The sequence below is a fragment of the Barbatula barbatula genome (assembly GCF_947034865.1).
Source record: "Barbatula barbatula genome assembly, chromosome: 5".
NCBI classification, from domain to species: Eukaryota; Metazoa; Chordata; class Actinopteri; order Cypriniformes; family Nemacheilidae; genus Barbatula; species Barbatula barbatula.
In genome coordinates this window covers 14,635,371-14,754,926 of record NC_136769.1, presented here as the reverse complement: position 1 = coordinate 14,754,926, position 119,556 = coordinate 14,635,371, and the positions used below count along the sequence as shown (strand labels likewise).

General features: G+C 38.2%; 10 protein-coding genes across 15 annotated transcripts; 5 read left to right on the top strand and 5 right to left on the bottom strand.

Moving 5' to 3' along the window:
- Positions 1-3,247: 3,247 nt before the first annotated feature.
- LOC306893980 (multidrug resistance-associated protein 1-like) lies at positions 3,248-19,713 on the top strand. The gene is made up of 31 exons (XM_079456189.1): positions 3,248-3,377; positions 5,977-6,153; positions 6,403-6,528; positions 6,946-7,083; positions 10,105-10,230; positions 10,408-10,469; positions 10,561-10,692; positions 10,824-11,030; positions 11,892-12,069; positions 12,163-12,324; positions 12,424-12,516; positions 12,872-13,075; positions 13,150-13,296; positions 13,393-13,480; positions 14,456-14,525; positions 14,601-14,727; positions 14,802-14,978; positions 15,128-15,295; positions 15,382-15,565; positions 15,643-15,715; positions 15,828-15,945; positions 16,241-16,448; positions 16,538-16,848; positions 16,942-17,141; positions 17,447-17,573; positions 17,655-17,756; positions 17,833-17,979; positions 18,062-18,220; positions 18,316-18,482; positions 18,580-18,774; positions 18,967-19,713. Exons 1-31 carry the CDS (start codon positions 3,336-3,338, stop codon positions 19,073-19,075), a joined length of 4,524 nt encoding a protein of 1,507 aa, XP_079312315.1. The 5' UTR covers positions 3,248-3,335; the 3' UTR covers positions 19,076-19,713.
- A 44-nt stretch (positions 19,714-19,757) lies between these two features.
- Positions 19,758-34,251, bottom strand: abcc1 (ATP binding cassette subfamily C member 1 (ABCC1 blood group)). Its single transcript, XM_079455961.1, has 31 exons — positions 34,123-34,251; positions 32,494-32,670; positions 32,263-32,388; positions 31,977-32,114; positions 31,744-31,869; positions 31,602-31,663; positions 31,274-31,405; positions 30,954-31,178; positions 30,018-30,195; positions 29,766-29,927; positions 29,582-29,674; positions 28,847-29,050; positions 28,622-28,768; positions 28,455-28,542; positions 28,230-28,299; positions 27,548-27,674; positions 27,197-27,373; positions 26,529-26,696; positions 26,260-26,446; positions 25,139-25,190; positions 24,915-25,047; positions 24,215-24,422; positions 23,788-24,098; positions 23,324-23,523; positions 23,088-23,214; positions 22,899-23,000; positions 22,659-22,805; positions 22,397-22,555; positions 22,127-22,293; positions 21,835-22,029; positions 19,758-21,476 (listed from the first exon to the last, which is right to left on the bottom strand). The coding sequence occupies exons 1-31, from the start codon at positions 34,168-34,170 to the stop codon at positions 21,368-21,370; spliced, it is 4,545 nt and encodes a 1,514-aa protein (XP_079312087.1). The 5' UTR covers positions 34,171-34,251; the 3' UTR covers positions 19,758-21,367.
- A 1,830-nt stretch (positions 34,252-36,081) lies between these two features.
- On the top strand, positions 36,082-49,607 carry myh11b (myosin, heavy chain 11b, smooth muscle). Its single transcript, XM_079456022.1, has 41 exons — positions 36,082-36,336; positions 36,603-36,759; positions 37,184-37,211; positions 37,548-37,647; positions 37,972-37,998; positions 38,352-38,444; positions 38,526-38,589; positions 38,739-38,837; positions 38,953-39,096; positions 39,174-39,269; positions 39,376-39,494; positions 39,718-39,870; positions 39,958-40,131; positions 40,495-40,668; positions 40,813-40,927; positions 41,029-41,222; positions 41,474-41,595; positions 41,706-41,775; positions 41,885-42,045; positions 42,544-42,652; positions 42,730-42,861; positions 42,942-43,148; positions 43,289-43,426; positions 43,542-43,665; positions 43,979-44,150; positions 44,240-44,452; positions 44,529-44,673; positions 44,819-45,025; positions 45,119-45,223; positions 45,306-45,458; positions 45,543-45,791; positions 45,879-46,091; positions 46,188-46,400; positions 46,491-46,652; positions 46,999-47,127; positions 47,207-47,295; positions 47,461-47,584; positions 47,671-47,879; positions 47,955-48,063; positions 48,140-48,312; positions 48,641-49,607. The coding sequence occupies exons 1-41, from the start codon at positions 36,097-36,099 to the stop codon at positions 48,816-48,818; spliced, it is 5,883 nt and encodes a 1,960-aa protein (XP_079312148.1). The 5' UTR covers positions 36,082-36,096; the 3' UTR covers positions 48,819-49,607.
- Positions 48,874-55,423, bottom strand: nde1 (nudE neurodevelopment protein 1). Of its 2 annotated transcripts, XR_013786641.1 has the most exons (10): positions 55,187-55,423; positions 54,209-54,313; positions 53,842-53,995; positions 53,192-53,340; positions 52,959-53,095; positions 52,594-52,797; positions 52,341-52,426; positions 52,007-52,152; positions 50,251-51,759; positions 48,874-49,078 (listed from the first exon to the last, which is right to left on the bottom strand). XR_013786641.1 is itself a non-coding variant. In XM_079456023.1 (9 exons), the coding sequence occupies exons 2-9, from the start codon at positions 54,292-54,294 to the stop codon at positions 51,711-51,713; spliced, it is 1,011 nt and encodes a 336-aa protein (XP_079312149.1). In that variant the 5' UTR covers positions 54,295-54,313; positions 55,187-55,385; the 3' UTR covers positions 50,073-51,710. The 2 variants fall into 2 exon arrangements, 1 of the variants encoding a protein (XP_079312149.1); XM_079456023.1 differs by lacking the exon at positions 48,874-49,078 and having other exon boundaries at positions 50,073-51,759; positions 55,187-55,385.
- Positions 55,424-57,086: 1,663 nt separating this feature from the next.
- On the bottom strand, positions 57,087-62,932 carry gspt1l (G1 to S phase transition 1, like). The gene is made up of 14 exons (XM_079457162.1): positions 62,348-62,932; positions 61,053-61,094; positions 60,434-60,688; positions 60,188-60,221; positions 60,017-60,094; positions 59,715-59,895; positions 59,304-59,458; positions 59,031-59,171; positions 58,825-58,918; positions 58,630-58,710; positions 58,369-58,542; positions 58,179-58,268; positions 57,927-58,095; positions 57,087-57,803 (listed from the first exon to the last, which is right to left on the bottom strand). Exons 1-14 carry the CDS (start codon positions 62,547-62,549, stop codon positions 57,751-57,753), a joined length of 1,749 nt encoding a protein of 582 aa, XP_079313288.1. The 5' UTR covers positions 62,550-62,932; the 3' UTR covers positions 57,087-57,750.
- A 159-nt stretch (positions 62,933-63,091) lies between these two features.
- pdxdc1 (pyridoxal-dependent decarboxylase domain containing 1) lies at positions 63,092-75,559 on the bottom strand. Of its 4 annotated transcripts, none has more exons than XM_079456893.1 (24): positions 75,009-75,559; positions 74,173-74,246; positions 73,964-74,032; positions 73,690-73,764; positions 73,457-73,603; positions 72,917-73,106; positions 72,704-72,772; positions 72,300-72,378; positions 72,105-72,189; positions 71,908-71,956; positions 71,724-71,825; positions 71,460-71,585; positions 71,292-71,342; positions 70,466-70,510; positions 67,817-67,877; positions 67,652-67,722; positions 67,153-67,258; positions 66,676-66,847; positions 66,367-66,485; positions 66,160-66,281; positions 65,966-66,058; positions 64,841-64,937; positions 64,630-64,722; positions 63,092-64,483 (listed from the first exon to the last, which is right to left on the bottom strand). In XM_079456893.1, exons 2-24 carry the CDS (start codon positions 74,244-74,246, stop codon positions 64,254-64,256), a joined length of 2,325 nt encoding a protein of 774 aa, XP_079313019.1. In that variant the 5' UTR covers positions 75,009-75,559; the 3' UTR covers positions 63,092-64,253. The 4 variants fall into 4 exon arrangements, with proteins under 4 accessions (XP_079313019.1, XP_079313020.1, XP_079313021.1 ...); XM_079456894.1 differs by having other exon boundaries at positions 75,015-75,193; XM_079456895.1 differs by lacking the exon at positions 70,466-70,510 and having other exon boundaries at positions 75,009-75,529.
- mpv17l (MPV17 mitochondrial membrane protein like) lies at positions 75,528-78,921 on the top strand. Its single transcript, XM_079456897.1, has 4 exons — positions 75,528-76,295; positions 76,583-76,653; positions 76,804-76,833; positions 76,985-78,921. Exons 1-4 carry the CDS (start codon positions 75,992-75,994, stop codon positions 77,168-77,170), a joined length of 591 nt encoding a protein of 196 aa, XP_079313023.1. The 5' UTR covers positions 75,528-75,991; the 3' UTR covers positions 77,171-78,921.
- Positions 78,922-79,609: 688 nt separating this feature from the next.
- Positions 79,610-81,044, top strand: LOC306893753 (transmembrane protein 238). The gene is made up of 2 exons (XM_079455777.1): positions 79,610-80,258; positions 80,823-81,044. The coding sequence occupies exon 1, from the start codon at positions 79,759-79,761 to the stop codon at positions 80,245-80,247; it is 489 nt and encodes a 162-aa protein (XP_079311903.1). The 5' UTR covers positions 79,610-79,758; the 3' UTR covers positions 80,248-80,258; positions 80,823-81,044.
- Positions 81,045-81,734: 690 nt separating this feature from the next.
- rrn3 (RRN3 homolog, RNA polymerase I transcription factor) lies at positions 81,735-88,237 on the top strand. Its single transcript, XM_079456570.1, has 18 exons — positions 81,735-81,875; positions 82,096-82,214; positions 82,314-82,370; positions 82,453-82,542; positions 82,625-82,754; positions 82,840-82,899; positions 83,568-83,631; positions 83,713-83,782; positions 83,868-83,966; positions 84,077-84,169; positions 84,540-84,675; positions 85,443-85,573; positions 85,932-86,062; positions 86,397-86,581; positions 86,689-86,797; positions 86,893-87,045; positions 87,130-87,217; positions 87,364-88,237. The coding sequence occupies exons 2-18, from the start codon at positions 82,119-82,121 to the stop codon at positions 87,514-87,516; spliced, it is 1,845 nt and encodes a 614-aa protein (XP_079312696.1). The 5' UTR covers positions 81,735-81,875; positions 82,096-82,118; the 3' UTR covers positions 87,517-88,237.
- Positions 88,238-88,502: 265 nt separating this feature from the next.
- On the bottom strand, positions 88,503-115,494 carry LOC306894557 (syntaxin-binding protein 4). Of its 2 annotated transcripts, none has more exons than XM_079457212.1 (22): positions 115,325-115,494; positions 113,981-114,054; positions 111,707-111,802; positions 109,854-109,923; positions 109,571-109,645; positions 106,390-106,469; positions 104,478-104,598; positions 104,242-104,383; positions 102,819-102,925; positions 102,586-102,727; positions 101,064-101,136; positions 99,286-99,371; positions 95,902-95,998; positions 94,830-94,957; positions 94,401-94,493; positions 94,192-94,257; positions 93,555-93,743; positions 93,333-93,449; positions 92,419-92,468; positions 92,202-92,332; positions 91,935-91,992; positions 88,503-91,239 (listed from the first exon to the last, which is right to left on the bottom strand). In XM_079457212.1, the coding sequence occupies exons 1-22, from the start codon at positions 115,390-115,392 to the stop codon at positions 91,206-91,208; spliced, it is 2,097 nt and encodes a 698-aa protein (XP_079313338.1). In that variant the 5' UTR covers positions 115,393-115,494; the 3' UTR covers positions 88,503-91,205. The 2 variants fall into 2 exon arrangements, with proteins under 2 accessions (XP_079313338.1, XP_079313337.1); XM_079457211.1 differs by having other exon boundaries at positions 104,478-104,601; positions 115,325-115,478.
- Positions 115,495-119,556: the final 4,062 nt, after the last annotated feature.

Sequence of the window (119,556 nt, the reverse complement as noted above, 5' to 3'; positions counted from 1 at the left end):
AGGAAACAGTCCATCTCCACACTGCATCCCTGCTGCTGGTGAGTCACCTCCCACAACATGTTACGCAAACACACACTGCTTATGTTTTTCCTTAGCACAACTTGAAGAAGCTGTCTATATGTTTCCAGCACTCAGGCGGGCCTTAACATTGGGCCCTAAAATTGTCGACTTCTTCCCTCGGTTTGTTTTGAGAGGTGCTTATGCGTTAACAAGTGTACAGAAAGACCACGAGGCCAGTGGAGCACAATATGGGTTGTATGTACTGTTCATAAAGACACCATAAGACAAGTGTTATACAAGTTCTCCATACAAACTTTGCTGTATATTATAAGTCAAACGATAGCTTTGTATGTGCACATTGCTACTCACAAATAATTCACTTGGCTGCATATTCACACTCGGCATGTGAGGGTGGGTATACTTGTTATCTGTTAAGATGTGCTGTCTACTAATACGGTTGGCTTTTACTGTAAATGCCAGAAATGATATGTATCCACCAAGCATAGTGTTGTTTCCATGCAGAAAACCAATTTAGTCTGGTTAAAATTTTATGAACAAGAGTACTCTGAGCAAACACAAAAAAATCGAATCAAAAGTTGACATTGTTGGTTATTTGCGCACACGAAAGTCTTTTTTAGTTCAGTGGGCGGTCATTGTTTTGATTTTGATTTATGCTTGACAATGCCAGAAACCTGGGCCAAAACTCATAAACTGAATGCAATATTGTTATCCTGCCATAAAATTATGTATTTAGCACACACTCACAAATTTTGTTCACTTTTACCTGTGATGATCTGTATAACATTCTAAAAAATAATGGGTTCAACCTAGCACTGTCAAACAGGGAAAATCCCAACCCATTGGATTTTAAGCTAGGTTGTTTTAACCCATTGTTGGGTCAAATTTAAATATTTTTCTGGAATTATCTGGATCAAGATTTGACCCAACACTGTTGAGTAGGCATTCTGGAAAAATGTTGTTCAGTTGTCTGTGTTTCAGTTCACTTCCCTTTTTAAAGACATCAGCATATAAATCAATAGCCTTCTGAATATTATTAAATCTCTTTAAAATTAAAAAGCAACATTCCATGGTCAGCTGCAATGAGGAGACGAGGGAGAATTGTGGTTAAAACTGTTCCTAAAGACAGAAACAGGGCAATGTGAAACACTGTTAAACACTTATGAGCACTGACATCAATTTCCATTTCAAATGAAACATTTTTGTGGTTGTTTGCTCCAAATGGCCATGTTTAGATTCATGTTAAATGAATGAACCAAAAGCCCCCATTTTGAATGTCATTTTCCAACGTAGATCACTGTTTGTTTTCATGACTGTCTAAGGTCTAACCACCAAACAGCAAGAGAGTACGTCACAATTCCAGTGGAAATGGAAGTGGGAATGATGGGCTTATAAGAGCATAACTGTATATGAAATGTCACAAGGATTTAGAACTTGAATGACACATGTGACAAATGATTAACCACTTATACTTATGAAGAGTATAGTTTCATGTGTGCTTAGAATAATAAATAAATAAATAAAATTGAAGCAGGGAGCTTTGCAATATTATTAATTACTCAAATTACAATGCACAATGAAAGCTATGGGTTAGGGCAAGAATTTATTTTATTTTACTTGAAGTCAAATTCAATATAGACCCAAATATTATTATATATATATTAATATTAGGGATGCTCCGATACCACTTTTTAAGCCTTTTTTCAGCTTTATACAAACCTAATAAAAATAGAATAGCTTCTTTATACAAACAACTCTGCCTCAAACACATTAGGAAAAAATAATTTTTCATATGCTTGTCACAACACAAATTTCAGTCAGTTCTGTCAGGTATGTCACGTGAGGTATCCGTCTTTGTTATAGAGCTTGTTAATCGACATCACACCGCGTTGAATGTTGCGCCGTCTTGGGACGATTGCTACCAGTGCGTTTAATGCAGTGTTATGTTTTTCTTGTCTGATTAGGAAATATAACTATGGTAGGTCGATCTTGTTGTGTTAAAACTGCAATAGCATTACGCAGAGTAATAAAAGAAAGCCCATGGTTCTTTCAAGTTCGATTTCTCTATATATCAAACAAAACGATCCTCCCTAGATGGCGGCACCACTGGAACATGCAACATAGGTGCATCTTTACGAGAACAAGTATGAGTACATGAGCTTGGTATCGGGCCAGATACAGACACTAGTATCGGTATCTGTGCATCGCTAATTAATATGATTTAAAATATTATATAAAAAAACTAAGTGCAAAATTCAAATTATTTGAGTAATCTCAACAATTAAGTTGAAGCACTAAATTTATTAACTGAAAATAAAAACTAAGTCTAAAGTAAACTTAGAGTATAGCAATATAAAAATAAACCGAAAAATGACAAAAGCACTTAACCAAATTGCTAAAAAAGCATGAAATAAAAAATAAGCTAATTCAAACTATTAACAGTTTCAATAGAATTGAAAACAAACCTATAACTCTGTTTTAACCCACAAAAATGCATTACATAAAAAGGACATCTTTAGAGCATGCGGGTGAAATTCTTCTAAAGCTCGAAATACATAAATTCTACACATCCACTTACATTCACACTTGTTTTTAAATACAGGACACCGAGATGCTGCATTCCTCACATGGCTGTCAGATGCTCTTATACCTGCTGAGTATCTAACATAGCTGCATTTGTACAAGAGTCTCTGTGTTGGCCTCACCCTAATTCACATCATCTGAGTCTCTCTCACGCTCAGATAGGAATGGAGGAGACATGATAAGACACAAAACAACAATATACAGTAAGTCTGAGCATCAAATGAGTTTTCAGTAACATCACCTCCATAGAGAAGCGTATGCCTTTGAAGTATACAAATAAGATTTGCCATAATAGAGCTTCTCAGGGTTAGAGGGTGGAGCTTGACAAGTGCAAGACATGAAGGAGAATCGAAGTGTGGCCATGACTGCGGGTCTCTCATCTTTTCTAGGGGAGTGTCTGTGGTACCTCGTGCAACAGAGCGAGAAAGGAAGCAGGGTAAAGAGTTAACTACTTGTAAGTCGCTTTGAATGAAAAAAAGCGTCAGCCAAAAATGAATAAATGTTAAACACAGCCCAAAACGTCCAACCACCTGGCTCATAAACAGGACAGTTACACAAACCTGCTCTCAGACTTTAGCTTTGACGAAACACGAGGCAGGAGGTTGGATCACTAAAAGGGGCTGAAACGCACACATAGCTACTGTCAGATTCACAGAGACCAGTGAGTATTACACTGCAGGGACTGAGGAGCAGGGTTTTAAAACAGGACATCTCCAGGAACAGAAGGAGCCTGGATGGACACCCTTTGCAGTCTCAGTGGCTTGGATCCTCTCTGGGTGAGTCTGAAGTGAATGATAGAGGATGAGATTCAGTAAAGGACTGCAATGACAGATTACGAATCATGAGTGCTGTTTTAAAACAGTGCATGTTTGCAACATAAATGAAAGGCAATATTATAGGGCATTTATTCTTGGAAATTAACATTGTTTTTGCCAGTAACAGCCATTTGGTGTGAGTCACAGCCATCTCACTTAATGATTCATTCAATGTATGACAGAGGAAACCCCATAAAACGTGTTGTTTTATTTTTTACCCTCACATAACCTGTGGTAAATGTAGTTGAGGTACCTGCTGCATAGAAACATGTTTTGCTGAGGTTTATTTGCATGCATTGGACTATCGGGTGGGTTTACCGTCCAGCAGCTGATCTGTGGCACTACCATTTACACATTTCTTTACTCAACGTGATTCTAAGCGCAAGTGCTGTAAACACGTACTGTAACTGTACTTTAGCCCATATCTGAATCAATGATTACAGGATGCAGATCTCCAGTATTGAAATACAGGTTAATAAATGAGAGATTAGTGGTGGCTTGAACTTTTTTGCGTTGTAAGAGGTTACTTTAAAATCAGGTTTGCATGCTGTTATGAGTGTGACAGTCATTCTGAGGAACATTGTACCAAGTTATCTAATGAGTGTAAACTCATATAGGGTCTTTAATGTTGTTTGTACTAAAATATGAAGTAATCATGACAAAAAAAGGATGGTTATATGAATTATGGATTTAATAAAAAAAATTAAATAAAAATTTATAAAAAAAAAAATTCTATGAAATCTATGCACTTTAAAATTAAAGTGCAGAGAAGAACAAGACAATTCTTTTCTGACCACATCTCTGTTTGTTTACCACAAAGTCAACACAATATGACTCATAATGTGATATTTCATTTTTTCTTTTTTAATATATCTGTAAAAATGTCAACAATTCTGTGTTTTTCTGTCAATATGGGGTGCTGTGTGTACATTACTCAAAAAATTGCCATTTATGTGTCACTTTGTGTGACCTGATTTACATGTCTCAAACTGCTGGTGCATAATCTGAACATTTTATGAAGACTTGCATTACAAGTCTCCTGTTCGGATGTTACATTCTCCATCATCCTTTCTTAAAATAAACCCAAACATCACCCAAAACGAAATATAATTTGTGCTGACCGGCAGTCTGAACTCCCACACCTTCAGGAAAGAGTACACACAACCCTGAATCACTTCCTGAGACTGTGGTTGCCATTGGGTTTAGACCAGTGCAAACACAGTCACAGATGCAGCGTGGGTCCATTAAACTCCATGTGGAAAGGTTTAACAGTGCTTTCTCTTTCATAACCAAGCTCAACATGGCATCCTTTCGAACACACAATATATTACCATTCCTGTCCTTAAGTTTGTGACTGGATTGCTGGGTGTTGCTTATTGTTTTAAATGGAAGCCAAGTGTATGGTGACAAATAGGATCTTTAAAAGAAATCTGTCAAGCAGGTAATAACTGTATTCTGTACGTGAGCAGACAAGCCTTCACAGATCTGTGGCTTTAACCAACACCGCTCTTCTCACAGTGTATGGTTTCCACACTCTACAGAACCACTGTAATGCTTGCCAAAGGTGCACATCTTATATAGTGCCATACCACAAGACTCATTCCAACCAGCATGCAGTATTTATCGGAGCTGCGCTATCGCTGAAATAACCATGCCATTAAATACATCCCAAAAAGTTCACATCACCAAAGCGAAAGCTTAGAAGGAAAGATGACAACTCTACACCAGTGTTTGGAGATGAAATCTTAGAGATCAAAGAAAGGCCAAAAGTAACAGAAGGGATGCAGAGTGAATTGTGGATACAAGGAATGTAGCGAGACTGTGAAATGTAACTTGAAAGCTGTATTTTTGTCAGATTGTATACTGGGTTTATTCTGCGTTGTTGTAATAAAATTCACAGAACCGCATGTTTGCTTACAGACTTTGCATTGTGACATGCTGTACAAGCCTTCTTGTATACACAAAAATACATAAACTCAGACACTCACCCTGTTATTTACTGCCTATTTACTGTAAATATTTCAAAACAATTTTTGCTTTAGAAATCAGTCTGTTACTAGCAATCATTCTGGAAAATACAGAAAACAGAATTGGTAACCAGGTTTTGATGTAGTGAACATAACAGATTGTTGTAATTTAAGTTTAAAAGTTAAAGCTTAAAAAAGGGTCAAATGTTTTATGGGTTCAAATGAATGGTTCTTAAAAATCCTGTTAATTGTAATGACACATCATGTCACTGCCTCCAGGTATTATGAGGCTGAATGTACTTGTGTAGGTCTTTACTGTCATGAATTAATAACTACAGTAAGAAAAAAACACACATGGCTATGAAAGTAGAGAATGTATTTAAAAGTGCAGAAGAGTAACATAAATGTGTTAGCTATGAAGCAATCTGAAGAATGAGCTTTTCCCCTCATGTAAACCTCTTAAAGTGCAGGGAGTGAATACAGCCCAAAATGTTGTTAATAATTAGGGTTGCTCTGGTTTTAAAAGTGTTAGCTTTAGTCGGATTGGTTGAGCCTGATGTTAGAGGAGTGATGGTTTCACACTGTCTTTGCAGGACTGGAATCTCACATGGAATACACCACACCCAGACCTCACCCAATGCTTTCAGCACACGGTACTGGTGTGGTTCCCCTGTTTCTATCTGTGGATTTGTGCTCCTTTCTACTGCGTGTACCTCAGATTCTACGACCATGGACGTATATCCATATCAAGTCTTTACTGTGCCAAGATGGTGAGTTATACTTAGTTGTTACATTTTGTAACATAATCATTGTTACCAAACCTGTAGTAGTGCATCAATCCGCTGAGGGACTCTTGGTTCAATGTAACATGTTAGGAAATTATACTGTCTTTATAAAAATTTCAACACTTTGAACCCAGTAAAATGAAACTCTGTTTGTAGTGGACTATATACTTTGAGCGCTTTGAGGCAAATTAACACAAATTTAGCAGAGAATGACTGTGTGTTTGTGTCTTATAGGGTTTGGGACTTTGTCTGGCTTCTTTTGGTTTCTTGGAGTTGGTCTATCTGTTGGTGGAAAGGAACAAAGAGATTGAACATCATATGGTCTTTCTCCTGAGCCCGATCATTCGCAGTTTTACAATGGTAAAGTTTTAAACCTCCCCAAAAAAAGTTATTGCATAGAAAACTCTATTAAAATACATAATTATAAGGTGTAACAAATTGTATCATCACATGTTTTCATTAGATCAGATTTATGACCTGTTATATTTAAGGTTGAATGTAAAAATCTCGTTGCGGTCAGAGCCCGTCTGGCAGACGTTTCCTTAAGGAATCAGAGTAAATAAGCCACTTTTACCTCTGGTCACAGCAGACACAGTGTCAACAGTAGTAAATTACATTTCACTGCCAGATCGTACCAACAAAATAACGATAACAATAAATTGACATCTATGACACAGACTAAACATTCTCCAAACATCTCTCAATCAAAACCTATCTGCAGAGAAGAAAAGTGAGGTGGATTTTTCTGTATTGCTGACTGATGATCTGTGTGCTCAGATACTGGCAATGTTTGTGATGCACCTGGAGAGGGTGTGGGGATGTCGTTCCTCTGTTTTCCTCTTCTTGTTCTGGACACTGACAGTGGTGTGTTCACTGGTGCCTCTCAGAGCCAATATACAAGCCATCATAGACCAGGTTGGTATATTCTCAGACAATCCAAAGGTTGGAAAAAAATGATTATTATTCACACTTACTTTCACATTTTCATGTTTTCGTGACTTCATATCATTTAAACATTCATGTCAAACGCGTCACAATTAACCTAACCTTATTAAAATGTTCATGTTTTCTAATTGCACTTATTATACATGATTATATGCTCTTTTTAAAATGAGAAATTAAAAAATCACAAGTAATCTAGACTAGTAATCTAAAAATGCATCCATGATCTATTTTGTTCATCTCACATCATAAACATTGGATTTTGAGGATTACTGAAAGTATAAAAACTTCCTGAAAACTTCCTGGCCCTATAAAAGTTTATTCTCCTTTCAGGCTAGTGTAACATGGACCTCTTATGGTTTTTGTAATGAATGCTGCCCGGCCTAACTCCCAGCTAAATTTATCTGTGTTGTGTCTGGGAGTCTGAATAAACAGAGTGCTTACAGATGGTGCTCCTCACAGTGTTAATGCAGCCATATAACCTGATGTCTGGATGGCCTGACGCTTTCCCCTCCCATTTCCCTCAATACCCCCTTTGTCTGGAGCTGCTGGGTACTGTCACAGTCACCACTGGTGCTTTTTCAGACAGATAGGAGAAGCCACACACATCTGCGGACGCCGTTGATTCGGCAGTCTGCCCGTCTCTCGCCTGCTGGGCTGTTTTACGTTATAATTAGTTGACTGTGTCCTGTCGCAGACACAACAATCAACTTCTTGACATTTTAAAGGGACATGCAGAAATACTGTAGAAAAACATCCATGTGCATGTGAAAATCTAAATCTTCCTAAAGCAGCATATCACTGCTGCCCTTCTGAAACATCGTATCTCCATATTTTGTGATTTAATTTTTTTATAAATCGTTTTTATAAGTCACCCTTAATGTTTGTCACTGGGTTTTGCAAATATCTAACCAATATCAAAAAGTTTAGTATTAAAAAGTGCTCGTCATCTTTGACAGCACAGTACATGGAAAAACTGCGAATTTGGACATGAGAGGTTTCTGAAGGAGAGAGGCGATATTTATTTAAATTCCTCACAACTCATTTATGCTTGCTTATTCGGATTGAGAAGCATTAAAACCAAAGATGTTTAGCTTCTTTCTTTAAATTGTGTAATGTGCCCTAACACTACGTACACAAATGCAATCCTTGGTATATAATTAATTGGCCCAAAAAAGAAATTTATTTCACCATTTACAAGACTTTCTTCTGCAGAACACAAAAGGACGTTGGTAGCCAAACAGCATTGGCCGCCATAGACTTCCATCATATGGACCCAAAACCACAGACACATTTCTCTCAATATCTTCTTTTGTATTTCACAGAAGAATGAGTCAAACACAGGCTTCAAATGCCATGAGGGTGAACAAATGATGACAACATTTTTATCTTTGGGTGAACTAAACATTTGAATATGGAATGTATATTTAATCCCTCAAACAAAGGCAAGTCTGAAAGTGGCAAAAAGTCTTTCTTGTTTCAAAGTGGCTTATAGAATCATAAACTAATACATCCGATTCATTTATGAATCTATGACTTTCGAAAGGGAGATAATGAAGCCTGTGCAGCACAGTGCAGATAGACCATACTGTATGTTTACATGGGCATTGCAGCTTGGTTTGTGGTAGGAAACGTTGTGCTCTAATTGAGCTCTTGGTAAATGGTCAGCCGGCCCAACAGGAACAGAAAAATAACTGGAGCTTTGTCCTCTTTTACCACACAGTAGGAAGACATGTTACCACACCATTAAAGCTTCTCCAAACTGTATTACCATACGGTGTGGCAGAGACATATTCACAATGTGTTCTACATTTCTACATACATATTTTTACACATCCTCAAACGGGCCTGTGCTGCCACTGACCTACATTTCTCCAGCAGCTCGGCCATTTGACACTATTGTGCACAAGAATGAATGCCCTCCATGACCCATGTACAATAAAACTTTTAATAACAACTCCAAGGTGCTATTTCTTTTTGGACCTCGGCCCATATTGACTGGACACAAGCTTTTTGTACCTTGTTACTATTTCACAACATGTTTTGATCGAGGGCAGGGTGGTGAGCGGCCCTAAAGGCACCTTCGTCCTAACAGAGTATGAGTGACAGGTATTGCACATTTCCTTGGCCTAATATTCTCTCTTTGCCTTCCACTGAATGCACCAGCATTCAACTTTGGGTTGCCGTAAATGAGAGGTTCGACAACAAGAGTCATAAATGTACAGTAAATGCCTTTTCATTCCCTTGATTTTGGATCATTCAGGAGGTTTGTTGTGTCATCCTTGTTTAAGGGCACATTTAGGTCATTACGATATGTTGAGGTCTTTGAAAGGAAGGGAGGAAAAGCAGGGAATATCCCCAAGTGGACACTCCCCACATCAGCCTCCAGCCCTGTGGTGAGACAAAGTGGGAGGCTGATCTCAGATTAGTTTTGCTGCCATAGGGAAAATATGGTTCTGGTTCCATAGACACTGCAGTGTTTGTGGTAAATGTCTCTGCCAGTAGGCAATGGGAAACCCCTGGCAAATGTACATATATCACTCATGGGCTTGCTTGGTCATTTTCATAAAGACTGGAAACACGCAGCACTGTTCATATATTAATCTTTTTTATTATTTTAAATGTTTGTGTTGTCAAAACAAGGTTTTATTGTTTGTGAGAGTCTAAATTAGCTCGCCCCAATAATATAGAAAAGTGTAGAAAAGTGTTTCTTTCACTGATTAACAATTCACACGTACTTTGATTTCAGTAAGAATCTGCATTCTTTATATCGCTGCTGTCCTTCTGAAACCTCAGACTCTCCATATTTCCATAAATCATTATTATAAGTCAAATATCCAACCAACTTGTCAACTTTGACAACATAGCATTGAAAGAGCACAGTGTTTTCACCATTTCCTGAAAAACTGTGAATATTTAGACATACGAGGTTTCAGAAGGACAGTGATAATATTCATTAGTCTCACTGGTGCTCTACTGCTTATTGTTTTTTAGGGTTTCTCTACAGATGCGATGAGAGTTTTGGCATTTTTCGTGTTCTTCTCCCTCCAGCTGACTCAACTCATCATCAGCTGTTTTGCTGATCGGCGTCCAGAGACTCTCAAGCCTGTTTATGTAAAAGTATGACATCATTATTTTTATTATCTTTATATATACAGATTTATGCTTAGAATTTAATGCAATGTAAAATTGAATGCAAAATTTGTCTGTACACCGAAAGGTTTTTGATAGATATTTGCAACGGATGTTTGCACAACAGAGAAGTGTCATGATTTGACTAATGTCTCTTTCCACCAGAACCTTTGTCCAGTTGAGGATGCTTCTTTCTTATCAAAACTGCTGTTTTGGTGGTACGGCAGGTAAATAAATGACCCTGTTTAAATCGAAGTTTGGAAAGGTTCAGAGAGTAAAACACAAAGATACTAATTAACACATATTTATGTTTGACAGATTAGTGGTTAAAGGCTATCGCTCCCCTTTAAAAGCTGAAGATCTCTGGCCGCTACGAGAAAAGGATACATCTGAAAAAATCATCTGTGATTTTGAGAAAGAATGGGCCAAGCAGTGGTCCAAACTGCAGCAGTAAGTCTTCTGCCATGCCAATGCTATTTTGTCATACTTGCTGCAGAACAAACCTCTTTAACTTATCTTCTTTTGTCTTCTGCGGTGGCCTTCACTAAAATTGTATTTATAATGCTGTATTTTCTTCACAGGCAGGAGTGTTCTCTGAACGCAGCTCAGGCTCTTGGTTATAAGATAAGTGAGCAAACGCAGCTTCTCAGAAAACTTCATCAAGAACAAAGCTCAGGATTCTGTTTGCTTCGGACTCTAGCCAAAACTTTTGGACCCTATTTTCTGACTGGGACTCTCTGTCTAGTCATCCAAGATGCTTTCATGTTCTCCATCCCACAGGTGTTAAGGTGAGAGATTAAATACAGCATGTGTGTACAGTTTGTAAACCCCAATCAGTATTTGGACGTTAAAGTTGCACTTAAAGTATGAACACACTTGTGAAACCTGGTCTATTTGTGCTTTATTTGTCTTAAGGCAAATCTCACTTGGTTTTATATTTGGTTATAAAATGCAAAGACATTAATAGATTTTAAGGTGTGTCTAAATACATTTTTGGGGCCACTGCATGTGAAAGTGTGGATAGTGGAGGAGAAACGCGATGACAGATTTACTACAAAATTATACCGCGCCACAAGGCCTAAGAAAGAAGTGTAAAGATGGTTGTGCAACTAAAACAGAGGTTTGTCTATAAGAATATCCTTAACCACGTCTATGAACCTCTTGACCTTTTCTCTGTATTGAATAGAGGAATAACAGCATACTTTGCTGTGGTACAGCCACACATTGACACTGTTTTGTCCCACATTGCATAGGAGAGTCTGTTCCCTGCAGCATTGTATTCTTTGTGGCCGTGCTAGCTTTGAAAAGTCACAGAAACTGGAGTTGGATCTCTGTCTGGTATAAAACTAGCCAAGAACTCTGTGGTGGGTTCACTGCTCCATTACCACTGAATGTGGGCCACAGGAATTGTAGATCAACCGCCATCAAAACAAGCCCTTAAGAGTGAACGTACGCTCTGTGAAACTTTGATCCATGTTGTTTAAAATAATGAGCTATGAGATATGAGCTATGGAAAGAGTGGGAAATACCAGGTGAAAGTAGACCCAATAAAAATGTTTGCTCTGTTTTTGTTATTTTGGTAGGCATTCAATGAGACCAATGTATAGAGTGTGTGTATGTAATTCTTAATGCATTTCCTCATTTCCCAGTCTTCTGCTTGGCTTTGTGAGGGATGAAGATGCCCCCTTGTGGAAGGGTTACCTCTTTGCTTTTATGATGTTCCTGTTGTCTTGTCTTCAGTCCCTGTTTAACCATCAGTATATGTATACCTGCTTCACAGTGGGCATGAGGGTTAAAACTGCAGTTATGGGTCTAGTATACAGGAAGGTATAGAATTAAATCTTTTCATTAGCTTATGCAAGGATACTTACATTCCACGATGGCACTTAAAATCTCTTTCATTCCTTCTGATCTCCTCAGTCTCTGGTCATCAACAGCGCAGCCCGTAGAACATGTACAGTGGGTGAGATCGTGAACCTGGTCTCTGCCGACACACAGAAACTGATGGATTTCGTGGTGTACTTCAATACAGTTTGGGTTGCCCCGATTGAAATCGCCTTGTGTCTTTTCTTCCTTTGGCAGGTGAGCCACATATGCCTTCAGAAATGCTAATAATTACGGGATGTTTATATCCTATTAAGTAAAACTTATGACACATTTTAATTTCTCGTCCCTGCGCAGCGTCTGGGGCCGTCTGCCCTGGCAGGAATTGCCACAGTGATTCTCATCTTTCCTTTGAACGGGTTCATTGCCAAAATGAGGAGCAAGCTCCAGGTATCGACAATCTAGAGTCACACAAACAAGGTTTCAGTGTGTTTGTACGACTGAGAGAAGCGGTGTCCCAGAACCAGCCTCATGTCTTCAGCTGGTTTAAATTATCGAAGAGAAAGTGACCATGTGGACTGTCTGTGGGTTTCTTTTTCTCTTTGATGGTTTTGGACATGGTAAAACAATCCCACAGAGTTTCTAAAAAAATGTCTTCATTTGCTTTGTTTCAAACGTCGAAAGAATTCAAGCTTACCCATAGCTCACATGGTTGTCAGTTTACATGAAGAGCATGAATGTGTTTTGAGTTTGCTGATGATCATGTATTTGAAACTGAATGTTCTTTTGCATTTGCTGGTCTCAGGAGGTCCAGATGAAGTACATGGATGGACGGATCAAGCTAATGAATGAGATCTTGAGCGGAGTAAAGATCCTGAAGTTTTACGCCTGGGAGAATGCCTTCAGAGAACGTGTTCTCGGCTATAGAGAGAAAGAGCTCAATGCTCTGAAGAAATCTCAGATCATGTACTCAATATCTGTTGCCTCCTTCAACTCCTCCACCTTCTTGGTAGATTTCAGAATGATTTGTAAACATATAATTACAGTATATTATTGGCTTCCATTCAAGATACTTTTTTTCAGATTGCATTCGCCATGTTTGGAGTGTATGTGCTGATAGATGATAAACACGTTCTGGATGCTCAGAAGGTTTTTGTGTCCATGGCCCTCATCAATATTCTGAAAACTCCTCTCAGTCAACTTCCCTTTGCAATGAGCACTAGCATGCAGGTGAGCAAGACAACAGCATGACATACCCTTTCTAAACATCAACTTTAATTGTCATCTTAAAATATATATAATTGTCTTGGTTTTGTTGTTGTCAAGGCATTAGTTTCTCTCAAACGTCTGGGAAAGTTTCTCTGTCAGGATGAGCTGAAGGAGGATAATGTGGAGAGAATTCCTTACAGCCCTGGTGAGAGAATTCACTTTATAAGCCACAGATGGCAAACATTGCTATACATGTTATTTGCTATAATGCTATAAAAAGTAATTTTGTTCCGTCATTACGGAGGTGGAATCCTTAAACAGGAAGCCATAAGAAAATACATAGGACAATAAATACTGAGTTACTGATCTGCCAAGAAAAGTAGTTTTTAGGAATATTCTTGCAGATTCAATGTGAGATGAATCATTTTGCACATGCCTTCATTAGGTTCCTTTAAAGGCTGTAATTCAGCACAGAGGACAAGAAAGTAGTGTGGGCATGAGGTGGTTGTTGGCAGCAAGTGAAATGTGTACTGATGACTTCATGCGGCGGTCAGAGAAAGGGGATTTTTAGCTTTGAAGCTGTAATTATTTTTGTATAACATTTTCCACATTTCCTTCATATTCAATTGTACCCATTGACTTGCATTAATTTTGTGTCTATACAATAGGTACGTCTCTGTTCAGTTACCAACATTCTTCAAAATATCTTCTTTTGTGTTCAGCAAAAAGCGGTCTAAAATGTTTAAAAGTGAAATGATGACAGAATTTTCATTATACATAACTTACATGAACTAACAATATAGATTTTCCAGCATGTATCAATATTTGTGACATTAGTGTCAATACAATTATTCATATTAGTTCATTGTGCATAAACTGATTTTAACAGTTACACCAACCGGTTTTAAAAACAGCTTAGTAAAATTAACATTAATAAATACTGAATAAGTATTGTTAGTTAGTTCATGTTAGCTTATGCATTAACTAATGTTAATAAATACAACCTAAAGTATTACCCAGATGTTTTAATTGTATCTTGTACTGTATATAAAAATGCTAATGTATAAACTAAACTAAATAAAAAAATAACAAATTAACTATTATAGCATCACGCCTTCAGTGCAACTTTAAAACAAACTGTAAATGTGTAGTGTCCACTAATATTTTTGATTTTTCTCAGTTGTCGATAGTGTTGCTATCAATAGCGGCACCTTCAGCTGGTCAAAAGATGGCCTACCATGCCTCAAGAAGTGAGTACCTTGAATTTTTTACTTTGCTAAAACAATAAGTGTTGCTCAACTGTCCATGTCTGATCATTTCTGCAGGATCAATGTGGAAGTTCAGAATGGCTCACTGGTGGCTGTGGTGGGGCATGTGGGCAGTGGAAAATCCTCTCTTCTGTCTGCAATGCTAGGAGAGATGGAAAAGAAAACCGGCCATGTTACAGTTCAAGTATGAACATTATTAAAACAAATACTGGCATCACTCGCAAGTTCCAAATTTAATTGTGCTAGCTATGTTTTTAGGGTTCTGTGGCTTACGTGCCTCAGCAGGCCTGGATCCAGAACGCCACTCTCAAAGACAACATTTTGTTTGGACAGGAGAGAATACCCACCTGGTACCAGAAAGTGTTGGAGGCCTGTGCTCTTCTACCAGACCTGGAGATCCTACCTGCAAGAGATGCCACAGAGATTGGAGAGAAAGTAAGATTCCTCAATATGGCCTAACAAATCTTCAGTGGTCATATAGCAGATACATAAAAGGAGGTGTCACTTTGGATTGTACAAAGTACAAGATCCTATTGTTCAAAAACATTGTATTAGTTTTTTAATAGCATACATGCTGTTCACAGGGACTGAATCTTTCCGGAGGTCAGAAACAGAGAGTGAGTCTGGCACGTGCCGTGTACAGAAAAGCTAATGTCTATCTTCTGGATGATCCTCTGTCAGCAGTAGATGCACATGTGGGTCAGCACATCTTCGAAAAAGTCATTGGACCTAATGGAGTTCTTAAAAATAAGGTATTTTATGGTTCATAAATTGGTATTAAGCATTAGTATAGTACAGTATTTGTGGTAAACGTAGCTTGTTTAATGATACTCACCAGACTCGTATTCTGGTGACGCACGGGCTGAGCTTCCTGCCACAGGCAGACCTGATCTTGGTCATGGTGGATGGAGAGATCACAGAAATAGGCTCCTATTCTGAGCTTCTGAGCAGAGAAGATGCATTTGCTGACTTTGTTAAAGCTTTTGCTGTAAGTGAACGCAAGGAGAGCGCCACACTGAGAGGTAAAATAATGAATTCAGTGCACAAGTCCCAAAAGCTAAGTTCACACAGTTCAAAACACAAATTCACCTTGTTTCAGGAACCAGGAAATCTGTCTCTCGTCTCAGTATAACAGACTTCTCTATTGATCTCTCTCAGGAGCAACTCATCAGGTAAAAGATGTTTGTACTAATCTATTAAGCATTGCCAGTGTGATTTCCAGTATTTTTTGCTCAACAGAAGAGCACAAATTAACATTCCTGTCCATTTTTATTCCGTCTGAAGTGGGGATATGGGAAGTCCAAATATACAAACCATGGAGGCCATATCTGACACAGAACAAGAGCAGAACCAGGAGGAAGTTGGGAGACTCACCCAGGCTGACAAAGCCCATACAGGCCGTGTAAGTTTTAAATCTGCATCAATAGACTGCAAACAATGAACAAACATTGGTTTAAAGTTAGATATGTGAAGGTATATTTTCAAAGGTCTATAAAATTGCAAACATTTAATGTGGCAATTCAGTTTTGAAGGTCATTTGCCAGTCAGTGACCAGGGCTTATATTCTACTGCCACCAGAGAAATGTAATTTTATACCAGGATTACAGGCTTTTGAATTCCATTGTGCTCCATAATATAATCTCAGCATACACTGAATCATCCAAAAACAGCTTCTTTACTTTATCTTGGTGACACAGGTGAAGCTGGAGTTGTATGTGGAGTATTTCAGGACCATTGGTCTGGCTCTCATCATCCCCATCATCTTCCTCTACGCATTCCAGCAAGCCGCCTCACTGGGCTACAACTACTGGTTGAGCTTGTGGGCGGATGACCCAGTTGTAAATGGGACGCAATTGGACACGGATCTGAAGCTTGGTGTGTTTGGAGCGCTCGGCATTGCTCAAGGTTGGAGATTCCTAATTGCCACAAATAGTTTTTTTGTGAGTCGGCTGTTCCGTTCTTCCGATCATTGTATTGTTTTACTGGTATTGCAGGAATTGGAATTTTTGGAACCACCGTGGCTATTTCACTGGGAGGAATAATTGCGTCCCGCCATCTTCACTTGGACCTTCTCAACAATGTGCTTCACTCGCCAATGTCCTTCTTTGAGAGCACACCCAGCGGCAATCTTCTCAACCGCTTCTCCAAAGAGATAGACGCCATTGACTGCATGATTCCTGATGGTCTGAAGATGATGTTGGGCTATGTGTTCAAACTGCTGGAGGTTTTCATTATCGTATTGATGGCGACTCCTTTCGCAGGATTGATCATATTGCCACTGACTCTACTTTATGCTTTCATTCAGGTATTCCACTACAAGTCATTCAACAGGCATGAATCACACAACCCTTACACATCTATCTGAATTCTACTTTATGGTCTCCTTGCGTGTTTTCAGAGCTTCTACATAGCCACATCTTGCCAATTGCGTAGACTTGAGTCTGTGAGTCGTTCACCCATCTATACTCACTTCAATGAGACGGTCCAAGGAGCCAGTGTGATCCGTGCATTTAGAGAACAGTCCAGGTTCATCCTTTTGGCTAACAGTCGAATTGACCACAACCAAACTTCCTACTTCCCAAGATTCGTGGCCACCAGGTAAATTCTTAAGGAGTATAGCTTAATTTATAGGATTCATTTTTCTGTGGAACACAAAATATGTTGTTTGGTTACTAAAATTCTCCTTCACATTCAACAATATCCTCTTTTGTGCCCTGCAAGAGAAAGAAAGTCAATCAGGTTTGGAATGACATGTGGGTGGGTAAAGGATGAGAACATTTTTGGGTTAACCATGGCTTAAGTGGTGCTTAGAGTACGACTGCTTTGAACAGACCATCATATTTACAGTATTATATTTTCAGTAGGCATTCCTATATAGTTTACATATGGTTTGTTTTCTATAGGTGGCTTGCGGTGAATCTTGAGTTCCTGGGTAATTTGCTAGTCCTTGCTGCAGCCATCCTTTCTGTCATGGGAAGAGCAACTTTAAGTCCTGGAATTGTGGGTCTCGCTGTGTCCCATTCTCTCCAGGTAAGAACCTTTATAAATGTTTAAAGGAATTCATGGCATGTATACTGTACTTCCGATATCTCAATAAAACCTACATTACAGGTAACTGGGATACTGAGCTGGATTGTGAGGGCATGGACAGATGTAGAAAACAACATAGTCTCTGTTGAGAGAGTAAAAGAATATGCTGAAACTCCAAAAGAGGTGACCAGTGTCTGAATTGTTTTACAGATAGTAACCAAAGCTTGAGCTTGATTTGTTCGTCTTTGGTTGCACACAGGCACCATGGACATTAGAGGACAGTAGACTGCCTCTAGGTTGGCCCAGAACTGGATCCATTGAGTTCAAGCAATATGGACTTCAGTACCGCAGGGGTCTGGACTGGGCCTTGAAAGAAATCGCTCTCAGTGTTAATGAGAAAGAAAAGGTAAATGTCAATGACAAGTGAAACTGAAAGTTTTGACGAATCTTTTTATTGAAGTACTAAGCCATTTATTTGATCCATGCAGGTTGGAATTGTGGGAAGAACAGGTGCTGGAAAATCATCTCTAGCTTTAGGAATCTTCCGGATCCTTGAAGCCGCAAAGGGAAGGATCTTCATAGACGGGATGAACATAGCAGAGATCGGCTTGCATGATCTGAGGTCTCGTATCACCATCATCCCACAGGTACAGTACGTGTTCACATTTGAGCAAATGTATTTATAACTACATTTATTAATTTAGCTTCCATAAAGACATTCAACCTCTTCTTTTTGGAACAGGACCCAGTGCTGTTCTCAGGTTCCCTGCGTATGAATCTGGACCCGCTTGATGGCTACACCGATGAGGAGGTGTGGAAAGCTCTGGAACTAGCACATCTCAAGAACTTTGTGTCTGGGCTGCCCGACAAGCTAAACCACGAGTGTTCAGAGGGAGGAGAAAACCTCAGGTACAAACTTCACCTTTACACTTTTCTACTCATTGATGAAGATTTGACCCCAGTAAGATCTGTCCCGATGGTTTTTGACTGTATGTTCTGGGTTCAGTTTGGGTCAGAGGCAGCTGGTTTGTTTGGCTCGAGCTCTTCTCAGGAAGACCAAGATTTTGGTTTTGGATGAAGCCACAGCAGCTGTGGACATGGAGACGGACAATCTGATTCAGTCCACCATCAGAACTCAGTTTGATGACTGCACCGTTCTGACCATCGCACACCGCCTCAACACCATCATGGACTACACTAGGTAAAACAAACAGAGCACATGTGGGGATATTTATAATACGCTCATTTTAGATAAATATTAGGAACCCAGTTAAAAAAATTCCACAGTTCTTTGGTTTGGGTTTTTTAGAATATTTATAGAATATTTGAAATAAAAACAAAGTGAGCAATAATGTCAAGAGTTCAACACAATACCATTTAACTGTTCCTACAGGGTGATCGTGATGGACAGAGGTTACATCACAGAAATGGACACTCCATCTAATCTAATCTCTCAACGTGGTCAATTTTATGGCATGTGTCGGGAGGCAGGACTAATGTGAAACCCCTGAAGTGATCAGCCGCAGGAATCCTCTCAGCCTATCGAGAAAAATAAAGAATTGTGGGGCAGAAAGCAGCGTACAGGCTTTTCATCACAGAAGTTACAATTTGGCATGGCCTGCATCAGGATGAAAAGGATTTGCTCTGTACAGAAATGGTGATTTACAGTGCGTTCCTGTAATTTCTACAACAGACATCTGAGGTGCTACAGAATGTAAAACTTGCAATGTTAACTTATTGCAAAGGTATTGAGTGGCTGAACATTGTGCACACATCAGATAGTCAGAGACTGTGCTCACCCCCGTTCAACTCAACTTTGTGTTGCTGGCGAAGTGAAGCTTTGACTTTAGCCACTTGTTCAGGCTATTTTTACAGTTTCATGAACATGTCTGAACATTTGACTACGAAAGGTGTGGTTAAGGTGTTAACATTTTTTAAACTAAATAGCTACAGTATCATTCAGAACTTTTACAGGTTTTCTAGCCAAACATTTTTTATCAGTATTTTGTACTGTATCATGTATTTAAAAAAATATTTATAACATGCTTCTATGAACATGTAATGCGTGACTGTCAGACTTGAAAATGTCCTTTGTATTTCTTGGACACTTTGAATAAAATAAATTTGATAGTATTGATACAAAATTAATTTCCACTTGTCTTTGAGCAAAAAAACCAAAACAATGGGCTTTTAACAAAAAGTATTTATTTGTATGTTCAACGACCACCCTTAAAACTAGAGCATTTGTACAAATATCAAATAATAACTTTATGTATACTTACAAATGATATAAATATGTAACAAATCAGATATGTCAGTATTATTTATAGAAGTTTATCAGTTCTTAAAAAAAAACCTGATTTGCCTTAAAACAACTCAAAAGGCTTTGTTTTCTAACAGAAAATGAGAGCTCCACTGATAATGTAGCACATTCAAGTGTATATAGATGAACAGATATATGATTAACAGCACACAGAATTAAGCACACAAAATGAAGCACACAGCACCCAGCAGGTGTCACCATCGAGCAGAAAACCTTCCTTTGCAGAACTCCTATGATTTCGATATATGACCATACAGCGGTACAGCGATAATCATCGTCAGTTTTAAAATATTTACCACACACACCACAACTGAAAACATAAACCCTTTTGACCTTTTTTCTACACAGAACAATAAGTGCATTCATAGTTTTTGGTGAAACAATCACTCTGAAATAATAATAAAGAAGGATTATGAATCAAATGAGCTAAATACATTCACTAATCATTGCAGAGGGCCTCTACTGCATGATATTGGCAAGACAGGGCTTAGCCACTTTTCAAGTGGGGTAAACCTGGTAACAGCTTATGTCATAAAATAATTTTATATGAAGAAACAATAATTGTGACAGATATTGTGAATTAAAGCTATAAATAAAGATTATTATTAAACGAGAAAGCAACGGCCAGCAAGCCATGACAACATGCGACTAGGTGAGCTTTTCATATTAAAGTGATAGTTTAGCCAACAATGAAACTTCGGTCATCATTTGCTTACCCTCATTTCAAACCTGTATGACTTTCTATCTTCTGCAGAACACAAAAGAAGATATTTTGAAGAATGTCACTTGCATTGGTTTTGTATTCACACAATAGATGTGAATGGGGTCGGCGCTGTCTGTTAACCAACTTTCTTCAGAATATCTTCGTTTGTGTTCTGCGGAAGAAAGTATGTAATAAAGGTTTAAAATGATAAGGGGTGAGTAGATGATGACAGATTTCTTTTTTTAGTTGAGCTATCACTTTAACCTTTGGCTCGAAGTGAAGCCCTTCATGCTCCACAGAATTAAGCGCACAGTCATGAACTGAAAGCACAGAACGCACAGGAGTGTTTCCCAGCAGCTTCACATCCGACCACTGCATCAACAGTGCATTGCTCAAAGAGGCTTTTGTTCGTTACTCCTCAAGTCTATTAAGACAATGCCGCAATAATAATTTGGTTTTAAAACTAACGTTTTAAAGCTAGCAGGAGTGCTTGACTTGTTCCCAAAAAATGAAAAATTTAACGACAAGCACCAATGAAACTAGTTTCAAGCATCATGAATGTTAGCATCAAACAATAGCGTTTGCAGCAAAAGCGAGAAAACAGAGTGAAAACGGAGGGCTACAGTATCTGGGGAGTGGTCGATCCATAGTCACACTGTACTGTATATGAGCTCCAGGCATAAAGCAGTAGAAGTTCTCTTCTGCATACACTCCATGAACCTGTAATATGTCCTGGATGCAGCCGAAGTCTTTTGGCTCAACTTACTATCAGACCAAACCGGAGTCTTTGGCCATCTTGTAGAATATTCCCTTCTTGGCGATTAAATTGGACGGTGAATCAAATTCAGCCATCTGGCCTTTATCGAGTACCAGAACCCTTTGGAGAAAGAATCCACAAAAGACAGACCATTGAAAAACATTTTGCGCTTTCCTTATAGTGCAGTATTTACATGAATCAAATGTGAAATCATGAAGTAATAATCACGTATGATATTCCAGTATATGCATGAACATATCAAATCCTAAAAGATGTTATACGAGACGGAATTGTGCTGATCAATACTAGAGCAACTGGTGCATCTACAAAACAAATTGACAATACAGTTGAAAAAGAGATCTGATTTTGTTACTTGAAAATGTAAAATGAAAGTGCAATCTGCAGTTTTATTATAGGTCATAGTTTTTTGATGGAAAAATGTAGTATGGACGCAAAAGATGATGTCTGTTTGTTTTACCTAGTGTAGTCCATGATGGTGTTAAGGCGGTGAGCGATGGTCAGAACGGTGCAGTCATCAAACTGAGTTCTGATGGTGGACTGAATCAGATTGTCCGTCTCCATGTCCACAGCTGCTGTGGCTTCATCCAAAACCAGAATCTTGGTCTTCCTGAGAAGAGCTCGAGCCAAACAAACCAGCTGCCTCTGACCCAAACTGAACCCAGAACATACAGTCAAAAAGCATCGGGACAGATCTTACTGGAGTCAAATCTTCATCAATGATAAGAAGAGTGTAAAGGTGAAGTTTGTACCTGAGGTTTTCTCCTCCCTCTGAACACTCGTGGTTTAGCTTGTCGGGCAGCCCAGACACAAAGTTCTTGAGATGTGCGAGTTCCAGAGCTTTCCACACATCCTCATCGGTGTAGCCATCGAACGGGTCCAGATTCATACGCAGGGAACCTGAGAACAGCACTGGGTCCTGAAATACAATATAAAAAGTAGATAAAAAAATAAAACGCAAACCGGACAGTGTTATCCAGACAGTCGAGAGATTAGTGTTGAGCTGTGTGTAGATGTGACACCTGAGGTATGATTGTGATTCTGGACCGTAGCTCGTGCAGGCCGAGTTCAGAGATGTTCACGCCATCTATCCGGATTTCTCCCTGCGCTGCCTCAATGATGCGGAAGAGTCCTAATGTCAGAGAGGACTTCCCTGCTCCTGTTCTACCCACAATTCCCACCTACAACACACACAAACAAACTTATATTGTACATTATTTACATTCTTAAATGAACAATAGTAAACTGAAGAAAAAGCATGAACTGTTCAGTTGCTCGACCCACCTTCTCTCCTCCCTCGATGGTGACCAAAATATCACGAATGGCTAGCTCCAAGTCCTCCCTGTATCTCAAGCCAAAGTTGCGGATTTCAATGTGGCCATGAGTGGGCCAGCCAGCAGGTAGAGTAGAGTTCTCTAATGTCCATTCGGCCTGTGAGGAGAAATCACATACAATAGTTACACAAACAGAACTTGGAACATAAACCATCACTAGTACCCACAACCTGCCTGAGGGACCACTGACCTCTTTCTCTGTGTCTCCATATTCCTTCACCCTCTCCACCGCCACTATATTGGTCTCCACCTCAGAGGACATCCGCACCAGCCAGTTCAGAGACGTTGTGACCTGAGTGACATAAGAGTTGTGAGAATGGGCGAAAATGTGTCAAAGAGGTATTTGTATTGTATCTGTATCATTTCACTTAAGACTGACCTGTAGAGCGTAGGAGATAGACAGACCCATGATACCTGGACTCAGACTCTCCCTGGCCATCACAGCAAAGAACGCAGCAAACGTTACAATACAGTTACCCACAAACTCCAGCCTTATTGCCAACCACCTACAGGGCGAAAACACCTTTCAGATGAAAAGCTGAACACTAGTATGGCGATAAATCTATTGGCGAGTTGTTCTTTAAATAGAAATGCAATTCTAAAATGAAGTGGCACCTGTTGGCGACGATGCTGGGGAAATAGGCTTTCTGGTTATGATCCACCCTGCTGTCACTCTCTCTGATAAATCTCTGCTGCTCTCCAAACGCTCGGATCACACTGGTGCCCAGCAGGGTTTCATTGAAGTGTGTGTAGACTGGAGAGCGACTCACTGACTCCAGACGCTTCAGCTGCCGTGAGGAGGCCACGTAAAAACGCTACGAGAGAAGTAGGAGCAAGGTCACAGCATTAACTCAAAGACTGATGAAAGGAAATATCCTATAATAGAGCTGTTGCCATAGAACAGTTACAGGGACAATCCCCCGAAGCATTCAGAGTTTCGCTAAATGGCACAATACTGACAACTCAAGTATCCTATGGGGTTCAAGCATGACACCTGCTCAGACCAGAAAGCTACATGACAGAGCCAATAATGTACCCTAAACAATAACAGATGTATACAGGAAAGAAAATCTAAGTACCTGTACAAAGAAGTACAGCAGACCCAGCGGAGGGATGATGATGGCCACTAGCGGTGTAGCAATGAGGATAACAGCACATGAGCCCAGCACATTAAACATGGAGCCCATGAACATTTTGATGATGCTAGGGATGACCGAGTCAATGGTGTCTGTCTCTTTGGCGAACCGGTTGACCAGGTTGCCGCTAGGTGTGCGTTCAAAGAAAGACATGGGCGACCTCAGAACGTTGTAGAGCATAGTCTGGTGAAGGTAACGGGAGGCCAGTACCCCACCGATGGATATGGAGATGGAATAACAGAACACTGAAATACCTGCGAAAGAGAGAGTTTTGAAATGAGAGTGTTTAAAAACATGAAATTATAAAGCACAGAAAAAAAATGTTTCTGTCTCAGGCCACTAAATAGACTTAATAGTTGTTTTAAGTTACCTTGTAAAAGACCAAGTGCTCCGTACACTCCTAAACGCATCTCTCTGTTGGGCTGGGTGCCATTGATAACAGGGTCATCTGTCCAAAGACTGAGCCAATAGTTCGAGCCCAGTGAGGCCAGATGATGACAGAAGAACAGAAAGATACTGAAGATAGACAGGGGCAGACCAATAGCCTTCATGTACTCCCAAAATACAGCCAGCTTAACCTGCACGACAAACATCACATTTACCCAGAGACAACATACAGATAGATAAGGGCTGTCAAACGATTAATCACGATGATCCAAATCCAGAATAAAAGTTTGTGTTGAGATAATGTATGTCTGTATGAATATTAGTAAGACTGTGTTTATTTACATTTACCCTTCATTTAAACTATTTATAAATGTGGATTCATTTTTATGTTTTGCTTAAATATATGCATGTATGTGTGTGTGTTTAGAAAAACAAATTAATATGCACAGTTCACAGACATAAATTATGTAAACAAAAACGTTTATTCTGGATAAAATCCTCAAAGGACTTATGTTCTCAACAGATAATTGATAATACAACAAAAATTTAATAGCGACAATACAGTTTGATTTGCTAACATTATTTTATGCAATAAAATTACGACAAAACAACAAACTAAACTGTTATTGCATTCATTTCTGCATTAGTTGCAAGTTGCAAGTAAAAAAAAAGTATTCTCCTACCCTTCCAGTGTTGGCCTTGTCTGCCTCTGTAATTCGGGCAGATTCAGCAGATTTGGCTTTTTTTGCTGTACCATCATTGTCTTCAGTCTTGTGTGGGCTTTTGCCTGCTTCATTCAGAGAGTTCTGACTGCGTCTACAGAGAAACACCAGGTCAATTTATCAGCCGTCAGGACAATATAGCCTTAGTACAATCTTACATAAACAATAAATAAGTGCTCACTGACCTCAGCAGAGCGGCAGTGCCGCCATTCTCCAGTCCTTTCCTCGGAATGGAGTCTGTGAATGAAAGGATAAAGCCAAATCAGGAGAATTCAACAACTTCCTTCATGCACAGACTTTCTTCGACAATTTTCTCTCTATTATCTCAAGTCATACTGAAGCGCAAATCTGCATATAGGAAACTTTTCACAAACGCTTTATTGAGGCCAGTGCAACATTGGTTTGTACAGATGTAAAACCATGTCCATTTAATATGTAAATGAAAGCCAATCCTTATTCTCTTCTAAATAACCACACCTGTCAGGCCTAGACAGGGTTTTACACCTCAGAGGTGTGGCTGAAGTTAGAACAACCACCAGCAGGCTGCGCTGAAACACACCCCCACACATCTTACACACAGAAGTCAGCGATTTGAGAAACTGGCCCAGTGGTCAGGTCAGGGGGACAGATGAGAGGTCATTGACAGTGCTTCATTCTGAAAACGACTGACACATGTGTATGTCCCTGCATACACTGGGGTGTCAGATGCAGAAACACACACAACCAAAATGAAGCACCAAAGGATTTTAAGAACTGAACACTTCAATTGTCTAAAGATCTAGAATCGCAATGGTGACCAAACGAGAGTTTTATGCCCCTGGAGACTTAAAAGTTTAGAAGTTAACTCTGCAGGAAGGAAGCAAGACCAGGACTGAACACCCAGATGAATCAAAATCTGGTGACTTCTGGTCCAATGGGGTGGCTGAACAATTTCAATCTGCACCTCACGTTGCAGGCCTGTTTTATACCAAGCCATATTCTTACATGCATAACGTGCAGACCTAATGACTATATAAGACCCGGGACCATATACACCCTCAAACCTTCAGTTTTCTCTTTCACAGCTTCTGTCTGCTCGCTCTCTTCTGAGGAGCCAACAGATTGAACACAAACAGAGAAACAGAAACATCAAAATGAATACAAAAGTAGCTGACACACAGACAAATGAATCAGACAGAGGTAAAATAGATTTGACTAGAAAAACTATTCCACAGTCATTTGACCAATATTCATGATTTAGAGGGAACGTGATGCTGATATCATGATTCCACATGCCCAGAACATGGATGAAATGGTTATGCATCACCTCCCACTGACTCCTCTGTCTCCTCCTGTTCCGTGTTGGAGTAAATCCGCAGGAACTCTGCAAAAGCACCCTGTCTTTCCATAAGCTCAGTGTAAGAGCCCATCTCTGTGATCTCTCCATCCACCATCACCAGGATCAGATCTGCCTGTGGCAGGAAGCTCAGCCCGTGGGTAACCAGAACTCGAGTCTGAAAGAAAACAATGCATCATAACATTAGATAAAAATTAACTCATTCATATGTATTTAAATAAAAAGTAAAAGATTCTTACCCTGGCCTGTAGCACCCCCTGAGGGCCGATGACCTTCTCAAAGATGTGTTTCCCCACGTGAGCGTCCACCGCGGAGAGCGGATCATCCAACAGGTAAACAGCACAGCCGCAGTACACAGCTCTAGCCAGACTCACACGCTGCTTCTGACCTCCAGAGAGATTCACTCCCTAAACATTAAAATATCACACGCAAAACACATTTAACATTTAGTCATATCATGCAGGATTTTGCAGTGAAGACTTTGAACTGTGGGCGGAGCTACATAGTTTGACGCAACAGAAATGAATAAAATAAAAGGAATTAAAAAAATCTTTCAACTATCATGGTTGCAAAGGACAAAATATATAATTAAAATGGACGAGAATGTTTTTTTTTTAATAAAAATTGGAAGATGCAGACAACACTGGTCCCGAAAGTTTTTTGGGTTTCTTTCTTCCATTTCATTTAATTAAACCTTAAAGATTCTTTCACATTTTGATTCAATTCTAAATGTTCTATTGGTCGTATTTTGTACTTTCAAAAAACTGAAACAGGAAGTGCATCCAGAGCAGTTTTGTTTACATCTTGCAAAACGGACTATAGACGGTTGCAATGAATCTACCTGGTTAGGACAATAAGAATCCGATTTAAGAATGTAAGCAAAAATTATTCTTAAATGAATGTTTACCTTCTCTCCAATCTCCGTCAAGTCTCCAGCAGGTAGGATTTCCAGGTCTGGTAGAAGAGCACAGGCCTCCAACACTTTCTGGTACCAGGTCTCATTTGCTTCCCGTCCAAACAAAATGTTGTCTTTGAGAGTAGCATTCTGGATCCAGGCCTGCTGGGGCACATACGCCACAGAGCCCTAAAAAACAAAGTGACATACTCAAGTTCATCTTATTTTTCATGTTAACCACATAAACACACACCAAAGCCTCAGAACATATTGAAACACTGTATTTCACTGAAACGTTCTTATGCTCAAGGGGACAAGCGGAATGCAAATTTCTGCAAATAAGCACAGAGATTGTGTCTGTACCTTGATGGAGACCGATCCTTCAGGTTTCTGCATCTCCCCCAATAAAGCTGAAAGCAAAGAGGATTTCCCCGAACCCACATGGCCTACCACAGCAACCAGTGAGCCCTCTGGGATCTGCACATTAATCCTACAGAGAAAGAGAGATCGAGATACGAGTGAGACTGCTAATAACACACAGCTAACAACAGCTAAACATGTGGTCACAGGTAGCATTGTGTATTTGTCAAAGAATTGCATTTATTTCTCCTTCATTCAGATTTCGGCATTCATTTAATTTGAAATGGAAAAATCCTTTAGCGCTTCCAGATATTAAAAACTGAATTTCCAGCCAACGATGACGCAAGACAAATCACATTTCAATGCATGATTTCTAGTAGATGAGGATAAAATCAGAAAACGGATTAAAAGAAATCTCATTATTATGCATGGCGATTAGCCAGATTATATTTCCTCTGGCAATTGAAGTTCTCCTGTATCGGCGCTCATGCACATACTTGCCCGTCATGTCCTCAAACGACCTGTTTCATCAGTTTTGCTCTATGTGATCGCGACAATCACATCAATGCTCAAAGTCCTTTTGATGCCTTGAACGTAATGTCAGTTTAGATCTTCACTACATTTGTGTAGAATACTTCATTGTATTATGGACGACACTTCATGTACACACAATTAAAGGAGTTACCTCTTCAAAACAGGGGGGTCATCTTTAGACCAGCTGAATGCTCCGTCTATAATCCTAATGCTATCCGGAGCTGAATGAACAGAAACAAACAGTCAAGTGTTTTCAGTGGACATCAAAACACATGAGCTGTCTTTTAACCCACAGACAGCTGTGTTGCTCACACATACAATGTGAATATGAGGAGACTGTGTTAGCACTGTTCATTTAATATGAATTCGCACATACTTGCTGTGATGGCTGGCCGCTCCACACTGTCTTCATCCAACTCCTCATGGGACAGAAACACACGCAGACGCTTAAGAGACACACTGGCCTGATGAAAGAAACACATATTTTAAGTCACTTAAAAACACCCACATCAAGATGATAAAGCATAAGATTATCAATCTTACCTGCACCATACTGCTAATGACCATAGGCAACATGTTGAGAGGAAACCGCAGGATGTTGAACAGAGCCAGAGACACAAACGCCTTCTGCGCATCCAGGACATTGTGTTCATCCACCATCACATACACAGCGAATGTAGACAGGGCAACCTTCAGGAAAACAGCAGATGTCAGAAACCCAAGACAACACAAATCCCACGGAAGAATCACACGCTCAAATGTACCTACCAAAAACGGCGCGCACACCCAGGTGAAAGTGGACACGGCGCCCAGGTAAGCAGTCTTCTTCAGCACATGCAATTCACTCTTTCTGATGGCAGATACTTTATCTTTGAAGGCCAGTTCCCATGCGTAGAGTTTTAGCACTTTAATGCCGTTCAGCACCTCATTCATAAGCTTGATCCTGTTGTCCTTGCTTTTCATCTGGGCAACCTGTGGGACGCATGTCACATTTAATGTGATCCACAACAGTGCAAATACACAAACAAACAAAATGTTGCTGTCCCTCTGTCCAAATTGGCTGTTTTTAAGGAAACAGAAAAAAACTACTTTTAAATAAATTTGTATATAATACTGTGTTGTCAAAGTTGACAAGCCCTTTTTAATACTTTACATGGGTTAGATATTTGTAAAAACCCAGTAACAAACATAAAGGGTGACTAATAAGGATTCGTGGCAAAAAAATCCAAATCATGAAATACGGAGATATGAAGTTTCAGAAGGACAGCAGCGATATGTGACCCTGCTTGTGAAAACCAAGTTAAAGTCATTTTTCTACATAAAACCATTCTACGCAATGTTAATGTCATTGTGTGAAATTATAATCTTGATATCTTAATATTATAATCTTATAATCTTAAATAATTGAGTAAGGCCATGTCAAAGATAGAAATCAAAGCGTAACTTATGCTTGAAATCAAAGTTTGCTGCTCCGTATTACATACAAAAAATGAGATTCAAAACCTGGTATGTTTTCGTTTTCATGGCAATGACTGCATTTAGCGGAACCATCAGCACCATCACTGCAACTCCAGCAAGCACTGAAGGTCCCAGATTCTGATAGAAAAAAAAGAAACAAGCAAACATTAATGTATGATGCTGCCTGGACGAACAAATAAAAAGGACAAACTTTGTTGTGGTCACACACCTGCCACAGGAAGTAGAGGGCCAGGATGACTTGCAAAGGTGCCGACCAGATCATGTTGATGTAGGTGATGAGGTCCATGAAACGCTGAGCGTCTACGGACATAAGATTCACAATCTCTCCAACAGTGGATGTTCGCCGTGCAGCGTTGGTAATAACCAAAGCCTTAACAAAAGTAACAGACAATAACATATATTTGATGTAGGCTGAAGAGGTTGCAAGTCTTTCATTTCATGTCCAATGACATCCACTTACCTTCCTGTAAACGGCACCTATGATGGCTGTGCGTAACCTCATGCCGGTCAAGAAGCAAACATGGAAATATTTCTGCAGAATGAGCGTTTGCACGCAGGTACAAACAAACAGTAGGGAGGTGTAGAAGTAGCCGTGCCAGGAGGGGGAGCTGGGATCATTCACAAACTGAATCAGCAGCCTACGACACAGAAGACCAAGCTCAAGTGATTGATGTCACTGGAATGCCGTTCAACAGGATTTATTTATATTATGTACATTTATGTGAAGTGGTTTGACTAGTGTAAAGCACAGTGGGGCAGGTGGAGAGAGTAAAGCGGAACTTTCACAGGATTAGTGGGATTTGATCACGGTCCAGTGCACGCTTTGAGGGCACAAGTCTCATCATGCCAAAACAAACTCTTACTGGAGGTCTTCTAATAGGGTCACAGCTGTTGTTTTGAAAGTGTGGCCGGCCCACAGAAGCGAAGTCATTTAAAACCACACGACTCTAAAAACACAGGGAAATGCAGTCCCTGCCCCTGTGGATTATTAACACGCAAACCACGATTTTATAATGAACCAAACACAATAGAAAAGTTGTTTAGCGAACAATGAACAGGTCCTACAGAACATAACCTGTTCATGTTTTTATTACATGCCAAGTTTTCACTAGGTGACAGATTAATATGTAACAAAACTAGATGTAAACAACAAAAGCAATGGAAAGTGTTTACCTCTTTAAAAATTGAAACGCTTTATTGTTTTGCTTTTCTAACTCTGCACAATTATGTGGTTAGCTGAAATGTATTGTCTTGCTTTTAGCATTTCACCAGAACTAATGCTCAACACTAAATATTGTAATAATAACCCAGAAAAGTGCAATAATATCCATATAATTTGATGCTAAAGATAAAGAAAAATAAAGAAAAGCTTTACCAAAAACTTGGAAGGTCATACCTGAGAATTTCGGGTCCAACAAACATCAGGATGTCATGAATGATCTTATAAAGAGAGCTGATGAAAAAGTTTGGTCCAAAGGTTCTGCAGAGTGCCCAGAAGAGAGAAGGCTCGCCACTTTTCTGAGCTTTTATAAGCAGAACCTCTGACTCTTCTATTGGTTGACCATCTTTCTTTTCTCCCTTAGCTGCTCTTTTTGGAGAGTAGAGTGTTTTATCTACGGGCCTGAGAAAAATATGCCCACCAGAACATTAGTACTGGGAAGAACACATTTTTAGACAATCTATATTTAAAATAAATAATAACTTCTTGCATCTGACCTTTTAACCTTGTTGCATTCTTGGTCCCAGCGTCGCACCAGCTGCGGCACCACTCTCTGAGACTTATCCTCTGCGTTGAGCGACCACAAATCCTTTTCTTCTAAAGGCCTTTTATAACCCTGAACCATCAACCTGCAGAGAGAAGAAAGACGCAAAGCAAAAAATAATAAGAACCTGAAGGAAACGTTGAATAGTTTTTTGCCTTTTTCTGTACACCTTTTGATAGACACGGAACAGAAATGACTGGACAAGTGGGACTGACAATCGAACTCATTCAAAAGATTAAAAAAAGATGTGTTATAATTTCACAGTCATTGATTCTGCTCACCTGTTAATCCAAAAGAATGTGATCCTGGACAGGAAGGAGGCTCCAAACTCTGGACATGGATTCTGTACATAAACCATTTCAACATTGTAATTCACAATAATGCCCATCTATTCAACATTCACACTGTGTAAAGTTCACTGACCGAGTCTTTGACAGCCTGTGAGAATAGAGGAGGCTTATCGGACAGACAAGACAGAATGAAAGAGATGAGCAGCAGGGTGTAATAAATGTAGAAAGTAGTATATCTGAACACATCCACACTGGCAGGCTGAAAAGAAACATAGAAAATGTTAAAGTAAAATGAATCTTAGATTTTATAAAAATAACAGAAATAGTGTTAGAGTAACAGTTTTAATGCTTTAATGTTGTGTTTACTTCATTCAGTCCATGCAGGATCTTGGAGCGAAAGGTCACAGTGGCACACACTATAGTGACCAGCCAAAAATTTAGCATCACCCCTGAGGACTGGACCCCCTTCCTCCGCTCGTACTGGATGAAAAACGAAGCCAGCAACTGAAAGAAATACCATAGAAAATCATATTACTTTACCTATAAACAAATTCATGACTTCAGAGCACACCCCTTGGTTTTTCACTTTCAAAGCCTTAAGCAAAGAGACACACAGTCATCATAATTTACGGCACTTCAAATCAAGTCTCACCATTGTGATGCCAAGCATCGTGGGGCTGACTAGGTAGACGGGGGCTACATCAGCACCTTCGTTTCTTTCCCAGAAAGAGTAGAAAACATCTGCCCAGCAGATAAGCCACAGGATAAACCCAATAACCTTTAAGAGAGTCACATGACCATGAAACAGTCTGATAAATGGGGCAGAGTTATCAGGAAAACAAGTTGTTTACTAATGCGATGCGTTATTGACTGTAACACTCACTGTTTTTGCTCTGTTTAGATGAGTCATGCATATGTATCCACGATCATGACTTTTGAGGTATATAACGTAGAAGGGTGCAAGCAGCCAGAGGTAGAGGCAGGGTATCCAAACCAGTACTGTGTTCTGGAAACATGGTGTCAGATCTGGGTTCGTAGTTTGCCACGTCCGGTTCCAATCCTGCAGGAGAGGACAAAAGAGGGTGTGATTGCATTCCACGTTTTCAAAGATTCTTTTGAAGAACCATAGGAACACAGTAACAACCGGAGGAGACACAAAGCTCTCTGTCGAAGGATAAAACACACGAAGACCCAATGATGTGTGTGAGGAACAAACACTCCAGAAGGCTGTTTCGAGATCTGAGAAGAATCTCTTCAGCACTTTGGAGGATTGTAGAGGGTCTTCATGGAAAGAATTCTCTTGTAAGCAGTGACGCTGCTAGTATGTCTAATGCGAATGCTTAAATTTTCAAAAAGGTGTTTTTTTTCTCAGAGACCATGCCATATCTTGGTGCAAAAACAGATCGATAAATATTGCTGAGAAAATAAGTTCAATTGAGCATTTTTAAAAAGAAAATGTATTTAAAGAAACACTCATCATTCCCATCATCTAAAACCTGTATGACTTTCTTCTGTGTGTATTGGGGTTTGTTTACTAATTTCATTTACATGGTAAATATAACAACACCTGTTAGGAATATGTTAAGGACGTATTTTAGCTTCAAAAAAAACTATTTTTTTGCTTAAATATAAAAAGAATACTATAAGTATCATTATGAATATTTCAATGAAATATTTTGATGCAGTTTCACCCAATGACTTGAAACTTTAATAACGAACATCTCATTGCATTGAAGTGCCGGACATACAAAGCAGCAGAAATGTCAACATTACACAGTGTTTCAATAGACACAACACACTTTCTTGGCATATACTAAATAACCTTTGAGAGTGATTCATATTTCAGTGACCCTTTAATCGCGAAGGTCTCGTCTGACTCTAACTATCACTGTTAATTCACTGTTAACCCCACAAACTGAAATACCGACCGATCTCTTTTATATGACAAATAATAATACAAGTTGTAGTCAAATAAGCTGGCTTTGGAGGCTTTAGCTAAGCAAAAACGAGTCGAGAGAGTCAGCTCTTTAGCTATCACAGACACCTGTTCAGTCTGAGTTATGTATCGCATATATAATACTTTAAAGAAGTATATGCCACGATTAGACTGACTGTCGTGAAAAGAAAGTAATACTACAGACTGACAGTCCACCCGGTGCATATATGGTCAAATAGTTTAGCATACCGGTTAGCTTAGCATCGCTGACCGTGTCTCAAAACCTACCGACTCACCTACCTAGATAGCATTACTGGACATCACAGGAGCACCCAAGCCAACTCAAACTCTTCAAGCGTGGTGCTCAGAAATGCTTCCATCATAAATATTAACATTTAAACGCACATGTGATGTCCCCCAACAAAGACGAGTAAGGGAGAAGGCGCGCTATGTTAAGAGACATCTAAGCGTCTCCATGTTGTAAAAACACCGTCCCGGCGAACCCTATAATCTGTTGAAAACAAAGGCTCGTAAGGATAACGCAATTCGGGAAGGCGGGTTTGTTTATCCACTTACCCAGAACGGGTCAGAACCGTCCAAACTGCAAAAACTGTCAATACCCATTCGCCGCGGGAGAGGTTGTGTTATAATGTGCTGGGTTCCACCACCTCAGTTTCATAACCAGTGCTGTGTGTTTTAACCGGGTATGAAGCGTGGTACATGAAGGGAAACATAGAGGGCGCTGTTGTCTCAACAATGAAACAGCGACACACTGAGCATATCATCTGCAACAGAGAGTCTTTATGCCAGTCAAAAAAATGAATATGTTAATTATGATTTTTTTTAATTATTGCCATTATTATCGTTGCATGGAATAAACCACAACATATGCTCAAGTTAGATACACTCAGATATGTCTTTTCCAAAAAGAAGAGACTGTATAGCTCGTAGACGAGGGGTCTCCAACGCGGTGCCCGTGGGCACCTGGTAGCCCGCATGAACTCTGTAAGGTGCCCGCTAAACACAGGGCTCACCAATAATGCTCAAGCCAGTTGACAAATCTGTGACTATACCGATCAGCCAAGTGCTACATCGTCATGAACGTTTATTAGCAAGTGTTATAAGCTTTAATATCTTCAAGTGCAAAAATATCTGAAAGAAAACTGAATTTGGTTCTGTGAGTGTGAAAATAAGGCATCACATGTTTAAAGTTTGACAGTATGTTATCAACAAGTAGCCCTATAGAGGATTTTAGATATTTTGGTGTCCCTCGCTTACAGAAAGGTTGGAGACCCCTGGTATAGACTGTATTTTCTCAATGGCCTCTTCCTTTTTGTACATTTTGTACATTTCAGAAAATGTTTCGCTATCTTTGCATTTGTTTATAAAATACAATCCCCTTCTGAAAAGAAACTATAGCAATTCTTATTGGTTTCAGTTGCAAATACAGTATATGAGTCGTCAGCTATTTACCATTAAAACCTTTACAAAGTTTTGTATGTGGTTTTTGGGCTCATAGGATTTAACAGTGTTCTGTTGGTTCCCAAACCTATGATTTTTTTATTCAATAGTTGCATCATGATAATTAAATAGAGTCATTTGTTTTACAGAGGTATTGAATTCCTAGACTGAAATAAAACTGTGCATGATAGAGATAGTCATTTAGTGTCTTTCAGGGGAATAGTCTCATCATTTGCGTAAGTCAAAAGCCCTTATCAGTCCATTCTGATAAATTTGGATGTAGGATGGTCTACATCACTTGCTCCACCCACCTCAACTAAGACTATATAAATTAAGCCTAAAAAGTATAAAGATCATCCATAATATTCATTTTTAGCATACTGCTAAAAGACACATTGCATTCTTCGGGCAGACAAGAAGATATGTAAGTGATTAATAAAATTATTTTTAATGTTAAATATGTTTAAAATGTTTTATTCTTTATCTTCAAAAAGTTCTTAATGTAAAGCTATACTTATTTAAACTTTATATTATTTAAAGTATCTAAAGCTACAACTAGAACTAATTGAGAATTACAATATGGATAACATGTAAATGGAGTTTAACTGTTTAAAGCAAATAAATATTTCTGTATTTGTAATTTTCTATGATGTACTGATTGTAAAATTACATGAACATTATTAAATGCATAAATACAAAACAATGTAAATTTCCATCTGTATGGCAAGGGTGGGAACTGAAAAAATTTGTTTACTGGATAAACTTTATATAAGGGAAGAACATACGGCACACAGGGCACTTATTATCACCTTTCGAAAGTTTTATTAGGAAAGAAGTGTCACTTGAATAGTCGTAACAAAGAGACTTCCGTGTTTTTTCTAATCAGAAAATAAAGTGAGGGTGAATTTTTGAATATTTATCATTGGAGAATATACAGACAGATCATAAAATGCCTTTTTGACAGTATTCTCACTGAAGCTAGTCAACATGACCCTGCAGCCAGACAACGACGACGGCGGCAAGTTCCTTTTCCTTGACAATGACTTCAAAAACACCGGAGTGGCCCAAGCTGACTGGTCAGCCAAAAAGATGGTGTGGATACCCTCAGAAAAGGAGGGTTTTGAGACAGCCAGTATCAAAGAGGAGACAGGGAATGGGGTTCTGGTTGAGCTTGATAATGGTAGGAAAGTGACGGTCAACAATGATGATGTGCAGAAAATGAACCCGCCCAAGTTTAACAAAGTTGAAGATATGGCTGCATTGACTTGCCTGAATGAGGCATCGGTGCTGCATAACCTCAGGCAGAGGTATTTCTCAGGTCTCATTTATGTAAGTGCATTAATATTTCACCATAAACACATCAGAGTTGAGATCAGTATACATGTCTGTCAATGTATTTATAAATAAAATCCAGAACAGGATGTATTGCAAAAAAGTCAATTGCACCATTTGCATAGTGGAATTGAAATAGTTCATAGGAAATGTCTCGCACAAGCATATACACTTTTATTTTATTTACATTAAATGTAAACGTTATAAAGTATTATCGTACTTGCCATATTTTTAAACTAGATTTATCAATATATACTTTGTAGACCTACTCAGGCCTCTTCTGCGTGGTGGTGAACCCCTACAAGATGTTGCCCATCTACTCTGAGAAGATCACTGAGATGTACAAAGGGAAAAAGCGCCATGAGGTTCCTCCTCACATCTATGCCGTCACTGACAATGCCTACAGGAACATGCTACAAGGTGATGTCTTAACTTTTAACAAACATCTTTCTTTGCTCCGGCGTAGTATATTTGCATTGTGCAGTTTTGAGAAATGTAAAAAATGTTATATGTTACAGACAGTAATACACTGCTTTTAACTCAATATAGACCCCTCTCACAGGCTGTGGATAAAGAGCTCAAATTTGCCATACATGGAGCCATTCACTGCGTAACAAAAATTCTTACACCTATTTTTGGAAGGATGAACTGACGTTAATCTCACCCTGTACTTCATTTAGAATGCATGAGATTTGAGCGATGGGGGCCTCCAGTGTACACTTGTTGAGTTTGCGTTTGAGCAGCCTGAGCCGTTGTTAATCTCGTTCAGGTTCTTAGCTCTGACAATTCATGCCTTTCCTTTCTTGACCTTGTAGTCCAAGTACTTATGTTTCTTTCTTCACAGAACGTGACGACCAATCTATTCTCTGCACGTAAGAACCCATGAAATCCAAACACGCTACATGTTATTTGAACCATACAGAGCTATCAGACAACTGATGTATATTTAGATCTTATATTATTTTGTCTACTGTAGCATTTACCTGCAAGCACTCAATTTAACTGTCGGTCCAATGACAACGTCAAAGTGGTGTCTGTGAAGCACCATTCAGTATAAAGATTTAATCTGTAGATTTGCAAGTACTGTTAATTTGCATGTTTGCATGGTGGAATATCACAAAGGCCATAAAGTAATACATTTTTATTAGCAGTATTATATTTGCTAGGAAGTGTGAGATAGAAATGTAAATTATCTATACGTGTTATAGGGGGGAGTCAGGTGCCGGAAAAACTGAGAATACTAAGAAGGTCATCCAATACCTTGCTGTTGTGGCATCCTCACACAAAGGGAAAAAAGACACCACCTCTGTGAGTTTACAACAGCTTACAACCTATATATATAAAGAGCACACATACTCCAATAGTAACTCCAATAAAACATCACACAATATATTTAACAGTGTTTTGGATTAGGGTCTGTGTAATGTAAGTTTAAAAGTTGGCCATGGTGTACTGTGGCACATGGGTGGCTATTTGTTTTAAGTTAAATATTTGCAGTTTATTATAGATTTAATTGCATTTGAAATAAAAAATAATGCTAATCAAATATATAAACAGAGTCAGATATTCTGCATTCTTCCTTTTCAATTGTAATATTGTTTTGTAATGGGTTTATTATTTTCTCCCATTTAGCAACAAAAAGGACACCAGTTAGCCTATGTGAGTATATAAGCTTATAGGGGGAAATTCTCACAGTTAACTAGATTTTATTAGCATGCCTATTATTGGCATATTGGCTGTTTATTAATACTTATAAAGCACATTTTCTGCATGACCATACTCTAGATCCCTAATCCTACCCAATACCTAAACCTACCCTACCCTAATAACTATTAATAAGCAACAAACTAAGAGTTTATTGGGGGGAAAGTCATAGTTAAGGGTTTGTTAATAACGATAATTTCCCCCTACTGGAGTGTGACCTACTTTTTGCAAAGTTAAGTATTATTACAATAGTTTTTTCAATCTAAAATGCTGTTTTTCATTAAATCATGTCCGTGTCATCGGTTCAGGGAGAGCTGGAGAAGCAACTCCTCCAGGCAAATCCCATTCTAGAGTCATTTGGAAATGCAAAGACCATCAAAAATGACAATTCCTCAAGATTTGTGAGTAAACAGTTCATCCTTTTCGAGCTTAAAAATGTTATGATAAAAACTGACAAACCTTTTTGCTGTTTTCCCTCTCAGGGTAAATTTATTAAAATCAACTTTGATAACACTGGCTACATCATCGGAGCAAACATTGAAACTTGTATCCTAATCGAGACCTTTAAATTTATTTTTCAGAAGATTTCAATATTATTGACATATGCAATGTATTTCAAAACCAATTTAAATATATCATTCAAATACAAAGGTACAGACCAGCTATAGACCACTTTAATGCCTAAATTAATTCAGACCTCCTGGAAAAGTCTCGGTGTATTCGGCAGGCCAAAACCGAGAGATCCTTCCACATCTTCTATTACATGGTGGCTGGCGCCAAAGACAAAATGTGTGGTGAGGACATTTTCAGACAGTTTATACGCTTCCTTCATCAACCTACACGCTGACCATTGTAAATGTTTGATCTTGTCTGGATCATGCAAACAACATCGGTCATTCTTTTCCACAGAGGAGCTTTTGCTTGAGGACTTTGGGAATTACCGTTTCCTGGTAGCTGGGCATGTGCAGGTCCAAAGCCAGCAAGATGATGAGATGCTTGATGAGACTCTGGAGGCCATGGAGGTCCTGGGTTTCAATGAGGAGGAAAGAATGGGTAATAAAAAAAGCGATGATAACGAAAATATTCTCTTGTATTTTGAAGTTGTTATACCTGAATTGTGTTGCTTTCAGGCATGTTAAAGGTGTGCTCTACTGTGCTGCAACTGGGAAATATTGAGTTCAAAGCAGAGAAGAACCAAGAGCAGGCCAGCATGCCGGACAACACAGGTACATGATCAAAGTCTGGAGAGATTAATTTGTAATTCTGCTTTTATCCTGAGCCTGTCTGAAACAGAATTGTCTTTTGAATGTAACATGTCAATTGGTTCTCCAGCGGCACAGAAAGTCTGCCATCTGCAAGGGATTAATGTGACTGATTTTACCAAAGCCATTCTCACTCCTCGCATCAAAGTTGGCAGAGAACTTGTACAGAAGGCTCAGACAAAAGAACAGGTGCAATACAATATAATACAATTACTGTTGTGTTGAATTATCGCTATTATAAATGTGCATAGATTTCTTTTTATTTATTGTTGGAGGGGTTGCTTTTTCCAAGCAGCTTGAAATAATTAGCAAAACACGCTTCGTGTACAATTATTTAGTTATAATTTGCTAATACAAAGGTTGAAATGCAATAAATGCAAGTTATAAAATAAAGGCGGTGCATGTTGAACAGGCCGACTTTGCCATCGAAGCCTTAGCCAAGGCCATCTATGACCGTCTGTTTCACTGGATCTTGGCGCGTGTCAACAAAGCTCTAGATAAGACAAAATGCCAAGGAGCCTCTTTTCTGGGCATCTTAGACATTGCTGGTTTTGAGATATTTGAGGTAAGTCTGATAGATGAAGACTTCATAAACAGTTTATAAAATTAAAACATGAACTTTAAGGATGATTCTCTTTTTCCATTCACACAGGATAACTCATTTGAGCAGCTGTGCATTAACTACACCAATGAGAAAATGCAACAGCTATTCAATCACACCATGTTCATCCTGGAGCAGGAGGAGTACACGAAAGAAGGCATTGAATGGAGTTTCATTGACTTTGGTTTGGACCTCCAGCCCTGCATTGAGCTCATTGAGAGACCAGTCAGTTTGTGATGACAACACTGTTCATACACTTGGTTTGAATGCATGCAGCATGTGGTGATGTTTCTTTCATCATTGGGATTCAAAAGGATGTGCTATACCTATTACAAATATAGTCGTTGTCTCCGACCACTTAAGCTGTGACTTTAGCAAAGCCACATATTTCATTACAGTTACCACATATATTAATGATACAAATGTTTTTGTGAAGAAAAACATTAAATTCCATTTTCCATCTTCATTTCTTCTAAGATACAGTCCATGATACAAACAACAAAAACAACAACCATCTTGCTTTAAACTAAAAATCTTTGAAAATCTCTGCCAGTCATATCACAAGTTTGTTTTCGTTGTCTATTGTAGAACAATCCTCCAGGCATTTTAGCTCTTCTAGACGAGGAGTGCTGGTTTCCAAAAGCAACTGATGTCTCTTTCGTTGAAAAACTCACAAACACTCACTCAAACCACTGCAAATTTTCCAAACCCAAGAATCTGAAGGAGAAGACTTTCTTCACTGTACAACACTATGCTGGCAAAGTATGTCTGTCTGTCTATCCATCCATCTTAACAGAACAATCATAAGACAACAGCAGTGTTTGACGTGAAAGGCCCTGTGCTGTTTTAAAGAAAATAATAGTTTTATATAACATATATTTAATAGAATGTTTTCATTTGATGCAGGTGGATTATAATGCCACAGCTTGGTTGACTAAAAACATGGACCCACTCAATGACAATGTAACGGCATTGCTGAGTAATTCATCAAGTGCTTTTGTGCAAAAAATCTGGAAAGATGGTACGTTTTTGTCAACATTTTTAAGGAATCCTGTATAATTTAATCTATTTGAGTCTCCCTTAAAATTATTAATTTCAAGAGGATGTCCTGTTTTCCTACAGTGGACCATGTGGTGGGACTGGAAACCATGGCTAAGATGGCTGATACAGCAGCTCCTACTGCTTCTAAGTCCAAGAAAGGCATGTTCCGCACCGTGGGACAGCTGTACAAAGAGTCTCTTGGCAAGCTTATGACAACCCTCCATAACACTCAACCAAACTTTGTACGCTGCATCATTCCCAACCATGAGAAAAGGGTATGTCACACTATAATCCAGCGATTTAAATCTGTATTTACTGATCCAACTAAACAACTTGCTTTCAAGATGCATTCCAAAACATATTAACTGGAGAGACAAGCTAGTTTCATACGATGCGTGTGTTACGTAGCCCTTAAACATTGTTTAAACATCTCTTTATCCTATGTATGCATGTTTTTAAACCAGTTATATGACTGATCCATAAAAAGTAAAAGTGTTCATGTTTTGACATATATTTTATTTCTTAGGCTGGGAAGATAGATGCCCATCTGGTTCTAGAGCAGTTGCGCTGTAATGGTGTACTGGAAGGGATTCGAATCTGTCGCCAGGGTTTTCCCAATCGCATCGTCTTTCACGAATTCCGTCAGCGGTGAGTCATATTTAAAAGTTTAAAACAAATATAAAAGTTTTACTTTTGATGTATAAAACTATTGTTTATTTATCAATATTATTATAACTAGTTAATTGATAATTTTCTAGTTATGAGATCCTGGCTGCTGGTGCCATTCCAAAAGGGTTCATGGATGGAAAACAGGCCTGTACCCTTGTGGTGAGTTTGAGCAAAAGTTATCTTTTCGTATAATTTCCAAGAATGCATTTTTTTAACCATTTGATTTTTTACCATGATGACAATATTGTCCTATTTTTTTAATCAATAGATCAAACATCTAGACTTGGACCCCAACCTGTATCGGATTGGTCTGAGTAAGATATTCTTTCGTACAGGTGTGTTGGCACAACTGGAAGAAGAACGCGATCTGAAATTGACAGTGATTATAATTGCCTTCCAGACCCTGGCACGTGGCTTTCTGAGCAGAAAGTGAGTTCATGTCAAATAAATGCTAATCTGAGATCTTGATGCTGATACTAAAACAAAGCAGAAGTTTAGGAGAACCACAGTTATGACTTTCAACTAATCAACTAATGACCAAAGTGATAGTTCACCCAAAAATGTTTATACTGTCATCATTTACTCACCCTCTTATCATTTCAAACCTGTTTGACTTTCTTACTTCTGCAGAACACAAATATATATTTTGAAGAATGTTGTTAACTGATCAATGGCAGTACACATTGACTTGCATTGGTTTTGTGTCCATACTAGTTAATAGAAGTGAATGATTACAGTTGTTATTTGGTTACCAATACACTTCAAGATATCTTCCTTTGTGTTCTGCAAAAGAAAAAAAACAATTATTTCTGTAAATTAAGAATAAAAATCATATTCAACCAAATTTCACTATAAATTTCATGTTCGTAATGGGACAAGTAAAACAAACCTAAAGTTTCATGTTATCCCGTCTCTCTACATTCACAGGGCATTCAGCATGAGACAAAAACAGCTGACAGCCATGAAAGTCATTCAGAGGAACTGTGCTGTATATCTCACACTTAGAAACTGGCAGTGGTGGAGACTCTTCAGCAAAGTAAGCAGAAAACATACATCAACATTACACATTTATGTAAAATTAAACACATCAGTCAATCATTTCTCTCTTTACAGGTCAAACCCCTGCTTCAGGTGACCCGTCAAGAGGAGGAGATCAGTATAAAAGAAGAGGAGCTTCAAAATGCCAAAGAAATTGCACACAAGGCTGAAAGTGAACTACAAGAGATCACACAGAAACATGGCAAGGTATATCAGTGGAGAAATTTCTGATATGAATCACAAAGGCTTTGGGTCTGATTTAAGATACACATTTTCATATTTGATAGCTGCTGGAGGAGAGGAACCAACTACAGACCAAGCTGCAGGAGGAGACGGAGTTGTATGCAGAGTCGGAGGAGGTGAGGATACAACTGGAGGCAAAGAAGAAGGAGCTAGAGGAGGTACTTCATGAGATGGAGGCTCGTATTGAGGAGGAGGAGGAACGCAGTCAGATGCTTCAGCAGGAGAAGACAAACATGCTGCAACAACTCAAGGTTGAGCAGGAATCCATTACTATAGATGGACAGATAGACATATGGAAAATGTTGATATATTGACATCAGCCATGTAGGAATTTGGATAAATAAAAGAAAGATATCTGTACTCAGCACTGGTATATGTTTTGGATGTGTAGAAGTTTGAGAACCTTTTGGCTGAGGAAGAAGATATGAACCAGAAGTTCCAACTGGAAAGGGGGGCTGTGGATGGAACGATTAGACAACTTGAGGGTGATCTCCTCTTAATGGAGGATCAAAACAGCAAATTGCAAAAGGTTCGTCTCATGTTTAACTTAATCTTTTTGATCTTTTTAATATTCATGATTTCATTACGAAGAAGGTAGCTGTATCAAATCTGGGGATTTATGTATTGGCCTTATGTATCTTCAGGAGAAGCAACAGTTGGAAGAGAGGTTAGCTGATTTCTCCTCGAATCTTGCTGAGGAGGAAGAAAAATCCAAAAACCTGACCAAACTGAAGACCAAACATGAATCTATGATTTCTGATCTTGAAGGTTTGTCATTGTGGCTCAAATCACACAATTCACAAATAATTTTATTGTTTGAAATCATTTTAAAATCAGCAATCTTGGCTGCTTTATGTTAATATAAAGGTTCATAAGCATTTCTTTGTCACGGTTTGTGGCTTGATAAAGAAAATACTTTAACATCCAAAGAACCTTCCTTTTGCACAAAAAAAATCTTTGTAGTGGAAAAAGGTTTCTATTGATCTTAAAGACTCAAAATATTTTTCTTATTTGACTTTGTGGCACTTTTACCACCTTTATTTTAAAGTGTGTTTGGTGAACCAGTGATTGTTCTGTGCAGTTTGTTTAAATAAAGAAGAGAAGAGTCGACAGGATCTGGAGAAAGCCAAACGCAAACTAGAGACTGAGTATAAGAATCTCCAAGAGCAGATGACTGACCTGCAGGCTCAGATATCAGAACTCAAAGCACAAAATGCCCAGAGAGAAATGGAATTTCAAGACCTCCGTACATGGTACATTGTCAATCACATAATTCATTGGTGTCAATCACTACTTCACTACCATTTTAAAAAATGATTCTCCAAATCTGTATTTTTTCAAGTGTGGAAGAAGAATCCGCTCAAAAGAGCAATGCCCTGAAGAAGATACAAGAAATTGAAGGACTTCTGTCAGAGCTTCAGGATCAACTTCAAGCTGAACATGAGACCTGCAGAAAGTCAGAAAAGGCTAGGAAAGAGTTGGGAGAAGAACTGTCGGCTCTGAGATCTGAACTGGAGGTCACACTAGACACCACAGCGGCCCAGCAAGAGCTTCGGTACATATTTACCTTGTTACTTACAGTATATATGGTCACTTACTTTTTTATGCTTTAAAAATATTTTCGTGGACAGGGCTAAGAGAGAGCAGGAGGTGGAGATGGTAAAGAAAATGATGGAAGATGAAAACCGAATCCATGAAGCTCAAGTTTACGACATGAAGCAAAAACACAATCAGGCTGTAAATGAGCTTAGTCAGCAGCTAGAGCAATCCAAAAAGGTAAAAAAATATATAATATCAAAAAATATATAACAATTGAATATTTCAATGTAAAAACAAACATGTATACTTGTTTTGAACAATACAACAAATGTGTGCTTTCTCCATAATACATAACATTCGTGTTTCTTAACCTGAAATGCAGGCCAAAGCCAATCTGGAGAAGACAAAACAGTTCCTTGAGAAGGAGGTTACAAACCTTAAGGAAGAACTTCACTCACTGGGTATTGCAAAACATGAATCGGAGCATAAAAGAAAGAAGACAGAGAGCCAGCTTGGTGACCTTCAGACTTGCCTTGGTGAGAGTGAGAGGCAGAAAGGAGAGCTTGGAGAAACAGTGTCCAGATTCACTGTGAGTTTGTTAATGAGATATTTTATTAATAAATTAAGGATAAAATACTGTTTAGGTTTACCAAATCACTGTGTCTTTTTTTAAATCCCACAGATGGAGCTTAACAGTGCAAATAGCCTCCTCGGTGAGGCAGAAAGCAAGAATATCAAGCTGAGTAAAGATGTTTCCAGTCTAAACCTCCAGCTTCATGAAGCACAGGTAATGCAACATCTAAAGAATGGTTTGCAATGCCTGTTTGGAGGAGCTTTTGAGTTGTTGTTTCATCTGTCTGTATTTTTAGGAGTTACTTGCTGAGGAGACCCGTCAGAAACTCAGTTTGTCCACTCGGCTGCATCAAACAGAGGATGGTCGAAACAAGCTGCTGGAACACATGGAGGAGGCGGCAGAGGTCAGAAGAAACGTGGAGAGACAAGTCTCCAGCCTTAACACACAGGTCATTCTCTTAAAACAAACAATAATAAAGCACTGTATAAAGCCCTATTATCTGTTTAAGAATGTGTTGAATCTTTTATTGTAGCTGTCAGATTCAAAGAAGAAGCTGGAGGAGTACTCCAGCAATTTTCAGCTCCTGGAAGAAAGCAAGAAACGTCTGCAAAGAGATCTTGAGGCTGCACATAGAGAGTTTGAGGAGAAAACTGCAGCTTATGACAAGTTGGAGAAGACTAAGAATCATATTCAGCATGAGCTAGAGGAAGTGCTGGTGGATCTGGACAACCAGAAACAACAAATATCAAATTTGGAGAAGAAACAACGGAAATTTGACCAGGTTGCATTTTCATTCCTTAATTAGTTACATTGGTCCTAATAATACCAGTGTATTTTAAGTTACTCAATTGATTTAACTCTCATTCAGATGCTTGCTGATGAGAAGACCATCTCCAACAAGTATGCTGAAGAACGTGACTGTGCAGAGGCCGAAGCCCGAGAGAAGGAAACTAAATGCTTGGCTCTTATTAGAGCGCTGGAGGAAACCCAGGGCTCCTTACGAGAGTTAGAGAAACATAATAAGACACTTCGCACCGAGATCGAAGATATGATCTGTTCAAAAGATGATGTGGGCAAAAATGTAAGTTGATGCATACGGTAAAGCATAAAATGGTGTCAAGTACAAGTATATGGATTAAATAACTTGTTGTTTAATGTTGTGCTAAAATTATGAAAGGCCCATGAGTTGGAGAAGGCAAAGCGTGGATTGGAAGCTCAAGTGGAAGAGATGAGGATTCAGATGGAGGAACTTGAGGATGAATTGCAGACTTCTGAGGATTCTAAACTTCATCTGGAGGTCAATATGCATGCCCTCAAAGTACAATTTCAGAGAGACCTTCAGGGCAGAGAGGAGCAAAGTGAAGAGAAGAAAAAACAACTGCTCAAGCAGGTGAGGACATTTGTTACCTTCTATATCTGTTTATTTTTGTCTCCCATGAAGTGTTGGGGAATGCATGATTTTGACTCGTCTGCCCCATAGGTACGTGAGCTTGAGATTGAGCTAGAAGATGAGCAGAAGCTGAGAAATTCGTTGGCAGCTGGCAAGAAGAAACTTGAGGGAGACCTGAAGGACCTTGAAGACCAAGTTGATGGAATCGCCCGGGCCAGGGATGAAGCCGTCAAACAACTTCGCAAGACTCAGGTCCAAAGCCCTGGAGTTCAGATTATATTTACAAATTCCAGAGTCAACATCTTGACCTAGACTTAAAAATAGACCTTTATTTTTAAGAGTGTAGGTCAAGATGTTGACTCTGGAATCTTCACCATGTCATAGATTTGCATTTTATATATGAATCGTTCCACAGTTATTTCACAAAAGGTTCTTTGTGGTGGCAAAAGGTTCAGATTATGAAAAGGTAAGAAAGGTTCTTTAAAGAACCTTTGGAACCAAAATCCTTTTATTGCATCGCTTTTAAGAACCTTTTAAGCAACTTTATTTTTATGAGTGTATTTCATTTTTATTTATGTTATTTCTTTCTCCATGGCAGGTTCAGGTGAAAGATACCCAGAGGGAGCTGGAGGATGCACGAACATCCCATAAAGAGGTTACCTCTAATGCTAGAGAATCTGAGAGAAAGGCCAGAACCATGGAGGCAGAAATCTTGTATTTACAGGAGGTGGAACAACCCTTCAAGATGTATATTAAAATATAAGGTGTTCATTGATAATAACCACGGTAATGTCAATGCTTTTTAGGAACTGGCTACAGTGGAGAGAGCCTGTAAACAGATTGAACGAGAGAGAGATGAGTTAGCTGGGGAGTTGATGAATGGCTCATTTGGAAGGTCAGTAAATAATATTTGTAAAAGAACAAAATATAAAGAAACGTAATTGAAATATTGGGAATATATAGCAACTTCTGGAGAAGTGTGTGTATATAGTAAAATAGACTATCATAGATAGTCTATTTTAATAGAGAAATAGAGTTTCATTATGGGATGCTTGTGCAGATCTGGCATGTCTGAAGAGAAACGCCATCTAGAAGCCAAGATCCAACAATTAGAAGAGGAGCTGGATGAGGAACAGGCAAACGCAGAGATACTTAATGATAAACTGCGGAGAAGCACACAACAGGCTAGTTACGATGCCTTTCATCCATTTCAATTTGGTAATTTGCTTGTATTGTGAAGATAACCCAATTCATTTTCATCTATATCAAGGTGGATCAGCTTACCAATGAGCTACAGGAAGAGCGATCCATCGCTCAGAGAAACGAGAGTGGCTGGCAGCAGATGGAAAGGCAAAACAAAGAGCTCAGGTCCAAGCTGCAGGAGATGGAGGGGCAGGTCAAATCCAAGCTACAAGCCTCTGTTGCTGCCCTCCAGACCAAATTACATAAGGTAGAGAACCAACTGGACCATGAGAGCAGGTAAAGAAGGCTTTAAAAGCTTTAAGATGTTTGTGAAGGCAGACTAGTGATTAACTAGTTGGTTTCTTGTAATAGAGAGAGACAAGCAATTGCCAGGGCCATACGGCAAAAGGATAAAAGACTGAAAGAACTGACCACTCATATAGAAGATGAGAAAAAACAGACAGAGCAATTTAAAGACCAGGTATAAAGAATACGAAATTCACGTAAAAGAATTCATGTTTCAGATGGTGCCTCTTACCAAAGTCATGACGTTGCAGGCGGAGAAAGCAAACATGAGAGGCAAGCAGTTAAAGATGCAGGTGGAGGAGAGTGACGAAGAGTCTCAACGTGCAACGGCTGCCCGTCGCAAACTTCAGAAAGAGCTAAATGAGGCCACAGAGGCCAATGAAGCCCTGAGCAGAGAGGTCTCCTCCCTCAAGAGCAAACTAAGGTTGTTCTACAATGTCTGCATTGATACTCCATTATGTTCTAAACCAGGGGTGGGATCCTCGATCCTGGAAGGCCACTGTCCTGCAGAGTTTAGCTCCAACCAGCTCAAACACACTCCTGTCGTGAAGTTTCTAATAATCCTGAAGACTTTAATGAGCTGGTTCAGGTCTGCTTGATTAGGGTTGGAGATATACACTGCAGGACAGTGGCCCTCCAGGATCAAGGTTCCCCACCCCGATCTAAACTAAATTAAAACTGTCAGACATTCTCTACGTATTCATGGTATAAAAAGCCATATCGATCTGTCATACTTGTCTGCATATCCTCAGGCATGGAAGTGACTCATCGTTCAGTAGCTTCTCAGGGCGTGGTGGAGGTGGGAGCTTTAGAAGAACACAGAGGAACATGGTTGAGAGTTCTGATGTCCCAGAAGATGCAGCTACGCTTGCGTGTCAGTCCCGGGAGCCTCAAAAGGAGCCAATAAATGGCACCCAAACTGACAACTAAAACCCTAAAGGCCTCATCTCTCTAGACTTTGTTTTTTTTCACTTACATATACTAACTAGTTGATAGCGTGGTATATAAGTCACAAGTTGGTTTGAAAACAGAATTAATATAATTCACACATTGTTTTAAACAGATTTTTTTCTTTTGCTATAACTGTGATTCTGCTTCTGCACACTTAACTTTGTCTTGCTTGTTATAGACAATCAAATACACAATTGCATAAGTAAAAAAAACACCACTATAACTTTACAAAACAGCGTCTTAACCCGTTCACTGTCACTGTTCCATATATGGAACACCTGAGTTTGCTTCAATATTGTGCATGGAATTTCTAGTCGAATCATGACAAACTATATATTTTTGGAAAGGTCTAAGACTCTAGAATACAATTCTTTTTGGTGTTTTTTCAAATAATTTATTCAGGAAGAGTAATTGTTTCTTTTTTACGAAGAGTGTGCTTAGATTTGTTAATGTCCTTTCACTTGTCACCGTTCCGTATACGGAACACCCATGTTTGCTTCCATATTTTTGTGATAATTCTGATCTTCTTATGACAAACTATATATCGTCGGAAAGGTCTGAGACTCTACAATACATATTTTATGATATTTTTATAAAATAAAGTATGTAGGAAATGAAATTGATGCATAAAGGACGAGAGTGTGTATCAAAAATAAATACATTCCGTGGAACACCAACATTTACATCAATACTGTGCATGTAAATTCTTATCTTATCATTACAAACTTTATATTGTTGGAAAAGCAAAATAAACTAGATTACACATTTGATCAGTGTTTAGAAGAACAATCTATTTAGGAAGATAAATGGATACATAAATGATAATTGATTCATAAACTAGTGTGCATCAAAAGCATATTATACAAAAATATTCATATTTTTTTTGTTTTTATGTTGTTTCTGTGCTTTTGTAGTTTTTAATTGTGTCTAATATGTGGAAAAGTAAAAAAAAACATCTCAATGTCCTTTGTGGTCAAATATTAGTTCAAGTGTTAAAACCAATGGAAGTCTATGGGCCCCCTAAAGGATTTAGGTGGTATGGCGGCTAAAAAACTTTACAGACCCCTCAAAATTTTATGTATCATGACCAAACTTGATACAACACTTGTTGACCCTTGGGACTTTGACCTTCGAAAAAAAAATCTGATTTGAATTTTTTTAATTGTCTTTTTTATTATTGTTTACACCCTAAACCTTTTATTTATTTATTTTTATAATAAACATAACAAAATCCCTTTCCAAAAATACATTATTTGGTGTGATATTTTTTTTTAGGACTAATCTTCTAATTGTCTTCTTTCAAACAAGACCAACTGTAGGTCTTTATTCCAAAGATTTCATTAGTTACAGCCATTTTAGTTCCAACAGTACGTTTTCATGTGAATGCTCAAAAAGGGCCCTGACGTGGAACAGGTTAAAGTAAGAGCCCATTTCTGTCCTGCTAACAAAACATTTTATTTTGTAGGTTACAGATGAACCAACAATAAAATGGTTTCACAGACAGGAGAAAAGCCTTTGATAAATTCACAGACAACATGCATGTTAAAATTAATGCACGGCAAAGAAAACTTGATGACAAATCTATAGTTAGCAATAGTATGTGCCATGTACACAGATGCATGTCACATAATAATTTAGACTGATGTCTTTAGTGAGGTTATTGCTTGCATGAGGACCTGAGATGACTCTGGTGCAATGTTCTAAATCTTCCTATCTATATTAGTACCTCTACTCATTGGAAATATATCTTTTAACATAAAAAAATATTTTTACCCTTCACTGAAGTATTCATGTTGTTTTTCTACTCTACTAAATCTACAACTCAAGCATGAGAGAGATGTGAAAACTAAAAGGATCGACTTCCAGTTCTTCAGTTTCTCTATCATCCCTGACATATCAGATAATTATTTCATTGTGAATAGCGAGAGAAGCTGCAGCTCCCTTTGGGCTATCAAGTTCCCCAATACCCAAGTTAACTTTTGAGGCAAAACTCACGATGGCCACAGAAATAAGGCACGTTGCTTTTAAGTGGAGGTATGACAGTAGCTACTTCAGTACTGTAGACCCAATCTTTGAAATCAAAGACGGCACTGACAATAAAAGTAAGGTTCCAAAACTTGCATTAGCTATTACTCGAAATTTACAAAGGCACCAGAGCTGGGGTTTTCATAATGAAACACATTTCCTCTGCTATTGCTTGCGTACATCTGGCCCTAAGAGGGCAAAAACAAAATGAACAGCAGCTTCGGCCCACAACAATTCACTCTAAACCTCCGTAACAAATTTTCCAACTCCAACCATTAAAGACATTTCATTGGTTAGTAACCAAATCCTACAGTTCTCAATGTTTTAAAAAGGCTAGTTCCTACAAAAAAAAGAATAAAAGGCCTATCTGCATTAAAAATCCAGTACTGTGATCGATAATGAGCTTGTGTGGCCATTCAGTAGTTCAGTGCCAAATAAAATGGAACTACAGGTGTACCCCTGAAACCCTTGTAGGGTCGCAAAAAAAAGCGCAAATCATTCAAATATTACAGTGCGTATCATATCAAATTAACAACTGCTATGTTGACATCTCAAAACAACACAAACACAAAAACTGTGATATTTAAAGTAAATACAGAGGAAAAACAACAAAACAAAATAGTAAAACATGAAAAGTCATTCCAAAGAGCTGATGAACAGTTATATAATAACAGACAGAAAGGGTGGTGATATGACTGTCAAAGCAAAACCCTTCAAAAGAACATAGAAGACTGAGGGCATTAGATGTGCTTCGGTTCCTGAAGAAAAAGCGTTCTGATGAACTAGAAATACTTCCCAATGATATGGGAATGAAAGAGACACTTGTGAGAGCACATAATGCTTTATTCACAGCATTATCTTGGATCCTGTTCCAAAGTCCAACCGCTTCACCATCCTGTGACAAACAAACAGAGAAAAGCATGAAAAGACCGAATTATTAAAGACTGGATAAACTAAAACTCACATCGGTTAAAATGATAGTTCACCCAAAAATGAAAATTCTGTCATAATTTACTTACCTTCTCGAGCCTCTTAGCAACATTCTTTAAAATATACAGTTTTGAAATGTCAAGAGGGTGAGTAAATGGCAGAATTTTCATCTATCACTAAGTCAATACTCTGCAATTAATAGAGAGACTGACCCCTTATCATAGAGGCCATTTGTGTTTGATGAATTATCAGGGATGTCCCTTGAAATACTTGGTGTACTCTGTGCAATGGTGGTGCAGCCTGGTGTTTTCTCGTGCACGTGTAATTCTCGACATGATGCCAGCTTGGATTCAAGGTTCTGAAACAGGACCAAAGCAATAGAAAATGTCCATATTAAAACTACACAGCTTCCTAAATTATACACTAAATAGAAGACATATAGCAAATACACGACAGAATTTTTAATGTATATGAAAAGATCACATTTTGAGTAAACTGACAGTTGTGTAGAAACTACTCAGAAAGCCATCAAAGGGCTAAACTCACCCCCACTTTCCTTAACAACTCTCCAACAATGTTGAGGGCAGATATCCGTGCAGATGTGGTAAGGGGAGTTCCAGTCAGACCTTCAACTGGACATGGCAAGAAATAGGTACGTATACGGTTACAAAAATACAGTGCCCACGTCTTGTTTTTAAACAAGCTTTCCTGTGACTCGGAGCATTAGAGCATGGTGCTTTGGATAATACCGTCTGCCAAATGCATAAATGTAAATAAACAATGCAAACAGGATTCTCACGTCTGTTGTAGGAAGCTGGTGGGGTGTTGAACGCACTCCCGGAGCCTGGATGCCTAGAAGGCGTAGCAAGGATAGATGGAAGGGCGGATTTAACAACCGATGAGGGTCTTGAGGGTGTGGCCTCCGGCTTTTCCAACTCTTTAAACCGGCTGATCGATGGCTTGCGCTCTTGTTTCTGCTGAACAGCCAGCTCCTGTTTTAGATCTGCCCAGAGCAGAAAGATAACACATCATCGGGTCACAAACACCATTCATTCTGGGAAAATCTGTTAAAACATCTGTGACTGACATAACTGATTAATTACATCACTGGTTATTGTTAGTCAAGAGCGATTTGTTTACATACAGATCTGCTGTGATGCTTACCTCTAGCTTCATCCTTTAATCTCTGTACTGATTCTAAAAGATTCTCCTTTTCATCAAGCTCACTCTCGAGGAAGGCATTTCGCTCTATGACGTGATTCATTCTCTGCTCAAAGTCGTCAAGTGACATTATAGTGGCCCTGCAAGAATAAGGGGTTTATTGAACAATTGTAGATTATTTATACTATGAAGTATGTACAATCCATACTTGTTACTGGCAAAAGCAATGCACACACCTCTTAGCTCTTTCCAGGTCATCATTGGACTGTTCCAACTCCCTGATATACTTGTGTAGCTGGTCCTTGATGGCTGTGGTCTCTGCCAGGTCACCTTCTAAAGTGGAGATCTGTCTGACTGCCTCAGAGTGCTGTGTTTCGTACTTCTCCTGTCATTTTTCAACCCCGAAAACATATTTTTAAAGTAAAAGCTAAGATGCAAAATGATATTACAATTATGGCTTCATAGTATGCATCAAGTAAAAGTCCCTCTGCCCTCCAGACAATGAAGGAGAAATGAGCATCAGCTGATTTGCCTGATGATGAGTTAGGTCTCTGTTGTTTTCCTGTCAATGTGTGATTGTCTCCTCACTACCAGCACAGCCCCTCGCCACGAATCCAGACACAGACAATCTGAACAAATTTGTTCGTTCAAAGACCATTCAAATGTTTTTATCTGCGGGTGTATGCTTACATGAATCTCACTTATATAGTCAAATTCCTAGCGCATTTGAACTTTTCTGCAATATTTGAATAAGGCTAATGTTTGCACTAGTTTTGCACACTTCTCCGGGTTGACTTCGTCTGCCTGTTTGATTCAAAATTATAGGTAACAGCCAGTTGGAGTCTAAATAAAAGAGCAGTTCCCTAACCACGATGTGCCACAGTACCTTGTAGTTTTCTAAATCCATGCGTAGTCTGTTGTTGGTTGTAAGCAGCTCACGGTTGCGAGCTTCATACTGCTTTAGCTCCATTTCCAACTCCACCTCATAATCTCGACTCATCTGCTGAAACTCCTGCAGCTCCTCTTGTGTCTCTTCAGCCCTAAACAAAAAGCATTGCTCTGCATGTTTAAATGCCTAAACAAAAGTGCAAAAAGGCGAAATCTGGCACTAAACTCATTTCTGAGAGATCAGACAATGTACTATGATGATAAAATTACAAATAACATCGATTGACACTGTCCACGTTTTACATTGTACATCTATTCAAGTGACTTTTCTTTAAATACACACACAAACAAAAGAAAGAAACTACCTCTGCTGGAATTGGGCAGTTTGTTCCTTCCAGTAGTCTCTCTCTTCTTCAACAGATGCAAATGATGGTGGGTCAGGATCACTCATTGCTCTGCTGTCAGACCTACTGACATATGACAATCAAGAAAATGTATAGTAGTAATTTTCAATCAATAATAACTTAAATGTATCATCCTATGGTTATACAGTAGATATAATACAAGAGATCTCAACTATGCCGTTTTCACAGAGCCACTCAAAACATGTAGGTTTCAAAACGCAAAGGACTTATCAATACGCGGTAACGTTATAGCAAACATTTGTATCTGTGGAAATAAATGAGCCTGTTCTGGTCATTGAAACGGAGTCTGCTTGTATGCATGCATAGTTTATTGTAATACAGTAAGGCATAAGAGAGAAGGAAGGGCGTGCCATGGGATGATTTTGAAAAGCTAGATATATTTCCCCTACGGCATTAAACTTACTCTCAACGTTATATGACTGTTAAACTGTAAAATCATGTTTATGTACAACGTCTAGACGCCTTAAACTATCCGAAAACGAACGGTGAAATACAACCGAACCTAAGCTAATGTCATCCAACAAACAACAACAATAAAGAGTGACATAAAGTGATAGTCGCAGTTGTTCTTGATAAGAGCAACAAACGGCCACATTAGAGTCGCAATCCTTTCAAAATAAAAGCTTTAAAGACACACGCGAAGAACGGAGTCTTGAGCTATGTGGCTAACAAGCAAACACCGGCCACTTCAAGTTATCAACGGTCCGATGATAGTCTCGAAAAAAGATGACTTCCAAAAAACGTTAAAAACTAAGATGCTAACATGCAGTAGTACTAAACTAATTCAACACTACAACTGAGATGCGAGTAAAACATGCCGATACGAATTTTAGAGAAGTACCACATCGGATGAACAGAGCTGAACTGACCAAACTATGACTATTATAAGGATCCATCGCGGGCTAGCTAGAAACTTACCTCTCTGTTGTGCTCAACGTTTATCCAAATCTAAAGAATTAAAGTAAGAAAATAACGCACTACATACAACGGTTCATATTCTTAAAAACAGCACACTATACGCAGTTCATTTTGTGGCACATTTACGCCGATGACAATGGGACTCTTCCTCTGTTGTGTAAAAGCTCAGTCTCAGTTCGTTTCATGCCAGTCGCTGATTGGAGAATTTGTAATGACGCCATCGTTTTCACGGCCATCGATTGGTTGGTCAGATGCGCTTCTTTCAAGCAATCTCCTTGGATCTTTTACGCTCACTAGAGGCGCTGCAAATGCTATTCGACAGCTGTAAATTGACATTTTTAAATGGTACCGATTTTAAATGGAAAAGTAGGATCAACACCTATTAGCAGTATAGATATCAATCGTTAAATAATGCGAAATACAAAATTCAAAAATAATTTTAATTAAAGAACATAAAACTGTATATGACTTCAAAATAAATTATAAACAAGCAAGCAAAAAATATGAATTGAGAAGATATCAGCATCCCATTTTGAATCTTAAAGCTTAGGAAATGCTCAAATGTTTTTTTACAGAGCTGACCCAGATGTTATTTGTACTTTGTGTTACTATTGTTCAGTATGAGCTAAATTAATTCTGCCCTCAAGATGACATCAGCGGTGAGCATTTGAAGCCATTTTAATCCAGTTGTAGGGATTTGCGAAGGGGGAAAAAACATACAGGAGACAAAAATACAGAATGCACAAAAATCAGCATGTCACAAAATACAGAAATATGTAAATGCCACACCATAACACAAAACAGATATTGACTATTGAGCATTGGCTCTATGAAATAGTAACACAGGATTGTCTATGAATTTCCTGTTCTGGTAGTAGTGGTCTGCCGTGGTTCATTTGCGTCATGGCTGTATGAACCATCTTCTGCTTGATGACAGGTACCCAGACAAATCCAGTGACCAGAAACATCAGCCCTACAGACAAGAACACAGGTCCAACTAAATAGGGCACATTGCCCACCTGGGTGAAGTACAGTAATGATAGTGCAGTGCCTGTAGCAAAGAGAAGGCTCCCAATGAATATGGCCAGAGCTGGTTTCTGAAAGTGATTCCAGCCACATTTTACTCCTTTGTAGGCCTTTCGTGGACATGAGCTAGACTCTGTCCGGCTACTGACCTCATTTGTGACCGTAGGAAGGTTGGAGATCATCTTAAACTACAGGAATGAAAAAAAATGAAACCAGTCAAACACAACACAGAACATTAATACAAGGCCATTAAAAAAAACATTCACATCACCGCTTCATTCAATAATTTAAGGCAGACAGTAAATCTTTTTTTAAATCAAAATAAAAGGCACACTTACTCAGAAAGCTCAAAATCCCATCAATGGTTCAACCAAAGCTCCTGCACGTCTGTCTGCCAGTTCCTGTATTTAACCACATAATACAGTGGAACGTAAGCCACTCCCTGTGGGTGTGTTAGTATTTAACATCTGGAGCAGGACCACACTGTCCTATTTGTGTCTCACAGCAATTGAGCAAACAATTCCAAAAAAACTACACCTACTTTAATGGGTAACCTTTGTAATATTAAAAACATATTACAGCCTAAAAAAAGAAAATGATAAAGAAATTATTACATAAGCAGCTAGATGTTACAGGAGATAATGATAAGGTTTCCACATTGTGCTTGCATGAAGCATAACCATGGCGAACATATTTTGTTAAACACATATGAATCAGATATCCGATTAGAGTAAATGACCTCAAATAAACCCCAAACTGGAATTTATCACACCATATTCTTTATAAACGAATTGGATTTACTTAAACCATGCTAAAAGATGTTACCTTACAAAACTATAAAGTTCATACTCTAAATTTACTTCAAATTCACTTTCACCACACAAGTGCAGCAAGCTAGTGGTACAACACTAAGACAACTTAAACATGAGGGAAGAAATAAATACAAAAAAAATCCTTTTCATTTTTTTCCCCAATTTTATTGTTTTAGAAGATGCTTTAATAATGAACACGCCCGTGAACTTTGCAAGAACGTTATGTGAAGAGAAACCAAAATTGGAATAGGCAGTTGGAGACATTAATAAACCAAGATATTGACATTTTGGTTTCAGTTGGTTAATCATTCTGCTCATAAATCATTTTATGTTAACAAGCAAATATTGGTCCACATACGTTTAGTGTATCTGCTGCCATTATATTTCTCTGATGGAAGCAAAGAAAATTCTATAAAAATAAAAAAAGGTTGGAAGAGAACTAAATCTCTTGCCACCAAACATGTGCAGGCTGATGGGAAAGAGGTCATGGGGGAAGAACCTAAAATTATGGCATCGCTGAGCTCTCAATATGAGAAAGCTGACACATGTGGACTTGATTTCATTTTCATTTGCTTAAAAACAGATTTCTTTTAAGAGAAGTTTTTTTTAAGCTGGTCTTCAGGAGGCAGAGGGGAGAAAGGACAGGAAGGCTATGAAGTGTGCAGCGGCCGAAGCGGCATCTACTTCCGCCTCTGTCAGTCGTTTCGGATCAACCATACACTCTTTTCAGTCCTTCTCAGCAACAAGTTTCAATACTTTTCCAATGGCGATGGTTTTCCCTGAAAGGCAGGAAAAGTGCATATTCATGGCATCATTTTTCTCTGAATTGCATGAATTCCATGAGCATTTTCCATTCAAAGAAAATATATAATTGCATGGCTTCGGTGATAATGTCTGCTTACCCTCATCTCGTAAGGTGAAGCGTCCCATCTGAGGGAAATCTTTGAAGGTCTCAAGGCAGATGGTCCCAGCTGTTCTCAGACGAGCAATGCACACTTGGTCCTGTTTGACGAAGCGGGGTCGCGTTTTGCTCTTTTCCCCTGTCTTTTTGTCCACCAGACAGATTAAGGCCTGTAAAAGGTCACATTAAAAAGTAGATCACGACACTGTTGATAAATAAATCTAAGACAAAGTTATTGCAGTACATAAATTACCGTAATTTGCACTTCTTCGATGCAGGTGTGAATATGAAGAACTGCATTGTAACCTGGGCAAATGATTGACTTGTGTTCAATGATGACTATCTGAAAACGACAGACAAAAATGTGAGACGAGGCGAAATAAAGTAAATCAACACAAAATCAACTAAACTTAAGCTCCTAATATCAGGGATTTTCAATTTACCTGGGCATCAAAGGTGCGTCCAGAGTGGCAGAGGTTCTCAGCATTGCAGAGAATGAAGCCTGGCAGAATCTCCTCCTCTTCAATACCCTTGAGTCGCAACTTCAAGTTCTCTCCAGGTACAGCATCATCCGTTTCAACATCATCAGACAGCAGACTCAGCACCTCAACAGTGTGCTGCACAAAGGACACACAGTAAGAAATGCATCACACAGCCAATTCTAGGCAACAACAAGACATGGAGAGCACCTATGATCATCTTACCCTGTTGGGCATCATCACAAGCTGCTGAGCTTTACTGATTGATCCTGATTCCAGCTTTCCCAGGACAACAGTACCCATGTCCTGCAAAGATACACACACATACAAAACATCATCCACAAAAACAAATCAGAACATCAAAATTATGGAAAAAATTATTTGTTAAATGTAATCACAAGACTTCTCGATTTTACTCACCTTGTATTTGTCTACTATGGGTAACCTGACTGGTCCATCAGTTGATCTGCTGAAGTGTGCTAAATTATCCAGATGTGGAATGAATGGTAACCCTCTGTCCATGATAAAATAATGACATGAACTTTGTAAGACTACCGTATATCCTTGTAGATTTTTCACATAATAATTGTAATAAACCTTTCAATAATTTAATGATCTATACTCACGTATACCAAGGGCAGAATTCTGCCGGCTCCTTTAGATTGGCCCCAGTGAGTCCTGAACATGGCATGAAATGAACATCTTTTCTGGGATTGAACCCAACTTTCTTCAAAAATGGAACAAGTTTCTCCTTACATTCTTCGTACCTACATGCAAATGACAAAAACACTCTCTCAATAAATTCTTAATGTCTGAAGCTTTTTACAAAACATAAGTGAACAAAGTGATACTCCATAAAAAAAGAAAGTCAGTGAGGACATAGGTGTTCATTTACTGACCTCTCTAGACTCCAGTTCACTGTTGGGTCATCCATTTTGTTTACAAGTACAATCAAATGCTTAACACCAGCAGTTTTGGCCAACATGGCATGCTCTCGAGTCTGTCCTCCTTTCTCAAAGCCTGTCTCAAACTCTCCCTTCCTTGCGGAGATAACCTTTAAATATAAGATACATATTTGAATTGAGATTCATAACAAATGTTCAGATAACAAAGGCAGTAATCTTTACAAAGAAGAGTCAAAGGCTTTACAGTCTAACATTTGCATTCAAACAGCACCCTCTACTGCCTGCCACTACAAAATCCCCCATGACCGCAGGTAAGTGGTACAGAGGCAACTCAAGGAAGATTTTCTAGAATTACCAGCAGAATGAGAAGATATGGCTTCAGTGCTACTCAATGTTATGACTCACCAGCACTGCCAAATCGGCCTGAGAAGCTCCGCCTATCATGTTGGGGACAAAGCTTTTGTGACCTGGTGCATCCAGAATGGTAAAGTGCTTTTTCTCGGTCTCGAAGTATGCACGTCCAACCTCCACAGTTTTCCCTTTGTCTCTCTCTTCCTGATTTGTGTCGAGAGCCCAGGAGAGGTACCTGAAAATAAACACTTTATTATGAAAATCTTACTACCTATTAGCACAAAAGCTGTTCAGCTCAGTCCAAATGTGTGTTTTTTTCTGCTTTGGTTAACTTAACATTCAAAGCTTCAAATTACCAAGTTTCCCTGTTCTTCTCCTTAGCTTCTTTTTCATATTTCTCCAGAGTTCGTTTGTCCACCATTCCCGTTAAATACCTGTCAAGGAACAGCAGATGGCAGGGCTTTTAGAAATGTGAACTGGACACTTTCAATATCTACCACAAACACATCATCATAACAGCAACTCACATTATTTGTCCTCCAATAGTAGACTTGCCGGCATCTGGGAAAACAGAAGATAAGAAACAGACAGAGTGAAGCCAGGAAATATAAAGGCGGTCAATTCAGTTTCATCAATGTTGTTTAAAAGTGCTTGCCACATGGCACTAATCAATAAGACTAATCAATATTTTATTTCTTTAAGATAAAAAGTAAACTGACTCTAACAATGTAATAACATTTAAAATATGAATTAAAATAAGCATTAACACTAACCGACATGGCCAATAAAGACCACATTAACATGCTCCTTTTTGGGGGCATTTGGCTGTGTTGTGACTACTTTAGGCATTGGCACTACTTCTTCCTCCATCTCTTCCTCTTGGGGCGAGTCTTCTTCAGCCAGACCCCCGTCTCCCCCAGGGCTGCCTCCCGGCTCAGCTTCAGCCTCGCTTGGCTCGCTCCCTTTCTGCTCCCACGTGTCATCAGCTGTCATCTCTGCATCACCGTTCTCCATTGGTGGAGCTGATGCTAAAACAAAGATTATTATTTTACTTCACGTTGAACTTCACAGGGCGTACGGACCAGAAATGTTGATCATCAGTCAATAAAGAATAACCCCAATCAGTCTCAGCATTATCATTTGACTAGTACAGCTGCCTTTGCTATCAACACAACTGCTGTGTCTACACATCACACTGAACCACAACACAGCAGTGCCCATTCAAGACAGAAAATTAGTGTCTCATTCTTGTTTGTGGCTTAACAAGCGAAGTGGTCTTAGTTTATGACGCTTTCTCAGTTTATTATTAGTCTTGGTTATCCGTTAGAATGTGGCCAAGCATGATCTTATTACTCCTTTGTATTACTGCAAGATGTGGTTGTGTTTACTTACCCTCTTGCTCTGGTTCTTCCACCTTGGAATCTGTATTGGGTCCTGCAGGGGAAAAAAACGAAGGCTGACTTTTAAAGCTGTAATTATACAGGGCAGTCTAGTTCTTACTCTTGAAAGGGAAAACGCTTAACCATATTTAAATTCAGGCATGTGCCGGCAATAAACTGCAATATGTAATGACAGCATGTGAAAAGCACATCCTCCAGTTCTTTGTGGTGAGACAAGCCACAGCATGAGGGACAATAAAGTAAATAAAAGGATTCTAAACCCACAACAAGATCCTAAGTTGTATTCAAAAGGGTCACCTAACAAGATTCTATATGAACGAAAGTCATGTTCCTAACCTGTAATGAATTTCAGCAGACTCCCAGGTGAATAGTACCCAATATCCAGAGCACAGATGTAAAATGTCCTTTAGTTCTCCTTTTAGTTTTACATGCATCCACCGATTGCTACTTTGTTTTGAAATCCTGTATCCCCAATATGCAAATATTGAACTTAAGAAAAAACTTAACTGATAAGATCATACCACTTCACGCTAGACTGAACTTTCTTAGAAACCGGCTTTGTTTGTCTTATAAACACCGTGTGTTCACGTACAACATTATTAATATAGGCTGCAGGTAAGCGTACACAACATTAATAGTGTGTTTAGGTGCACAAATTACATTTTGGTGGCTCAACTATTGCGTGTAGAATATACAACTAGATGATGTGGGTGAAACAATTTGGTAAGGTTTGGTCATATATGCGGTCTACTTGGTCCATTTAAGCTTTAACTGACTTTCATTGTTATACCAAAACACAGCACTTTGGGGTTTATAATGTTTGCTCTGAATAAATTGGCAAAAAGAAAACAAAAGCCTTAAATTGCATTTCTCCTGTACCAACGGTATGTGACCGCACATTGACAAAAGTGAAGTCATGTGACATAGAGTTAACCAACACTTTAAACTAACAGACAGCCGTGGGTTTCTAAAATGCCCTGGATTAGCTTTCAAGCACTTCGGCCAACCAACTAATTTACTTGTTAACAGCTGCTACTGCCTTATCAACGTGATGCCTTAAGTCAACGCTTTTTATAAACGAAGTCTTTATTCAACTTCTTAACTTCAAACTACAAGTTTCGTGTAATTCGAAGACGTTGGCCCCGTTTCCGCTTCGAGTCGCCTATCGTAATTGCAATGTAGCATTGATGCTAACCAGCAGCGCTCGGCTAATGAGAACAAGCGTGTGTGAAGCTAACAGCTAACGTGGCTAATAGCGATCCCACGTTAAATAACCGGCGAACTCACCCGCTGACTCCACCGTGTCCGCGGAGTCCGTATGCAGGAAGGATGGGATGAATACTGCGGCGTGAACGTTGGGGACAAATGGCTTTGCGTCCACGTTTAGGCTGGCCGCCAAAGCATTGGAAAGTTGCACGTCGACCTGGGCCTCGGCATCGTCCTCCTGATCCCAGGAATCAGGGGCAGTGTCTCTCGCGTCCATCGCCATACAGCTGTTTCAGACACACTTTAAAGCCACGAACTCGATCGCTTTAGCGTCTGGCCTTAACCGTCGTTAAGGTCACCCCTTACGTCGTCCAAACTTTTTTCTCGTGGCGTGTGGCCTTCTCCCAGTTTGTTAAAATCAAACAGCCGGCGTCTCTCAGCAAGGGACGAGAGAAAAGGGAGGTTTGACTAAGCAATCGGAATGAGTCCTCGTGTGCGCTGACGACTGGCCTGACCTCTTGGAGCAACCGCCGGTGGAACTCTGGGAAATGTAGTACTTTTGGTTCCCAACGCGCGTAATAAGCCGCGAGCTGTTTCGATCATAAAACTACATTTCCACATTGAGGCTACTGTTTCGTGACCTTTTTTTGAAACTACAAAATAATCAATTTCCGCCCAAAGACAAAACTCTTGTATGAAATAGCGGATGACATGATAACAATATTATACCCGATTTTTTTTTTGCTTTCAACTAGATGACATAACAGTAGATCTATCTGGTTTAATATCGTCCGACATGAATATGCCATCCAAATAAACAACGATAAAGTAACTTGACATTTTATTTCATTTCTTTAGTGCTAGTTTTATTGACATATCCATAATAGCTCTTTGTAAAATAAAATTATTGTAATTATAAAAGACACAAGATTTTCCTCTTCCCAATTAAACTCCCAATTATTTATTGCACAATTTAAAAAATGACAATATTGAAAAAGAAGCACAATTATGATAAACGGATGAACGCAATGTTGTTGCAGGGATTTAAAAATTCTTCTAATGGATGGACTATTCACACAATATTCATATGCTGATTATGAATGAATCATATTTTAGTAGCAATGCTTTTTGTGTGCTAACACATTCAACATTGTAAACAACATAAGACTCTTCATGTCTGTACATAATAGTTAACCTTCATAAACATCCTAAAAATGTAACAACTACTCAAAGAAACATCTCTGAAACATTCTTCACAGTGACAGCAGTATATTAATCATTTCGCCATTGGTAAAGCCAAAAGTGCTGGATGGATATCTGTGTTATTTCAGGTCATCACACTTCAATGGTATTACAGTAAATTTGACAGGTGTCTCTAAATAGACACCAGGGAATCATTTATGGAATAAATAATCAATCAGGTGTTCCGATTATGGTGTGACACTGTGTACATAAAAGTGCAATAAGGCTAAAGTTTGATTAGCTGCATGAGTCTAACAGCATCACGACCGTTTTATAAGTCTCTCCCTTTGGAGAATGGGTAAAGAAACTTTTGGCAAACAAGACATTTTGACAACCGTTTTTAGCATGGCCACAACAGCCCTTTCGTTGTGTAAATAATGTGTGCCGACAAAAACCTGTCAAACAGACCTACGGATGTAGTAAGGGAAAGCATCCACAAACAAAATCTTAAGAAAACTTAAGTCACCCATATTGCAAGGATATACTGGCAGTGCACCTAAAGAACTGTGCCAAGACCCCTTAACCAAAATAAAATAGTGCAATTGCTTATTTAATCACTACGAGTGTGGGATGTGAGATTTGGACATATATTTAGAGTGTATTTTAATGAAAATCCAGTGTTATTTGTGTTTAAAGCTGCTTCATTCCTTAATTTTAGAAGTGACTCGCTCAAGGCATCAAAGTCACACATACAGGTTCCTCTTTAACAGAGCACCACTGCATTGACATCCACCTGAGAATGGTCTTATCTAAGAGCATCAGAACTCTCTGTGTCCTGGCCCTCGGGTACACGTTGATCTGTTAAGGCGGTTTCCTCTTCTGCATGTGAAGGACGTTCCTGAGGGACCTCTGCCACATCTTCATCAGCAGCCTGGATGGGTGCCGTGTCCCTGAATGATTCGTCCAGCTGGCCAATAGAGCTGGCGTCACTAATAGAATCTGAGCCTGCCTCATGACGCCGGAAGAGTTTTTGGCCTGTGAATCAAACAAAAGGTTTAGCATGTTTCAACTAAACATCAATAAACAGGCCACATGTTTTTGCATGAATTGTTTATTGATCCGGTATCAGTGTGGTCTGGATTATATTAGTTTTCTATGATCGTAACAAGATGTACTGTTACCTGGAAACCGTTTGGTGCTGGGGGAATCAGGGGAGGACTCTTTAATCATCTGGGCTTTAACGTTATACACAGGCTCAGTGCTGTCTAGAGAACCTGTGGAGGGAAGATAGTATGTATAATCACTTTAAAACTGATGTTACCTTCCCGGTTTTATTAGAACCCATTTTTGAGCTTCTTACATTTTTTTTATCATAAGGTATAATGAATCTACCTTCAGCCAGGTTGAAAGTCCTTCCTTTCACAGAGGCTTGTACTGGTGAAAACCAGTTGAGCATAGAGCCCACCAGAGGGATCTGTCGAAGTACACCCTACCAAATAACAGAAAGAAAAAAGAATGATAATTGAATCATTTCATTTTTGTTTAAACATTTTTTTGCTTATTTAAAATTAGTGGTGAAATGGATCGCGGGGATCCGTCATCCGTACAGATCGTGCTGTACGGTTTGGAGCGCATGTGACCTGCCGATAAACTGTAAGTTTATTCATTATAGAGTAAAAGGCTCTCTCCCTCTCCAGTATCTGGAAGATTACAATTTACTCATGATTCAGTAACGCACTTGAGAAGAGGAAAGTTGGTTGAGATACTTCATGATCGCCACCTCATAGCACCTGTCACATTTATAATCTGATCTCTAGAGATCCAGTTGTCACCTATTTACTCTGGTTGCACTTTTATATCATATGTATTTTCTATACATATTGTCATTTTTTAAATCATGATGTTCAATAATCTGTTAAATTAATTAAATCTACAGATTAATTAATCTGTTGATTTCGTCAAGGTACTTTGAAACCTTCATTTTTAATAAAAAATGTTAACCCCTTATAAAAGCACCCCTTTTTTTGAGTATTTTATTGATTGCAAAAACAAGTAATTGTAGTTATAATATATTATAATAGAACTATGATGACCATTTACATTAGCTGATCCGATCCGTGACCCAAGATCCGTAAAATTATTTGAATCGTTAGTTTTGTGATCCGTTGCACCACAATTAGTTAATATATATAGTATTAAAATGTATTTAAATCAGTAAAGACTTGATTAGAAATGAAAGCAAATGTTTTTCTTTCTTTATACACAACATATGGTGGTTGGATCCAAAAATCTGAGAACCGTAGTGAAAAGGCTTCAATTTTATCTTTATCTATTTTCATCTCTAATTATATCTATGATTCAACAACATTCTGTGGATACCCAGTGTGTGTATTAAGGCAAGCAAAGGTAGTCGTGCAGATGCATTCATTCTTACATTTAGTTCATTTCAATATTTTCAGATTTTTTAATCCTAGATGTTGTCTCAGACACTATACATTTATCTGTACAAACACTCACCTCTTCTATGAGCTTCTCTTCATTGGCTTTCTGAAGCTGCAACTGTGCCTCCTGAATGCCTCGCATTACTACTTCTGTCATGTTCTCAAATAACTAGCCGCAAACATAAACAGATGTGTTATTTCTTTGATTTTATACTGCAGTCAGAATGTAATGAATGATGTCCAACAGCTTTAGTCAAAATCAATGCATACCTTTCCACTTTCCTCAATGTGTCTGCCAAGAGATACTATAGTTTCCACCAACTCGTCCACATCCAGGTCCTCAGTTGCCATTCCAATAAATATGCTATTTTTCTCTTCACAAAACTCAGGGCCTGTATAGTAGACTTATTTTAGGGTTTCACAGAGCTTTATTTGATATGGAGCAGTGGCATAACCATATTACTATCAGTCACGTACCAACAGAAAAGTTCAGGTCTGTATCCAGCTCCTTCAGTTTCTTAAGCAAGTCACTGTTGACTCTCTCCACCCTCTTTTTTCTCTGGTCTTCATCAAGGTCTGTATTTCTGGGCTCATATCTGAGAAAACAAGAAAAAATAATGTAAATTGACATTTTAAAACCTGCAACCAAGAAAGTTCATTTGTAAGATTGAAGGAACATCTATCATAGAGTGTCTCCTGTAGCTTTTTTCTCTGATTCAACGGCTAAAACACATTGTGGGTTCAAATCCTAGAGAACTCACATACTGATCAAGTATTGATTCTCACCTCACGCCTCCAAGACCAGGCCAGCTCAGATCCTCAATATAAGATAGTGAAGCTTGTTGTAAGACATCATCTTTAAAGTCCTGTCTGAAGCGCAAGGTGCAGCTCAACACTGGAATCATCTCTCCCAACTTCTCCACCAATGAAACCACGTCATTCTCCTGAGTGCCAAATGCTACACACACACATCACGCACATCATGTGAACATGAATTAGTTAGGTTCTCATAGACTGTCTGTTCAAAATTGTTTAACTTTTTTGGCAAAGACAACAGTGTTCCTGTACCTTTATTGGTAGAACTAGAACTAGCAATTTCTTGAGAAATAATTTAATTAGCACAAATGACAAGTACAACCCCTGTGAAAAACCCTCTGGACCAATGTCTTGGTCACGAGATGATATAGATGTATCTTCAGTTTAGCAAAAGCTTTGAGCAAGCAGCCGCAGCCCATAATTGTAATTATCTCCCAAAAGTCTTACCTGCTGCGGTCATGAGGGGGTTAAAACGAACACATGTGCCCTCATCTTCCAGCTCAACCACATCCACACCACTCATGGGCACCTGCTGTGCCAACTGCTCAGCCAACTGATGAATCAAATAAAAAGCATTGAAAAAAGCCTCTTGTAACTAAAATATTTCCTGAAGAAAAAATAAAACAATAGTTTTGGATCCCTAACAAAGATGAAGTTGCTACATTAAAGAGATGGTTCACCCAAAAATTTAATTCAGCATATTATCTTCTTTTGTGTCAATAGAACAACTTTTTTTAGTAAAAAGTATAGTGAACAATGTTTAAAAACAGCACATCTAAAGTTGAAATGATACTGTATAGACTTTACTACACACAGGATGTTGTGAGATTGTTGAAAACAGCGCTGTCTTCCACGTTTTTGCCATTAGATTATAAACACTCACAGTTCAGTCTGTTTTTTAGATTGTGATACAGTGTTTGTGAGAGAGAGAGAGAGAAGTATTTACCCATCTGTTTAGCGCATCAAGTATCTCCCTCTCCTCCGCAACATTTCCCTCTAATGAGCCGCCACTCGATGCTGAAAAACAAAACATTTGATAATACCATCAAGAACTACCTGTCCTCTATACAACTGTAATGCACGCTGATCTTGACTTTAATGAAAGACTTACATGCACTGTTGTCTTGAGAAAATCTGAACACCACCACAGGTGAATTCAGTTCATCCTCCACCTACAAACATCACAGACACACAGAGGGTGGAGACAGAGTCTAATAAAACCTGTGACACTTGTGATGAAGAGACGGTACAGGACATTTTCATTTCATGCTGTGAGAGCTACAATATTATTGTGAAAACTTGTTTAGTATTAAATGTATTGATGCGATGTCATGGAGAGGCTTTTGTTTGCTAGTAACCGGTTTGACAGGTCAATCTGCACAATGTAGGACATGACCTAAAGTCATGCATTACTGTTGAAATGTATGACACAGGAACGTTTGCTATAATTAACAAACATGAAACAAAATGCCTATTATTAAAAATTAACACATTTCCTCCATTACAGTGGATGTTTCTTTTTGCTCAAATATGAATACTAACCACCATAGACATAAATGCAAGTATACTTTTAAATATTAAAATATATTATATTAAGCAACGATTTTTTGAAGGTGCACTCAGCAATATTCTGTCTAATATGCTGTCTGAAGGCAATACGGACACAGTATTTTAAAGCAGTTTATAGTTTCCAAGAACATTGTAGAAATGCCTGTTCACAATTTAAAGGTCCAGTGTGTAATGTTTTGGAGAATCTATTGACAGAAATTACCTAATGTCTTTACATAAAGAAGCGTTATGTTTTTATTGCCTTACAATGAGCTATTTCTACCTACATACATGGTGTATTCCCCTTACATGGAATTGGTAACCCTAAACTGACAAACTGCTCTACAGAGCATGTTTCGTAAATACATTATCTCCATCAAAGAACAATCATATTCATTTCTATCTAGTTATTATATTCTATATTACTTTTCTTAATGCTATATTCTATGGATGCTGCATTTGTATTGTCTTCACAAGTAGATATGAGTTTGCAGTGGTCTCATTCTCAAGATTCATAAAAACGTCATTTTCCACGGTCTATGTTGGTATAATAACACCATCTGACAGGAAAGAAACACATTGAGCAGAAATCGGACAAAGTTAGACAGATATAGAGTGAACTCTAGACAAAGTTCTGGGCAGAGTTAGAAAGAAATCAATATTTATATGCGGGGGGTGATCAGCAGGATTAGTAAATGACGGTCAGGTAATAAACAGGACAAAAAGTACTACAATGGCTCCATCTTTGGGATCTTAACAGTCGACGTGGAGGTATTAAGCATGTTTACTTTATTTATAATCAACATTATAAATAATAAAGCCAGTTATACGTGTTTTGTTACCAAGAGTGAGAGGAGCCGGTTTGTTAACTGGAAAAGAAACTTTCTGTAAAATATGCTTGTTTTTCTTATCAAAAACTTGTTAAACCAATAAACAAGATAACCATATAACAGACTGTCAATATAAATTGCGTTTTGTATGTTCTGTTTTGTATGATTTCGCTCTGTGCACATCTATCTCTGTGTTATGAATGTTTAAAGGGTAAATATTACAATGTCCCTAAAGTACATTTCATGAAGTGTGTGAATGTAAGCAGTCTGCCAAGTTATAAAGCCGCTCGCCGCTAGATGGCGCTAAATTTCATACACTGCATCTTTAATTCATATGCTGACTTTCCAATACAATGGTTACAAAGATACCATTGAAAGAATTCGGCTGGTCATTTGATCGTGAGATGTTTTAAAAATAATTAAAACAGCATTCATTACCTGGATATATAACTGGATTCTTCACCTCATGTGAGTGTACATAAAACTTTAAATATTAAATTATATTAATTCAATTGTATGACTTAATTATATAAAAATGTCTTTTTATTTTAAATTGTGTATATTTGCCTTTACTGGAAAGGACAGTGGAGTGCAGACAAAATGTTAAATGCGTCCCAATTTATAAGTCACTTAAGATAAAAGCATCAAGTAAATAAATAAATGTAAATGAATAGAAAGAACCATGAAGGCTATGATTACAAAACATTTCTGTGTGAACAACTTTGCAATTACCTTAAACTTCCTGATATTACTGAGTGTACCTTAAGGCCGCATAAGCAATAGGAAGATTCTTATTCATTTAAAAAATGAAATATCTAGCGGTTTTCGAAGATAACCTTTATAATGAACAAACTCCTAACATTAAGATCTTCGTGTTAGATACAGGAACATCACAGTTTAATTTCGCTCCATCTCTCACAAGTCTTAATAAAAAGTTCCCCTTACAAGACTTTCCATTATGACGCCTCACTTCTCCACTGATGCCCATCGAGTCAACAAGTTCTGTAAAGTGACATTTCTAAATGTTTTTGCACATGCCTTCAGCACTGGTAGGCCTTTACACAAATAAAAGCGGAGCACCAGCACTTATGGGTGGACATGGTGAGGGAGGGAACAGTGGAAACAGCGCAAGTGAAGGGGAAAAGGAGTGGGATCAAGCAGGCAGAGGGTTGGTCCCACCTACAATAGAGAGTATAAGAGAGCCCAGCACGTCCCGCAGCGAGCCCCCGGAGATGAGAGGGACCCGGGAATGACACACCACATCCTGAAACCAAGGCACCCACGCTCACTACCACACTAATTTATAAGAGCTGCACACATTGCTGATGGTTACAAAACCACAGCGCCAAACATATATATATGACGAACACTCTGCTCTTTACCATGTGCAAAGCCTCGACGAGAGACACTTCACGGTCAAGGACATCCTAATGGTGGTGACACAGAACACAAATGTTTGCTTGTAAGGTTTAGACTTAAGTTGTCTTACTAAAGGGAAAAGTGGGCCACTAACATGGAGAAAAGAAATGTTTAAAAGACTAGTTCAAGCAAAACAGAAAATGTTGCTGCCATTTAGTCACCCTCATGTTGTTTGAAACTTGAGCTCAAAAGTTGATCATTTAATGAAAATCTGGTATCTGGTGAAAATGTCGATATAATGGCAGTACATTACGACACATACTCAAACCGGTCCAATATTTAAGCATTTTAGCAGTTTTCTTGTAAGAAGTACAAGAAGGACTTACTTTCTGCTGTTACTCTTGCGTACTTTAAGTGTGTCATAATGTACTTCCATGTAGTGAAACCCCCCAACTGGATATTCAAATTTTTTGTGCTTATAGCAGTCATTCAAACAACAGAAGGTTGAATAAATGTCAAATTTCTGGCTGAAGTAATCCTTTGAAGACAAAAGTAACTCTTATATTCCAAATTATTTATGTATAATATTTTTCCAATGTAATGTTTACTGCTTGTAAATTAAAAGAAATGTCTGCCATTGTTGAGATTTTCATCAAGACTTAAACAATGGAGAGAGCAGACCATATTTTTTTCTGAAGAAATAAATATGTTTAAATCGTTTTTTCTTTCTTCTAGTACTCTTTTTCTATTTGCAAGACATTCATTCCTCTTCACATACTGTAATTATTTGAGGTGATTTTGATCTTTGTGCCAGCATATAGTTTAAGAGATCAGGAAAATATCACCTACCGAGGTTTTTATTGAAGCCAGTGTCTTTAAGTGTTCCAACAGCTGTTGACTCTACAGAGAACCAAATCAATTGTGTCCAGTGAGGTCACAGGAATATTCTTGATTGTTTAAAGTTCTTTACATATGATGCACAAACCCAGATTCTCTGAAAGTTGGCAGGGTACTTACTAGTTGCGTGGCGTTCTTAATACTCTCTACAATCCCATCATGCCCAAGGTACTGCAGGGACAGCCAAAGAGGCAGAGCCCGCAGCTTCTCTACTGGTTGGCTTGATGTTAGACCGGCTGAGAGAGACTGCCCCCGGCAGACGGGGAGGACAAACATATCAAAAGAAACATTATTATTTTAATCCAAAACATATCTGAAAATCTTACTTGATTGTCTTCTTAACAGTTTGATAATTGTGTGTTTGATAATAACCATTCCACTAACCAGAGCAGGGTCATCATGTCTGTAAAGAGTGACTGCAGGAACAGCCGGAAGACCCAACCAAGGTCCCGGAGTTAATGTCATACTATCACACTTGGTGGCCGCCTTGAGAAAGAGAAAATATGAGCACAATGTCAAACACAAGAAACCAACTTGCTCTAATGCCCCCCAAAAATTGCCAACATACCGTAACAGAGGAGGAGGCTTGACCAAGAGCAAGGGTTGCCAAATTCACCCTGAGAGAATGGTAAACAAAATTTGATAGACATTATTGCTAAATGATCAGTATGTGGATATTATTTGATTTTGTGACAAACACAGAATGAGAAATCTATTTATTATTGTGGATGCCAATGGTCAAAATTGGAACCAACTAATACTAACCCCTCTACGTGGAGCCACATTTTGGACTGAACACAGAGCTCTTTCAAACGACTGAGCTTGTCAGTGTGACCTGCACCTGGCGTTCCTGAAAGCACAATTGAATGACATATTTAACGTTAATGATTGCTTGCTAAACTGACAATTAACAAAACAACACAGTTTGCATTAATGGAGAAGATGTTCTGATTAACTGACCAGCATTCGCTATCAACAGGAGTGGAATCTTCCCTGACTCGCGATCATCTTTAATGAGTTTGTCAAGAAGTGCAACATCCTGTGAAAAGACAATTCAGTAATAAAAACTTGCATAGTCCTTTAAATTTATAAAACTTTGTGTGAACAGAGACAAAGACCACTTTTGATTTTTATTAAAACTTTCCCTGACAGCAATGGTCACTATTTACTTTCACTGTACAAATAAAAGTTACGACATGCATCATAAAACTGCATAAAATGATGCATGGATCAAAAGAAACACATACAGGTTTCAAAGGAGATTGAGCTGGTCTTGTTTTGCATATCCAATAAGGCACATTTTGTCCGGCATACACTTTTAAAAAACATATAACCTTTTTGTATCTCAAAGAAAAAATTCCTACCATTTGGTGCAGTGAGCCAAACATGGTGTTACAGGGAACAATACAAAGACTTGAGAGAGGAAGACCCAGCTGAAAAACAATCAGAAGAAGATGTTACCTAATCAAAGCAAACAGTGCTCACCAAACATCACAGTCATTTGGTAACATAGCATGGTAATATGAAACATTTCACATCATGTGGCCTATACAAATGATTTGGAGGTGACATTGTACCTGGCTGCAGAGATGTTGTCCCAGGTCAGGTCTGCATGCAGCACTTTGGTAAATAATAGGCTGTTTAGAGCTGAGCACAGTAAAGCCCTCAGTGGCATAGTCCTCGTAATGTGTGTTAATGACCAACCGACACACTTTCAGCACTCCATCACGATCGTCTTCATGGTAATAAGCAGAGCCATTTTCATATCTATACAAAACAGAACTGATTAAAACATGTAAAGGTGGTTCACACAACTGAAATGCTGTTAATGTTATGTAGTATATCTGTTGCAAGTTATGACATTGGTGAAATCAAGGACTAAAGTAGTTCAGCAATAAAAACGTAATGCTTTGCCTCGAAGATATTTGAGCAAAGGCACTGGCAATAAAAGGAAATGACCAACGGTGAAGCCAGTTACATATGCCGTGACACAAATTTCTATACAGAACATTACTCCAAAAATTGACTAAAGTGATAGCACTAAGGTGATAGTATCACTAAAGTGCATTAATGCCTGGGGAAAACGCGTTTCACAGAAACTGAGAACTCATGCATACTTGAAAAGCCTGCAGAGCCAGAGAGTGGTATCTGACAGGATGCGTGTGGTCAGCTTTCTAAATCTCTCTCGATCCAAAACAGAAATATATGCGGCCAAACTGTGTCCCAATAGAGCCATGTGTCCCTGCTCTCCAACATACTGCATCCTGTAAAAGAGACAATAATAGTTTTATTACACCATGCAGACGATTCATACATGGTCTCATGGATGAAATACAACATCATGCCCAACCGATGACTCTGTTTGTCATCATCTCCATGCATCAGGTTCTGTACCAGCTGTAGTATGCTCACAACATCCTGTCCACTGCAAGGAAAAAATAAATGTATGTAGACAATAAAAACACTGTTAAGCCAATGAGAGGAGTTTTTAATGTAGATTATATACACATTGACTATAAAGAGCATGTCAAATATATGAAATACGGATTATGGCAATATTAAAGCACATAAAACTATAATTATTTGCTTTATTTGTAACGAAAATATAAAAGCAATACACGTACTCTCCTTGTAAAGGACCTGGAATGTCTTTCCAACTCAGCTTTTTTCTTTCTTTCACCTGTTCGGTCTCTCTAAATATAAACACACATCATAAATGATATCTGAAACAAAACACCTTTTTGTATATTTTTGATGTGCTGTTAACATATAATAAAGAGGATTTTAAAGTAATAATTGGCAAAAAATAAGGAGCAAATCGGATAAATCTTACAATTTCCCACTTTCCAAAATCTTCATGGCATCAGAGAGATGGTTCCCCATCTCGGCGAGTGTAGTGTCCATCATCTGGAATGCACAACAATGATTATGGGTATTTTGAAGGGCAAACTGAAACACTGGAGGAATCATATATTCCCCAAATTTCATACATGTCTTGTCATATAAAATAAAATGATTCCTGAGGATATAACAAAAGTCATCCTATTTCACCTGTGGGCAATATCACTGCCTACATGACACAGGGATACATTTCCCATTTTAAAAAACTCAGATGATGATGTCAATGGACGTAAAATGTGTCCAATAAATCCTTATTGCCCTCGTTTTCTTATCACAGTAACACCCGAGTTACCTGATTCTCAAGGTACAGGGTGTGTTTTTATACCAAAATCTTTCGAATGACAAGCTACCAAGTCACTGGTCTCAGCTGTACGAGCTTATCACCTGTCCGGAAAAACAAGGAAAGACCGAATGTCATTTGTCGTCCTAGTGCTAATACAACCCCTTTATATTTATAACACTACTGACTCCTGCTTCAATCATTTTTACTTTATTCCGTCACACCAGGTTATAATGGCCGGATAAACTTTGCAAATGAAAGTGTGTTTGTAGATAACCATTTGTAAATAATCCTTTTTAGCAACACGGTATCATTACAAGACGACGACAAGTGTAAACCAATGGAGACTAAGAGCAAACGCTCGATTTGATCGTATGACCGCATCATTCCCTCCAACGTAATGTCTATGACAGCCTGGCATTGATATGGAATACGCTTCCTGCATTTAAATCAAATGAGCGAGTCCTTCGGGAAATGGTCTACGTTACCTTTACCGGCGGATTATCCTTGCAATGGTGACAATCGAGTCGCAGGGACTTCCGGCGTCCCTACACGTTCTCGCAGGCTATAAATATGCAGAAAAACTAATCCAAAAAGCACAAAAACCTGCTTTCGTATCCTTGCGTATCGCTATTTGTACAGTGAATTAAATGGTGTTACTTCCTGGTCTGGTGTCATGCCTCTCCACGCTGGCAGCGCTGACGTAGACTAAACATACGCCTCCTTTGTCAGATTTACCACATGACATGTTTTCATTTATTTCTTTGTTTTATGAAACATTCTTGATGTATGTATGTTAAACGAACGGTTGTGAAGTTGAATGTTTTAAATAAATTACAAAATAATATTCAAAACGGCTTTGCAGATGTGTAGGTATAAGCTATTGTAACCTTAAAAGCGGGTGAAATGGACGTATTGGTAAATGATGACATAATCAGCATAAAAATCAACCAATGTAATGTTAGTGAGTCTTGGTGCATATGGTCTGTCGGTCGTTAGGCTATTATATAGAGATCCGATAGAAGCGCGCCGCCACTGCGCGCGCACGAGCTCGCGGTCAGATTAATGTAGGATTTGAGCACCTGACTTAGTAACGGGAAACTGCTGATGACTGTATGAACGCAGACCGGACCCTTTTAATTTAATTGCTAAATAGATTAATCAATTGTAATTCTTATTTTTTGCCTTGCTGTCTTTTTCGGAGTTGGAACCGCGTGTGATCTGTTTTATTATGAGCAGTGGTTTTGTTGATGTATAGTTTCATCTTATTGAAGGGTGTTACAGTGAGCTGTCAAACTGTAACTCTGTTATTGATCGATTACAATGCAAAGCTGACAAAGAAGTAGAAGGGCGCTTAAATGAACTTGTTAGGTACTTTGCACTGACCAGAAGGTCATTCAATGTCAATCCACTTTTTCTTTTGTGTCCATCGAGATCATTTCTAAAGGCTGCAAAACATTTTTAGACGAGCATGAGAAAGTCTTTCTTTAAACGAGCGAAGGTTGTTCCTTGGATAACTAATGTCACGCTATACGGATGCTTGTTTGCGGGTGGGGATTTTGGGCATCAGTGTCTGGCGCAAAGGGACGAGATTGACTGGAGGCACACGAGAAACGTGGCTATCGTGGCCCTCAGTTTCCAAGGTAACTTCAATTATTTCTGGTTACGGGCCTTGGAACGTCGTTTCCCGGGAAGATCGGCTGGCATGATCTTCCGCAAATTGCTTTTGGATCAGACTTTTGCATCACCTTTGGCGACCAGTGTCTTCTACACAGGTATGCTGAATGTGCAATGAAATTGTGACAACCTATCAAATTGGGATAAATATTCACTAACTCGTATAGTTTTCTGTGGATAACGGGTATTCTCTCACCTTAACTTTAAGCGTCTCATCTAATAAAGACTGTCCCTAAAATAGCAGCTTTCCTCCAATACCGCAGGTTTACAATACAAAAAACACAATTTAATGTTGAAAACGTATTAAACCAAAATATATCAGCTACATATGTTTGGTTGTTTATTAATTCAATTCTTTTCTCATTATTGATTTTTTTATTTACAGGTGTGAGTTTCTTAGAAGGCAAGGAGGACATGTTTGCAGACTGGCGAGAAAAGTTTTTCAACACATATAAGGTACTAGATTGTCCACAAAAACACGCTTGCCACCATAGCCTGACTTTCCCAGTATTTGTAAACTAATTGTGAAGGTGTCCTTATGGGATTTGAGTGTTCTCTGATGTTGCACCAATCGACGGAGCTCACCCCAGTGTTTTTATATTTCAGACTGGACTAATGTATTGGCCATTCATGCAAGTAAGAAACAGCACTCTGCATATATATTTTTAATATAGACAGATAATAGACATACACATTCCTTTATCTTCTGCTTTGTTCATATTCCTAACTTGCATTCAGCTCTTTTTTACTCTTTATGTATGATGAAAGCCTTTTCTTTTGTTTTCAGTTTCTGAATTTTGTTTTGATGCCAATATATCTGAGAACAGCATTTATGGGCTGTTCAGCATTCCTGTGGGCTACGTTCTTATGTTTCTCACATCAGAGTGGAGATGGAACAGCAGCAGTGGCTTTAGCCTGGATCATAGACCCCAAAAAAGCACTTCTAGCTCGCAGTTCTGGTGTGGAGAAATAATGACATTGTGCGGCAAACAAACATGCCTTTGCGGACAGACATTGCTATTACTGTAATTGTAAATCTTAATTAAACTAGTCTTACTGCTATAATGAACATGTATATGTTTGATATGCTTATATTATAACATTACAGCATTAGGTTGCCATTCAACTGAAATACCTCATTTGTTTCATTTATTCAAATAACAACGCTGTAAACATTTTTTTAAAGGTAATACTAGCGGTTAGGTAAAATAAAAATAACTCCTAAAGATAACAGCATGAACCTACTTTGTTTGTATATGTATTTAACATAAATTTTAATGATCTAACGTTAAATGATCTAAAATGTCAAAATGCGTTTGATTTACATTGAGTGTATACGAATAATGTCTCTTCTTTAAAGAGAAATTAAGACACTTACCTTACATGCATAAGGTTTACTTAACATGCACAATTTTACATGTTGGGTGCAGTCATGCAAAACTTGTTTAACTTTTAAATGCATATGTTATTTTCCGTAATTATGTGTCACAATTTACATGTTGTTTATCATGTTTAATATAGATCTAGCAGTGGTTATATATGTAGATTGATCAGCTTCAAGTCAAGCTGCTGTTTAGTCAGTGTATAGGTAATGTTTAACATGTTGTAAAACAAGACAGATCAACATAGATCGTGGGAGATATTGAGGGTGGTTCCGGGTAACATGGATAAACAGCTTTTCCTGTGCTGATTGTCTATGTGGATTAAGCAGGATAACACGTTTGCTAATCTTTGAAGGGCAGAAATGTCTGCTGTGCATGCTGTATCCCCAATGACAACAGGGGGAAAAAATCTAAATGTATATATTTTTACAGTACGGTTTTTAAATGCCTTTATGTTTAGATTTTAAAATACATATTGTATGACAGGTTGAGAACAAATCCATAACTGTTTTTAAGGTTTCTTGTTAGAATTGTAAAGTTAAAATATCCACCATTTTTTCATGACTTTCAGTATCTGATGGTGCAACGTAGCATTAGTTCATTCAGTCTTTTAACTCCCTGTTTTTAACACACTCAATATATTAAAGGTCAGATAGCAAAACACAATAATGTCTGTACTTTTATTGCATTTATTTGAAAAAAGGCCCTTCAGACTATTAATGATTTATCTAACCTATCAATGCCTGTGAATTTATGTAATGTCATAAATGTTAAAAGCCCATAGTGTGCAAAATAACCCACCTGTAATTTGCCAAGAATATATTATGTGTGTGTTTGTGTGATGTGTGTGACCCTGTTCTACAAATCCAGGGTAAATTTTTGAAATTGAGATGTTTACATAATCTGAAAGCTGAATGAATAAACTTTCAATTGATGGTTTGTTCGGATTGGATAATATCTGGTGGAGATACAATCATTTAAAACTCTGGAATCTGAAGGTGCCAAAAATCTAAAAATTTGCCTTTATATATTTACAGTATAAAGTTACAAAATATCTTCATGGAACATGATCCTTACTTAAAATTCTGATGTGTTTTGGCATGAAAGAAAAATGTATAATTTTCACCCATACATTGTATTTTTGGCTATTACAAAAAATTCCTTTGCTATACTTAAGATCCAGGTTCATATACATATGTACAGTGTTGTGTCTACATAAACTGTTATTACAAGAACTGAACACTAGAGAGAAGATAGAGAAGGGCGCTTGATCAGTGTAGACACCAGAGAGAATGTGAGATGTACATGTGAGTTCGATCTGGATTAAAGAGAGTGAGCATCTAAGAATTTCATGTGTCATCGCCTCATTTCTTGTTTTGTAAAATTAAGTAACAATATAACATACAGCATTTCCTGTGGCTCAGTGGTTAGAGCATGGCGCTAGCAATGTCAAGGTCATGGATTTGATCCCATGCACATAGTCAGAAACATGGTATAATGCAATGTAAGACGCTTTATATATATGGGTAGTTGACAAATAAAGGCTACCATAAATGCATCCTATGGTGCCAAAATAAACTATTTCATTCCATACATGTTAGCCTATATGGTATATTTGACAACAAAAACAAACTGTTACATTATCTTTTATATTATTCATATTATCACATCGAATAGCATAAGAGAGATTTGTCGTAGTTGTTGTTTTCTTTCAAGATTTTTGCCATCAAACAATATGACACATTTGCATATTAGTCTGTCAACTACCCCCATATATTATAATAAATGATAGAACTCCAAAGTGCCAGAGTCCCTTGTGAGCTATACACAACTAAATACAACATACTATGACGTGTAATGTGTTTGAGTATTTGATCCAGATTTGACATAATAATGAAAAGGAAAAGGGGGCTACGTTCAGTCCCTGGTCGAGTGCTGCATTATACACACGGGCTAACAGCGGTCTCTGTGTCTATAGGTGAGTCTTCCTGTGTATTTAAGACGCACCCACTGCTCATGCCACTCCCTTCCAGGTGCGTTACTAGAGTTGATAACGGAGAGCTCCTTCCTTGGCTCTGTTACCTGTGCAAACAAACGGAAATCCTTTAAAACTCTTTCAAACTCTTGTTTTAGACGACTGATTGTTCTGGAGAACAATTACACAATCCGCCAATTGGAGATGGAGGCAGCGCCCGGTGGTCTCGGGCGATGTTCGTGCGCGTTCTGGCTCGCCGTGGCTTTTGACGTTTTCGGTCTCATCATATTATTGCTGGGCGTGTTTGGCACTTTGTTTTTCTACGATTTTCTTATATATGCAGGCGCCATCATCATTTTTTTGAGTCTCATTTGGTGGGTTTTCTGGTACACGGGTAACATTGAGGTTCCCCCGGAGGAGCTCGAGGATGATGTGGGTTTGTTGAAGAAGGGCAGAGGTTTGGCAGGAGTCGTCAGGAGGTTTTCCAGTCGCCTCTCGAACGGAATAAGGAACTCTTTAAGGAGAAATGGAGTGAACCGAGATCAAGGTGCAGCTCCCGGTCAGGCCAAGCCCAGAAGAGAAGGTGGTCGTCAAGTGCCAGTGGCGTTAGCAATGACCTCCTATGATAATGTGACCAGTGTGTCTGCAACAGTGAGTGGAGAAACCCTCAGAGCAGAATCACACGCCATATGATCCATGCACAGGTTATTACCATTCAGTTACATTTTATTATTTTTATTATGTCACAAATGCAGTTAATAACATTGCCAAACAAAATCCAGTAGTCTTATCTGTTTTGTTTAATGAATGTTTTGTGGCCCCCCTTATTTTAAGTTCATTTATAATACTAAACAAGAGAGAAAATTGGTCATACATTAAAAAGGACATTTGAAAGACTTTTGGGAAGTATTTGCATCATAATTAAGGGCAGATCATTCTGTTAAACATCAACCATGAAATCTAAGACAATAGTGGGGAGACCATAAGGTCCAAAACACAATAAAGACAGAATGTTTTAAAATGGTTAGAGTACAGTGTGATTCAGCCTTGGTAAAATACAAAATAATGCTTTTACCACCTGATAGGCCTAACTTGAAAGTTTTCATGACAGCATTGTATTATAAAGGCACACAATACATATGGGACAAAATATAAAGCATTAAAGTTTTGCAGTATATTTTACACAGAGAGAAAGAGAGAACGTCAAGCTTTTTTAAATGCATGTCAAATGTTTTAACATTTATGTTTTTTGTGCTTTATTCTGACAGGTCACAGAAGAGAATATTTGTGACAAGATAATTTTTCTACTTCGTTTTGAATTCTTCTTGTGAAAATAATTATTTTGCCTTTGTGTTTTTTATTGAAAAAGTGAACTGAATTGTATTTTTTACAGTTTTTCTGGTTTGATTTTGTGTTTCGCACATTGTGAGCTTATGCACATACAAGAATGGCTGTATAATAACATAAATAAAATTGTGAATTTTCCAACATTTAAGTGTGTATGTAAGTATCTGATTTTATGAAATCCAAACTCTGACATTTGCTCGCTTGCTTTTATTGAATCTTTACAACTCTACTGTACAACCTTTGAACGTTAAAGAGTGTTGTTAGCTGGACTTCCTCTTATCTTTGTTTGCTCATACCAACTCAGAAATCAGCAGGTGTAAATGAACCAGCAGTTTGGACAGTAAACTCACTGAGAGTATCTTTTCTTTTAAACATCAGCTAAATGTGTCAATTCAACCTCAGTTCAATGTAATGTACACACACATTTTAAACTTTCAATTGTATTTTTCCTTAAAATGAGAAAAAGCCTAACATTTTTCATTTAAAACTTACATTTCTTTGTATTGTGTTTTTGTTTCCCCTCTAAATGAAGACTACAACAAGATCAATCCTGTACACTACTGTGTGCATAGCAAGCGAATTTCGATCCCGTGAAATAAGCAATAAATCGTAAGGCATTTTAAACTGCACTGCGCAGACTAATTGTGATATGACAAGTATCGCGAGATTAATGCGAATGTGGGCCGCTATCTAGCTTTCCTCTCGCTTTACTTTGATGTCATACTCGAATCAGTCTGCGCAACTCCGCATGAAGTCAAACACGCCCATGCAGCGATCCAACTTTCCAAACCACCAGGTGGCAGTATTTGTAATATCGTGCGTGCAGTCGGACTGACGTACATCCGTGAAAACAATTCACACGCTGAAGAACACACTTCCTGTACTAAGCATGGCATGGTTGTACATGTGGCGCATTTAATCTCACCTATAATGCGCAGTTCTATTATAGATGACTTATTAATAAGCATTCTTTGGTAAGATATGATCGATTGAGCGTTATTATGTCCGAATTACATATAGTGACCACGTTTGTTACAATGCGTACAGTCTATAATGTAGAAGTCGTAAAAGTTTCATATTTTGTTTGTTTCTACTGCAGCTTTACTGACGTGTGTTGTCAGCAGCAATGGTTTAACAGTTACTGAATAAACTGGATTTAGTTAACAAGAGGCGTCGTTTGTTTTGTGTTCTCAGAATAAGAGTATTTGTTGTACGTGATGGAAGTGGAGCACAGGGATTTCCTCAATTCACCTCCATTGAAGACGGTGCGCTTTGGAGGGAGTATTTCCAGTACATTAGTTAAACACAAAATGGTGAGTTGTGTCGATTTATAAATGTGCAATTGTAAACCGATGCATGTCACTTTCGGTTTTTTGTTCGGCAAGGCCTGACATGTCTGATGTGACTTGCAGGGTGACACAAGTGGCTATGAACTGATAAAGCATCAGCTTTCAGATCCTGATATTAAGGCAAGCAACTTGTGTCTGAGACAAATGTGCACAAAAAAAGTTCATTTGATTCGTTTTCTCAGTTTTGTGTATCTTGTTGTAGGAAGCTCAGATTATCAACTGGCTGCAGGAACTCAGGAGCTGTGTGACTCAACTTGGCAAAGATCATGAACAGTTAATCTATGTTGTGTTGGTAAGGGAAACATATTTTTTGTCTTATGGTCATCAAACGTCAGGACAGTTTTGCTTCACGTGTGAAATGTTCGCCCAAACAGAGACTGCCGTGCTTCGGACGCAGTCAAGCCGTTGCGGAAGAATATCTGGCCTTTTTGAGTAACCTAGTGTCAGCCCAGACGGTTTATCTCAGACCGTGTCTCAAAAGCCTCATATCTAATTTCATCCCAAGTAAGTTTTCTTGTAGGTGTTAATACTGCAGACGGTTCACATTGATCAGATGTTAAAATACTGTTTTTCTTTGCTTTTTGTCCAGAGAGAATAAGAATCCAAGAAGGAAATGTGGATATTTCTGATTCTGATGACGAAGATGAGAGTGGGTGTTTTTTCTGTATTAATGTAATCTCTATTAATGTAACCGTGTGCTTGGAATGATTCAGTTTGTGAAATTGACATTGCTGATGTACTTTATGGTATCTATAGTGTGAAGTTATCAGTTTTGGGTGTATCTGGTTACTAAGTAATAAGTTGCTGTAATGTAATTACTTTTCCCTTGAAAAAGTAAAGTAAGTGTTACAGTTACTTTTGATGTAATATGTGTGTGTGCAATCGTGGAATTGACATCAAAATCTAACTTTAAAATCCGTGCTTTAATGTATAATTCTCACATTTGTAATACTTCGGTCAGTTAATAATACTACTTTATGTAGTTTTATATTATTTATTTGAATGAATTAAAAGAGCCGTTTCATGTCTATCCTTCACTGATCTAGGTTGATATGGGATACAGAAAGTCATTAGTAATAAGTAATTAAATACTTTTTGGAGGGAGTCATTTGTATAGTGGTCTTATTAAACTATTGAATATGTAATTCGTAATTAATTACTTTCTCAGAGTAACTTGCCCAGCACTGGAAGTTATATGTTTAAATTTAATGAGCAACCCTAGTGACAGACCACCAGGTCAGGATCCTGTCTATTCAAAGCCAACTGATTTACTCACTGTTTCCCACCGTAACTCATCGTTTCATTACATTCACACAGATCTGCCAAGAATATTTGATCAATGTCATCAAGCCTTGCAGATGATTGTCAGATACGTTCCATCGTAAGTATTTTATAAAGCCCTAAACACCTTTTCCTTTATGTTTTAAAGCTGCTCCATCACTTACATCCCTTGTTCTTTCAGAACCAGCCGATTCCTGATGCCAATTCTCTCGGAAAGGTTCCCGTTTGTGCAGAAATCCTCCAGGACACTTGTGAGTTACTGATAGACTTCACATAGGATTTAAATCCCCTACATTATGTGTGATTTTACTGAGGCTGTATCATTTTTCCATATAGGAGTGTTATGTGCACAACCTGTTAAGAGTGACAGTCTATGTACCCGCCCTGAGGAGAGACCTCCTGGAGCTAATCGTCAGCAAGATGCTTGCATTAGACGTAAGAGGAATTGTGTTCACTCACTTTTCTTGATGGCTTGTCAGTGACTATTTTTGCAGCTGTTGTTTCAAATGTAATGCAGCTGGAGAGGTGATTTTTTTTACATCCAGGTTAGTGCACCACGAAGTGAGATTGAAGAAGTGGAAGGTGCTGCAGAGTCTGGCGCCGGTGGTGAATCGCGGGATGAATGCCTCTTTAACATGGTGATGAGAGACACTGAATTAAACAACAAAAATCCAAATGCAAATGAATATCATGAATTAATTGACAATTATGACATAATTTGACACGGTTAGTTTTATTGCTCATTGGGTGTGAAAAACAAGATTTAAACTTTTTACACGTATTTTTGCAGATTTACAAATTTTCAAATACAACACCTTTTATAGGATGATGCACCCCTGTTGTGAGTGATGTTCAACACTTCCATTGAAACCCATGCAATATAATATAAATATATATATTTTTTTATAGTTGACCACTGCAGTGCACACTTGTTAAAGGGTAACATTCAATGGCATAAGTGTCACCCTTAATATTCATGAACAATTTCTTGTTTTATTATTCATTTAGGATGAGGAAGAAGACTTGCCACTGGATTCATCTCGACCTGTAGATGAAGTTGAAATGTCCCATCCTGTGGCAGAGAGACTGGACACACTAATGACCGTCCTGCTGGCTTACATTAAAGACATATGCTATGTTGATGGTAAGGACATAGAAATGTAAAGAATTAAAAGAACCTACTTAACGTTTGTTTAAATGTAGAATATTGTTTTTTAAGAGGTGATGCATTCAGTCCTGAAAGTGTAGAAAATACTACAGATTGTATTTTGGAATTTGTGTGGATGATGCTCATTGTGTAGAATATACAGGAACAGGAAATAAATATTGAAAAATCTGAAATATATAATTCTGTGCATAAGTTTTATATTTAAAAAAGGCAAATAAACTTGCGTTTTAGATGTGATACACAATGGACAAGGTTTTTGAGAGGCAACAAACCTTGTGGGATTTCTGTGAATTATAATGCAAAAACCTGAAGCAATTATACCCAACAAATGCAGAAGCGGAATAGAACATAAAATAGTTTGTTTATTTTAGTTTCCATGTGCCCATTTATGAGGAATATGTACTGTATAGATGTGCAAATCCTGAAAATGGCACTTAGCTGACAATGGAAAGTCATCCGCTAAAAATTTTTTTTAAAATACTTAAAAAATTTGAAGAGAGACCTCATATTTGAACCACCAAATATTTGATGTTTAAATCTTTATTTTAGTAAAAACCTTTGGTTAAAAGTAAATTCATGGAAAGGTTGACATTTTCATGTTGTCCAAATGTTTTATTGAACGCTTTTTATTCATGCATTTGTGTTCACTGTTGTGAAGAGTTGATTTGCAACAGCAGTTCTATTGAATATTCATAAAAAACAAATTACACAGATATTTATTTTGTCTTTCTGAATCCTTTTAGGCTCTTTGGAAATTGAGAAAACTAAAGCACTGTACAAAGACCTGCTGTGTGTGTTTGATAAAGTGGTGCTTACCACTCACGCTTCCAGTCATGTGCAGTTCTGCATGTTCTACCTGTGCAGCTTCCGCTTGGTAAGTTCCCATTTTTCATGTTTAACATCAGAGCTTCGCATGAAGCTCTAGCTTTCCTGTAGCTCAGTGGTAAGAGCATTGCGTTAACAACGCAAGGTTGTGGGTTAGATCCCAGGGGATTGCAGATACCTATGTAAAATGTATAGGATAATGCAGTGTAAGTCGCTTTGGATAAAAGCGTCTGCCAAATGCCTAAATGTAATGTAAATGTAAAACCTAGGGAAGTGCACTTTTATCACAGCTCATCATAGACACCAGTTGAATTTGTTCTACATATTTGGTTGCTTGTCATGTCAAAAAATGGCATGTCTAAAGCTACACAAGCAGCAACATGAGATGTGTTTTTCTGTTTCTTTAGGGTTTTGCTGAAGCCTTTTTAGATCATTTATGGAAACAGTTTCAGAGCCCCTCACAGCCGCCCGTGCTTAGGCAGGCTGCTGTTGGATACATGGGCAGCTTCATGGCAAGAGCCAAGTATCTTCCAGTATCGTAAGTGTCTCATCTTGTTTTGACTAAATCAACATTTCACCAATTTTTTTTAATCAATTATTATATTATAGCATAAATATTACACAAAACCATAAAATTCCCTGCAAATCTAAAATATTAAAGAAGAAATATTAATGCTAGTCTAAAGTGGTGTTTAATATTTAATAATTTCTCTTGGCGGTGGTTTATGCTTATTCAATAATTAAATATGAATCCCTCTGTGTTGTTATTCGGTTAATCAAAGTGATTTGAATAAACAAGTGTTATTTTGACATCGAAATGTATTTGATCATGTTATCAGAACTTGTGTTATAGAGCTTCCTGTCTTCCACAGAACAGTGAAGGCTTGTCTGGACCTGTTGGTTCACTGGCTCCACCTTTACATTGACAGTCAAGACTCAGGATCCAAATCATTTTGTGATGTCAATCTGCACAGCCCCTTTTATACAGCCTGTCAGGCCGTGTTCTACACGCTGATCTTCAGACACAATGCTATTCTGGAGGGAAACATGAAGAAAGGTCAGAACACATGGACTTTGCCTGTTTAAACCTGAAACTGTAGATGCATCAGTTATTGTGAAGATTGTCTGATTGTTTTCTCCATTGTTTGCGTTCTGTTTTTGCAGGGTTGTCGTACCTGCAGGGTTTAAATCTAGAGCGCATAGTGATGTGCCATCTCAACCCCCTGAGGGTCTGTCTGTCTGCCGTCACCAACATGTTTGCAGCCATCACCAGGTACAGTACAGGAGAGATTGTTCATCATATTACACGCCTTTATGAGATGAATGAAAGGCTGACAAATGAAGGCTATTTTTACCATCTGTTGGCAGGAAGTATCAGCTGGTGTTCTGTTACACCATCATCGAGCGCAACAGCCGTCACATGCTGCCCGTGGTGAGGAGTTCAATGGGCGGCAGCGCCGTGTCCGCTGACGTAAACCCTCTAGATACGTTCTTCCCTTTTGATCCATATCTCCTGAAAAGGTGCTTCGAGCCTCATGTCAGTAATGTTATTCTCAGTACTGAGTAATGAATCAATTGACTAACCATGTTTTTATACATCAACAGGTCTGGTAAACTTATTGAGCCCATCTACCAGGTGTGGGAGGAGCCATCAGACTGTGTGATAGATGTACCAAAGAAAAACGTTAAAAAGGTGATGATCTGTCTGAAGTTGAATTTTGTTATTATAGAACATCAAGCTTGTCTTTTTCAAAAAAAGACAATCTAAACCCCTTTTGAGTTGTGAGGTGCTCATCTTGGTATGTTTAAGTCTGAAGATCTCATCATCTCATCTCACAGGGGTCCATGGAGGATGAGGATGATTTTCTACATGGAGAGACTCCTAAAGGAGACACAATAATGGGCATGACTCCAGGATCTTATGACTCTCACCTGCACAGTCCACGGAGCGTAGGTTCTCCCCCCATCTCCTTCTTGCAGCGGCCATTCTGAACCACTGTTGTAATATTCAGCCGGTCACAGATGAGCGGGACAGGCCAATGTCACATCGTGTGGGGGCGCTCAACGAGTGTCTGTGCTTGTGTTAGCACAGATCAGTGAATTTGTATTTTAAAAGCCCCTGACACACCAGTTTTACTGACCTCTGCGTGTCAGTAGCTTTTCTAAACCCTCCGTCACACTTTAAGACTGCATCGCAGAATAGAACTGTATATTTTGCACACTTTTGCTGAATTATTCTGATCGGAATAAAGAAAACGGAGAAACTGACTGTACAGGAATTGTATAAACATTATCACTCGGGATTAGTCAGTCAGTTGTCAGTCATTAGGTTGTCAGATGATATTTGTAATATTTTCAGTTCATTCTGAAATGCATTAAGAGGTTGGACTGGCCTCATGTCACTTTCGGTAGAAAGTAATATTGAGTAATGGGTTCTATGTTTTAAGCTTAAGTTCGTAGCATAAAATGTCCCTCTCTTTACAACATATTCTGTAAAAATCATAAACTCAAGCTATGCTTCATTGTGTTGTGAACCTTACAATTTCTTAGTAGGATAAAAATGTAAACAATGGTTTAAATGTTACTATTTATATTAAAATATGTCTATTCTGATTGTTGTTTGTGACATTTCTCTTTAAAGTCCCCACGAACCAAAAGTTGTGATCGGTTTTGCTTCTGTATTTTGATGAGTAAAATGGAATTTTGAATGAGAAAAACAGTGGTCGTGGCTTGTGTTTCTTCACTGCGATTTGATTGGCTGTATAAAACAGCTGTTTCATTTAGAAATGTAGACTGACAGTTGCAGAGGAGGAGTTAAACCCTAACCCAAGCCATCTAACATAAGACATCTGAGGTGGATAGTTGCTATAGGGCGGAAGTGCATTTTCAGATTTTTACCCAAGATTATGAGGGCACATGAATATTAAAAAGAGATGACCCACATTGATAAGCTATTAACAATAAACACTGCTATATTTCATGAAAATATTTTATTTCACTGGGATTTTATATCATTTTTGCCTTAAGAGTTATAACAAACAAAATGTGTAGTTACTGCAGATAATATTTCCTTATAATAAAAAAGAAAATGCACAACACATTTGTTCTGACTAATAAAACATAAGAAATTTAGGCCACACATATGATGCAAACTAGTTGAATCACAGGACTATGTCAGCATTTTCAGAGCATGTGCTGTTTAGTAACAAAACTGTTACATGACGTTCCGATATCACTTTATGACACATTGATATAAGTGATTGAACAACCTATATTCCAAAACAAAAACAGCAGAGTACAATAGGTATGAGGATTGTAATCTGAACCCTGTGCATTGTTTAGCTGAATAGATCCATTCTGGACAGAACGCTGCAATATGACCTCTATTGCTTCATGATGCCATGACAACAAAGATCTTTCCAGAGCAATCGGTGCAGTCACGTGGACACCAGAACCAAGAAGCAAAACATAGGGAATCTCCCCAAAGGAACTGACATATCATTCTGGATAGTAACAGAATAGAAGCGGGATGATTTTGTTCTAACCTGCACTGCAAAAAAAAGTGACAGATGACATCATCATCAAAGACGCGAAGGGAGGACAAAGGGTTTGACTGCGAGATTTACAAGGTTCATAACAGAAACTGTGCACATATTTACATGCAAGCACATCTACAGCGAGGGAAATAATAATTTTATCCCCTTCTGATTTTGGAAGTTTGCCTGCTTACAAAGAAATTAAGTGTCTGTCATTTTTATGGTAGGTTTATTTTAACTGATAGAAACCGAATATCAACCAAAAAAATCTTGAAAAATTGAATATGGACCCCAGATTAGTCCTTTCATTTTAAGAAAGTACTCCTAAATCAGCTTGTTATGTATATAAAAGATGCCTGCCAAGAAAATGTGTATCTTCCATTTCAACCTCTTCACCACCAGGGTCAAGACCAAATAGGTTTCAAAGGATGTCGGACAAGATTGTAGACCTGCACAACACTTGAATAGACTACTGAAAGAAACTTGGTGAGAAGTAGACAACTGTTGGTGCGATTATTAGGAAATAGAAAATAACTATAAATTGCCCTTGGTCTGGAGCTCCCTGCAAGATTTCCCCAATGGGGTAAAGATGATCATGGGAAAGGTCAAAGATCAGCCCAGAACTCCACGGAAGAAGCTTGTTAATGAGTTCAAGACGGTTGGGACCACAGTTAGCAAGCAAACCGTTGGTAACAAGGTGTGCCAGAATAGATTGAAATCTTGAAGCACTAGGAAATGTCCTCCTGCCCAAGAAAGCCCGCCTGGCTTGTCTGAAGTATGACAAAGAACATCAAAATGATCCAGAAAAGGCTTTGGACAAAGTGCTGCGACACCAAAATTGACTCCTGTTTTTGGAGGCAGAGAAATGCTGACTATGACCCTAAGAACACCATCCCTACAGAGAAGCACAGTATGGGAAACATTATGCTTTAGGGTTTTTTCTCTGCTCGGGTACAGGATGACTTCACCGCATAGAGGGGCTGTGGGACGGGCGCATGTATGGTAATGTATTGGACGAGAACCTCCTCCCCTTAACTAGATCACTGAAGATGGGTTGTGAATGTACCTTTAACATGACAAAGACCCAAAACATACTGCCAAGACAACCAAAGAGTGGCTTATGGGCAAGCACATTTAATGTCCTAGCCAGTCTCTAGACTCTAGTCCTATAGAACATCTGTGAAGGAGACTAATATTGCAATTTTTCCCTAAAAATGTATCCTGACACATGTGCAAACCTGGTGACCAACTATCAGAAATGTGACCTCTGTGCTCGCAAACAAGGGTTTATCCACAAAGTACGAAGGTTTGTTTTGCTCAGGGATCAAATACTTATTTCACTGACTGAAATGAAAATCAATTTATAACCTCAATATAACACTTTTCCCCCCTGATTTTTTTATATTCTGTCTTTCGGTTTAAAATAAACCTATCATAAATATTATAGACCCTTCATTTCTTTGTAAGCAGGCAAACTTCCAAATTCAGAAGGTGATCAAATAATTATTTCCCTCACTGTATGTGTCTGAATAGTAAAAGATTCATCTCAAAATATAAAAATTTCAAAGCATCATAAGCACTTATCAGAACAGATACAAATAATAATTTTATCAAATGATGAAGATTGCTAATATGTACTGTATTTTACACCCAACTCCAATAGAGCGGTCAGCTTCACAGCCACATCTTCTTTAATGGAAAAATGTACTGAAACGTCATCTTAAGCAATGAGCATCAGAAGGTTTCCTTGTCTTTTCAGATATTGCAAATTAATCTTCATAACTGTGCGCAGTACCTACTTCATCTGCTTAAGTGAAATGCTGCGCATGGCACATGGTGATGATTTGTATGGTTTTCAGAATAAATTCACCTCCGTTTATAATGTACTGTTTTTAACTGTTTAAACAATATGACACCGAGTAATACTACAGGTTAATATGTGCATGAAGGAGACGGTTTGACCAGTAGAGATGTCTTTCCGGCTCTATTATTGCTTGAATCGACAAATACACTGAACGCTTGAACAGAAAGGAAAACTTCAGTCTCTTATTTTCCAGTTTTTTTTTCAGTTCAGTCTTGATGTTCTTAGAATCACTCCAGTCTTTGTCCATCCCAGATCCTCTACTGAAACCCTGCTGCAGGAGCTCAGAGGAGAGGAGGCTGTGGCCAGTAAAGAACACTACAGGAGAAAAAGAATGTATGCATCAATAAGAATAATATTTTTAATCAATTAAAACCACACATCCTGTAGGAAGAAAGAAAGACTTGAAGGGACGGTTATATACAATTCTGTTTTCACTTACTCACCCTCAAGTTTTTTCCCCCAAATCTGTATAAATGTATTTCTTCTGATAAACACGGAGAAAGATATTTGAAAGATAACTAAACCGTTATTGGTCACCATTGATTATCATAGTAGGAAAAACAACAATAGTAGTCAAAAGTGTCCCAGAACTGCTTTCCTACATTCTTCAATGTATCTTCTTTTCAATGTATCAAATATCTTCTTTTGTGTTAATCAGAACAAAGAAATGTATTCAGTTTTGGACCACTTGAGGGTAAAAACAGAACTTTCATTTTTGGGTGAACCATTCCTTAGAAGGATTCACCATGAAGGCAATAAATCTGACAAACGAGAAATCCCAAAATTTGTCAAACTGCAAAACTGTACAGTGTGAACATGCTTAAAAACGAGCCATGAGCTTCAGTGGTTTCTAAACTCCCTGTCAAACTGAGAGACTTTGCAAGTGCAGCGGTTATCGGGAGGAGTTTTATGACAGTAAAATAAACATTTGGCCGGAGCTAAACAGCTCTGACAGCAGCAGTGAAGAGAAATGCTGATTGTGTCATAACCCAACAATAACATTCACTCACTCTGAATCACAGTCCTCCCCAGACTTCACGCCGCTTCCCTCCACACACTGCGGTAATGCTGCAAAACACAACATTGCAGATGTGATTACAACCCAAAGTATAGAAACAGTCCTAAGCCTCGTGAAGTAATGAGGGGATGGCATTACATAAGTCGCGGCTCCCTTGAACTGATCAAATAATCACACTGAAAGAGTTTTGAGCGTCTCAGTTTCTTACAGTGGGTTATGATCTACTGTGCATTATGTCATGAAGTTCATTCACACTCACTGTGATCCTCAGTGCAAAGGGAGCAGACACCCTCCACAAGCTCTTTGGCCTCAGCTGCGAGCTGGCAGGCAGGGTCAGGGACTGGTGAGGGAGGGTCTGGGCCGTCAGTCGCTGGAGATGCTCGTGGGCTCCTGTAGTACAAAGAGGTGATGTGTCATGATGTACTTCTGAAGTAAGAAGTACTGCTAATATACTGTGTTCAAGCTGAGGAACTCACCCACTTTCTATCCCAAACAAGCTGGTGCTGGTGAGAACGTTGTGGACATTCTGTTGAAACAATGTTATTTGTCATTTAACATCTTTTAACACTTCTTTGCTATTTATATCTATAAATGCAATCTATACAGTTGTCCCAAGTTTTTTGGACATGTAATGCATTTAAAATTCCATTCATGACACATATTAATGACACATAAGATTTCATTGGACAACATTAGATGACCGGAACATGTTCTTAGTTCATGTTATAAATTATACTTTATGTACTTCTATGATTCTGTGTAAATGACATCTACAGTAGAAGCAAGAAGTCCACCTTTGAAAAAGCTCTTTATTTAAAAATATTAGTTAATAGTTCATACTGTAGTTCTTGTGCTTGGAGTGTAATTTATATAAGTTTAGTAAATAAAATTATACACAACACATTGCTCAAAGCTTATTGTAAAGCAAGACCTAAGAGAATGGCTACAAAATATTCCTACAAAATATTTACATTTACGCATTTGGCAGACGCTTTTGTCCAAAGTTACTTACATCACATTATACTACACATTTGTTTCTAAGTATGTACAGATAATAAGATATACAACTGATATTTGACCATATTAGAAAAAAAACCCACAATGGCTTAAATGCTAGTGTGCATTTTTGGCTCAAAACAGTTGTGAATTTAACCACAGGGGACATTTAATTCAAATATTCCCTCTGGACACTACCTTCGTCCACTACTGTAATAAAAGGACATTTGGACCGGTTGGTTTAAAGAATTATGAAAATGGTTTAATTTACCATTTACCACCAATAACATTTTTGTGTTAAATGGATGTTTTCAAATCCTTTCTGGGGCCACTACATATTGGAAAACCTGATTCACATTTTTAAAGTTCCACGTATAAACCACATGTATACTACCTGGGCAAACCCAATGAGCTTCTTGTTTGATATCTCCAGGTGTTTTCTGGTAAGTTCAGACATTCTCAACTGGCTGTCAATGATGGTGACCCTCCTGTTGAGGTCCATCACATCCTCCTGTGCAGAAAACACCCTTTAAAACAGCTTCATCTTAACACAAGTATCATCCAACCCTCAAAAATATGCTTTCATGTTTTTTCATGATGAAAGAGAAATGTTTACTTTGGTAGCGCCCAAGCTCCTCCGATTCTTTCCGGCTAGCTGGTTCTTTAGATCTTTGATTTCAGCCTCCAGAAGCTGAATGACCTCTTCATAGTCCTGTTCAGCACTGTTAGTCTGTCTCTGAACGGCTTCTGCTACCTGGAGTTTACTTTTTAAAGACTTGTTCTCCTCCACTGTGGCTGTGGCCATCTTTGACATCCACACAAGCATAAAGAAGAGTATAAACAAATAAAAACGAATGTATAAAACATGTTTATTAATATAATAAAAATTGCATCCCAGATATGTACTCTTTAAAGATATGGTTAACTCAAAAATCCAAATTCTGTCATAATTTACTCACCCTCAGGTTGTTCCCAAACTGTATACATTTCATGGTTCTGCTGAACACGAAGGAAGATATTTGGAAGAATGTCCGTAACCAAACAGATCGCATCCCCCATTTACTGCCATAGCATTTATTTCCCCTACATTCTTCCTTTGTGTTCAGCAGAACATCAACATTTATTCAGGTTGGGAACAACCTGAGGGTAAATAATTGATGACAGCATTTTCATTTTTGGGTGAACTATCCCTTTAAAAATCAGCCACATATAACTTATGATCATTGTTATTTTTCTCAGTCTCTGGGTTTTACCTCAGCTGTCTTCTGCAGTTCCTCCTCCAAAGTCTTCTTACTTTCTTCCGTGTCTTTTAATAACACCTGTGAGTATTGCAATAAACGTTCAAGTCACAGGACTTTCTAGTACAGATGTTCGGCTCTGTCCTCCAGCATTTTCTACACAGTCAACTATTACAGTCTAATCCGGTTATATCTAATCGGCTCATTTCAGTTCTGTTGCTCACCTTGAGCTGCTTCATTTGCACCTGGAGTTGTTTGACTTCAGTCTGAAACTCCTCCAGCTCTTCGCTGCTGTAGCTGCACTCTGACTCATAGGTCTGAAATAGAGAGCGACACAGCAAACACAACTCTCATTGTGCCCGGCTCTGGGATTTAATAAGAATGTTAATACCTGAAGTGCTTATACATCATATATCGACTTTTACAAAGGCACAGGTTACAGAACGCTCTGACTCTGACAATCCAAGCTTTTTAAGCCCTTAAACGACTGCTTTGATAACTTTCCTGACGGCAGAAAAGCTCCTTTTGAGAACGCTTGAGAAAATCTCCTAACTTCACGAGAAAATGAAGTCTCAATTTGAGGAGCATTCTGAAGAACTTTGGCCAGAATCAAAGTCGGGCGCTTCATTACTAAAACGTGAAGGTCTACTTACTGGGGAGTGAAAGGCGGAGGTGTCCATCAAACTAGCTGCTTCCTGATAGGAGAACATGAAAGGTCCTTTTCCTAGTCCCGCCTCCTCCAGCTTCTCTTGATAAACACTGCGAGTGGCTTCTACAAAGTCTTAACAGGGCAATAGAGACATGGTTAAACATAAGTACTGTATAGCACAATAAACACAATACATGTATGTGATGAGGATGAGCCCAAAACGAACATCTGCTGATTAGAAAAGGTTTGGTTCCAGGTCAACAGAAGGAAGATTTTGGTGTCGGTCTAGAGAGACTATATACAGTTGATTTCTCGATTTCCATCGCTGATATAGGAATAGTAACAAGGGCAGAGATCAAGCTCAACCTATAGCACTTTGATCAGGATTTTCCTGCTAAGGACGTTCAGAGGTGGATCAGAACTTTCTTTTCTAAGCAGCTGGAAAATATACTTCACTTTCTAAGTTTGTACTGAGCACATTACTTTCTTACCCAAAAACTACTTGTCTCGTCACATTTTCTGGTTCCAATGGTATCAAATTTTAATAGAGAAGCTTCATTATAATATAGATATGGATTATGATTTCCTTATTTACAAGGTAACTTATGTATGTCAACATTTGATTCACTCGTACATGTAACCTTCACAAGGTGGTGATCTGTTTTTCTTGTTGTTGTTGTTGTTTTTTTTGCTCTGTATATAGACTTTTTTTCAAATGTTGCATGGCCTCCATAAGGAATCCATAACTGTCGCGCCGTTTTATTAATATTAATTTAAAATACAAATATAATAGAAATTGTCATATTGTAACCAAACACAGACCAGAAGTTAACATGGGCCAGGTGCGTACATCTGATTAAACCGTCTATAAATGTAATAAGTACAAATAGATACAATGTTCAAAAGTTGAACATTTGCTAAAAATGCATAAAACGTTCATCAATTTGTATGATACCCATTAACATGTCTGTGGTGCATGCTTTGAAGCAGTGTTTTATATGTATAAATGTGTGTCTACTGAATAATACTGAGTATCATGCAATGTAGCTGTAACTTAAAAGTGTAAATGGCTATACCTCCATATGAGACAGTCCCCTGAGGGTCTGTAGTCAAACTCTCTCTCAGTTGCAGTCTCTTTTCTTCTGTAACATCTAGTCCCAGATATGACAGAGCCTGCAAAAGGATCACACTCATGTTACATCTGTATACACAAGAGGGCAGTGTGGTAACAAGTCAAGTTAGTCACAATAAATCCATCCTTATAAGTTATTTAATGCTTCAATTCAGTTGTTTTTTTGGCTAAATATATAGATTATGTATGTACTTGCTAAAAATCTCCTTATACCCTTATTCAGAATGTTATGTTTATAATAATGATTCATGAGATACCATGGGAAATGTCAGCATCATTTCAGTTCAACCCACTTAAAGATATATAAACTAGAAGTCCATAAAGTAACCTGCAATTTTTTATGTTTCAAACAGAGATGGCGACAGAGAGGCAAAATACCGCCACAAAATGTCCATAGACTTTCAGACTATTTGCAGAATGAAACATTTAATCTAAAATAATGATTTTGTTAATATTATCCTGCACTTATTTTCTCATGACATTCTAAATTCTAAACCCATAAAGCACAAAAGGAAGAAAAATCCATTGTTTAGCAAAAACTTATGTATGCTTATGTATACATATATAAAACACGTGCATGTAGATATATTATATATATATCTCACATATATAGGTATACTATATGATGTTCAAGTAAATACATTTGAAATACATGTGCACATTAATATGAAATCCATACAAATGCATCTTATGTTATAAATGCATGCATATACACTTGTGAATAACTTGCAAATGCATGTAAACTTCAAGCACTCAAACACCTATAGATACTCGTGCATACATATAAACTCGATACATTCTTATAGACCTATAAACATTTGCATATACATGTAAACTTACTGTATGCAATAAATTCTTAAAATTCTCGCTTTACATATAAACTTGTTCCATGCATACATGCATGTTAAACACTCGCATTTACATATAAACAACATGATCCATACTTATACACTTTTAAATCACTCACACAAACATACAATCCGATGCATGCAACGTGCCAGCGTCACTTATAAACCATGCGTGCACATATACTGTACTTAACAAGAACGCGTCTTTTCTTTGTATAAATCTGCAAGTGATTCTTATATGTACGGTTTATGAATTTGTGGGTAGAGATTTCAAATATTTAAGGCACAGACATTAATCTGTGAGCACGATTTGGTAATGAGGGAACAGTTTTAACATCTGTGAGTATGGTTTTTAAACTGAGAGGACGAATTACAAAACTTTGGCCAAAAGTTTTGGCCACGATTTATTCTTCTCACATATTTAAATATCTGAAATACAGCAAAGCCAGTGCTCAAATGTTCTGAAAATGCACTTTCCTCCTGTAATGACCATCCATTTTATATGACGTATGATAGACGGCTTGGGAAGAGCATCCATTAACTCCTCCCCTTCAACTGTCAGTCTGCTACCAGTTCCATTCCAAAAGATAATGCTGTTTTTATACATCAAATCGCAGAGAAATACGAAAGCCACGCCCACTATTCTTCTCATTAGAAATTCCTTTTCAATCGAAAATATGTCAAAATACGGAAGTAAAAACTATTGCAACTTCCAGTTCACGGGGACATTTTTATTAACAGTACATTAAAGGGTATAGACCGTTTCATCGAACGCACACGTGCCTGACCCCCAGTTAAATTCCGGTTTGTGTTTGGTTAGTGTCTAATAATATAACTATTTATATATTTTTATTTTTGTCAATATTAATTGATATTATTTTATTGTATATTAAATGTATTAAAGGGGTGATATGACACGGCTGAAACAAATATTATGGCTTGTTTTAGATGTAATGGTCGATTTAAGGTTAAAAACGTTGTATTTTCCAAATACCGTGCATGTTTGTAACTCCTCTTTCCCCCTCCTCTTTGAAACGCACTGATTTTTTACAAAGCTCGTCGCTCTGAAAAGCGAGGTGTGCTATGATTGGCCAGTTAACCAGTGTGTAGTGATTGGTCGAATACTTCAAGCGTGTGACGGAAATGTAACGCTTACCATATTCGGAACATCAGGTTCCACAGCAATTGATAAAATGTCATCATAATATATTTATCATTTCGAGCCCGAATCTGATCCGGAAAATGAAGATTTTCAAGCAGATACATCAACTTTGTCAGTGCGACTTTGCCAGCGCGACTACATTGCAGATCACACAAAGAAACAACATGTACTACAAACACACGACAAACGTTAGTCCGTAACATAGTCTTTTACAATGAAAACGATGATGATGATACAATGAGATATACAAGTACGCCTACCTTACTTGCGTATACATTTGGGCGGTCTTAGTCAACTCATGTTACGAAGTGACGTACATTTGCCGGGGTGTGGTTACACGAGGCGTTTCAGGCAGATCTGGGTGAGCATTTGCTTTTAGATAGAATGCATCTTTTGTTGCGACACATACATTTTTGCAATTTTACATGTCTAATACATGCATGGTCAATTTATAACACACCAAAGACAAAAGCACGTTTTCGCGCCATATCACCCCCTTAAATGAACGATTTGTTGAATGGGTCCTGCAGTTTGGTCAGTTTACATCTAGCGGTTGAGCTTGGTATCGGAGTCTTAATTCAAATATTGGAGAGACAAGTTTAGCCAAGTAACGGTTCTTCTCGGTTTCTTTCGATTGTTATCAGAAACAATCTACTTGCACTCTATTGTTTGTGAATGTGTACCGAAAAATCATCTGGAGTAACATGATGAAACCAACTATAAAGGCCTTTCACAACGTTAAACCTTGTTAAACACCTGTTCGTGCAACAATTAAATGTGGAATAAAAACACAATGCACTCTACATTAAGTGCTCTCCTCCATTGAGATCTAATCCTATTAATGGGCCGGTAGATTTGGGTCAACTCCAGGATCAGCGGGATTAAATAAATCTCTGCTAAACAATTGCACCATAACAAAGAGCACAGACAGAGATCTGGGAGGAAAACCACACTGGCATACACAAGGTTATCTTTATAAATAGACTGTCAGTGACTTTGCACTGAGGTATAGGTTCCTTTAGAAGTCAATGGTACAGATTATAATAGGGATTAACCCCTTTAAACCCTCCTTATGCTTTTATGAACCACTGGGTCAAATCTTGTCATTAATACAAATAAAGATTTGCTTAAACCAAATTTGAAAAGCACTAGAAGACTTTTTGAGACGCCAAACTAGCTTTATATAAAAGGTTTTATAATTTAAAGGTTATCTCCAATAAATGGCCATTCACATGCCACTCGACTCATTTCTCCATTCAATGAATAATCTTTTTTCGAAAAACTTTTAATTAATATTTTGATATAATCTTGGTCTTACCAGATCAACTTTTTCTGATTTAAGCCGTATATGCGGGTCCAGAGAGATCTTGGGTTTGGAAACAGTTGCTGGTCTCTGTGCAGTGGCTGGTGGGAAAGTGGAACATGAAATCATTTTTACACCCACATTAAAACATTTTATGGTGATTTACTGGGAGCTGAAATAAACAGCTATTATATCAATGAAATTATTTAGGAAAAGACAACACTGAATGTAACTGAAAAATAAACAGTTTGTATTTGCCCTAAACTGTCTCCCTGATCTCCCGCCTCCTCACCACTCCCCGGGACACGCTCCTCCAGGGGATTGAAAAGCCTCCTGATGCTCAGATACGTCAGACTCACACAAACACATCTTCGCTGGTAATTCAGGACCAACACAGCACAGTAGGGAGCTCACACAACAGAATGGATTTAACAGGTGGGACTGATGGGTCACGCATTTCCTTACAATCCAGGATTAATGCCGCTTTTGTAAATGTTTCACTAGAATTGCACGTACATGGAAATGGCAACAATGTGTATAGCATAACAACACAAAGATTCCCATTGGACAAATGCAAAATACTGTAATCGTGTCATGTTTACACTTAACAAACAGACCAAAGAAGATGTCTGAGCAATGTCTAAGTGGTTTTGTGTTTATACACTAGAAGTCAATGGGGACCAATGTTGTTTGTTTAACAACATCCTTCAAAAGACCTTCTGCAGATGAAAAAACGTCTTAAAGGTTTGGAAGGATGTAAATGTTGAAAGAATTGGCATCTTTGGGGGAACCGTTCCTTTAAGGCCCTATACACCCAGAAGTGATGTGTCTTCTGGGTCGAAAAGGGAATTCTAAAAAACTAAATGTCTGATGAAGGGGGTCACTACAGAATACAGCTATAGTATCTCTTTAAACAAAAACAACATACTGCCCACCCAGGTGGACATCTCAAAAATGTGCTTTGAAAAATATGTATAAAAAAGTTCAAATCTTGTTTTACGTTCCCTAACAGAAATAATAGAAAAACCTCACTATGGTTGTCATAAATTGATGCGTGGAAGGGTGGATGCTATATCATTCATACATTTCATTGGTCCAAAATGGCTCAACATTGTATGGTTTCTATAGCAACTTATCAATTCTGTTTTTGTGCCCTAAGAAAGGATTACACGCTATGCACTGCAAATCTACACTCAACAGCTATCCAGCCGCTGCGAAGTGAGATAACAGCACTATCTGACTCCACATGAAAGGGGGCTTCCTCTCTTATGTTGTTACGTCTTCTAGAATTTGATTGTGTAGTTTAAACACCTCACTTCCACGCCCGGCGCCTGAAGCGTCAAGAGATTATGCTTCCAGCCGTTGATTAAAATCCAAACACTGCTACTGACTAATCCTCAATCTTTTTCTCCCATAATAAATAATTTGCTTTGTGAGAAATCCGTTTTCTCCGGCCGCTGGTTCATTTTGTTTGTACTCGCATTAAAGCAAAAGGTGCGCTGTGTTTTTTGAAAAATCCTACACATTTGATTGATATTCTCAATTATAGACAACCGGTGACACGCACTTTAAAATATAGTAGCGTTGAGTAACACTATTGCAATGTGCTGCAAAGGCACTGTGAAACAAGAGAACTTGTGATTACTTTGCACAAAATCAACTTGTTTTGAAAGGTTCTGAAATTAGAGTACTACTTTCAAAAGGGAAATGCGAGAGCCGCACGAATAACAAATCCTCTAAAAAGGTGAAGGGGGCACAGCCACTCTAAATAACCCACAACGCTTATACGGTACCTGAAACCGGTGTGTCTGGAGGGCAGATATCTGGGGAGGATGAAAGCACTGGGACAGTTTCCTCTCGTCGCATCTATAACAAAGTTAAGAAGAATCACATGCAGTGACAAAAAGCCGAAAACAAAGAAATGTCATGTGCATCAAGTCCAAGCCTCTGTAGGAACTTGATTCAGTCAGATTACGGTGTCTTGCTAGATAACACAGAGACAAGACATGCAGTGCCTTGCAAAAGTATTCATCTCCCTTTTTTTATTCACATTTTGTTATGCCGCTGCCTCATTTTAAACTACTTTCAATTATATCTTTTTTACATTAATCTACACTCCATGCACATTAAGGACAAAAAACGCCAATAATGTGAATCAACACAGATCATGGAGAACATTAAACACACGATGGCAAACTATGAGAATATAAATGACCCTTTCAAAAACAAGCGAAACCAAAGAGCCAGTTAATGTAGCTGGTTAACTCAGAAAACGTATGGCCGTGACGTTGCGGGATCGGACACATGCAAAATTATCAATACACACACAACGAACGCACGTACGCACATATATTTCTTTCTTTCTTTATACTATTTCATTGAGCCCTGATAAATGCAATTTCTACTATTTCTAAAGCGTTTCTTTATAACAAACATTGTTTTCTCAATACTTACCCATCGATATCAACCTAACGTCGCACTTACGAAGGTTTATCTTGAGTAACCTCAAAAGGTATAGTTCGGGGGACACGCTTGGAAAAGGCATAACTTGAGTTATGAGTCTTCGTAGTACCTTTAGAGTCTTCGTACTCGATATCGGGAAACACAGCCCAGATTGGTGAAGTGTTTCAGTGATGTTTGTCCTTCTGTAAATCTCTCCATATATGATGATGGAGCTCAATCAAAGTGATCATCAGCTTCTTGGTCACCGCTCTTACCAAGACCCTTCTCCGTCGATGGCTCAGTTTGGACAGGAGGTGAGCTCAAGTAAGAGATCTGGTGGTTCCAAACCTCTTTCATTCAGGATCAATGGAGGCTAAATGCTTCTGAAAAACAATCTGCTGTATTGAAGGTTCACAGAAGTCTTCCCCAGATCTGTGTCTTGATACAATCCTGTCTCAGTTCTTTGGACCTCATGTCTTGGTTTTAACTTTGACATGCATTTTCAACTGCTGCACCTTATATTGATAGAAAAATCACACTTATCCAATTGAATTTGCCAGAGGTTAACTCCCCTCGAAGTGTAGAAACATCAATGAACAACCAAAACGAATGCCTCGGAGCTAAATTTCAAGTATCCCAGAAAAGGGTAGGAAGACTTATGCAATGTACTTATTTCAGTCTTTTAATTTTGAGTAAATTTGCAAAGTTAGTTTTTTGTTTTGTCATTATTGTGGAGTGTAGGTTAATGTAAAATAATATTAATTTAAATTAGTTTAAGATAAGGCAGCAGCATAACAAAATGTCAATAAAATGGAGGGGGATGAATACTTTGCAAGGCACTGTAATCTGTAGACCGCTCTAGTAAATGCCCACCTCGGGAGATCGGCCGTGGACCTTTAACCGGCAGGAGCTGTATCCGTTCCCAACCCCCCTCTGAACCCCGTTATGTAATGATGGGCTAGCGGAGAAAGTTCCTTTTCCTGGAATGAAGGCAACATCCACCACTTGCTCCTGACTGCACGGGCAATAAACACAAAATATATATTTTTGTACATTCTATAAAAAGTACAATATTGTACTTCCTGCAAGCTGACAATAGAGAGTACCTGAATTTGACTTTATTGAGGACACTTTTGGCCTCTTCATATGTCACGCCTATCAATGACTCCTTGTTAATGGCGATAAGCTGATCTCCAGGTCTGAGCCGTCCATCCTAAAACCAAAGGAATTGAAAACTTCACTTGATAAGTTACAATTTGTGGCAGACGTTCAGTCTGTGATTATCAGTATCAGCAACTGCAACATCAGCTTTGTTCAACTCATCACGAGCACATCTCTTATATCACACACCACTACAGCAACACCATATACACCGACAGTAAAACGTTACAATAATATTCTATTACCATAGAGCATAGGAGAATAATGAGGGTGACGTTTTAAATATCAAACTTGGTCTTGACAGGCTCCTGTGATTCATTTCGTATGATTTATATCTATAAAAATCACACACACCTAAACTCTTATATCTAATTGATATTTATTATATCATGCTATATTTATACAATATGATTTCCTAGTGAAATGTTACCCGAGATGTTACCCGAGATGACAATCTTATGAATGACTACAAAACCAAAAATTGCTTTTTAGATTTACTAGAGACAGGATTGCACATTTCACTGTTGTCCAGCGTTCTGGCGCTGTAAATCCCAGCGATATTCAATATCTGCATTTCAGCATTAGAGGTACATCTTGGGTTTTATATTCCATTGGGAGGGTGATGCCCTATGCAGCCGTCTCTACATCTGACCTCTACGGTCTTGTTCTGCTGTGACAGCATTTTCCATCACCATAGCAAGGTCTGTGGTCTCTATGCCTGTCGTCTTTTTCAGAAAAATTATTTATGGACTGGGGAAGACACAAAGTGCAGCAGGGGATAAACGTTGAAGGTTCAGAGAGAGGTCTATCTACTAACCCTTGTCATTGGCTTAGCGCAGTAGTGACATCTTAGGATGTCATAGTCTGTTTAACCTAGACCCTTTTGCTATTTAGATTGCTAAATGTGTCACAGCTTAATGGTGAGGTGTGAAAATCGGATCTGCGTCATGGCGATGATTCCCGAAGGTTTATAATCTGTATCGTTCTTCACAACAGACTAAACACTTCCTGGAATCGTGTGAACTATCCCACTCATTTCTGTTTGTTGATCCCACACTCTGTCTGTGTTTTTACTTCCACAAGGAGAAAATTTACAACAGAGGTGCACGGCACGTACATCATTAGTTCGTTCTCTCCTTCTATTTTGTTCAATTTACTTCCATTCACACGTATCCGAATGCAACAGACCGGAAACACAGGTCCGTCCGAAGATATTTCGCTGCACGGCAAAGTTAAAGTTTGGTGAACTCTGACCTCAAATTCGTGTCACTTGAGTGCGAGGCTCCTATAGTAAATCAAAATGTTGTCTCCAGAATAATACAAGCAAAACAAATACGTGCAGTTTGCAAATAAGACCCTCTGTCTCACCCGATGGCAGTCTCCTCCAGACAGCACTTCCTGAATGAAGACCGCAGGGCCGTCGGGCCTATTAGAACCACCGCCGATGGTAATGCCAAGACTGCAGGTGCGAGCAATTGTTATGAGCTGAATCACCCCTTCACCTGGGTGACTGTGAACAGACACACAGAACATACACACAGTGTTATAGAGTACGCTGTGATGGTAAGGTGAAGTTGGTCAAAAGTCATTCATAAATTCAGTACCTTAGGGAGCGTAGCAGGGGTCCAGTGGTGTTATAATGACTTTGCGAGCCAGCAGGACTGAGCAACAGTGGACTCTGAGATCTGGACGAAGACCCGGATGACGTGCTTTCCAAGCATCTGCCTGCTTTTGCACAGAAATGAAGGACAAGATTTATTGAAGACCAAATGCATGAAATCAAACATGAAAACATGATTTCACAGGTTCTTAGTAGTTGTATAATATTTTGTAACTTTGTGTTGAAACTAGTAACTTTGTATTAGCACCTATTGTACTATTGCTCTTTTATGACATATTGCTTATTGCTCCCTGAACTCTTTGTAAGTTGCTTTGGATAAAAGTGTCTGCTAAATGACTAAATGTAAATCTAAAATGTAAATAATTTTATATCAGAACCACCAGAGGGCAGTGACAGAATTGATGACGTTTTCAGGTTTATAAATACAGTCCCATAAGAAAGGTCTTAACAAGATCACAGATGAGGTCTCTATATATCTAAATTATTTCTCCTAGACATCAATGAGATTAAATGAGGAGCATATTGAAACTTGTGCACGTTAAATAATACAAGACAAGTCAATATTATTTTACATATACAAATATACATCCTTTTTTAAATCTCCATAATCTACATGCATTTAGCAATATTTAGCTCATATGGTTCTGTATTCATTTTCCTGGATATACTGAACATCAGCATGAGCCAAAGCCACGTGATTTGATTTTTGAACATCAGTTTACCCAGATTTAAATGTTTAGTAACATTTAGACATAGTTTAGACACAACATGGGCCTGTTTTAAATGAAACTAACTGTTATGCTGTAGCACAAACCGAACATATGAAAGCTGCCCTTCAAAGTTATGAAGACTTTGTTTCCAAAATGAGATCAAAATAAAAAATCAAGTTCATGTTTTTATTGCGTTTTATTGTGTTAGTTAGCTATATTTTTTCAGTTATAATGGCTTAAATCAGAACAAAACAACTGCAGTTCGATTGATATTATTTGGAATGCACAATAAAAATGATCTTAAAAAAGATAATCCTATTTTGGAAATAAACTCTTCATATATTAAAAGAAACAAAGTTTGCAAACTAAAATAATAGGGAGTTTTGCCATTGTCAATACAATCCGTATGAAATGTCCAGATGAAGCTATCTGACGACGGTTTCTGTATCTCATTTGCACTTTTAAATTAAAGACTCAGATTGAACTCTTTGCTGTGCTTCAAGCAATTTACATCATTTGCATATTCTGCACTTTGAGGGCAGCACAGATAAGGCGGCTCATTCGCCTTAACTAGGTTTTTCTGAATGTCTTTCCTCCAGCAAAAGCAGATGTTCACAATTGCATAGTAGACAAATACGCTGTCTTAAGCCATTTTCAAGGGACTTATGTCTTTCTTTCAACTTAAAAGATAATTGACTCAAAATGAGAGATTGTCTAAAAAAAGATTACACAAACATTCCATTTTTCTCATTTTTAACATTCATATTAAAGTATAAATGATGAACAGATGATGACTGATGACAATATACATGACATAAGGGTCAACAACGTATAACGACCACTTAGGCCAATTAATAGATGAAAAAAACTAAAATCACTTCATTTACATGTGTAATCTGGACCACATTCTTCATGTTTGAATAACTCCAAAGGATATTATTATTATTTGTGTTGTAAAATTGCCATGTGGAAAATCTTTATTTGTCATTGACACATAAACGGTCTTCACTCCATACACTATTTATTATCAAGTGATGTAAAGACGTTAGGAAGCTGAAGTTAAGAAAGAAAAAAAAAAAGAACACCAAAACACTGAAATTGATCAATTTAGTTGAGACATTCATATTCCTTTTTATAGGTGTTTTATGTCAATTCGAAAATGATGGACTGATAGAAAAAACGTACTTTGTTGAATAGGGGAATTCCTCGTAGATCCTGTGCTGCCAGTGGATCCGTATTTTTCAAGAAGCTCCGCAAATTCCTGCCTACACAAAAACAAAGACAAGGATAACACCATTAAAAACCTTCAATCACATCACAAAAATACAAAACCTCCAAATTCCTTTAGACACCTAAATGACATAACAGTGCTTAACGTCCTCAGGTTATGTAAGAGGCGCTTGTGCTATTCCAAAATAATATCATGCTCTTAATTCGTTTAGGATGCAATAGTGAAGGACTTATGAATGTTATCTGTGAACCCAAATATGCTCTACGCACACACAAGTCCTCACTAGAGGACGGAATACCATGTAATGTTCAAATCACAAAAGATGACAAATGAATGGCCAATGCTGTTCATTCAATACACTTTAGTTCTACTGTAATAAAATATTATGTAATGAGGTTGACTGATACAGGTTTTAAATTACTCATGCCAATGTGGATATCAGAAGAGTAGAATGGCTAATAATTAATACAATATAATATATATATGAAAAAATTGTTACATAAATATTCAACAAACACCAGAAATGAAAATAGAAATAAGCTTGTAATTCATCAGCCAACATTAAATGATTTTTTGACATTTTCAGTTTTGTGCAATACTTTTATGCAAAACTATTATTGCCTTGGTATTGAATTTCTGTCAATGCTGGTGGGTAACACAATCATGGTGAGTTCCAACTTTAGTTCAGCTGGACCATCCACCCTCTACCTTCAGGAAAAGTAGAGCATCTTCCCCGGACACCTCTTGAGTGTCAGATATACTGCAGGTCAGCAGAAATGTCTTGTCACAGGACTCAGAGTCTGTTTATTTGAGGACATGTGTCCATTGTGCATTACTGCAGACACTGACCTCTTTTAGTAAGCTGATGACTATGTGACTTGACATTGTATGATTGCTTTGAATGATGTAAGATTATTATAACATTTGCATACAAAAACTTAAAAACTCGACCATCCTCTACCCAATTCTTCTTATTACTTCTTAAGACTTCTTTTATCAAACCATCAAATCTGCTCAATTCACATGGTTCACCTCTGGTGAAACTGCTTTGCTACGAACAAACAAAACTGAATGGGAAACCAAAAGATTCAAAACGCTGCCAATAATTTTCTGTCAACAGAATGTGTGCATAACACTGCTGAATTAATATATTGTTGCTGTGCTTCTGAAACCTCGGATGTCCAAATTCTTTGCTTTTCAGGATATGGAAAACCACTGCACTTTTAAATGATTAAAGACTGTGTTGTCAAAATTGACAATCCCTTTTTAATACTTTTCATTGGTTAGAGATTTGCAAAACCCAGCGACAAACGTAAAGGGTGAGAAATAATAATCATTTATGGCAATAAATTAAAATCACAAAATATGAAGATACAAGGTTTCAGATGGACTGATATCGTGGTTTTCAAGCACTAAACAGACCATTATTTCTCTGGCACTGCTCCAACACCAAGCTAAAAATATCTTTCAGATGCTAGGTGTACTCTAGGTAAAAGCTTTCGAATTGTACGTGATGCAATGCAAAAAGAGCTTGTTCCTTCATTTTCTTCGTCCAGGTTATAAGCAAGGATTAGTGGTGAGGTCGGGTAAGGTTGTTATGCGTAAAGTGCTAAGGAGCTGACTCAAAAAGAGCTCAGCTATATCTGAATAAACCACAGTAGATACATGCACATTCTAAACAGCCTTCCTCGTGTATACACGCAGACCAAAAACCCCAGAAATGCCCCAGAAATCAGTCATTCGCTCCCTGAAGACTTGCAGGTTGTTGATATGCGGTTGAAGGCAGTGGAGGGAGAGGCGTAATCCTCTCACTGCGCATTGGTTAAGGGCAGATTAAAGCATGGAAATGCAAGGACTCATCACGGTCACAGCTTAAACTGCGAGTCTGGTCTCATGCTCGCTTGTAGTGTATCAGCATGCATGCGGTACAGTGTGGCTTCTTCATTCACACAAACCCTGGGGTTTTAACTGTAACAGACTCCTGCTGGTCCGTCTCTAGTTGTTCAACTGTAAATGTGCCTTAAAAATAGGCGAAACAATTAAGTGTCATAATGCCTCAACTAAATTAAATGTAATGACAAACAATGAGAACTTCAGTGAATCATCACGAATGCTGTTTTTTATTGACAGGTTTAGATCTAGAGAAGGAAGTTAAGGACAGTGGAGAGGAATGTTGTATGACAGTAATCCAAGCCATAGGGCAGAGTTATCCTGCTTTTAACCAGACCCAAAATGCCAGGAGCCACTCTGGATTGCGTTTCCCAAAAGCATCATTAGCCAACTATGGTTGCAAGTTCCGTCTTTCCAGGATAGTTCAACGATTAAAGTGTTTCCCAAAGCGATCATTGCAATGATCAATCACAAGCAGCATCGCAGGTTGAAGCATCGCAAAGAGCTGTGGTTAGAAGTCGTTCCTTATTAAATTTACATTTATGCATTTGGCAGACGCTTTTATCCAAAGCGACTTACATTGCATTATACTAAATATTTTTTGTTTCTAAATATGTGAAACCCCCTGGGATCGACCCGCCAACCTTGGCAATATGCGAGTGCCATGCTCTAACCTCTGAGCTACAGGAAAGCTATTATTATGCACACAATTGATCTCCGACAGAGTTACTATATAATCGGGGCTGAGAGTGTTTAAGTGATGTCAAGGGTTTGGTCGCTGAGTAAGCAGCAGGTTGGAAATGACAGGAATCAGCAGAAGAAAGCCAAAAAAACTAAATCAAAAACCATCGGTTTGACTACATTGTCCTGATCAATACACTACTGTTCAGACGTTTAGGGTCACAAATTATTAAAGAAAAAAAAAGATTTTTGCCAGCATCTGTGATGTTTCTGCCTATTTTTCTTCAGTAGTTTGTCCAGGTCATCTGTATATTAAAACATGTTTGCTTTGTAATTGAAGGAATGTGCGTTTTGGCACAATTATATTTTTGTCTACCAAAAATAATTGAAAACATTTTAGCATACACCTTCAGAGCAAAAGATGAATTTCAATGAAGTGACCCAAAACTTTTGAATGCTAGCGAGAGAACAGCGATGACACAAATTTCGGACATTTGATGCTTCAAACTTACAGTTATTTTAAAACATGTTTCTGCTGTTATGACAGAAGGATCACTGTTTTACCTGGCTTCCTCATCCCTGGCTATCAGAAGGCGCATGTGATTGGTTAAGGAAGCTGCTCTGAGAATATCCACCGCTCTGAAATCAAAGAACAACATCATACACGAAAGTTCAAAGGCTCGATGAAAAGATGTCCAGTCTCTCAGAACTTTTTAAAAGAAAAGATGTATAAACAATCAATACATTACAGTCCAACAGAGTCAAAGCTCATTTACATAGGTGTATTATGTTTAGCATTTTATCACAAATGAAAGCAAAACACAGATAAAGAAGAATAGGTTTGTACCTCTCACTTGTGACGCCAATCAAACTTTCACCGTTCACTTCTAAGATTTGGTCTCCAGGCTGCAGATTTCCTTAAAAAAAAGCATTTACAAAACAATCCTTTAAGGCAGGGGTTTTCAAACCTTTTCATGCCAACGACCTCCACAATTAACCTTTTTCGAGGGACCCCTTTCTAAAATAAATTTTTTTTCTATGAAGAATAATTTCAAAGGTTAGACAAATACTAAGTGTGATATTCTAAAGACTACATATTGTTGTAGATATAAAACTACAATAGTTTCCAGTAGAATTTAACAACCTTTGCTGTCTTTTGTTTCGCAAAAATTGACGAGGGACCGCTTAGAACATTCTGGAGGCCCCCTGGTTTGAAAACCCCTGCTTTTAGTGCGAAGTTTCTCTTCTTCACCAACTTTCAACCAATTTAAACAGTAAGTTACATTTTTGCCATGTACATACACGTTAGGAACTAAGCATCTTATTGTGATTCTTTGTGTTAAACAACACCCTTATATCAAACATGTCACTTTTTTGAATAAAAGACTTACTTGCATAGTATGCATGGACAGATTCAATTTTATTTCTGAGAATAAACTTGGTTTGATTGAACCTGGCGCACATAGTTTCCCAGTTTGGGAAATGTATACTTTTTACTTTATCTTACACCACGTGTACACCAGACACGAGTCTCATGACCAAAGAACCCCTTAGAATATTAGATTTTTCGCCACACTGGTCGCAACAAATGCCTTGTTTTAATGGGATTGTTATGTTGTGAAGCTCGTGTCTGGTGTCAAGGTGTAAGGATATTCTGTAATGCCATGACATTAACTTTACTGTACAGCTGTTGACCCTGACCACCACCTTTAGGTTTCGTAACATTTGTGTCTTTCACCGCTTTTTAAAGAGTAAATGACCCAGCACAAATCACAGACTGCATTTTTGTTTAATAGGCCATCATTCCAGTGTGTGAGTATTAGGTGCCAAAAACAGAGAGAATTGAACCCCCTCTCTTCAGGTGCATCAGTTCAAGATAGGTCAGGATACTTCTTCTACCTTCACCTACTGTACATGATATCCTGTCACAATCACTCCGCATAGCCTCAAAGACGTCACATATGTCCTCAAAGAGGTCACAGGGCAGTTCACCTGAACATTACCTTTTTACTGTCACCGAAGTGTACAGTCAACTTGGATTACCTCAATTTTGAGAAGCTGCCTAGGAATGTGTCTTCTAGGTAAAGCTAGCATTCCTGATTTGTGTTTCCACCCAACTAAAAAGTGCAGTCAAAAAGCATATTAAGATGACTGGATGGTGGGTTGACAGCTGATTTTTGCTCAAAAAAAAGGCAGGCTAAAGACAAGTCAAATCACTGCGGTACGCATGCGCCCATATAAGCTCCCATATACCCCATGCACGGCAGCAGGAGAACTGGAGACAGACTCTAATTCCAGCCTGTCAGAGGCATTAACTCGAAGCACAAGGATGACGCTAAACTCCCCTTCACACGTGAGAGACTTAACCAGAGGTATACGCAGAGAGACAGACAATCTGCATCCCAGAAACGTAAACAACCGCATTGACACAGTTTCCTTTCCGAGTTAGTTTCAGAGCATTTCGGTTAACGTGGTATTTATTTATCTAAACCTAAAAATCTAAATTTGATAAATTATCACTGTCCACAAGCAAAAGATGTACAGAATAATCAAAGCTATTGAATTTATCTAGCAGATATGAATTTATCAATGGCTGCAAACACAACAGTCCTATTTAAAAAGTTGAAAAGGCTGGATAAACATTAAGGCAATAAAAAATAAAAAACAGATTCTGACAAAATATTATAAGAGAGAACTTACCATCATTGGAAGCAAGGCCACCAGGTAAAATCCTCTTCACATAAACTCCATATTCTTCTCCTGTTAGTTCTTTCACACCTCCAATCACTTTAACACCTTTGGAAGAGACAAAATATGCATCATGCAGACTTTCTGACATTTTAACATTCTTGCATCTGCAAACTTTGAAAACGGCCATGTTGAGACACAGTCACACCTGAGACACTATAGGTACATCTTCCCATTTGTGTAGCTTAACTATTGATACCGAACTTGTGTATTTTAAAAACAAACTGATCTAATGTATAACTTGAATGCACTTTGAGTCTTGGATACAATTTTCTGATAAATGTATAAACACAAATAAGTCTTATGTGAAAACAAGTGCCCATACAGTAAGCATTAACAGGTGACTTGCGTCATTACATACTTCTAAGTATAACATGTAGGTAGAGCAACAGGGTATCAAATGCACCTGTAGTTGAAAGATCTCAACAAACTAAAACGAGTTCATTAGATTTCTGTGGGCCACAGCATCCTGTAAAACATATTTCTTAAATCTCCCAAGTGAAACTAAGATCCTCTTCCTCTGATGTAGACTCCCTACTGAACTGAATTCTTAACAACATGACTTTACCTCAACAAAATGAAACACGAAATAATTAACTAAACATTTGGTCAACAGCACCTTATTCCAGCCTAGACACATTTAGATTTGAGGATACCAAGCACCCAACCTTATTGGTTTTTATGTACTAATTATGTTGACCTAAAATCAATTATATCACAATAGACTGGCATTAAATGCACTTTTGCTTAGATGGCAAATCCCTTCTTTGAGATAGCAATTGTACAAAGTGAAAGAATTCTGTAGAAATTACCGTATGACTGGCAGCCAGTAACTGACTGTAGATTAACACTTATGTAATTTACTGGCAACAGTTTGTTCAAAGATAAATTAACATTAAACATTAACAAGTCTTTATCTTTACAGAAAAAACTAAAAAATAACAGCCTCGTGCAAAGCATTCAGGGAACCAAAATGAGACAAAAAACTGAAATAGGTTGATGAGGATTTCTGTTTCCCAGAATGCATTGCTTGAGACTGTTATTTTATCATTTTTTCCGAAAAGATAAAGACTTTTTAATGTTTATTTATCTTTAACTGTTGCCAGTAAATTAGATAAATGTAAATCTATAGTAAGTTAATGGCAACTAGCTGAATAACTACAGCAAAACGTTTTACAGTGTAAATCTGTGGACTGACCCTTGAAACAGCATTGACTAGCTCGGACACATCGAAACAAAAAGGCCTTTAATGAGATGAGTGTCTTTCCATACAAAACCTGTGGTACATGTGTCTGAAGCAGAACACAGGGTCAGCTGCGACCTGATACATTTGGATCTGCTTTGGCTGGTTGCTTGATCACATTGTTTAATTAATATAATAAAGATAATGATATAATGATAAATATTCAATAAAATTGTACCGTACTAATTGAGTGTTGAGCTGGTATTGGACATCACAAGATACATTTCAAGATAAATCATTTGAATTAGCATAGAAAATGAAGAACTGCAACGTTGGCTTTTACAGTAGGCAAAGTGTGTTCTGTACTATTCAAATATATCATGCACTCTGACATAAATGCATAGTAAGGATTCAACTTGAGTCTCACACTTTTAAGTCTGCACATGATAGCGCTGCAAATATGTTTTGTAAAAGGTTTTATTTAGAAGCGCTGGTTTTATGCAGAGAACCAGTTCCTAAATCTGTATTCATTCAAATGTCTCCTAGAACAGAATCTCCTTTCAGCACAATAGATTGTTGACTGTGCAAGTTGAAGAACGACAGGTTTAAGAAGATTAGCGATCCCTTCAAATAGTGTTTTTGAACTATTGTGAAGAGGAAAAGCACCCTGCGGTATAAATATAACAAGAGCAAGACTGAAAAACGAGCATACATTAACCGTATGCCTTCGTTTCCATTCACGACACCACTGTGTGCTTTATTAATGGCCATTCGATATCAGAGATCTTACAATGAGACTCATTAATGCTGACTTTAAAATGTTTATGTCTGACCTACAAGAACAATTTCCTATGCCTTCACTGAGTTCATGTGGTAACTGTTCACCCTTTTTGTCACTATACGTCCTTGAAGCATTAAGACAAAGAACATTTACGGTGGTCTTTATATGGCAGATACCAAAATACCAAAGCGAGCGTTTTAAATGGCGACTTTAAAAGCAAACTAGTAAACTTCAACACACAGGTATAATAACACACATTTACCTAATCCATTCTCACAATCTGAAAATTCCATAGAATGCACTGCTCGATCTACTCCATAAGGACCCATCAGTGTCCTGTGCAAGGAAAAAAAGAACAATAATTAGGAAAATAGCAATTTAGTCAGATATTATTTTAAATGTATTCTTCAAACACTCATTTTTCGACATATAAAATGTATTAATCAAATAAGATGTGTTTAGTATTTTGTATGTTAGCAGTGTGCTGTTGTGAAATTAAGTCATAAAAAAGAAACAATGTCAAACAAATACATATTCTCCAAATTCAGCAGAAACTCTGAACTTTTAAGTCACTAAATGCCCCGCATAACCTTATCGCATCAGTTGATTCAGCTCAGTGTATCTCTACATCACACAAATACACTGTGACAGTGTTTAGTTTAGTTTATGTTTTGTTGAGGAAGAATTTGCGAGACCCTCTGCGCTTGTGGATATTAGTAGTTCCAAGATCAGCTCTTTTCACTGGGGAATCAGCATAAATGATTTAACATGAATTCCCTTTTGCACGCACCTAAAAATGGAAACTGTGTGCAAATTCAGATTTTTGAGAACACACGTCGTAGTGCATCTTAACTTGAATATTTAAGTCATTTGAATTAAAGTATCGCAGCTTAAATACTAAAGACAACTTATCGAAGGAACACACAATACAATTGAAGGAGTAGGCTACTTATTCCTTAAATTGTAAGTTTGGCCAACGATTCATCATGACATGTTTAGTGACCTTTTAGGTAGTGATATTACTAAAGATATCCATTAAATAAAGACATCATTTACATTGTATGCTAGTGCACCTCTGTGGCTCAATTCTAGTTAAATGTGCATTTCAGATTAGGATTCCACATACGCAAACACTGCCCTGCCCCTGGCACCCCAAAACAAACCCCAACACACATCTAAACATAGTTTTCTGAATCTCATGATGTACGTTCACTGAATGGATTTAGTCACAACACATAAACACAATAAATGGCACATACCTCGTGTTGTGCATTCTGAAAATATACTGGAAAACAACCTGCAAAGGCATACATTTGTGTTTGCACCACAGTGAACTTAAACCCCTTCTTGAAGAAATGAATAGTAATGCAGTTGTCTCCTATTCAATCTCCACGCGTGTTATATGATCGAGCAATGTTCTGCGAGAGCGCACTATACGGAAAGTCGCCAAACCTGTGCGTAAAGCGGAGAAAACGAGGAGCCGCTCGCCTCGTAACATTTCAAGCCGCTAATCGCTCTCTCTAAATAAACTGTTGAAGCCTCGCACGCATTCTACTTTACATATCGGATCACCCCTATCCCGTAACTATAGACTTAGTACTTTTACCTGCTAATCATGACAGCTCCCTTGTACATGACGGAGAAAGTTGGCATTTTGATGAGGTTTCTGCGCATCCAACGACGCGTCCCGTATGCCCATTCCTCTCGTGATCAGCGCCTCACGGAGGTCCTGTACAGCGCGAGCCACATGATCCACTGCTGCAGCCCTCTAATACCCCTCATCCTAAACAACACCAACTTTGATCACAGATTAAATCTTATGCAATAGGGCCACAAAAACGGTGGATAGCTGTTTTATATATATATAGAAAGATTTTCATTTTTTGTAGGCGTTCAACATATTAAAATGACCGTAACAGGTGGCTGGAAAACGAGTTATTCTGGTCTATATTGCCTGATGCGTAGGGTTGAACTCTAGGTGCACTCTAAGCCTTCCAGTATGTCTTTTGATATCCAACTGTATTATAATCTCTTCGACTATTATAATCTACTTGGCGCAAATTGATAGTTCTCGTTAGAATAGCAAAACATACATTGAAGCCATCATGTTGAAACAGTGTAGGAGAGAAATTATAAAATGTGATGCAAACGTCGTACAATACAGTAAAAATTGTATGGCAGGTCAAATAAAAAGTGATTAACTGCTTTTATTTAACATTTATTAATGGTTATATTTTTGCACTACACTAAAACAGTCCTTAAAGTTCTAAATAAGCAACTGCATATTTCCACGTTTAGGCCTATAGTGTGCAATACTAAAAGAGTTTTGGACACATTTTAAACCAACTTAAATTAAATAAAAAGATCTCTCCTAAGGTATGAGCGAAATAAGAATTGTTGGTGTTTAGGGAAAACAATATTTGTATTTCGTCAAAAAGTATATACCTGTCAACTATTAATAACCTAAACCATTGGTTCTTTCCCATTTTAGCCAATGTTTTTGTCTATGATGATTCGATGCGAAGCTACAGTGCTTTCCTCTCACACCGCAATGAAACTGAGGTTAAGTTACACAACAGGTGGATGCAATGTTCTAATTCACTCAGCTTTTCGTAAAAAATGATCGTGTAATGTTTGGGTCTTTAAAAAACCTGACTTTTAAAACATGACATACATGCATAATGTAATGAAGCGTCTGTACCTGTTAAAGGGGATTACTGTCATTTACCTCTCGGGTGTCGCTAGTGCCCCAGTTAGAGTCAGAGTGACACATTGCTTTAAATAAATTGTCATTGTGTAACTCTGTGCTGTCATTTCACTTGACACACGTCCAAAATAAGTCATACAAGTTGTTCTCAAAAGTGTGTAGAATATCATCTGTAAATTTCATCATGAAGTGTGTTAAATCTGCAATATTTTGGATAATGGTAGATGACTTGTATCTAGATCGCTTATTTTCCTGGAAAATAATGATAAAACGATACAGTAGAAAGATATTATTGACTTCATAAATGCGAATGTTTCCTTCACCTCTCAAGTCCCTGTGACCACTAAACATATTGTGCCAAACTCACACAGTGAATTTATGTAATTTGAGGATTATCTTCACACGCCCCGACATCATAAGATTTATTTTAAAATTTCCCACAGAAAACTACTCTGACTTAAAGCAAACTGCCTGGCTTGCCTTAAATTCTCCTGTAAATCTTCTCATAAGGTTAAGTGTGGTTTACAGATTCACATATCAAGCCATGACTGGACAGGGTACTTTAATGTTCTCAATAATCTGAAACAGTCTGGGATCAGTTGAGTAAGGAATTGCTGAAGAGTGTGTACTATGGAAAAGAGTGTCTTGGGGAGGGCCAGAAACACTGTAACAGGCCCACTGATATTGCACACAGTATATACTCATATTGATGATTATTGGCCTGTTCCCCCACCTTAGTTGAAAATCTAATAATAACAACTTAAGACTCAAAAAGCCTATATAATAAAAAAACAAATAACCCAGTCGTTGGGTTAAATTTACCAAGAAAAATATTATATTTGACCCGACAATTGATTGAAACAACCCAGTATGGGTTGAATTACAACCCAGCGGTTGGGTTTGTCCCCTGTTTACACAAAGCTGTGTATAAAAGTAACCCAGTATTTTTTAGAGTGTCTAAGCAGGTTACCTTCATGGTACTTTACCCTGCGTGCCACTGTCTCTCCATATAAGACAGAAACAGAGATTTCTTTTTTCCCCTATAAAGCTTTGCTGTGCCTACATTTGTAAAGCCTGATGCTATAGGGCTGAAAATAATCTACCAGGGCTGCTACCGCGATTCTGTGTTCTTTATTCACAAATCTGCAATGCACATTAATGGTAGCGGAAAAAAGCTTTAGCAGAATGACAGATATTTAACACTGGAAGGCTTACCATAAGACAGTACAAGAAGAGACGATTTAAGTACATTGAAATGTCTCTGGGAACATCCTGGAAAAATCCTGCGAAAACACTGAATTCATCGCTGTTCACAGGACAAAATATTGTTGTGTCTCTTTGTGCCGTACCCGAATGCCAGGTAGAAACTTTTGCATCTTATAGTTCTATCAGTGCCAGTGCTTTCTCACCCAAACACTATTCACACTGCCATTACAGCAGATTCATGAAGTGCCATGTAGTTACAACTTTGCATCTAAAGAGTGGTACATTTTCTGAAAATGTTTTACTGACAGTGCACTGATTTATCTGTCATTAAAGATTTAAATGTCATTAAATCTTGCTCAGTAATAAATCTCAGAAAGCCTAAAACTCTTAAAGCGATGTTTTGGTTTGGATTCAATCTTCTGCTTAATGAATAAATGTAAATGTCTATGACATTTTCTAAAAACAGGCAGTAATTAAGGTTAGTAAAACCGTGATTTTTGTAAATGCTGATTCATCAGATTTTCTGTAAGTGTGATATATATATTTTAAAATATATATTTTAAACAATTTACTGCTTCTATCTATTTAAAATACTCACACTCGCACAAAATATGTCGAACAATAAAATCTGAACTAGACGTAAATACATACAAGTAGCTTTGTAGGCAACCAACCTCAGTTAAAACATTATACGAAGATCTTATCCTTTTTTCTTCCAGCAACCATGGCAACCACCCATTGCATCAGAACTTTAATCACCAAATCTGCACAGTGGGTTGTTATCAGATTATCGGATAATCCAGTTCACATTGAGAAATCATAACAGAGATGCGCTATAAAGTATCTGTTCATAGTTAGACCTTCTTGGGTTTCATCATTTACCATGCCACCCATTCTACAAGTGATGAATGGGAAATAAGGGTGGCAGCTTTAGTCAACTGCCAAGTTTCCACGTTAGAGAACCCAGTGGTGTGAAATGAAACAGTCTTAAATGCCAGTCTGACCTGTTTACCGCTGTTGTGTTCTGGGCTCATGATTGCCATCTATAGGTAACAAAGAGAAAGGCATTTCAGGGAACATCCCAAATCCACCTTGCTTGATGCTGTCTGCTCTGCATAAAAACACCAGTCAAATGTGTTTGGGTAGGATTGGTTGAAGGCTGCTCATATTACAGAGTACGTCTGTTTAGGTCAATTCATTTATTTCTGTAGAAATCTAAAATGAAAGGTTATTGTTAACACAATAATTCAACGATTAATGAGTTTTATTGTTGTAAAGGATTGTGCTTTTTAATTATTCACTTAAGGGGTTTATAAAAAAAATACATCAGCATAACACACTATGGTAATTAGATACATAAGCCTACTAACAACATGAGGTGCAGACAGAAATCAATGATCCGCTGGCAAAGCTGACACAACAAACTGCTTAACTATCCAAGACCTCATTCTCATTCAGGATTAACAAAAACGGGGCAGATTAGAACTGAAGTAAGCAAAAAAAATATATGTAATAATTGCAGATAAATATTTGTTATGAGTTGTAATACAATATAAAAACAGATTAAGTGTCTTCAGTGTTATGCAATCCAAGTAGCCATATTAATTAGCCAAGACCAGGCCAGGTTATGGGTGAGCAGCTCTCTACTAAAGCATGTAAATATGTAAATTTAAGCTGCTGTGTGTAATTTTTGTAGGATCTATTGACAGAAATGCAATATTATATACATAATATCTTCATCCCCTTGCATGGAATTCATCATGTTGTTTCTACAGTAGCCCTTAACAGACAAACTTCTTCCTTCATCAAAGAAGGAAAATCGTGCCAACATCTTTTTTTTCCGTGTCAGCTGCCTCAGTCATTCGAAAGGCAGTGTCATGATCCTGCCTCTCCTTGTCTTGGTTTTCGAGTCTTGTGGCAGGATC

Excerpts from the sequence above, each read along its gene's own strand:
- LOC306893980 (XM_079456189.1), top strand. The coding sequence starts at position 3,336 with ATGGACACCCTTTGCAGTCTCAGTGGCTTGGATCCTCTCTGG. Across the intron at positions 3,378-5,976 it reads GTGGCTTGGATCCTCTCTGG|GACTGGAATCTCACATGGAA; the intron begins GTGAGTCTGAAG and ends CTGTCTTTGCAG. Across the intron at positions 10,231-10,407 it reads TCAAGCCTGTTTATGTAAAA|AACCTTTGTCCAGTTGAGGA; the intron begins GTATGACATCAT and ends TCTTTCCACCAG.
- abcc1 (XM_079455961.1), bottom strand. The coding sequence starts at position 34,170 with ATGGGTATTGACAGTTTTTGCAGTTTGGACGGTTCTGACCCGTTCTGG. Across the intron at positions 28,300-28,454 it reads GCGGCCAGCCATCACAGCAA|CTCCGGATAGCATTAGGATT; the intron begins GTATGTGCGAAT and ends CTGTTCATTCAG. Across the intron at positions 21,477-21,834 it reads ACCATCATGGACTACACTAG|GGTTCTGGTACTCGATAAAG; the intron begins GTAAAACAAACA and ends CTTTCTCCAAAG.
- myh11b (XM_079456022.1), top strand. The coding sequence starts at position 36,097 with ATGGTGTGGATACCCTCAGAAAAGGAGGGTTTTGAGACAGCCAGTATC. Across the intron at positions 39,270-39,375 it reads CAGCATGCCGGACAACACAG|CGGCACAGAAAGTCTGCCAT; the intron begins GTACATGATCAA and ends TTGGTTCTCCAG. Across the intron at positions 42,653-42,729 it reads GGTGGAGACTCTTCAGCAAA|GTCAAACCCCTGCTTCAGGT; the intron begins GTAAGCAGAAAA and ends CTCTCTTTACAG.
- nde1 (XM_079456023.1), bottom strand. The coding sequence starts at position 54,294 with ATGAGTGATCCTGACCCACCATCATTTGCATCTGTTGAAGAAGAGAGA. Across the intron at positions 53,341-53,841 it reads TGGATTTAGAAAACTACAAG|GAGAAGTACGAAACACAGCA; the intron begins GTACTGTGGCAC and ends GAAAAATGACAG. Across the intron at positions 52,798-52,958 it reads ATTAAAGGATGAAGCTAGAG|ATCTAAAACAGGAGCTGGCT; the intron begins GTAAGCATCACA and ends TGCTCTGGGCAG.
- gspt1l (XM_079457162.1), bottom strand. The coding sequence starts at position 62,549 with ATGGCGATGGACGCGAGAGACACTGCCCCTGATTCCTGGGATCAGGAG. Across the intron at positions 60,095-60,187 it reads ACTATTGGAGGACAAATAAT|GTATTTAACGGGAATGGTGG; the intron begins GTGAGTTGCTGT and ends GTTCCTTGACAG. Across the intron at positions 59,172-59,303 it reads GTGAACTGGAGTCTAGAGAG|GTACGAAGAATGTAAGGAGA; the intron begins GTCAGTAAATGA and ends ATTTGCATGTAG.
- pdxdc1 (XM_079456893.1), bottom strand. The coding sequence starts at position 74,246 with ATGATGGACACTACACTCGCCGAGATGGGGAACCATCTCTCTGATGCC. Across the intron at positions 73,765-73,963 it reads CCAGGTCCTTTACAAGGAGA|TGGACAGGATGTTGTGAGCA; the intron begins GTACGTGTATTG and ends TTTTCCTTGCAG. Across the intron at positions 67,259-67,651 it reads TTGATGCGCTAAACAGATGG|TTGGCTGAGCAGTTGGCACA; the intron begins GTAAATACTTCT and ends TTGATTCATCAG.
- mpv17l (XM_079456897.1), top strand. The coding sequence starts at position 75,992 with ATGAGAAAGTCTTTCTTTAAACGAGCGAAGGTTGTTCCTTGGATAACT. Across the intron at positions 76,296-76,582 it reads GACCAGTGTCTTCTACACAG|GTGTGAGTTTCTTAGAAGGC; the intron begins GTATGCTGAATG and ends TTTTATTTACAG. Across the intron at positions 76,654-76,803 it reads AGTTTTTCAACACATATAAG|ACTGGACTAATGTATTGGCC; the intron begins GTACTAGATTGT and ends TTTATATTTCAG.
- LOC306893753 (XM_079455777.1), top strand. The coding sequence starts at position 79,759 with ATGGAGGCAGCGCCCGGTGGTCTCGGGCGATGTTCGTGCGCGTTCTGG.
- rrn3 (XM_079456570.1), top strand. The coding sequence starts at position 82,119 with ATGGAAGTGGAGCACAGGGATTTCCTCAATTCACCTCCATTGAAGACG. Across the intron at positions 82,215-82,313 it reads CATTAGTTAAACACAAAATG|GGTGACACAAGTGGCTATGA; the intron begins GTGAGTTGTGTC and ends TGTGACTTGCAG. Across the intron at positions 85,574-85,931 it reads ACCTGTGCAGCTTCCGCTTG|GGTTTTGCTGAAGCCTTTTT; the intron begins GTAAGTTCCCAT and ends CTGTTTCTTTAG.
- LOC306894557 (XM_079457211.1), bottom strand. The coding sequence starts at position 115,392 with ATGCGCAGAAACCTCATCAAAATGCCAACTTTCTCCGTCATGTACAAG. Across the intron at positions 106,470-109,570 it reads GCCAGGGATGAGGAAGCCAG|GCAGGAATTTGCGGAGCTTC; the intron begins GTAAAACAGTGA and ends GTTTTTGTGTAG. Across the intron at positions 94,258-94,400 it reads TGCAAATGAAGCAGCTCAAG|GTGTTATTAAAAGACACGGA; the intron begins GTGAGCAACAGA and ends CAATACTCACAG.